General features: G+C 36.4%; 1 protein-coding gene across 1 annotated transcript; it reads left to right on the top strand.

Annotated features, from left to right (window-relative positions):
* The first annotated feature begins 24,200 nt into the window (after window positions 1-24,200).
* On the top strand, window positions 24,201-142,703 carry LOC149797019 (PDZ domain-containing protein 8-like). Its single transcript, XM_089960697.1, has 22 exons — window positions 24,201-24,754; window positions 28,041-28,192; window positions 36,875-36,953; window positions 44,301-44,387; window positions 46,745-46,921; window positions 47,789-47,869; window positions 50,007-50,226; window positions 56,961-57,061; window positions 58,327-58,413; window positions 59,724-59,806; window positions 66,003-66,081; window positions 66,633-67,139; window positions 75,797-75,916; window positions 78,542-78,685; window positions 85,685-85,791; window positions 89,906-90,112; window positions 91,044-91,119; window positions 97,353-97,447; window positions 107,321-107,487; window positions 115,251-115,438; window positions 123,335-123,550; window positions 126,960-142,703. The coding sequence occupies exons 1-22, from the start codon at window positions 24,605-24,607 to the stop codon at window positions 127,344-127,346; spliced, it is 3,510 nt and encodes a 1,169-aa protein (XP_089816823.1). The 5' UTR covers window positions 24,201-24,604; the 3' UTR covers window positions 127,347-142,703.
* The last annotated feature ends 1,476 nt before the right edge of the window (window positions 142,704-144,179 follow it).

Here is a 144,179-nt window from a genome sequence, read left to right as displayed (position 1 = left end):
AACTTCGATGAGCAACTTTCTGCAGACGTGGAAACCGAATGATCTGATAGTTGCAAGTAGAAAAATAGTTCGTGATACACTTCAACGGGAATTGTTTCAGTTACATAAAGAAAAATTTCCAACATTGCCAGTTCCATTATGTTATCGACCAGCTGATACACGGCGGCAAAATATTGACGTTGATATACCAGGACAGACCGAGAAACAGAATTAAGTATTAAATGATATTATCATAGTTGATATCAACGCTGTTGAAGATGCATTATCGTTGAACAAATCTCCGTGGACACTAGGATATGCAATGACAATTCACTCATCTCAGGGATTAACTATTTCTGATACAGTTGTTTGGATTATAGATGATCGTATCGAGTGGTCAAACTTAGTTTATCTCGCAGTGTCTCGAGTCAGAAGAATATCTCAGTTGCGTAGAATTGTCTTGGACCAGTCAGTGACTAGTGATGATATTGACAATGATATAATGAGAAAAACATTAGCTGGTTGTAAACAATCTGATAAAAAAAAATAATCGAGAATTTGATCTAGATGTTGAATTTATCAAGGCGCTAAAACACCAGCAGAATAATCATTGTACAAGTTGTAATTGTGTGATGTTATGGAGATATTCAAATAATAATCCAAGACAATTTACCGTGGATAGAAAAGATAACAGTCGCGGTCATACACGAGAAAATGTAATGTTGACCTGTCTTGAGTGTAATCGACGTAGGGGTGCTAGTTAAGTGATGGCGGTGGTAATTGCGTATCCTCAGGAATTACTTGTAATTGTTCACGTGTAAATCCACGTTGAGGAGCAGTTGAATCTAATCTGTAGATTGCGGGTCTACCTGAGGATCTTGTCACGGTGGATATCTTATGTGTGGTAACACTACAAATAGGATCAGTCGCTCTATTTTTTTACCACCTTCGAGTTCACCGGGTTCATATAAATACCTTACAGTACCATTACCTAATACTGGCTGCGCTGAAAAATCACGTCGTTGTATTGGTATATTTATTTTTGCAATTGCATTAATAGGTTTCATGTTGGTTGTTCGAGTTACTTCATTATTTAACGCAGTTATCACACTTGGTAATCTTACAACCCATTCACGAGATCTCTTGTCTTGAATAAATTCCTTCGCGTATTGATATCCAAATAACCGCTCAGCAAGTGTTCGATTAAATCGTTCAACAATTGCCTGATCACGATGAATTGCGGTATGTCCTCGTCGTATTTTGACATTATGTTGCTTCATCAACGATGATACTGGACCAAGAAATTCCTTGCCAGGATCAACCTGTAGCAGCTGTGGCCATTGTAGACCACCTTGTGGTCCGGGTCCTCGTTGATAAATTCTTTTAAACGCAGAAGCTACTTCAGCAGCTGTCTTTGCCAATAATGGTTCTGCTTCTTTATATCTACTTGCAACATCAACGACAGTTAGCGCGTATTTGTGCGTTTTTCTACGTACAGTATCATGTGGTAAAAATAGAATATCAGCCTGATGAACTTCATTAGGAACACTAACATCGAAATACGCGTACTGAATTTGTTTCGGTGGTGGTAGGTAAATTTGCCATATTGCCTGTTTGGATAACCATTTTTTAGCAGTAACACGTGTAACTTCTGCAGCCTTGGCGAGTTTACTAATAACTGCGTTACCTTTCCAGTATCCTCTTGGGGAATAATAAATCGATTGCATTTATACATTACAGCACCTAGACCTAATTTACCTTTCATCGCGGATCTTATTAACCAATTAGCTAGTGATTCTCTTATATTTTTTTTTTTATATAGAATTTAACGCATGGATTAATTTCACATCTGCAATATGTCTGTCTTGTAGATTTTTGCTTTTATACGCTACATCATGAACATGACACGCTTTATCAATAGCGTTTATTGGTTCCTCGCCTGGTTTTGGTTGATCCTGATTGTTAAGCCTGAGTAGTTAAGTGGGTCACTTTAGGGACAATGGGACTTAGCATTAAAAAGACCCCTGGGTCACTTTAGGGACAATGGAAATTTAACATGGAGAGAAATCGTGGGTCACTTTAGGGACAATGGGAATTTAACACAGAGTTTGGGTCTGTCTAGGGACAAGGGAAATTAACATGGGAATAGAGTTTGGGTCTGTCTAGGGACAAGGGGAATTGAATATGGGATTTTTTTTTTTTTTTAAAAGTTTTTTTGAAATTTAAATTTAAATTTAAATTTAAAAAAAGGGTAGGCAATTGAAAGGCTATCTCTTTTCGAGAAATATGGGGGCCCTGAAAAGGGCCTTTGGGTTTATGTTAATGTATTCATTAACATAAATGGCACCGCATTGGTCTTCTTCTTGTCCCTAGGCTACGTCTCACTGTTGGTCCGTAAATCAGCACTCTTTTCAGGCATCCTTGTCTTTCAACGTAGATCCTACGTATCCACAGGCTGGTGTTTGTCCTGTGGACAACGGTCCACTTGGATCGGACATACATGAGCATGTCCGTCCTAAACATCATGGAAGACACAAGGGTGGATGACTCAACTGTGGTCCACATCTTGAAGCGACGAGAACAGGTGAATCAATGCAGTGAACTGTGCTTATTTATAGGTACAGGTAGGATTGAAACGGATTGAGTTCATTCACCAATCCGAACACGCGTTACAAAATTCAGTCAGCTCGCATCCAATCCGAAGAGAACAGTCTGTGACGTCACGTGGTCTATATAGATTCGTTAGCGCTTGTGTGCAGTCAATCTATGCGACAGTGATTCAACATGACGGAAACTCAGAAAACGATCCATTGGGGTGCACCAACAGGGGAGACTGTCCAAGGAAACCCGGACTTACTTTCAGAAGAGGTGAATTGGGATTTTGTGGATTTTCTCTCCTCGCAAGAATTTGTTCCGGAACCTGCGTTACCTTCTTCATTACCGCAAGTGGAGAATTTTAGACAGAGACAGAAAGAAGAATTGGAGAAATTTATACAACGACAAAAGGAAGCGGAACAAGCTTTTCTCCTACAGCAACAGCAGCAAGAAGAAGAGGTAAGAAAAAAAACAACAGCAACAACAGCAAGAAGAAGTAGCAGCAAAGAAACAAGAGGGTGAAAATCAAACGGTCACGGTACTGTTGGACATTTTAGCGGAGTTAAGAAGTCTGAAACAAATGTATCAGACTTCTTTATTACGACCGAAGAGAATACGACCTTCCCGGGCTAAACACGTTAACCCTGTGACTAAGCCTACCGTACCACCCTTAGTGATTTCAACCCAATCATTATCATCATCATCAACATTACGCAGTCCAGAAGTAGGCCTTGGCCGTGGCAAAGGCTTAAGGCAGTTAAAGTTGATTGCTTAAAGTCACCCCTACACCATAAAGAAAAAGGCCCTTTTCAGGGCCACCCACATTTCTCGAAAAGAAATACAATTTCAATTTGCCAATAACTCAAAAACAACCCCACCCATTTTACCCTTATAGTACGTTTCTGTGTATGAGTGCGTGAGTGTACGTTCTTATTTTAAAATCAAAACTCAAAGACACTTACCTTATATCATTAATTTATTCTTTTATCCATTTTTTACAATCCAATTCACAATTCATAACACAACACTTTAATAAAAAGTTCATTGACTTCTTCTTTCTCCTTGTTTAGTCTCTCTGTTTTTTGAATTTCTTCACCGTCTTTTCCTCTTCTTTCTCCTCATTTTCTTCCCTTCTTCTTCTTTTCTTCTCCTGTTTCTTTGCCTCTTGTAAATAGAATTGTCTTCTTTCTTCCTCTTCTTCCTCTGAAGAATCCCTCTCTTCCTCTGAAGAATCCCTCTCTTGTTCTGAAGAATTCCTCTTTTTTTCTGATTCCTCTTTTTATCTTTTTTTGGGCAATCTAGAGACCAATGTCCTTTTTCTTTACAATAATAACAGGTATCTTTACTTTTGTCCTTTTTAGCCCCTGTTTTTTTTCTTTTTTGACGGTCTGGACACTCTGAAGACCAATGCCCTTTCTTCTGACAGATATAGCAAGTATCTTGACTTTTATCTCGAAAGGATGGAGAGTAGTCCGTCGGCTGGTCTGAAGAGAATTTTCTAATGACCCCTCGCAAAGCTCTGACGAAACGTTCCATCTGGGTAGTCTCTTCCATCGTTGTGCTCAGCTTGAGAATTAAATGAATAGTGAAAGGACAAGACACGCACCCTTTTATATACGCTGGTCTGCCATGACTATAAATCAGTTTATGGTGTTTAAACTTGAGTCATTTGACGTTTTGCACTCAAGATGAAACGATCCCATTCATTCGAGAAGAAAGAAGAAGAAGAAAGTAAGAGGCAGAAACGTGATCTATCGCCTCGTACCAGAGCTGAAATCTTGGCACAAATTCATGCCAGTGATTTTGAAGAGGACATGAGTGAACCAGAATTTGAAACCTCTAAACCAAGTTCGTCACCCTTAGTCAACCCTGAAAAATACTATTCCATTCGAGAGACAGAAAAGCGCTCCTCTAGAAAATTTAGAACCACGGCTTACACCTACACGGTGAAGTTTAAAGATTTCAAGGCCGACGTACCGTTGGAGAAAGCAGAAGGGTTTATCACCGAGATGTGGGATTCTTTACTCACCGCACTCAAGCGACAATGTCAACCCAAAGAAGACGATCGCTTGACACTATCCATAGATCACGACGGTTTGAAATCCCCTGTTTGGATCGAGTTTAGCAGACCCGCAGAACTAACCCCTTCCAAAATCATGGACAAGATTCAACACGTACAACAATCTAATGACCAGTTTGACATCACCGATGGTAAAGCCACACTGAAAATGGCTCACGTCTCTCTTCCTCAAGGGACAGGACGCAAAAAGGTTTTATTGGTGGACGACCTTCGCAACACCAAAAAGAGTCTCGTCCGAATTAACAACCCTCAAGACCAGATGTGCTTAGCCCGTGCCATCGTGGTGGGACGAACCTATGCCAACAAGAACGACACGGTAGAATGGAAAAGAACCTGGGAGAACATTCGAAAATCGAACCGAACCAAACAACGAAACGAAGCAGAACTCCTGTTGCAACAAGCTGGCCTGTCCAAAGACACACCCTGTGGCATTCCTGAGATGCAAAAATTGCAAGATGCCCTAGCTCCACGCTACATCTTGAAAGTGCACCCTCAAGAAATGCGCGGGTCTCTGTTGTTTCGAGGCCAAGATTTTAAGGACGGAAAATACATTCATGTTTATTATCACGATGACCATTTCGATACCATTACCACTATCACCGGATTCCTTTGATATATTTATTATTGTGAGATTGTGCCCTACCTGTGGACAAGGCATACTTACTAATAATGCCAAGGAACACGTATGTCGAGGAAAGAAAAAATGTCACATTTGTCACCACATCGTGGACTTGGAACACCAATGCTACGTGCAAAAATACCATCCCCCACCAGAGAAAGAGGACGGTCACAAGAAGAAAGGCAATTTCATCTTTTTCGATTTCGAATGCATGCAAGAGACTGGCATTCACATTCCTAATTTCTGCGTGGCTCATCGAGCGTGCGAGAAGTGCATTCAAGAACCTATCTTCAGTCATTGCCCTCACTGCAGCAAGATTCCTGGAGGGCGTGAAAAAATCTTTCGGGGACCAAACACGTTAGCCGATTTTGCCCAATGGGTCTTAGACCCCATCGACAAGACGTGGAGCCAAGAAGACATCGAACGTTACGGAGATTGTCATCGTCATGCCACGGTGATGGCTCACAATTTCTCCTGATACGATGGACAGTTTCTTCTCAGATACTATACGGAACAAGGCACCGAACGTCCTAAAGTGATTTTGAACGGAGCCAAAATCATTTTCATGCAAGTGGGACAAGTACAGTTTAAAGATTCGATGAGCTATCTGGCCATGCCTTTGAGTCGAATGCCTAAAACGTTTGGAATGACAGAAATGGCTAAAGGTTATTTTCCACACTTTTTCAATACGGAAGCCAATCAACATACCGTTCTACCCCATTTACCTGAGGCTCACTATTACGACCCCGACAACATGCGTACCGAACAACGAGAAGCTTTCTACGCTTGGTACCAGGCTCATGCCTCTGACCCCTTCGACTTTCAGGAAGAAATGCTAAAGTATTGTCGTTCCGACGTGGACATTTTACGGCGTTGCTGTGGAAAATTTCGAGAACTGTTCATGGAACACGGAGGGGTCGATCCTTTGAAAGAAGCTTGCACCATTGCCAAAGCGTGTTCCTTAGTGTACCGCCAACGATTCATGCCTGAAAACACCGTGGCTGTCATCAGTCCTCAAACGACCAACTATGTCAAGCGTCAATACTCGGTCAAAGCCCTACGTTGGTTACATTACTTGTGCGACAAGGAAGACAAATGGATTCAGCATGCCCGCAACGGAGGGGGTGAAAAGGCCATCGGAACGTATTCGGTCGATGGCTGGGACTTAGAAAACCCCAAGATCGTGTACGAGTTTAACGGTTGCTTATTTCACGGATGTCCCGTCTGCTACCCTGACCGTGACACTAAAAATCAGTTTTTACAACGGACCATGGAAGACCTGTACCAGGACACTTGTCAGCGACGCCTAAAGTTAGAACAGCAAGGATACCAAGTGGTGGAAATGTGGGAACACGAGTACGATCGCCGTATGAAAACCTATCCCGAGTTTAAACGTCTCGTGGAAAGTTACCAGTTCATGGACCCGCTGAACCCGAGGGATAGTTTGTACGGAGGAAGGACCAATGCCACCTGTTTGCTGTACCAAGCCGACGAAGAGAAAGGAGAAGAAATCAAATACTTGGACGTGTGTTCGCTGTATCTCTACGTGTGCAAATATTGTCGTTTTCCCGTAGGGCACCCGCAATTGTTGACGGTACACATCGACCTGAAAAACATTCGACAATACGAAGGCTTGATCAAGTGCAAAGTTTTGCCTCCCACGAACCTATACCATCCCGTCTTACCTCACCATTGTCAAGGCAAACTGATGTTTCCATTGTGCCGTACTTGTGCCGAAACGTGCAACCAAGATCAGCCTTGTCAGCACACCCAGGATGAACGGGCCTTGACGGGAACCTGGGTCAGCGTAGAATTGTTCAAAGCCCTGGACATGGGATACCAACTGTTAGAAGTGTACGAAATTTGCCACTTTCCCAAGACACAACAATACCACAAGGGTGACCCTACTCAGAAAGGCATTTTCGCCGACTACGTGGATGCCTTTTTGAAACTGAAACAAGAAGCCAGCGGCTATCCTTCCTGGTGTCACACTCCCGAAGACCAAATAAAATTCAAAGAGAAATACTACGAACAAGAAGGCATCTCTTTAGACCACATCGAGAAAAACGAAGGCAGGCGATCGTTTGCCAAAGTGATGTTAAATTGCTTGTGGGGTAAAATGGCACAACGACCGTGTTTACCCAAGACGGAATATTTGACAGAACCTTCACGTTACTTCCAGATGATTCACGACAAAACCAAATACATGAAACACGTGGACGTCGTTCGAGAGGATTTGATCTTGGTCAATTACGAAGAAGATCTGGACTTTGTACAAGACGACAATTTTGGAAATGTCATCATTGCGGCTTACGTGACAGCTCATGCTCGCTTAAAATTGTACGAAGCTTTAGAACTGTTAGGGGAACGCGTCCTGTACTTTGACACGGACAGTTGCATTTACATCCATCACCCGATTCAACATCACCCTGACATCGAAGGAGACCGTTTAGGAGCCTGGACAGACGAGCATCCCGACGACAAGATTCTAAGTTTCGTCAGTGGCGGTCCCAAAAATTACGGTTACGAATACCGGGACAAACAAGGAGAAGTGCACACGACGTGCAAAGTGAAAGGACTGACTCTGTATCATCGTACCAGTCGTGTGGTCAACTTTGCTGTATTGAAAGAAGCCTTGCAATCGGGAGAGGACGCAAACTTTAAAGTGACCACCTATCAACCGAACAAGATTGTACGTTTACCCACTCACCACATCGTCAGTCGACCCTTGGAAAAAGTCTATCAAATCGTGTACCAGAAGCGAGTGCGACTTCCCAATCATTTCACCTTACCGTATGGACACGTCGGTATTGGTCTGTATATAAAAAGGAACCCTAGGCAAGATCGATAGTTCATTGTGACTACCAAGACCGAGCGAACAAGATGAATACTTTCAGAGAAACAAAGAACAAGTTGTTTAGAAAGGCACAATTCAAGTGTGAGGTTTCTGAAGTGGAATGCGATTGTGAGCCTTGCGATGGATACGATGCTGTACCTTGTGACCTGAGTGATGCCGTAAAGCATCATGGGAACTTTAGTGTCCCTACCCCTATCATGGAAAGTGATGCTGTGCGTGTCAAACCTGAGGGATGCGAAAGTGATGCCGCTCGTCCTCTTGGACATTTTACTCGGTTTCGTTTTAAAGGGGAATGTTCACCTTCACGTCTACCCCCTTACGGATGTCATCCAGCCCTGAGCAAACTCCTGTTCATGTCACCCAACCCTCATCGAAACGAACCTGTGAAAGACGAATATTCGTTCCCTGTACGTTTGTCGGAATACTGCGACTTTGAAAATCGTCTTTAATCGTTCAAGGGAAAATGGCCTAAGTATCTGGGAGGACCGACCCCCGAAGAATTAGCCAGAGCCGGATTTTTCTACTTGGGCGAAGGAGATAAAGTCAAGTGCTTCAGTTGCGGTGTGTCACTTCACCACTGGGAACCGCAAGATTCGGCCTACGTAGAACATGCTCGATGGTCACCGAATTGTCATTACTTACCCTTAGTGGGACCGAAACATTGAAGGAACTTACCATGTCGTTGATGAAGAAGAAACCAGATTGGCTAGGAGTCAAATGTTGGACATCACCGAGACCAGTATTTAAACTGCATTTCAAAAACGATATTGAATCATTACCTAAAGAACTGCAAGAGAAGATTTACAAGGAAGTTTGGCAGGGGTTTGCCAGAGTGAAATCTCAATGGGTCACTGTAGAACTTTTGTGCCGAGAAATTCACAAGAGGAAAGTGAAAAAAGTCAACCAGTGTGTTAGATTTCTTTGGGTCAAGGGTGCATTCATCCTATTATATCGCTTTAGACCGTTTACGTCAAAAGAGTTCAGTGACATTCTTGGACGTTACCCTGAATGGCAGTGGTCAGAAATTACTCACTATGTGGATTACTTTTGTGAATTGTACGGACTGACCTATTCATGAATACTTTACAAGAGAACATTTGCGCTTTGCCTGTGGTGTTGAGAGAAAGGATTTACCGAGAGCTGGTCAAAATACAAGTGAAAAGTAAAGAACAATTGCATCCGTTACGTCACCGGTGTTTGAACCACTGGTACCTGAATGCTATACAAGGACTGATTGAGTTGAAACTGTTCCATTGGACAGACATTGATCAACGACCTCCTGGTTATAAAAAGGAATGGTTTGGTATTGACGATTCTATCTACTACATTGTAAACGTACTGTATCGAATTCCAGAGGAAGAGTTAACGAATTACCAACATCTTTCACGCAATGTCAACTTGGTGAAAGAGGAAACTTCTGAACGAATTGTAATGTGTAGATTAGTGGTGAAACGATTTAGATTCGACAATGAATTAAAACCATGTTTGTGCAAAGAGTACATTTCTTGTGTCAGACCAAAGAGGATTTAGTATGACCTATTCATGGATACTTTGCTAGAGAACATTCGTGCTTTGCCTGTGGAGTTGAGAGAACGCATTTACCGAGAACTGGTCAAAATACAAGTGAAACGTAAAGAACAATTGCATCCGTTACGTCACCAGATCTTTAAGCACTGGTACCTGAATGGTATAAGAGAACTGATTCGTCAGAAATTGTTTCAGTGGTCAGACCTTGTTCAATACTTCCAGGCTCCCGATGATCGCACATGTTGATCATTTTGGTTACTTCGAGATTCACCTAGTACAAAACATTGAGGAAGACAAGGTAAAGGATTACCAACATATTTTACGTGGAATCTACTTAGTGGAAGAGGAAACTCCTAAACGAAGTTTGACGTTTAGGTTACAGTACGGAAGATTTAGATTCCCCACGGGAGAACGAAGATGTCTGGCTAGAAAGTAGGTGTATTCTTTCCGAAACAAAGAGACTATAAAAACAGGCTGTCATGCCACGACTTATGTCGTATGTAATCCAACAGATTCCGTGGAAGGAACTCAATGACCATATTCAAACCGTGGATCATTACCATCAATTATTACAAGAACTGTATCCATTCAATTTGGGACGACAAGTGGTGTGTGTCTTAGTGACTTGTTTTCTGGGATTTCGTTTACCAGCCGATTCTTTGTGGACTCTTTACGATCAGTACTTACCATACCCCCCATGGCCTTAAATGGTCACGAAAAACTCCTTTTGCTCAAAGCCTTGCGTTTTCATCTGGATACTTCTCGACCTCAACAGGAAGAAAAGATTCGTCAACTTTTAGCTACCCAAGACGTGTATGACGATGTGTGTGTAGCTTGTGACTTACATCCCCATTAGACAGATGTTCGTGATTGGAAAAAGGGGGGTTTTGAGGCTTGGACCCAAGAAGTGGCCCAGTATGCACAAGAGTTGTTCAAGGAAAAAAGTTACTTTTCAACCTGTGTTAGTGACGGTGCCAGAAGAACCCGTCACCGAGAACAACCACTCGCTTCAGGACAGGACTGTCATGGACATGCCTGAAAGGTCATTCCGGGAGGACACTTGTGTGACAATACCTCATGTAGAGACTGTAAGAACATTACACACTGTCCCTAGGATATCTTCGTTACCCAAAACATGTTGTACAGACACTTGTTTATATTCCACTTTGATTGTTTTGATGTGTTTTTTATTCCTGTACATCACTATTTGGGTTGTATGTATTTTTGTCTTTCGTGTTCATATTTGAAACATTCAATAAACGTGTTCTGAAAAAGTATATAAACTCTTGTCTTGTTTGTTTTCGTGTCACAAGTGACATTTCTCACACAATGGCTACCTCTGCTGTCTCTGCTCCCTCTTCCTCTACTGTCAAAGTCATCGACGAACACTTAGATCGTGCCAGTTGGGAGGCTTTGTATCTTCGCCATCCCTTTAACATGCTCATTGCTGGACCTAGCGGTTCAGGCAAAACCGAATTCGTCAAACGTTTGATCGAACATAAACATCATTTGATCGATCGGCCACCTCAACGGATCGTGTGGTGTTACAAAGAGTGGCAATCGGCGTACAGCCTCTTGCGAGAAAGTCAAGGCGATTCCATCGTGTTTGTGGAAGGCATTCCTAAAGAAGACGACGGTATCGTCTTTGACTCCCGTCAAACCCATTTGGTCATTTTCGACGACATGTTAGGAGAAGACGAAGAAGAAATTAAATTGTGGTTCACGCGCAAAGGGCATCACCGTAATGCCAGTGTCGTTTACATCACCCAAAATTTGTTTCAACAAAGTAAAGCCCATCGCACCATCAGTCTCAATGCGCATTACGTGGTCTTGTTTAAAAGCCCTCGAGATAAATCGCAAGTGCAAGTCTTAGCCAAACAGTTAGGAAAGCCTTGGCTGACTCAGGCGTACGACGATGCCACTCAAACTCCACACGCCTATTTACTCGTCGATTTGAAACCAACGACCCCCGAGGATTTGCGATTTCGTACCCACTTGTTTCACCACTGGTGCCAAGACGGAGGGCCTGTCCTGTACACGTCTCCGTCCTCGATTTCATTTCACTCCCCATAAAAAATCTATAAAAACCTCAGACCCTTTTCGTCTGTCTCACACACAGTGTGAACATGACGTCCCTTCAGTCGCATCTTCCCGTCAAATTGATTTGTGCCTTGTATGGCATCAGTCGAGAAAAAAATCCACAAATACGAGCCCGTGTCTTAGAAGCTAGTTTCAAAGAAGTCTTACGATGGTTCACGGTGACGGCACGTCAAATACTCCAAGGAATCATTCAGATTCCTCATCAAACCCAACGCTTTTTAGATAGAAACAAAGTCGCTTTGGTCCAACTGGCCGATCCCCGCATCGACACTCAAACCAAAAAACAAATCATTTTGAAACCTGGAGGGAGCGGTACTCTAGGAGGGGTCATCAATCACTCACTCTTAAGATGGGATCCTAATGCCCCCAAAGTTATCCCCAAGACAAAAGTCCAACGAAGCCCCAAGAAGAAAAAGAAAAAGACCAGGTCCCCAAGGAGAACTTCTCCAGTGGCAGGACCTTCCTCTTACCAGACACCACCCCGGAAAAAGAAAAGAAGCCCCCAGAAAAAGAAACAGAAAAAAAGTCCCCAGAAAAAGAAAAGTCCACAGAAGAAAACTAGTCGCAAGAGAGGCACTTCGGCTAGGACGCAACCTTACACTCGTAAAGCACGACCTGCCACGGCAGTGACTGCGTCTCCGGCATCCTCACGTTTGTCCACTTCTCCGTTGATGTCACCAGGAACTGAAGAGTACTTGGAGACGTTAATCACACCAAGAACTTCTCCGTTGATGACCCCCAAAAGAACTTCCCCAGTGGCAGGACCCTCCAATTTAGTGGCAGTGGCTGCTGCTCACAAAGTACCTTCTCCCAAAATCAAAGTCCATGAAAGATTGGGCATGTTACAAAGTTTACTGGATTTGTCCAAGCAAGAACTGGCTCGATTTAGTCCGTTGCGTACCCCTGCACGACGTGTCATGCCTGTCATGAAGTTGATACGACGTAAAGACAATCAGTGGCGACGCGTTCCAGTATAAAAAAGGCCTGTGACCAAGTAGGGTATCAGTGTTTTTTTTAGTGCTCCTGAAGACTCAAAGATGTCACCCTCCAGAAAACCCCAAGGAAAGAAAAGGAAAGGACTGCCACCACGTTTAGCCAAACATGGGGACATGTTATCTGTCCTGTCCAAAGCTTCTCCACCCCTACGAAAAAAAACTCATTCAAACAGCCTCCAAAGAGGTCATCGATACCGTGTGCGAATGTTGTTTGAACGTTTTGAAAGGCACGATCCCTTTGTCCAAACACCAGAAACAATGCTTAAGCAAACATCAACACGTTCTTCGCCAAATGGTTCGAAAGAAAATTCCCATTCGTCAAAAGAAGAAGATGTTAGTGCAACGTGGAGGCATTTTGCCCCTCTTGTTAGGCCCCATACTGAAAGGAGTCTTGGGAACCATGTTGGGAGGACTGGTGGGAGCAAGATAAAAAGACCCTCGGAAGTCCCAAGATCTCAGAATCGACCCCTGACAACCCCATGGAAGGACGAAAACTAGCTTAAGTGCCTTACAAACGATGGATGGAATACCATCGGTGGCAAGAACAACGCACCCCGCATTTACCTCCCAATCCCAATTTGAGCGAGATGTCCCAGTTACAACACGAATTGCAGTCCTTGATGGATCGCCAAGATTTGTCCGAAACAGAAAAATCGCAAAAGTACGGTCAACTTTTGCAACGACTGCAACTCTTTCACCAGAAAGCTTTAGACGAAACAGCTCAACCCACTTTGAAAGATTTTAAGACCTTGATGAAAGGTGCAGCACCATCACCAGTACCAGTACCAGTACCACCAGTACCAGTGACCAAGACAGTAAAAGGAAAAGAAGAAGAAGAAGAAGGGTTTCAAACTCCACCAGAAAAATTACGCAAGTTAACAACACCACCTACCTCCAGAATTGGATGGATTAAAAAGATGATGGCCACCCCTTCTTCATCACAAGAGAAAAAGAAAGTGAAGACAGAAGTGAAACAAGAACCGATATCCCCCGCTCAGACATCCTCCTCCTTCTCTTCAACACCTATTGCCGGTCGCACACGCAAAGCATTGCAATCCAAGAAAGTACCGCAAGAGAAAAAGAGTAGCCTCTTCCAAGAGTGGGTGCCTTATTAACACACAAACAAACACAAAAAAATGGAAAAAGTCTTAGCCAGCATTTACTACGATCCCTCACATCCTGCAGGTTACGCAGGAGTTCAAAAATTGTATCGTGCTGCCAAAAGTCGACTGAAAAGTCTCCGTTTACCTCAAGTGCAACGATGGTTACAAGAACAAGCTACCTACACTTTGCACAAACCCATTCGACGCAAGTTTGCCAGAAGTCGCACCCGAGTGGAAGGCATCGATCATCAATGGCAAGCCGATTTAGCCGATGTCTCTCATTTGGCCAGCTACAATCGTGGCTACAAATATTTGTTTTGTGTCATCGACGTCTTTTCCAAATTTGCCTGGGTCGTGCCCTTGACTTCCAAATCGAGCAGCGAGTTAGTGCGAGCCCTGCAACGGGTGTTGAAACAAAGCGGTCGTCACCCTCTTCGATGGCAAACGGACAAAGGCACCGAATTTCTGAACCAAGCTTTCCAAAAAGAATTAAAGAAACGTGACATTCATTTTTTACCACCGAGAATCCAGAAACCAAAGCCAGCATCGTGGAACGTTTTCAACGCACTTTGAAGGAACGCATGTGGAAATATTTTACGCATCACCACACTCTGAAGTACATCGACATCTTACCGCACCTAGTGCAAGCGTACAACCAATCTTACCATCGAAGCATCGGACGTGCCCCGCAAGACGTGACTCCCGAGAACGAAGTGTTGGTGTTTGAGCGCCTGTTCGGTACGTCCCCGACGAGGGCTGTCCCCAAGAAAAGTGGAGAGTTGGCCGTGGGAGATTGGGTGCGCATTGGCAAAACCAAACGCACTTTTGACAAAGGTTACTTACCTAACTGGACGACCGAATTGTTTCGCGTCACTGGACGAGTGCATGGCCGTCATCCTGCCGTCTATAAATTGGAAGACATGAACGGAGAAGTGCTCAAAGGAACGTTTTATTTGCCCGAGTTACAACGTGTCACGAAAAAAGAAGACGACGTGTACGACATCGAAAGCATTCTCGAACGCAGAACCCGTAAAGTGGGCAAACGACGTGTCAAAGAAGTCAAAGTACGTTGGAAAGGATATCCACCCAGTTTCGATTCTTGGATCGACGCTTCGCAAGTCATCGACTATAAAAAGAAGTGACCATCATGCCCTTTCACACAGCAGACGCAGCTACGTCGACCACTCCTCCTTCACCTAGTTCTTCTGTGCAAGATTTACAAAAACAACCTTTGTGGGTGTGGTGTGGAGAACGTGTGCCTAAAACGCAAATCGTCTTTTTCTGCCAAATCTTCGTGGTGTATTGTGTCATCGGGGCAGCCATTGCCAATTTGAGTTTGCAACAAGGAGACAAACAATTGTGGACCATTTTATTGAGCAGTTGCATCGGTTACCTGCTTCCTAATCCCTCCCTGAAATTCTCCTCGAACGGGAACCTTGTGTCCAGTGCCAGTGTCAGTCACCACTCCAATAACAACCACAACCAGAACCCCATTTTGGGCGGAGTCACTCCTCTGGCATCCACTAACCCCTCGGACAGCCACAGAACTCTGGAATTATGAGTCACCAAAACCAATTTTACTTAACCTTACCCAGTGACAGTTCCATGGAAGTGTTTCCCCACAAATTACCTCAGGCCATCCCCTTAGATCACGAAGCCCATTGGGAAGTGGCTTTGGTAGAAATGATTCACCCGACCCAAGTCCTCAATGTTCTTCCCAATCAAAATTTTTCTACGGTGGAAGTTCATGACCCACAATTGCAACAGGAATTGAATAAGAGAACCACCATATCTGACAAGAAAACCTATGATGAAAGCACTAAAACGTGGACCTACCACTTGTTCATTCCCGTAGGCTATTATTTTAGTGGTCATCATTTGGTCAGCACCATAAGCTCCAAGTTTAATGGCGTGTTTGGGAAAGCTTTGGAGCTTACCCAAAAAAAGGTCACCATAGAGTACCACAAAGCAGCTCGTCGCTTATTGATGAAATTTTCTGAGGGGCCCAAAATCATGTCTTTATTATTTTGTCCTGAATTGTTTGACATGTTGGGTGGTGACATGGAACTGAGGAAGATAGTAGAACAAAAAAAAAACATCACCCCAATTATCAGTCATTTCTGACAACGATTCTTTTGCCACGTTTTTTCGTTCCCCGGTAGAACTGAACCAAGGACTGAATATGATCTTTGTGTATTCCGATGTGGTGGAGTACAACGTGGTGGGACACACCTCCGTGCCGTTACTGCGTGTCATTCATTTCAAAGTGGATTCTGCCACGAACGCTGACGAGGAAGGTGGAAACACTTACCACGTCCACCGCGATTTTGTCCATCCTCACTATTTGCCAGTCAGCAAGTCGTATTTGGACACGGTCAACATTACTATAAAAGGAGATTTGGGACAAAATATTCCATTCACCAAAGGAAAAGTCACGGTGAAACTCCATTTTCGAAAACGGTTCTCTCACGATTCGTAAGTAAGTCATGTATCCAGTGTACCGAGGGGTTGCTCGACAGCGAGGACACGGTTTAGGAGACATGTTAAAATCGGCCTTTCGTTCGGTGGCCCCGGTGTTGAAACCGATGGTGACACGCGGATTGCACGCCTTGAAAGATGCGGCACTGACGCAAGGCAAAGAATTTCTCCAAAATGTCATCATCGACAAACAAAACCCTAAAGAAGCCTTCATGAGGGCTGGCAAAAATGTCTTGCTGCAAACGGGTAAAGACATTTTAGGCCGACGAGACACACCTATAAATGCCCTGCACGCTACCGAGACAGGCATTCAGCAAGGACAAGGCAGAAAGAGACGACGAAGAAAACACCCTTTCACCAGACTTCAAGCGAGAAAGGCCAAGAAAAGAAGAAGAACCGTTCGAGACTTAGACGTTTTCGATTATTGAAACACAGAAAAAAATGATGCACCGAGAATCTTGCGCTTGTTCCAAGACGGAACTGGATCTGTTTGCCATGCCCCCCACCATGATGACGATGCAAGAATCCCAGTATGTGGAATTTCACCCCGTCTCCTCACTGACCGATTCTGCTCCCATCGAGTTTGAAATCAAAGGACAGCCCGAAGATTACATCGATCTGAATAGCAGTTACTTGTACTTGAAAGTCCAAGTTCTAGAAAAAGATAATAGTGGAGTAGATGACGCTGAACAAATAGCTCCCGTCAACAATTTCATGCATTCCTTGTTCAGCTCAGTGGATTTATACTTGAATAACAAACTAGTCAGCAGCAGCATGGATACTTACCCTTACCGTGCCTACCTGGAAAATCTCTTGACGTACGGAATAGATTCCAAGGATACTCATCTCAATGCCTGTGTGCTGTGGGAACCTGACGAAGCAACCAAGTTCGACGCAGTGGATGGAAGCAATTCCGGCTTTGAGCAAAGAGAACTCAAAATCTTAGACAAGAAGAGTTTAGAACTGATGGATCGTTTGCATTTGGACATGTGGTTGCAAGAGAAATATTTGCTGAACGGGGTGAATGTTCGCTTGAGACTGAATCGCAGCAGTGCCGCTTTCCATTTGCAGGCTGCTGATCCTGCTAAGGCTCCTAAAAGCAAAATCGAAGAGGCCAAACTCTACGTACGACGCGTGGAAGTGTTACCCAAAGTGGGAAACGACATCAGTCAAACATTGAGCAGAACGACCACCAAGTATCCCATCCGACGTGTGGAAGTGAAAACGTTCACCATTCCTGCTGGACAGCATTCCATGATCGAAGATCATCTGTTTCAAGGACAGTTACCCAAACGTTTAATCCTTGGTATGGTCCTGAATTCAGCCTTCAACGGAGCCATCAAAGAAAATCCTTTCAACTTTCAACACTTCAACGTGAAGAAAATCGAGGTCAGTCGCGATGGCAAGACCTTGTGTACCCGACCTTTCGAACCTGACTTTAGTGACAAGAAGATGAATTACTTGAGATCGTACTTGTCCCTGTACGAAGCCACCGGCCAGTTAGGAACCAACACCAGTCACGGCATTACGTACGACGATTACGCAGGAGGCTATGCTTTGTGGGCTTTCGATTTCACTCCAGACCAAGGCAGCGACGAGGAACATTTTCACCCTATAAAATCTGGCCAGATTCGTGTGGAACTTCAGTTTGCAAAAGAACTACCAGCAACAGTGAACGTCATCCTGTATGCAGAATTCGATAATACCATAGAAATCAACAGTTTGAGAGAAGTCATTCTAGATTATTAGAAGCCATGGAAGACTGTTATCCCTCTTTACCTAGTGGAGAAACTTTGGAGATGGAATGTGAGGAGACCGTGGAAAAAGAAGAAGAAGTGATCATGATGAAATCGAGATGGCCAGAACAAGAAGCCCATTTAGTCTCCTGTTTTGCCAAACACTTGGTGGAAAAAATGACGGAATTGATCAAGAAAAATTGTTATGGATGTCAAAACGATCATCCCAGTCAAATTCAACACGATAAATGCCTGATGTTGAGTCAAGAAGAAAAATTGGACGAGTATCTGGACGAAGCTTGGAGTCTCATCTCGGACAAAGACGTGTTGCATCAGTGGTATAAAGACTTGCGTGAACATTCTTGTCCACCATTAACCACTCAAGAGATCCATCGTATCGAAGCTCTCCTGAATCAGAGTGAGGAAACAGAACGAATAACCGTTTATTCGTCAGACATTTTCAAGCAAAAAGTCAGGATCGAATTGACGACTTATTATTATCTGTGAAGAAGAAAAAAAAAAAAAGAAAACAACACACAAATCAATGGATACCTGGGAACTTTATTACCTTTTGAACCACAGTTCGTATACGGCTTCTTGGAATCCTGTCGTCTGTGCTAAAGATGAACTCCCTCATTGCAAAGCTAAAGACCATCAAGCTTACGTGATCAACACGGACGACAGACATCTCCCAGGAACCCACTGGGTAGCCGTCTACTTTCCTCAAGAAGGATGTGTGGAATATTTCGATTCGTACGGATTGCCCCCTTTGGAAGACGATATCATTGACTTTATGAGAAGAAATGCTCAAACCACCCGATTCAATAATGTGAAATTACAAGGCACAGATTCCTTAGTGTGCGGACAGTACTGTGTGTATTTTCTGCATCATCGCAGCCTGGGCTATTCCTTAGAACATTTAGTGACTCATTTCGATCCTCGTTCTTCTGCTAGAAACGATGTGAAAGTAGATCGATGGTTTTGTGACCATTATGCTTATCTTTTGTCTCAAGCTAGGAAACGTAGTGTCCATCAATGGCCTAATGATTTCCAACAGTGGAAATCACAACATTGTCAGCCCTGTTTAAAGTAGATTGTCAATTGAGAAAAAAATGTTTGTGATTTGAAAAAAATTGTTTGATGTTATATTGTTGGATTATTGTTTAAAAAATGTTAGAGTTGTTGTTGGTTAGTGTTAAGTGATTTTTGAATAAAAAATGTTGTGTTTTGAAAAAAAACGATTTTGTCTTTTGTTTAGCTATAAGAATGTTGGATTGATGCTCTTTCATTTCTTACTATCCCTCTCATGACACTCACTGAACGTTACGGATCGAAAACCGTGTGGAGGATGTTTTCCTTCACGTCCGCACTTTTCGTATAAGAACCGGGGATTGTTTCCAGTCTAACCATCCATTGTCGACTCATCCTCCTAAGAAGATGTGCTCCAAACTAGCTAAGCTCAACGAAGCCTACGTGAATTTGCATAGGGTCAGAAACAGTCTGATACCGAAGCCAGAAGAAATAGAGAATGTGAGAATGTTAAAAATCACTGAAGACCTGATAGAAGAGCTCTTCAGAGAAGAAATGAACAGGGAAGAAGAAGAATGGACAGAGAAGTACAGACTTCAGAGACAGCAGCAACAGCAGCAACAACAACAACAACAGCAGCAGCAACCTGAAGCTGACAGAGGCTTTGTCGATTGTCGTATCGACACCAAAGAGTTCTTCTTCTCTTTCCGAAGAAGCAGACCTATCGCCAGAAAGTCTATCCTCAGAGGACATCGCATTCTTAGAAACTAAAATAAAGATGCCATAGCAAACAAAAAAACAGCCCTTTTCAGGGCTACCCCAATACTCTAGAAAAGAAATAACGATCGATTTGCCAATGTGTGTAGGTAGAGTAGTGTGAAAATAAACACTAACTCTTTTTAAAAAAATGTGAGGGTATGTGTTTGTGTGTTTGTAAGTGCTTAAGTAAGTTGGTATGGATAGTAGATTAAAATGATGTCTTTTTGGTGTTTGAGGTGTATATTTGGAGTTAGAGTGGATTGCTTTGTGTATGTGGATAGTCTATTGAAGTGATTTATGAAAAAATTTTAAAATAGTGATGGGTAGCATAAAAAGTGAGTGAGTGTTTCTTTTAGGTCCGCGCGTTGTTGTTTTTTTGTCATGATGTAGGTAAGATCAATTTTATGTTTTAGGGGGATGTTTTCCTTCACGTCCGCGCTTTTAGTATAAATTAAAAGTCACTCGTCAGTCCAGCTACCCTTGTTGATTGATCAACACTAGAAAAATGAGCAGCAGACTGACTAAATTAATGGAACTTCAGATGCATCTGGAGTATGCCAGATGCCTCCTGAATGAACTGGCTGCAGAGGCCCTTGTGGAAGAAGCCAGGATAGAACAAGAGGAAGAAGAGGAAGAAAAAAAGAGAGGGATAAGGTCTCACGTGTTCATGATACAGAAATGTGAGGTGAAGCCCTGGGTGATGGAACCTCCACAGTTACAACCACAACAAGAACAAGTACAGGACCCACAAGAGGTAAGGAGACCAATTGTTCATCCTCGAATGAGGAATAGAAGACAAAGAAGACAAAGGGAACAAGAAATGTTCACTATTCCGCAAACGGAGGAGTGGGATAGTGAAGCCACTCAACCCTCGTCAGCTCTTCCAACAACTTCAGTCAATTGGACCAATGATTTGAGAATGCGTTGTGTCTTTGGTGCCAGACCCGGAAGGTGCCACCATTAGCCAGGTGCCTCTGAAGTTCCAAAAAACAGTCCTTTTCAGGGCTACCCAATACTCAAGAAAAGAAATAACCATCCATTTGCCAATGTGTGTAGGTAGAGTAGTGTGAATATAAACACTAACTCTTTTTAAAAGGGTATGTGTATGTGTTTGTGTGTTTGTGTTTGTAAGTGCTCACGTACGTTGGTGTGAATAGTAGATTATGGGTTTCTTAGCGTATGTGGAGAGTATAGTTTTGGTTTTATTATATGAAATGAGAAAAGTGGGGGATGTTTTCCTTCACGTCCGCGCGTTGTTTCTTTTGGTCATGATCTAGGTAAGATCAATTTTATGTTTTTTAGGGGGATGTTTTCCATCACGTCCGCGCTTTCACTATAAGAACCCACCACGTTCGTCATTAGAACCATTCTACGGAATAATAAAAAACGAAGATGGTGGTTGCAAGTGACTTGTTCAACAAGTTGGTACATATATACAACTGGATAATAGATGGTATCTATGTAGTGGAGAGACTAGAAAAAGAATGGAAGATAGCAGAGTACCTGGACTACGCTAAATGTCTAAACATAGCCAAAGAACTGATATCAGGAATGATAGAAGAGGAGGAAAAGAGATTGAGAGGTATGATAAATCCACCTATGTCAGAGTGGGAAGCCTAAAGGAAGCACTTGACAATGCAAGCAAAGTCAGGTGCTTTCTTGAAAAAATGTCACATGGGACAGAGTGCTCTTATGTGGAGAGAGGTCAGGAAAGACTTAGGAAAGGAGAGGAGTTGATGAGAAAAGTGATGGAGGTAGAGGTAAATAAGATTAAAGAGAGATGGTATAAAGAAAGAAAAGATCAGGAAAACAAAAAGAAACAGGCTGATTTTGATAGAATAAATCAGAATTGGATCAAAGTCCAGGAAAAGTTTAGAGCCTTGGGCCATCCAAACTGGATGCCAGAGGAGAAAAAGAAGAAGAAAGGAATAATGGAAAAAGTGAGGACTTGGTGGAAGAAGTTAAGGAGTTAGAAGAAGAAGAAGAAACCCAAAGGCCCTTTTCAGGGCCCCCATATTTCTCGAAAAGAGATATCCTTTCAATTGCCTACCCTTTTTTAAATTTAAATTTAAATTTAAATTTAAAAAAACTTTAAAAAAAAATAAAAAAATAATCCCATATTCAATTCCCTTTGTCCCTAGACAGACCCAAACTCTATTCCCATGTTAATTTCCCTTGTCCCTAGACAGACCCAAACTCTATGTTAAATTCCCATTGTCCCTAAAGTGACCCACGATTTCTCTCCATGTTAAATTTCCATTGTCCCTAAAGTGACCCAGGGGTCTTTTTAATGCTAAGTCCCATTGTCCCTAAAGTGACCCACTTAACTACTAGCCTGATATCAAGTGGAGTACCAGGACCGCAATAATTATATCCTAGTAGATGTTTTTCTCCTTGGTATTTAGCCCACGGAGTTCCTGGGAACTTTGACATTAATTTAGCAATATCACCACCATCTTTTTTAGGTAAAAAAAAACACTTTTTTCTGTTACATACTGCACATCTTCCACCATATGCTATTCTCGCATTTTTTGTTGTAACCGTGGATAGATCATTAGTTGGGGTTTTAGTTCTACAGCGTAAACAATATAGATTCATATGTTTATATAATATGGATATAACTGATTTCTCAGCGACTCGGCGGCGAGAGCCAGTTAAACACCATCCTGCGTTACCGAACTCGATTAGGATGATAATAATAGGACCATCTGGATCGGGTAAGACACAGATATTACTTAATCTAATAATGAGATGGTTGATGACGATGTTATGATGTGCTTAAAGATTTTAATGAAAACGCACGATTACTGGATGACGATGTTATCGAGTTCATAATCGATATTGATGAAGCACCGTCCGTAGATTCCATAGACGGATTTATTAATAATTTAGTTGTATACGACGACGTTATGCTGAACAAACAATCAAATCCAGCTAGAATATTTTCTCGAGGTAGGCGTAAAAACACCGATGTGATATATGTGACACAACGGTATACACAAATACTAAAAGTGATCAGGGATAAACTGTAATATTTTAGTTGTGTTTAATGGCGTAGACACACACACGTATTCATCGAACTTGGTGCAGCGGTGACATGGATATAAATAAATTTAGAAACTTTTTTCACGAACGCAAGCTACTCCGCATGGATTTATAACAATAAATTTACATGATCCTAGAACAAGATATCGTGTGGGTCTCGAATAAATATTTGGATGAATAACAGCAGGAAGGGCGTGACCTCAAGTTAAGTCGATTTTTTGTAATATGATCGCTATCAACACGGATAAAATTATATTTAACCAATTCGAGGCTTCCTCGAGCTGGTTAATATTTTTGTTTCAAATATATTTGCTTAAGATATAATATAAAGATAAAAGGGTTTATTTTCGGTTTTGGACGCTCCTACAAAGTGGCGGGTTCGCCCCCCCCCCCCCGCTGCTTATGTAAGGTGAAGTAGTTCGCATTTAAAACATCCACAATGGAGAGAATGTTTGCATACCTCTATGCTACATTAATTTGATGTGGATGATATTTCTTTGGATATTGTACTTGGGGAAATTTTACATGATTTAAGCACACTGCTAACTAAAATAACTTCTCTATTATGTTAAAAAACCAGCCTGAATTAGTCTAAAGTACACTATACATAGCAGCTATTAAAATAGGGAAAATGAATTTTGCCAGATTAGACAATACCAGCTTCTGAAAGTGCAATGAATGATTTACCAAATATATAAAGTGTAAAAAAGTTATCGGCTCTTTTTTTTATACAATATACCTCTGAAGTTCAGGAAGTGAAAATGACCAAGTAGAGCTAGCACTATTTTGAAAGATGCACATCTGAAGTAAGGCCAAGCTGTATACTCTATTACCCATAGTACACCCATCAATGATACAACAAAATAACGGGAATTAAAGGTTCTTTGAATTATACGTAAGATATACAAGGTCTTTTTTAAATAGCCAGTGTAACCAGCGAGGAAAGTCGGGGAAATTCTTTTTCTTTAAAATACGAAACTGTAGAGCGCCACCTTTCTGTCCCCTACTCATCCTTGGGAATAAACTCTGCTGTTTCTCTCAGACTAAAATATGATTGACTAAAATATCAAATATGGAGACTAAAATATGAGTAAGGGTGACTTTGCATCTGCGAATCTACTCGCACTGGAGAGAGACGAATATACTGCAAATGGGGTATGACGTCACCCTAGATCTCTTTGTTTCGAACTCAACGCTCATAATCGGATTTCATCTGCCGTTGATGTTGTCATTCTGAAGGAAAAGATCTAGGATGATCCAATTGCTCTCGTGAAAGGGAATTAATTCGTTGGATTTTGTAAAGTGAGCGTGTGGGAGTAATTAGCTCCTGGTTTAAAAAGGTTTCGATCATATCGATGAAAAGATTTTGATTATTTATTCAGTTTGCCGCAGAAGCAAGGAGTATGCAACGTTAACAGACTGTGAAATTTGATACGAGAAAGGAACTCTTATGTTATAAAATTGAACCATATAAAGATATAAATATCTTTAACCGGACACAAGTTTGCAGAGGCTGAAAACAGTAGTACTTCATTTTGCGAACCACTTGAATCGGATTTGCGGTTTTATAACGGGAGTTTGTAACGGGAAATATGTAAGGGATGTATACATGAACAGCCTTCCGATGATACGTGGGTCTTCCGGAGATGACCAAGAAAATCGGTGGCTAATTGCTGATTCGTGAGGTCCCGTGAAGTTGAAAATGATTGTAACAGCTTTTGTGACAGCCTTCATAATGGGGGTCATTGTTACCCTGCTTGTTGAGTATTGTCTTATTAGAAGAAAACTATTGCAGTTGCCCAAGGTAGAAATACCCAGGATCAAGCAGACTGAGAAGCACAAACTACCAGAAGTATGAATCTGTAGAGAAACACATCAGAAGGATATGTCTCTATTTTGTCCATTTTAGTAATAATTTTGCAATACTCCCTGTCATGTCCACAGTGCTATATCAGATTACAGTTAGGTACTGTTTTCTTGTACAGATTGATATACTGTAGCATTTAAAGCTGCTGTTATTATTAGTATTGTCCCAGACCTACTGAAACAAGCCTAATGCTTCCATATTTCCCAGATGTATCATCCTTTGTGGTCTTTATATACTGATACAGATAAACCCACTCCTGGAGTGCCCGTTTATTTAAAAATTCAAATCCTTAATGAGTCAAAAGCAAAAGGAACAATAAAAAATGAAATTACTGGAACAGAGAAACACTATTTGTAATAATGACAGAATTTAAATGTTTCATAAATGTCACATACAATTTTTGACCTTTTTACAAAATTATACAAATTTATTTTTTTAAGGGTTACTTGAAACACCAGAATATGTTAAGAAGTACAAATACATGGAAAAATACACCATGTATATATCATTGTACACAGTGAAATTATGATTTGTAGTTGTAGAATAACAATAAAAAAAAACGATGAACTTTGGTTTAAGTGATTTTGATACCAGTGAATTACATTTTCCAATTTATTGCACAATTCATGTAATGATTTCACTTAGTTGTCCTTGACGGGAAAGGTCTGATAAAAGGTAAATGGTTGTAGGTACCATTCTGTTTTGGTAATTTTATTTTTGTTTTGGTAATTCCTTATGTTCTACTGACAAATTTAACACAAACTTCAAGTCATCTTACATAATGTAAAAAGAACACCTTTCAGCCTTTGAATTTGGTTGAATAATAACCTGTTTTGAATACTAAGTTGTATCAATTATATAGAATAATAATAATAATAATTGCTATTATTATTATTATTATTAATATTATTATTCACATTAGTTCTGATTTCATACGAAATTAATTAAACTTGCAACAGTAACAAAAAATTAGGAACCCTAGGTGAGAAGAATAATGCAAAACAATATTTTGTGAGAGTAATTATTTTCTTTATGAATAAGCATAAATACACAAGACTATAATGATGCACAATAAAGATAATTGAAATGTTTTGAAAAACCCCATAATAAATCAGTGTTGCAGTACATTGTTGTGAGTAGATATGACAGCTGTGTAATATCTTCAGTCCATCAGAATTTGTATAGGTTCTCATTTAAATCACAAAAGAAAAAAATGTAGAAAATTTTAAAACTGAAGAAATATCCATTTTACAGTAAGACATTGTTGTTGTTTTTTTAAATTCAAAAAGGTTTATATGGTATTTAGATCCTCACCTGGAAAATAAGTATCTACCCAAGTTGACAACTTTTAATCATCATGCCAGCACTTCCAAGCACCACATAAAAGATCCAACAGAAACAGATTTTCATTTCTTCCATAATTCATTGAAGTAAATGAAGTGATTTTAGTGGTGTGGTAGGTTAGTGCAAAGTTAGAGAATAACAAGTCGGATTATCTTTCTGTGCAAAGCAAAATGAATAACTTTCTGTTCCTAATGTATATTAAAATTCCACAGTTGGCCTAATTAGCATTTTTTATTCTGTAATTTATAAAACCACATTGATATGAGAAATAAAACATTCTTATGCATGGTTATTTATGGTGATCTCAATGGATAAAGAATCATCAGAGATAATTTTACACACGGTTTATTACACAATGTTTTGGACATTGATTATCAAAATATACAGTATGAGAGATATAATAACATCTTATGTTGTTTTTTTTGGCATCCACCATTCCAGACCAGGGCTTGAAATTAATCCTAATCTGCTATCCCACAGATGTGATTTTGCTGATGGATATAAAAAAACACGGCACTCACTAATTGGTAGTGAAAAATACAGCTGGTTGCTATCATAAGATTTAATAAGTGGTTAGTGGTTATTCTTTTTTTGTGTTAATTGATTAATGTACAACATCCTGCAATTGATGATGTAAATTAAATGCTCACATCATAAATGGAAAGGTGTCAATTAGTCATCCACTCAGTGTGATTATTGTCAAAACGGTCTTTGCTGAACTAGCCTGGTTCACTGCTCTCAAGCACTGATTTCATTACTGATGATGACAAAAGGTACAGGGTCTCAGGATAGTATTTTCCTACTAAAACAGGTCGTGTTTTTTGACTCAACAAGTAATCTACAATGATACTGAACATGGTTTAAATGTTATATGGTTGTTGATAAGCATTTTACACATTGCTCTGACAATTGTAAACATGTGGAAGTATTTACAAGGTGCACATCTGCCTCTGAAATGGCAGAAATTAGATGATGACATGAGAGGGTGCAGTCACAAATATGATCAACAAAAAGATTAAGAAAGTAGCAGAAATGATAGTAAATTGAACACAGTGGCTATTGTATGATCCAAGAGAGACTGTGATATTGTCAACTTTTTCTGTACAGATTATTCAGAGAAATATGAAAGTGTATGGGGTACTTCATTCATTGTAAAAAAAAAAAATTGAACTGTCTCTGGTATCACACTATGCAAGCTCCCTATGCAAAGATATATGTGAAATCAAAACAGAAAGATGGTTCTTCGAAAGCAGATTGGATTGTGGCCTGTAGTTCCGACATATGAACTTTCATCATTTTGTGTTCATGCAGGTGAAATACTGTCAATTTTGTTTTGATTTCATTGTAGTGAATAAAAGAAACTGAACTGACTTAAGTCAGATTGTAAGGGTATTATGTTTGACTCCATTTCATTCATTTAACATTGCTGGGAGGGGGGGGTCAGAGTTCACAAGTATTTTTCTCCTGTACTTTATAAATAAAGTCATAGTAGAAAAGCATATATATCATGGATTTCAGGTTGAAACCCTGTGGCCAAGGTGGTGTATATCTGGGGGGGGGGGAGTAGAGATTGAAGAGAATGATACTGTTTTGAAATCAAAATTAGACAGTATGACATTAAAATGCATGGAAATTGCAGTGATTTCATTTGATCATGATGTCATTGGAATCAACATTACTAATGTTCCCTTTAGGTCTTTGTCTCCCTCACTCTTGTCTTTACTGTCATGCATTTTGATACGTGTATATTGCAAGAAATATTTGTTTTATTGAAAGTGACATTTTGATTAGGTCAGATGAGTTTTGTCTGTCTTCTTACAGCTTCAGTTTTCTGTTGGTTGCAAGTTGAAATTGTTATTTTATTAAGCTGAGAATGAATTTTGCTGAATTTAAAAAACGTAATAGTTATTTTTAACCTTTTTGACAGGTTTTGCTGAAATACATGAAGGACCATGTATCAATGGGAGGTATTGGTGAAGAGGCGAAGAAAAAGAAGGAAGAAGTGGAGACATGTCTTTTCCTCAACTGCTTATTTCAGTTCTTGTTCAGAGAGCTCAAAGATACAACAGAAATTAGAAGGTGAGTAACACAGTTCTTCCTTCTGGAAACGAAGAAATGAGAAAACTCGAAACATGAAAAGACTGTTAATCATCATGGTTTTAAGTCGTCTTTTTTTTATTTGTTGGGATCAATTATTATTATTTGTAGTAATTGCATTTATTTGATGCTTTACCTTAGTCTTTTTTCACAGATAAATGTTAGTACAACCTTTGATTTTGCCCATGCAGTATGTTTGCATTGGTGTGCCTAATGGTGGTATTAGAAGATGGTTTGTCAAGTTTATTGAGGATAAATAAACCATGTGTTGATGTTTACTGTTCCTGGAAGTGTTACTGCTCTTAGAAAATGCCATCTGAATATTTTTCTTTGCAAACCGTAAGTTTGTGTCCAGAGTTTTCTTTTTTCAAAAATTTTTTGTTTACAGGTAAAATTAAAAGTACAGTAAAACCAGTCATGAGAGACCACCCCTTCTGCCAAAAAGAAAACAGTCTCTTAAGATAGGTGGTCTCTCATAACAGGTTTATATAAAAAGACAAGTTTCCAAGGTCAAATTTCAGCACTGTTTAAAGAAAAATAACCACCATCACTGTACATAAATTCTATTATAGTTCTTGCTAAAATATTGTATGCATTCATTTGAAAATAGAATTATATAGTAATAAAGATATACTTCTATCATTAAACATGAATCACATTTATATTTGAAGATAACTTGTACATGTATTTGCACATGAAATAATTTATAATTTACTCCTTGTCCTTTATAACATCCAGAATTTGTTTTAGCAATTTTTAAGCCATCATTTTGTGAGTGATCTCTTTTGTACTTATTTCAGTAACATTAATTATTTTCTCCAGTGATAAAATTAGTCTCTTTTTAGTTAAAGTTTCTGCCATTATTATTAAGGTGCTAGTTGATAACGTTATCAGTGCTTAGTTGTAATTTTGATACTAATGGTTTTAAGCAGGCTTTGCAGATTCTGAAAAATCTATACTTGTACATTGTATATCTACCTATAATTGAATTGTTAGTGCTGGGTAAGTCTCAATCATCTATCCTGACTGGTATTGGCAAGTCTTTGTTGACATACATGACCTCTGTCTTCTTCTGGCGTACTCTCAGTCCTTCGTGATGTGCAGAGCTGCAGAGGCATTGTGTCTTAGCTTGCATTTGCTGGTGTGTGTGAAAGTAATGCAGGATTATCTGCAAAATCCAGGTCTACCAATGTAGAAAACGGTGTCCATCTGATGCCACTTGACACATCTTATGTCGTTCTTCACATGACTCAGTCTGTATTAGTAAAGACAATACACATGTCTGTCTGACCCCAATATTGACTTCAAAGCACAAATTGCAGAATCCCGTGGGAAATTGGTGTAAAAACTCTTGATGAGCTGGACCATTTGTAGGGGAATTCTGTAGGTTCTCTGAATACACAAACAGGCTTTCTCTGTGGAGCCTGTCAAAAACTTTTAAAAATTGTCTCTGCCACTCTGTGGACTGTTCTATGCCTCTCAGAGTGAACATATGATCTATACACTCCTACCCTTCTGAAATCCAGCCTGTTCCTTCCTCATGGATTTGTCTTCAGCATCTGAGATCTGCTAGTTGATAACCTTGGAAGGATCTTACTGGTTTGGGGTAGTAGGGTGATACCATAACATTTGTTAAATCGCTAAGTGCTCCTTCCTTGGAATCTTGATGATAGCTCCTTTGTTCCAGTCCTTTGGTACTTGTTGTTCATCACAAATTTCTGTAAACAGAGGCTGGAGGATGGAAGACCATCACACACAGTTGTAGATGAGTTCTTTATTGCTGTTTCCATATCAGTTGCATTTACTTCTAGGTCTGGGTTATTAGCCCTGTGCCAAACCTCCAGCCTGGAGGACCAGTGGATCATGTTTAGTCTGGTCTCTACCCTTTGACCTGTGTGGCATGGGTGGCCCTACCAGGAGCACTAGGCTACTACCAGCATAGCTCTTTGGGTCACTGAGACACACAAGACCCCCAACCACATCAAAGTACTGATCCACAATCAGGAAAAATAAAAGCTGCAAACCACACAATCCTTTAACACTATTGATCAAATACGGGAAACAATGCTTACTTTCTGGCTTAATAGACAAAGACATCATTCACCCGCAGGCAATAAGGATCAGGCAATAAGGATTAACTCAAAAGACAAACAATGACTACTACCTTGACTTTGACACTACAATGGCAATTTGTGACATGTACATCAACCTGGTTTACTGTCTATAACAAATGTCACTTTATGCATGACTTGCCAAATTTACAAATTGGTAGGCAGATTCCTTTTTCTTGTTTTTTGTTTTTTATGTTCATATATTTTTTGTCACAACTGTCTTTACTATTGAAGCAGTCATTGTTACAGCTGATTACGTAAAGGTCAGTGGTGTCTGTCTCTGTTCTTGCTATATGGTTGTTCATAGTGCTGGAAGAATCTGCATGTACTTTAGTCTGGTTTCCAATATATGACACTTCCTGCATGACTTAAAAAATTGATTGACAACCTGTTTCTTTTAGAACATTGTAAGTTGTCATATTTATAAAGGTCAGTGGTGTTTATCTGGGTTTTTGTGATGCAGTCATTCATATCAGTGTAAAAATGCACATTTTACCAAGACATCGTGGTCACTGGTTGCTTTCAGCTGGTGGTTGCTCACAAAAGTATGTTTATATAAACAAAATTGATCTGTGCATTACAATTGTTGTCATAAATGACAGGTGGTTGCTGATAGAAGAGGTCAATCAAAGCAGGTTTTACTGTAGTCAGGGGCAAGATTAGTGATTTGTATCCTTTATTGCAATTAATCAAATAATTAGCTATGGTCACATGTAATGAACACTTTTCAGTATGGCATCTGGACAGTGAAGTGACAAAATCTATGTGAAAACAAACCCTGTTGCATATTCAGTCATTGGCAGTCAAGTGCATTTATGATTTGCTAAATGATCTTGGGCATGGTTTGTAGGACAAAAGTGCTTTCCCAAAACTCAGATTAAAATTGTACTCCTCTGAGTTACTCTTCTTTGTCCTTGGCATCCCATATGATAGTCTAAGATAGTATCTGTGCATTTATTATCACCTGGTTTATCAGTTTCTTGCATTTGATTGATAGTTGTTCTTTATGACTCAATTTAAAATACTGTAAAATTTAGAATTATACAACAAGAAAAGATTATCCTTGAGAAGCTTCCATCTCTAAAAGAGTCAAATTAGTATTCTGGCATATGTAATGCATAACAAGCATGTGGTGAAGGGTAAACCAATATTTTGTTAATATAGGAAATTAATTTGTGACAAATTCAGCTTTTTTATTTTGTTAATATTGGAAATTAATTTTTGACCAATTCAGCTTTTTTATAGAAATGATTTGTCTTTGAGACTAAAATTAATACTTTGTAGCCCTGTTTCATTCATTATCATTTTTATCATTAAAAAACCCCATTTGCTCCTTTAGTCAAGACCAATAAAATGTTAGCTTTGACAGCTGTTTAAAAATCTTTTATGTGTCATTTTTTAAAAATCTCTAGTGGTTAAAGATCATAAGAACTTATGAGATGGTCCATTGTCCGACCATCCATCCATCAGCACAAGTTTGTTTTTTATACAGTCTCTACACTACTTGGAGGATTGCCATGAAACTTAACACACCCATTTATTACATGGTCTAGTAAATGATGCTGTTCAAACATCCAGTATTGCTGCCACACTGACCATCTTGAACATCCAATTGCTACTCCATTTGAATGGATCACTAAAAGACTTCTTATGATGTCTAGTTGGTCGGATGTGAAAATGATGGCAGTCTGATGTCCAGTATGGCCGCAATGGCAGCCATATTGAAGATCTTGTTATCGCTACTACTTCTGAATGGAAGGGCATATTGACATAGAGTTTCCACTTTAAAAAATCTTATTATTTCCACTTTAAAAAATCTTATTATGTCTAATTTGTTCTAATGATAATGGTGCTAATCTGATGTCCATTTTGGTCACCACAGTGAACATCTTGAAAATTTTACACTACTCCTGAATGGATGGTCATATCAGTGTAAGGTTCTCACTGAAGGACCTCTTCTATATCTGGTGCCCTGAGTGGCCGAGTGGTCTAAAGCGCTTTCCATTACGGATCACTGCCATCTCACCCCTGTCTGTGTGGGTTCGAGTCTCGGATTCGGCCAATGTGGGTATGTGAGAAAGCTTGCCAGTAGCTTCTCGAGGGTCGGTGGTTCTTTCCGGAGATTTCCCGGGTTCTTCCTCCATGTTTAATACTGGTCACCATGTATAGCCTATCGTGTGCTGAAAAATGGCATTAAACCCTACAACAACAACAATCTTCTATGTCTAGATGGCCTAAAATGAAACTGGTGCTGATCTGATGTCCAGTATGGCTACAACAATGGGTATCTTTAAAATCTTGTTATTGCTACTTATCCTGGATGGATTGTTGTATCATCTGAGTTCTTTTTTAACATATAACTTCATAAGATGTTTAATTGGCCAAAAATGAAAATAGTGCTGCTCAGACATCCAGTATGACCAATAGGGGGTTTCACGGTTAGTATCTCCCGTTGAAAACACCAGAGGGCATATCGGTGCAACTCACTTCCGGATAGTTCAGTCAATTAAGATGGCAGATGTAGATCAAGAAAATGTGACAGACCGCTCACATTATGCAAGCAGGATCGATATCTCACTATCTTAAAAAGAAATTCTATAAATATTCGATCAATTTTTTTATACGTCTTTTTTTCTTTCACTAACTTACGCTGCTTCCAGCTTTCAAATAAATATTAACTGCCCATTTCAGAACTTCATTATCTTTCCATTACAAACTTATGCTCTAGTTTGTATTATTTGATTGTGCGAAGGTGTATCGCTGCATAAAAAGTTCTTGCAATTTATCTCGCTTGAAGAATAATGAAAATATGTTTATTTTGTACAGATTCAATCATAGCAGTTAATGGAGGTCGAATGACAATGAGAAAAAATTCTAACTTCTTAAGTTTTATTTTATTATTGATTTAGACTGTTGCTTAAAATGAAATTCTATCAATATTTGATCAATTATTTTTACATCTTTTATTTTTTTCTCTAACTTGCACAGCTCCCAGCTTTCAAATAAATATTATCTGCTCATTTCAGAACTTCATTATCTTTCCATTTCTACCTTATGCTCTAGTTTGTATTATTTGATTGTGTGAAAGTGTATCGCTGCGTAAAAAGTTCTTGCAATTTATCTCGCTTGAAGAATAATGCAAATATATTTATTTTGTACAGCTTCAATCATAGCAGTTAATGTTGGTTGAATGACAATGAGTAAAAAAAATTCTAACTTCTTCAGGTTTTTTTATTATTTATTTAGGCTGTTGCTTTTCTATTAATGTTCATTATATTTTTCATGAAATAACCTGAGTTTTTTTCAGAATGCACAAATGTCAACCACGCTTGAACAGACATGCGCACGTTCGAGTCTCCTTGATTATTTTAATTTCATTTCCTTGAACGGTTGGAAATTTTAGAGTATACAGTTTGGAGAAATATAATGTTCGACACACTATGCATGTAAAGGACATTTGTGGCTCTCACCTGTCTGTCTGTATGTATGTCTTCTTTCATCTGGTGCATGGGTATGCATATCCTTGAATGAATGTGTGTTCGCATATGTATAGTACATAAACATACTTCTGGTTAAAAACAAGTATAAAATGATGCTAAGATAGAAAGAGTGACTGATAGATAAAGACAACAAATATGAATTGGTGTGAGTATCCATTTATTATTGACTTGTAGAGTATGTTCTTACAAGCAGTCTCTTTTTTAAATTATACTGTTTGCAATTTTACATCTGGTCACGTGGATCAATATTGATTTAAAAGGCAAACCAAAGTAATATGATGGAATCTGTGAAATAATTGGATCTTTAAAGCTTATATATTTGATGCAAGGAAAGTTAAACAGAAATAAACTAATTTTAAGAAGGCTGTTCTAGATGAATTTGCTGGTGGCAATCAGAAATGTTGTCTAAAGACCCCAGCAAATTTGAGAGTTATTACGTGTCAGCATAAGCAAAGAAAAATCATGCTGAAAGTTACTGCATGTACCGTTCGATATTTGATGTTTCACCAGTCAAAAAGAAAATGAAACAGAAGAAAAAAAAATGTCATTGGGCATGTTATTTAAGCTGAATATTGTACGATATTTACACCCAAATATGAATACATATTTCGTCTGCATTGAATACACTTATTTATCGTTATGATAATTAATGTAATTATTGCTTTGTTAAGTTCTTCTGAATACAATAAAATACTGTGTTCCATTTTTTTTGGTGGACAACAAATGTTTCTGGTTTAAAATATTCAGCATTACAAATCAGCCATGTATCAAATTCATGTTATAATTTTCTTATCGAACTTGTATTATATATTTCTTAACTTGTACTATAAACAAACTATTAGCCTTGCGAAAATAACTGAGAAAGAAGGACATATCAACATATGAAAAATGCAAATTGTTGAGATTGTTTCGTTAAAGTTATATAACCAAAAATGTGCAATAAATGTTTAAAATCAGAGAGCAGAGTGAAATGTTCCTACAAATGTATCTGAAATTATAGATAATGAATTTATATTATCAGGTATGGACAGTGTATTTAATTTAATTATTTGATATCATTTAAGTATGGAAAGTAAATATTATTTAATTATCTGATATAATGTAAGTATGGACACTGAATGTAATTATCTGATTTAATGTCTATAATTATTCTTCTAGTATGAACAAAAGATGTTTGACATATATAATTGATTCATTGGTTTAACCATAATGATCTGTAGTACAGCTAAGATACCTTCCTTTGTTGACTTATGTTTCACTAACCAAGTGTAGAATGGTGAACTATCTGGAAATGGAAATTTTTTGTGGGCATGCGCATTGTAGCTAAGAGAGGTAATTTTAGGCTCTACGATCAGTAACTCCTTTGTAACCTTGAACCCCCTATACAGGGGCCATCTTTACAATCTACTCCTGATATAATGGTATTATCAGCATGGTGTTTTCAATGAAAGACTTATTACTATGTCCTAAATGACAATGGCGTAATTTGACAGTGGCTATCGTGAAAATTTTGTTACAGCTACTGCTCGTGGATGGTAGGTCATATAGATCTTGTCTTGTCACCTAAAGACTTATTATGATGTCTATTCTATCCTAAATGGAAATTGTGCCATTCTGATATCCAATATTTCCACCATGAAAGCCATCTCTGAGATTTGTTATTGTTAATTTTCCAAAATGGAAAGACATATCAAGGTAGGATTTGCACCAGAAGACTTTATGACATCTTGTTGGTCCTAAATTAAAATAAAGCTAATTTGATATCCATATCAGCTAATTTGACATCCGCATCAGCTAATTTGACATCTGCATCAACCAATTTGACTTCCGCATCTGCTAATTGGACATCCACATCAGCTCATTTGACATCTGCATCAGCTAATTTGAAAATCTTATTGTTACTGACGAATACAAGAGATGGTTTCAATACTTAGCGGTTAAAAGGAAGATAATGGCTATATCTTGAATTTCAGGAAATTCTTTTTGGCGGGACTCCCGCTAATTTACTTAATAACAATAGCTCCTGTTTGCTGCATTGCATAGAAATGATTCTTCGGTGCGACCATTAGATGTTTCTTATTGATCAAAATTGAAGAAGTTGTAGAAGTGATAAAAGGACATTTTATGTATAATTTGGCACAAATTGTGTACTTGTAAGCAACAGATTTATAAAATGTGTTGTCCATTACATGTCAAATATTACAATACTGTGAATTCACTTATTTTTATGGGCTTGGTGAAAAATTTCATTTTTGTCTTACTTAAATTCATCAATTGTGGAAGAGCTCTATTACAGAAATGTTGTTATTTGTGTGTTTATGTTTGTGTCGTGTAGCAAACACAAAATTTATGAAATAATTGGTATCTGACAAAAACAATAAAGCCCATTAAAAATCAGTATCAAACACACAACAAAATCCTTGAAAGTCAGAACCAAATGCAAAATCCATAAAAGTCAGTACCAAATGCAGAATCCATGAAAATCTGTACTAAATTCAAATTCTGTAAAAATCTGTACCAAGTGCAAAGTCCATGAAAATCTGTACCAAATGCAAAATCCATGAAAGTCAGTACCAAATGCAAAATCCATGAAAATTGGTATGAAATTCAAAATCTGTAAAAATCTGTACCAAATGCAAAATCCATGAAAATATGTACCAAATGTAAAATCCCTGAAAATCAGTATCAAACAAAAAATTCCTCGAAAATCTGTACCACAAAAATCAGTACCAAATACAAAATCCATGAAAATCAGTACTGAAAAATCCATAAAAATCTGTACCCCCCTAAAATCCATGAAAATCTGTACCAGACAGGAAACACAAAATCTACAAAAATCTGCACCCAAATTAAAATCCATGAAAATGGTACAAGATAAAATGTCCATGAAAATTGTTACCAAACATAAGAAAGTGAATTTACAGTGATTTTAAATAACTTATTGATTTTAGAAACATTTTTTTTTCAGTATTTTAAGAATGAACTGTTCAGGAGAGGTGGGAAATTATGTCAGTGATGCCTTATATCAATGAAATACATCCATTTTTTTCCAGATGGGTTGTGAAAAAAATGAATGTTGAATTTGAAGACTTGCTGAAGACAACAGCTGGAAAACTGTTTGATCAAATTCAGGTAAATGTAATTCTTGTCTACTCTAATTTTTGTCCCGTTTAATTCAGGACAACAAATCTTCACAATAGTTTAGTATTTCTTAATTGAACAAAAGAAGGGGTTTAAGAGTTCCTTTTGGCTTTAAAGTCCAGTTCATTTCTCCTGTGAATTTAACTTGAAGAATCCAAAGAAATTGGTTCTTTTAGGTTCTTAGGTTGGTTAATTGTAAAAGTTCTATGCATATATATTTATTTTCAAATTTCTCTTTTCCTATTAGAATTAAAGCTATATATATATATACATTTATATTAGCTCCACAAATGACAGTGCACACAAAATGAGAGGTGAGAAATAGTTATGAGACTTCATTTTTAAAAAGTTTGTGAAAAAGAATCATCAGGGGTAGAAAATTAGGTTTGTCTGATAGCCTGGAACAGGTAAAATCAACCATTTTTCTCATGGTGAATACCCAATTGGGCAGCCCCAGAATACTATAAAATAAATTATTCTGCTAAAAATTAAATTGGAATTGTATATATTTTCCTGGAAAATTCGTTTCAGGTACCTGACTTAATTCTGCAGTTAAATGTTACGTGATTGCATTTGATAAGAGGCCACACTAATGCACATGTTTCGGCTATTCATTATCTTGTTAGAGTAATCATAATCCATATAGTCATCCCTCCAGGGTCAAGCCATAAAGAAGCAAGAATTTTGAATCCTCATCATTTGTCAACATACTAAATATATGGCAGCAGCATTTTTCATCTTTGGCTTCCTGCTCTGTATGCCTATGAGCTTGTATTACACTTTCTCATTGGTTAGTTCAAGAAATAGACACTCACAATAGACCATGTGATTGTTGTTTCTCCCGCCTAGCTTTAACCCAACAAATATGTCCAGTTCAAAGAATATACCAATTACAATGGTTGTTGCATTGGAAAGTGTATAGTTACCTAGCAGTCCAGACAATAAGTTTAATAGTATTGGATTAGTTAATTAATTGTAATATATGTAAACTCACATAGAATATGGATAAGTTTCTGGGCAGGGGTGACAGCTACTAGAAGATGATGGACTTTATATTAATATAAAAGGAAATTGTTACATTGTCTTATTTTTGCTGATCTCAAATTAGATTAAATTATAAGTTTGTAAACTTGTGTGACACATTCTATTACCATGACTGATGATGACTTACAAATAGTGTATGCAGTTGAGACTAATTATATATATAAAACACATACATTAAAAATAAAAAAAATAACATGGCATTTAAAGTGTTGGTATAAAGCAAATTGATATATCAGTACTATTGGTATATCAAATTGTGATCTGCCCATTACACAATAATACGAATATATAAATATTCTTTCAGCTTTAGGCCTATAGATCAATGATGAATTTCTACTCATTCATTAATCATAAATGACATATGATAATAATGATAAAAAGTATTAATAGTCCCTGTTTTCTAAATGAAATTAAATGGCACACAATTTCATCGGAATTCTTTCTTTTTTCCATTCCCCTCTCCCTTCTCATGCATAAGGGACAAAAGAAGCAAAAATCTGGAGTGAGAGAGAAAAACATATTAAGCTGGACGAATACATTAAAACTGAACTTGTACCAAGTAACCTACTGTAATCTGGTTCATCATAATGGTTTGTTTATGCTTTCCTTAGGATCTATGTACAGTATTCATAATATCAATGATACATAGTTGTAACAGCCAGTCGACACTGGGCCCATAATGTTAAATTTGTCATTTACAAGGCAAACATACTGTAGCATATTTAATGCTTTGTTGTTGTTGTTTCTTAAACCTATTATAATGTTCTAAAAATCAATTATTAAATATAAAAATGGTTGCCCCCCCCCCACCGGATTATTGTAGCTAGACACTGGTGAAAATCCATGAAAATATGAGCGTTAGGGATTTTCACTTGTGTCATATGACGTTGTCTCTGGACCTATGAATGATGGTAAAGTTTAGTCAAACCGACCAAGGGGTGGGGAAGAGAGAGAGAGATTTTTATAGTCTTTAGAAATGTTAATTAAAACAGAGAAATGACTTAGATGAACTGTCAGTATATTAAAATATTTTAATTTCCTCTTGTTGGTTCATCATTTTGCTTAGTTTCTATTCCACACTAATTTCCGTACGCCAATATGTGCAGGCCCAGCCCTAGGATGTGTGGGGCCCAGGGCAGCAAGTGATGAGCAGGGCCCAAGCAAATACATTGCATTGCCTGAAAGGGCAGGGCCCAAGGTGGTTGCCTCATTCACCTTGCCCTAATGCCTGGCCTGAGTACGTGAATGCCTGACAGTTCAGGTTCAGTGTATAAGAAGCTAACCATGTTTGTATTGCACTACTTTCTTCATAAAAAGTATATTTCATGTTCAAGTCATTAGTGTGTCTTATATTGATTTAGTAAATGTGAATAAAAATAAAAAACTAAAAAGAAAACAATCAGCTTATCAATTTGCATATGTAATTGTGAACAACAAGAAAAATCATAGAACTACAATTTTGTAGCAGACACACTTGCAGGGATCTGAGGAGTTCATTCACTCGGTCAATACACAGTTGCCCGGAGCATATCCTAACTCCATTCAGAGTGATGTGTGATGTGATTTTGATTTTTAACGTAGCTTTAACAATTTTATAATCATATTGCTACAATGTCTGCACTGTGGCAGTTTATAGTGATGTCTAGCACTGGGGTATCATGATGCAGACATGTAGCATGATGTCCCACCCAGCACATTATCCTGACACCAGGCCAACTAGTCCTAACACTAACCTCTTAATGCTGAATGCCAAGCAAGGCAGCTGTTAGTACCATTTTTGTAAGTCTCTGGTACGACTTGGCGGGGGATCAAACCCACAACCTCCCGCATCCGAGGCGGACGCTCTAACCACTAAACCACCGGAGCGGTTCCCCATTCAAAGTACAAATGTGTATTTGTATGTGATATAAATAAAACACATGTATAGTATGTATGCTTTATCAATGATATACCACTTGTTGTCTAAATATTTCATTGAAAGGAAACTCTGCAAGCCTTGTTTCCTTTTAATGAAGAATTTTTACATCTTGTGGTATATCATTGATACAGCATACATACTATATATATATATATATGTTTGTTGAATATATTTCATAATAATAATATTGGAACAACTGCAGTATTTATTGGTTAACCAGAAAAGTCTATGCACCCAAATTTTCAGTGTAGTCTGCCATGGGACAGACATTGATCATATACTTTTCAAGAGACATTTTCTTTGAATTTGTGATTTTATATAACACCTGTTAAAGAACAGTAGTAAGAATTTTTCATATTCAGCATAGCTTTGAAATTGTTGGGATTTTAACTTTTACAAATTGGCCTGCTCTCCATCATCCAGTGTCTGTTTGATAGCAAAAGTTTGTTATCAATTCTCCTCCCAAATTATTTGGAGGATTGCCATGAAACTTTATACACACATTCATTCAATTTGATCCTACATGGAAATGAACGTTGTGCTGCTCAGAAATTCAGTATGGCCAAAATGGCAGTCATCTTGGAAATTTTGTTATGGTTACTCCTGGATTTTCACTAAAAGACTCCTTATGATGTCTAGTTGGTACTTAATTGTTGTTGTCTAGTTGGTACTTAATTGTTATTGTCTAGTTGGTACTTAATTGTTGTTGTCTAGTTGGTACTTAATTGTTGTTGATCTGATGTCCAATATGGCCACCACATCTTCTGTCTTGAGAGTCCTGTTATTGCTGCTCCTCCTGAATGGAAAGTAAAATTGACATAGGTTTTTCACCAGAAGATTTCTTGTGAGGTCCAGTTGAGCCTAAGTGAAAATTAGTTCCATTTGGACCTTCAGTATGGCAACCAAAGCAGCCATCATGAAGATCTTGTAATCATTACTCCTTCTGAATGAATACTTGTATCAAATCTGGTTTTCACTAAGACTTTTTATATAATCTCTGTTTGGTAGTAAAACGTTCAATGGAAATTAACTTAATTCATCAGATATTCCATGGCTGACGTGTCCATTGTGAAAAAGCCTGAAACTTGTAAACATATTTACTAATAATTTTATAATTAGTAATTGTCAACATTTATGTAAGCATCTATATATAGATCCTATGCAGTTTTATGCCTGCCATCACTCTGCATTTTAAAAATAGAAAAAGGAAATGAAATAAAAGGATGCACTTGAAGATATGTTACTTTCATTCTTCAGATAAGTTACCAAATCATATTACATAGGAAAACTATTACTACTTCCCAAATCCAGCCATCCCCCCACCCCCAGCTCAAACTTTTAGCTACAAAGCTAAAAGTTATCTGCATACCTAACCTAGGTGACAGATAGAGTGATCTCCCCTTATACCAGGATTGGTACCAAATCCCATGAAGTCACCATATACTACATCCGTTTGTGATGAGTAGCATACTCTCTGCAGAGAGGCCTAGTAAAATCCGTACCAACACTTTGGAGGTTTCTTCCTCAAAACAAGTTGGAAGGAGTTTCATCTTCAAAGAGAAGTATACTATGTCTAGAAATGTCCAACATTTCTGTTTTTCCTTTCACCGATGACTAAGTTTCCTAAATTTCTGTGTTTTTCACTTTGCCATCTTGACACAATTAGGTGCCTTTGGTACATACCTTTGTGGGTCACAGTGGCATCTCCTTACATTGCTATAACCATATTAATGTTGCTATATAATTTCTGCTAAATCAGGTAACATACAGTTCAGTTTTTATAATATTTTCTCTTAGCATCTAATTCATAATCGTATATATGATGCTTTTCTGATTTTACCTGTATGGAACATCATTGGGCCTTTTTGTGCAGGTAAAAATTTTTCATAATGGATATTGTAGTGCCTTGTCTGTAAGTATCAAATTAATAATGATGCTTTAGTTCCTTTTTTTAATTGCAGGTGTTTTTTTGTAATATAGAAAACATGTTTATACTGTATAGTTCCCGCTGTGGTCGGTTAAGTACAGGTAAGTTTTCTATACGTGGTTTAATCAGTAGCATACAATTCTTTGGGTACAAAGACAGTGCAGAAACATAGCTTGAGGGACCTCCAAAAATCAGCTTGCTTGCAGGGGTTCAAAACCATATCATTTACTGGGAGCAAGATGGAGAGCAACAACAACATCAGTTACAGTATCACATATCAGAATTATTGACCAGCTACATGGATCAATATCACATATCTTGTCTCAACCTCAAGAACTGGATGTCATGCCAGCCAAGATGGCCATGGTCCTTCACAACTGGACTAGGCCATATAACTTGGATAACAGTGGGCCATGTCCAGAATCAATCATATAGTATCAGCCACCAGAAAATGAACTTGTCCAGTTCCATGACTTGCATAGTGTTGCTAAGCACTTCCTGTTTACTGTGCCCAGTTTAGTGCCATAATACCTTGTCATGTATATTTGATTTAATTTATACTTGATTTAATTTAATTGTCTGTTTGTAAGTTTTACATTTTTATATTTTTAATTTCATTACATGTCAATGTAATGTAATTTTGTTTACTCGGAATTTTATATTTTCCAGAAAATTCAGTTTGACCTGAATCTTTTCATAAATACCTAATAATAGAAACAGTTTCTATATTTGACTTGGTTTCCGACCTTGATTTAGAAATCACAGAGACAAGTAAACAGTTTTTTATTTTAATTTTATTCTTGGAGTAAAATGATTGGTTTGTTAAGGCATTTGGAAAAAGTGTACTTAATTACAATAAGAAGAAAGATTTCTTGCATGAGAGAACAGATGTAATGATTGCACATTAAGACAAAAAAGTCAGTGGTGACAAAAAAGAAGACTAAAGAAATCTTCGACAAAGCCGCAAAAAGAGCTAGACTGGCATATCAGCAGGTTGTGTCCATTGGAGAAAAAGACAAGTGAATGTATGGGATTTTTTGTATATAGCTGATGTACTTGGGTGTTTTTTTTTTTTTAGATTTGTTATGAAAAGAGAGAAGTATATATTTGCTGCAAAAATTGAGAAATCATTATGACTTAATTATGATGTGAACACTGACATGCACATGAAATAACTTCGGCATCAGTAGTATTGGAGAACAAATTCATGTGACTATAAATATTGTGAAATTATTGAACTTAAGTTGAACATTTTTGGTACGTTTATTAGTTTTTCAAATGATTATTTTGGTTTATTTTATGATCATAAGTTGCACAAGGGGCAGTTTTTTATGAGTGTTTTTGGCTGAGGGCCTTTGGCCCCTGGATTCCCAAATTGGGGGCGCTGCCCCTTGAGACCCTGTTGGGGGAGGACCACCAAACCCCACTTAAAATTTTTTCAGCTTTTTTATGGAAGACCAAAATCACGTCTGAATCTGAAAAGTTACTGACATTTCGGGACTGCTTACATCATGTTACAAGTTCCAAGCATCTATGGATGTTTTTTCTTGCAAATGCTTTCTGTTTTCCATTTGGATACCAATGTGTTGATTCATAATGTTGTGGCCTTGGGATAAACATTGCATCTAATATCTATGACAATCATCCATAGGCAGAACATAGCCCACCCTGAATCGCACTGGAAATATGTGGGAGCATGTTTACAGAATGGTCCACTTAATGGCATGGAGGCACAACATGCTATGGCCATGGCTATGAACTTACAACAGGTGGAAAGAGATGCATCGCTCTCTACCTCCACTTCAAAGACCATCATAAGCTAAACTATGCTCACAACCTTCATCTCCTCTTTAGCAACAAGTCACCATCCCTAAGAGTATCTGCAGTGGAGGAATTTAAGGCAACCAACAAAAGGTCACAGGGATGTCTCTAGAACACATGCCACTGGAATTTACAATGGTGAATACCTGTTCTGCTGAACTTAGTGGAAGAGTCAAGGTAGGTTGATTGTTGTCACCAGCATTCCTTGAGACCCTTCCTATATCAATGACATACATTATGCCCACCCCATTACAGATTCTGGCAGGGAGAAGGCTCCAGACTTTCATTGCTGATTGGGGAAGATTTACCATGACGACATGTGGATCCAGCATATAGTTTCCTGAGGACTCTATCACATACAGTGTACCTTCTAAGCCTATGCCCAGAGTTCTTTCAGCAACAACACAGCACTTATCACTTGGTCGTCAACTTAAGTGACCAAACAAAATTATGAAATACATTATATAATTACATGTATTGGTTGCAACTGCATTGAAAGATGATTTAATTTTGACATAAAATGTGTTTCAACATTGGATCTTGCAATATTGGTTTTAGTTCTAGCAATTAGGAGAAAACAGACAGTGTGCACAAATAAAACTGTTGTAAAGTTCAGCTTCTTTTTCAGGTGCAAGAATTTAACCTTGGGGAAACTTTTCCTGTTATTAGGTCAGCAGTTGTCAGAAATGTGGATGTGCAAAAGGATGTTATCGAGGTAAAGAACAAGTGAAATTTTTACAGAGGGTCTAATTCTTATTCCTTGTTTGTATACTAGAGATTGATGTCAATAAAATTTGCATTATTTTGGTTATGTTGTATACCTTTGACATTTTTAATAAGGTATTTGACATTCAGTACCATTTTACAAATAAAATCACTTGATGAAATCAATACAGATAAACCATGTACAAACTCATTTGAAATTAATTATTCTGTTTTTCTTGTATTTATTTGAACTTGAGGTACCTGTCAGCTTCAGAGAATTCAATCATCAATTTATTTACTATGTAATTAAATAAAACTGTTTTTATGAGGAGACCCAGAACATTAAATATGATACACCCAAAAATAAGAATATACATTTCTTTGCCTGATGTTCCTCCGATTTTCTCTTATGTCTCACATGAGATGAAGATAAATAATGGCAGACTGGTCATTTAAGCTCCATGTGGGAAAAATGACCAATTACTAGGTACAGTATATGGTAGCTGTAATTGTTTCACAAATTGGTTTTGGTACAGTTAGTACAGTTCATCATAGTATGTGTCTATGCAGATTTATTGTACCCAGTTATGAATGTGGAATGCACATGTAATGTTACATTGTCTGTCCATATATCTGTCAACCACACCTTGGTTAAGTGTCCCATTTAGGTAAGTTTCTCATGCATTGTAAATCCCATTGCCATGGAACTTTTTATGCAGATGTAGTTTGGTTAGTATTACTTGTATCAACCAAAGGTTGATTACTCATATAATTATCTTTCTGATTTTCTGTGTCAGGTACCGGTAAGATTTTCAGACATTGTTGCTTAGTAGAAACAACTTGGTGAGTACATCATCCTACCGCAATTTCATCACTGTCACATGTGTTATGCTTTTCAGTGTTTGGTTACAAAGTCATGCAACTTGGTATGTAGAAGCATTGGTTAGTGTAACATCATTGCTCAAAAAGTTGGTCACTGTGACTTATTACATGCTTCAGTGACTTCATTTAAATTTCTCATTCCAGAACAGTTTTGATTAAACTTGGAATTGAAGTTTTATAGGACAAGCGCTATCAAAATTTTGTTGGGGGCGCTTTCCTGATTGATGTTCTGGCTCACTTAGTAACCTTGCAGAAAAACCTATTTCTATTTCTTCTTTGGAATGGGTTAAACAGTTTTTATCAAACTGTTTCTTATTACTTGATTTATCAAAAACTAATTTAGGATGAGTCCCCTTGCAATGTTGTGCCTATCATAATAACTATATGGAAATCATCTTTAAAGCTTCCTCAAAAGAACAACAGAACCTATTTTGATCAAACTTGGCAGGAATGTTTCTTAAGAAATGTAGTTTCAAAACTGTGAAGGGTTGCTTTTTGTAGAAATGGAATGACTTCATTAACAACCATATGGTAAACCTATTTTCAGATTCTCCTTCAGAAATTTCTCATACCATTTTGATTAGATTAGTTAGGAGTATTTCCTATGACATTGCTTTATTAAAATAGGTTTGGGCTGACTTACCTAGCAACAGTTTGGTTTCCTAAACAACTATACAGAAATATGTTTTCAACTTCCTCAGAATGGCTGATTCATTCTTGATCAAATTTGGTTGGAATGTTTCTGAAGTTGTGCTCTAATGTTTGTATAGGCTGGCTTCCATAGCAATGATGTGAGCACCTATTTTTGACTATTCTAAAATGGCAGATTGAACCAGTTTTTATTAAATAATTAATTTGAAATGTGCGACTGGGTGGCTCCATAACAACAACTTACATAACAGATAGGTGAAAAACCTTCAAATGATACTTATCTGCTGTCAGGTATGGCTGTTGTTATTAATATATATAAATAACCATCATGGATTGACTTTTTGTCTAAAATTGCCTGTCGCTATATTAGACCAAATTTGGTAGATAGAGTTGTCTTATGAATACCTTTCATGGTCATATGAAGATGCCATCACAATATCTAGTTCATCTGAAGCTACTTTAAATGTAGTTACAAACATAAAATACAACCAGTTTCAAACCAATTAGCTTGAAATTATCTCGATGTAGGTAGCTTTAAGTCTAAGTTGCCAACCTTATTACTGCTACATTTGTCTTTTTGACCAAAATGTGGTGAGCGATATCAGGCACACTTGGGTCTATTTGCTTTGTTCATATTTTTAAACTGTTTATGTATTTTTTCAAAACACCATCAAACATATCAGATTATCTTGTTACCAGAAAAGCATTATTACTAACATGTACAAAAATGTTTTGACCACATAGAAGAGCTTATACAGTTCTCATATCCAATATTCTAACTAATTCATTGAATTATCAAAATGTATTGTAATATATTTTTGTGTGTCTTTTCAGGTCCTTGACCTTGCTGTTGACCTTGACTACAGTGGGGGGTTCCAGATGGCAGTAAAAGTGGATATGGTGTTTGGTTCCTGGGCTTATCTCTCTGTAAAAATCACCAAACTCAAGGGCATTGCAAGGCTGCAGCTCTCTCGTCAACCATATACACACTGGTCGTTTGCATTTTATGAAGTTAGTTGAATTTTAGATGTTTAGGTGTCAATGAAAGTTTGAAGCCGTTTTTAGTGATATTTTAAATTGTGAATATTTCTTTGTTAAACAAAATAAATCATTGCACAGTTTGCACATAATATATACCCAAAACAAAGAACTACCATTTTTATCTGTTATTTGTATTTTCTCTCATTGTAAATCCTGCTTAGTGAGAACTGCTACATCTCTTAAAAAATTCACTTGTATGTGAACTTTGATCCCCTCACCTATCTCAATATCTGCTTAATTTTGTTTGATTTGATTTGATTTGCCATTCATAGACCAATCTTTTTTGTGTCTGTGTGGACCGAATGTTATTATTTGAAGAATGTCTGTGCATTATGTTTATAACCCATTTTGTGAAGAAACTGATGTCTTTAAAGCCTTAATAGGACCTTACAAATTTAAGACCAATGCTTCATATCTTTGATAATTTCAGCATGGGGCTTTCAGCTCTTAAAAGCTGTATGAAATCATCAAAACATTGAATCTTCATCTTCATTAAGATCAAGATCAAAATTAGATTCCAGTATTTCCATTATTTTAATGTTTTTGATGAAAACCTCTTCCACCAAATCTGTCTGCCTGAATACAGCCTCATTAGGTCAATAAACTTATAACATTGTTAAGTGTACACATTTTTATTTTTTGGTTTCAATTCTTTTTTTAAGTTTGTGGCAGGAACCTTGGGTTATGATGTTATATTACTGCAGAAATCTGCTTGTTAAAATGGTCAGATGCTATGAAGTCAGGCAAGTGTTATCAGGTTCACTTTTTTTCTTATTAGTACTAATATTATTATTCAAAAATTTTGCCTCATGTATAGGTATCTCAATATCATTCCAGGAACCACAGATGGAATTTGAAGTAGACTCTAGCTTCAATGGTCGACCTATACCACAAATTACTTCCCTTATTGTTAATCAGGTATAAAATTTAGAAACCATTTTTTGACATGAAAGGGATATCAATCCCATTTTGCTTCTTGGAGGGATTTAATTCCCTCTGTGCTCATGGCATTGTGTCAATTCACTTTTTACCATGTTTAGTTTGTATTACTAATAATAGTAACATACTTAACGGTCTTAGTATAATTAGTAATGAAAGATAGGTCCAGTGGTCTTTAAAGCACCCAGTGTCACAGTGTGTCATTAATTTTACCATTCTAATCTAAAGTTTGAAAGGAAAGAGATGATTTGTTAAAAAAGCTATCTTACATAAACCGTTTTTTTAAATAATCATGATGTTAGGTTTAAACAGCATTCAAATATTCTATTTAGAATTAAGAGATGCCAGCCCATAATTCAGTCAATGAAGTCACTCACGATTTTGTTCTTTTTCGGGAGTGCTCCAAAAGTAGTGATGTAATACATTTGACAGATTCTGTTAATGACTAATCTAATAAAAACAATTGCATGTGTTGCACACATTAATTCAAGAAAGACTGAAGAGAGGCAAGCCTGCTTTTTCTAAGAGGATCTGAGAAGAAATATAATGCATCAGATAAAAAAGAGACTCTGGTGAATATTGGTGATCAAATAGGCTTTGATCTTTGCTGAACACAATCCAGCATAGCGTGATGTTGTTTCTTGTGTTTACAGAGGTGACATTTTCAAATCTTGTGTTCCAGCTTTCGACTGAATCAGTTGACCGAAAGATGTTGCCGATCAAAAATTTGATTAATTCATACACAAGTCATAAATGGATGGGTTTCTCTGTTTGAGAGGAAAATTAAAGAGATCATAATGTGATGAAACATTGATATTATCTGATTTTAACCCATCAATGTTTAGGGCCAGTATCTTTCATTATTCGGTATTATTAAGGTGATTTGGCACATAAAACTTTTTGAACAAAACAGTTGCATTGTGGCTTCAAGGTAAAAAAAAAATTATGTCAAGGGAGGCAACTCCAATTTTAAGTAAATGATTAGACATTATACTTACCTCCCTTAATTGCTAATCGCTGTTAGTACTACTTGAAACATTAGAAAATGCTTTTAAAATATGTACACCATAGTAAATCAGGAATTCCTAAAATAATTTTTGATATTTTAATATAAATTCTTGTAACATATAAAGGTAAGAGACTTCAGAAATATTACAGGGAGTATATGTACAATAGTAAAAAGGACCATGTATAGGAATATCACTGGAAGCACATTGATCCAGCTGATCTTATGTGAATTAGAATCATTTCAATCCTCTGTATTTTCAATAGCTTTTTATAAAAGATATTTTCAGGAGAGATCAATGGTCAGCATTCTCTCTGCACCATTGTTTAGTCAAGTAATAATTCCTTAATCCCTAATCATCCCTCAGAGTTCACTTTGGTTTACCTAGCATAATGAAGGGTTGATGTAGCCACTGGTTCACTATTCCATGGTCAGTATTTTGTTTTTATGTGCCAGTTCAGTGAAGAATTCAAGCAGTTGGGCCAGTTAATATTTTCCCCACAAAATTGCAACATCAGAACTAGTTTGAATATTGTTTGACATTTTTGGGCATCTGTCCTTGTTTATTTTCAGTACATGCACATCTCACTGAGAGTTCAGTTAATCTTGTTCATATTGGTTATTTAACCTGTAAAGTGACGATATTGACCAATCATAACATGCCATACTTAGCAGTAAATGTTATCCATTATATTTACATACATATGCATGCCTTATGTCTGACAGGAATGCCAGTGAAAATCACATCTAAATGGACCTTGCCATTAAATTATCTGGAGGGCAAGTAGCTTTCAACCTTAGCTGACTTCATTGGCCAGTGAAAGTTATAATTTAAGTCTATCCCTGATAATCAAAGCTTATTGGATCTTATCTACATTTAAAATTCATCCCAGTAATGAAAAGTTCTCTTTTTGTTTGGGTTGATTGTCAGCATTAAATCTTATGACTGAGTGGAGTAGTGACTATTGTATGTTTGTTGCTTTGCACTTGTCTTCAGCAGCATATTTTCACCATGGATTAATGGTTTTGAGAGTAAATTGGTTTGATATCATTACTTTTATCTGATGTGTTGGTTCATAGCTCTCTCAACCTTGATGTGTTATGCTGCAGATAAGGAGGACCATTAGGAAAAAGCACATGCTGCCCAACTATAAGATGAGATTCAAACCATTTTTCATTAAACCTGTGGAACCACGACCCTTGAAGGATTTGTACATCAGTGGTCACAAGCTTGGTGTAGGCTCTCTGGATGTCTGTGTTGTGGAGTGTTCTCGCTTGCTAGAGGAGCAACCTTTCAGTGAATCCTATCTTTATTGCACTGTGTCAGTAGGTTAGTATGAAATAGAGCTTGAGTTCTTTTTATGAAATTTATCTTTTCATAATTTACAATAGTGTTAATTCTAGTCAGGTTTATAGTTGCAGTAATTTTTTTTTGCTCATTCCGTATTATTATTATTTTGTATTATTAATAATAATAATAATAATGGGAAAACTAATTTGTCACATAGAGTGTGTTATGGAAATACAGTGTTTCTTCCATATATCTTTGGTTATACTATTGTAAACATTTGAATATAATGTTTACATTTTCGCTTTTGGAAATCATACAATTTGTTGTTTTATTTTTTACATAAATTTCTGCCATTCCTTTCATATATAAATATTTGATACCAGAAAGTGATTTTGAGTGAAATATTATGAATGCTTTAGTCATCATTTGAAAGCTGCAATTACGTTATAGTTGCATTTACACTAGTTGTTTTGCACAGAGAAATGGATTTATTTGCTCAAATATTATGATTTTTTAAATGTTAAATTATAAGAACAACATCTGATATCTGAAATGGCTGCATTGACCGCCACCATGAAAATCTTTATATACCTAATTCTCCTAAATGGATCGTTACATGGTTTTTTCTTAATTGTGCTTATCTGAACTCCAAAATGACACCATATTGGACATTTTGAAACTTTTCTTGTCACAGCTCTTCCTGTATGAATGCTGGAATTTGCATTGGCTTTCACTAACATACTTCTTGCAGTATTTCCTTGGTTCTGAATAAAATGGTGCACATGTGACAACCATCATATCTGTAATATTTTGAAAGAGTATTGGAAACCATGCCTATTTAACATGGGGGGGGGGGCAAGCCAAAGGTCATTGTTTGCTTTTTTGTACTTCAATAAATTTGTGAACAAAACATGTACAAGGGAATTTTTATTAGACATTGTATTTGGTTGCATTCATTTAAAGTCAAAGGTCATGACTTAAATGTACTGGGTAGTAAGTATGATGACATAAGCAAGTATGAAATGGATTTTAATTGAACCCATTTTTTTAGTGCTAATGTACTGCTGGATGTAGACCGCAAGAGTTGATGGAATGGTCTGTTGTGCATTGTCCAGTGTCTGTCTGCTGTCCACCCATCCATTAGCACAAGCACGTTATTGCTATGCCCACAATGGCAGCCATCTTTTAAATCTTGTTATCACTACCCTTCCAGAATAGAATGTCATATCAACATACGGTTTTCACCTGGGGACTTTTTATGATGTTTTGTTGGTCCTAAATCAAAATGGTGCCAATCTGTTATCCAATACTGCATAATGTTGGCCATTTAAAAACTTTTGGTATCACTACTCTAGAGGAAATGCAAGTCATAGTAACATGGGGTTAGTGCCATTCTGGCATCTAATATGGCTACCATAGCAGCCATGTTTAAAATCTTGCTGCCTTCTTCTGTACAGACAGTTATATCAGCATTGGGTTTTCGCTGCAAGACTTCTTGTCATGACTAGTTTATCCTAAGTTAAATGTTGCCAATATGGCCTTCAGTATGGCTGAAATGGAGCCATCTTGAAAATCTTGTTATTGCCACTCTTCATAAATGAAAAGTCATATCATCATGGGGTTCTCAACAGAAGACTTTTTTTATTGTCTAGTTGACCCTAAATGACATTGATGCCAATCTGTTATTCATTATGGCCACTATGACTGTTATCTTAAATATTTTGTTATTGCTACTTCTCCTGAAAGAATGACAATATTGACATAGGGTTTTCATGAAAGCACTTCTAGGGATATCTAGTTGATCCCAAATGAGGGCCTTCTTGAAAATCTTTTTATCAGTTATTCTCCTGCATGTATGGTCATACTGATGATGTGTTTTCTACACAATACTTTTAATCATGTCTGGTTGGTCCTATGATGCATATTTTGAATAAATTTTTCCCCATCTTTAAGTAATGCTTCAGCTAAAATACTTAACCTTTACCTGCATTTACAGGCATGTTATTGAGTGACTCCTGATCGAAATGAAAAGAGATATATTTTTGTATGTCTACTCTAAAACTAATTTTTCATCAGAGAGAGCTTTAACTCCTATGCAGATAGATTAAGATATTGAAATTTGCCTGTCACACTGTCACAAATGCAACTTACCTGTCACAAATACAACTTACCTGTCACACTGGCACAAATGAAACTTACCTGTCACACTGGCACAAATGCAACTTACCTGTCACACAGGCACAATTGAAACTTACCTGTCACACTGGCACAAATGAAACTTACCTGTCACACTGGCACAAATGCAACTTCCATTTATGCTGCAACAAAATTGCTTTTTCCCACCATCCAGTAAATGAATTCCTTCAACCCTATCCCTGAATGATATACACAACATAGCTTTCAAATTTGACAGTTTGATAACTTTTTCTTACACTGTCGGTATGACTCAAGTACAGTGAGTTCAGACAGAATTAGAAATGTTTATATATTGAAGTACATGGCATGCCTTTATCCAAACAATGTCTTCCACATGAAGTAAGAGTTTAGTTTACAAATCCTATGTGGTCATTGATGATATGTACCAGCGTTTAGTTTACAAATCCTGTGTGGTCATTGATGATATGTACCAGTGTTTAGTTTACAAATCCTGTGTGGTCATTGATGATACGTACCAGTGTTTAGTTTACAAATCCTGTGTGGTCATTGATGATATGTACCAGCGTTTAGTTTACAAATCCTATGTGGTCATTGATGATATGTACCAGCGTTTAGTTTACAAATCCTGTGTGGTCATTGATGATATGTACCAGTGTTTAGTTTACAAATCCTGTGTGGTCATTGATGATATGTACCAGCGTTTAGTTTACAAATCCTGTGTGGTCATTGATGATATGTACCAGCGTTTAGTTTACAAATCCTGTGTGGTCATTGATGATATGTACCAGCGTTTAGTTTACAAATCCTGTGTGGTCATTGATGATATGTGAGGTGCCATTACTTGGTTAGGAACACCTGGCCTCTGACCAGTTACCATTATATACATGACTTGTATATGAAAATTTCCCAGATTGGTGTTGGAATCAGAATTGGCATTGAGACCAGGTAGCCACAATAAAAGGTGACCCTTTGGACAGGTTTGAATACATCTTGTAAATATATAACCTTTGAAATATAAGAAAATATTTTTCTTTTTCCAAGTTTGGATGTTGGATTTGGTATAGTTAGGTGTTTTGTGATAGTTTTTCAAGAATATCAGAGATAGTTTCAAAACTCAGTACTTCAAAGAACAAAGTACATAAGAAATTATCTTTTCTTGGATTCATTGATTTTCTTGTCAGCCATTAGAGTGTCAGTCCTCTGGAGGGATTCATTTTATTAGAGGAAAGCAATGAAAAGGTAAATAACCAATGGTAAGGACTTTTAGAATCACAAGTTTAAGGCATTTTTAATATCATCATTTCTTTCTGATGCAAGTCAAATAACTTAAGCTCACTGAAAGAGACTCTTTTGATAATTGTAGCAATTGGTTAATCTTTAGCTAATGAACATCATGCTGGATATGTGAAGAACAGAGTATAGGTCTTTAAAACGAAACATTCAACATTTTAACAATCAGTGACATATCAGCATTTTTATTTTTAATGTTGCTCTTGAAATTTAAGAATTTTTTCAGTTTTAAAAGCTTGAAACTATTTCATGTTGTTGTTAGTGTTACGATTTATGGTCTTAAACTAAGTAATTTAGAAGAGCAAAAATCAGCATGGTTTGTAAAATTCAAAGAATAAATTGTTCCCAAGAATACAAAGTGAAACTTAAAAAAGAACTTACGGTATTGTGAATTAAATTCCAAATAGTCATAAAAGTTCTATCACAAGCCCAAAAGTTTAGGGTATTCCGACTGAATTCCACTGTTGTACCAATTCCAGTATTGAATGTGCTGAGGTACCAGTAGTCTGGAAGTGTTGATGTGTTAACAGGCTTGATGTGTCACAATGATATAATCCAAAATGCTGCTAAATGAATTCACATTAATCCCAAAATGATCCCAAAATAGTGATTTAGTCTGAAATTATTAATGAGCAATTTGTAATTCCAATGAATAATTTAGAGAAAAGATCACTATAAGATTAAATCTGAAGACAACGGAAGTTAAAGATAGAATAAAGAATTTGTTTACTTTTATTTAAAAGCAAAAGACACAATATAAGAACCAGGATGAGGGTCATCTTAATGGAAATTTCAATCAAACTGTAAACATAGTTTGTTTCTAGAATATTTTAAGGTCAGAATTAACTCAAAACCATGTAACTGGTTTACCCACAAGTAATAACAATCTTAATATGTAATCTACAATCATGGACAAAAATTAGCTAGTTTATTTTTAAAAAATCCAAAATCCATTAGGTAGACCCCCAAACTAATACCCTCAGTTATGGACAAATGTCAATCACACAAGTTAATTATACATGCAAATTAGCAATGTCATGTCATCAAATTGTTGTGATAGCAGAGAAGTTATTTTGATGTGTTAGCAACAATAGAGTTGAGGGCCATTATTTACATCCAATATTTCTCTAGCGTGCATTGGAAAAGGCTGAGGACACTTGGATTCAGGCATTGCATTATGTAGAGTTCTTTTCTTTCTAGAAGGACTGCTCTGGAGGCCTAGTGATTAGAGCATCTGCCTCAGATGCAGGAGTTCTTGGGTTCGAACCCCAACCAAGTCATACCAAAGACTTATAAAAATGGTACTAACAGGTGCCTTGCTAGACACTCATTAACAGGTTAGTGTTAGGACTGGTCGGTCTGGTGTCAGGATAATGTGACTGAGTGGGACATGATGCCACATGTCTGTGGCATGATGCTCCAGTGCTAGACATCACAATGTACTGCCACATTGCAGACATCATAGTGATATGACTGCAAAATTGTTAAAACTACATTAAAAATCTTCTAGAAAATATTTAAAACAGATAAAAGTTAACTTTAGAATAGAAGATATATAAAATTTCAGTAGAACAATTTATAAAAGATAACAAAACAATACCCATTAGGGTTTAATTTAAACCAAAGAAAAATGCAAAAAAGCAGTATTAAGACCATAACTTGATAATAATTTCATAACATAATTATATTCTGTGTCCAGTTTGTGAAATACCAATACATTATTACAGTCTTTTGAAAGGAAGTAAGTTGTGTGGAAATTTACTGAAATGCAAATTATGTTTAACCAAATGAAACTCTTGTGTATCTCTCTAAATGTATTTAAGAATCAGAATTAATGTACAATGGTAACTATGTGCAAGAAAAAGATTTGCTTTAATAATAACACATTTCTTTCAAAACACCACCCAATTTTATTTATTTATTTGCATAGAATTGTTGTTAAATTAAACCAGCCGAGAGGTCTAAAACGCTCTTTTTTATGGATCACTGCCATCTCACCTCTGTCTGCACTGGTTTTGAGTCTTGGATTCAGCCATTGTGGGTATGTGAGAAAGCTTGCCAGTAGCTTCTCGTGGGTTGGTGGTTCATTCCAGGGTTTTCCTGGGTTCTTCCTCCACCATTAATACTGGCCGCCATGTCTTGCCTATCGTACTGAAAAATGGCGTTAAACCCCACAACAACAACAACAAAAACAAAATGTTTTTAACCACATTTGGATATGTTGGGTTACATACGATCATTGACAGTTGCTAATATTGCCACTTTAAAGTGCCTGAAACATTTGTTGTTTTAATTGTTGTATCATGTATTGCATATTATTTTATGGCATTTCATGTATTTAGTGCATTTACTCACACATTCTTTAAACGTATATTTTATGTTTTGAACTTTTTAAAATAATTCAGACACCAAAATGCTTTCCTGTTCAAACGCTTCCAGCTTTATTTATTTATTACAAGTGATGAAACTCATGACCATTAAAAAAGTCCTGAAAAACTGAGTTCACAGTCTAATCAGATAGTCAAACCTGCAACCTTCTAGTAAGGAGTCCACCATCTTAACCACGGATCCACCACAGCTTCCTAAGGTGGATATTCCAGTGGCTTTCCTATTGTGACTCCAGGGACAGAAAATCATGATAATTGCACAAAGCAACTTCCTGGTAATGCAAGAAAGTATACACACTTTGAAGGTGAGGCTATGAACACTTGCAAGATATGAATCTAGGTCAAGTCCCCAGGGGTAAAGGAGAGATCCAGGGGATCGTGCTGGTTGTATACCATATGTGCTCGCCTATAAAATGAGTCCAACTGCAAACTGCACAGACCCAGATCTGCCATCGCATAATGCTCAGACAGCTGGGTTTGCACAGTTTGTTAGGGGTACTCAGTAGAACAAGCAGCATGGACCCTAATCTGCAGGTACAGTATGCTGCAGCATATCATGATCTTTGTTCTTTTCAGTTTGACATAGCTTATAAGTGAGTGTATATGGTAAATAATTTGTCCTCTTCGTGCAGAGAAGGTGAGCCTACATATGTGGTTCAGTAAAGAAACTCAGTGTCATCAACATTATTAGACATTGTAGCAACTGTGTTTACAAGCTTTACTTTTCGCTCTTCACATTCAGTACATGTGAATTTGCATGCACAAAGCTGACATATATCAACTACCCAGGTGTGCAGTGTCAGGCCAACTTGGGACTCTTCTTTGAGGAATTGGTTTTGGTTTATACAGAAGTTTTCACTTTTATTTGATCTTAGCATTAAATTTGAGGTAACATATTTTCTTGACGAATACCTCTGCTACATTTGTTTTTATTTCCAGACAAAAACTGTTGGACTGAAATGAAGAAAAGATTTTGGATAACCTTGGATCTTGAGATTCATGTTGTGTCTGCACAGCCAATAGGGATCACATTTAAAGAGGTACAGATCATTCAGGGTTTTATGAAATATTGCAAATCTGTTTAAACATTTTTGTTTGTACATTATTTTGTAATTTCATTTATTTTTCACATGTTTCATTTTTTATGTTCCCTCCCCCCCCCCCCAAAGAATAGCATTTTTGTTGGTACGTTTATCTTTGGATATAGCACTTTCACAAGAGGGAGTCAGTAGGGTGTCAGTTTTCTGTGATTATACATATTATTTGTACAAGCTATGAAATCAACTACATTTGGTACCCAATGGATTACAGTGAATTCAGAGTTCAATTCACCATGCAATCTATTTGTACTAAATTTAGAATTTTCTTTCAAAGAAGTGATAAATTTGTGACAGTTAACAATTACATATATTACTGGGGCCCCGAGTGTCCGAGTGGTCTAAAGCGCTTTCCTTTATGGATCACTGCCATCTCACCTCTGTCTGCATGGGTTCGAGTCAAGGATTCGGCCAATATGGGTATGTGAGAAAACTTGCCAGTAGCTTCTCGTGGGTCAGTGGACTTCCTGGGTTCTTCCTCTACCAATAACACTGGCCGCCATGCATAGCCTATCATGTGCTGAAAAATGGTGTTAAACCCCACAACAACAAAAACAACATATATTACTTAAGTGCACCAGCTTGGGCAGAAAAGTTTCTTGATCCTTTTTCCATTTGACACATGTTCATCTGTCTTCTTTCTCCATATTTGCTCACATTTCCATATCTTGCAAAATGTTGTTTTTAACATGATGGATGCATATAGAGCTGCACATAAATTTATTACCTTGTTATCGCTACTCCTTTCGAATGGAAAGTCATGCTGCCGTATGACATGGGTTTTCACAGGACTTTTTAGGATGTCTAATTGGTCCTAAATGTGAATGGTTTCAATGGCACAGACAGTATACTTTAGGCATTTTAAAAATCTTGTTAGAAATACTCCTTCTGCATGGCTGAACTGACAGGATTTGGTACCAATCCTCTGTTGAAGGGCAGGCTTTTCTCATTTGACTTTCATCATTGAAAGCTGATATGTTACTGCTTTCTTGTGCAAAAACAAATCAAGATACAACATAAATGTCTTTTTTTCACTTGGGCCTGCTTGATTTGTAGAAGGAATCATAATGTACTATGATTTTACATCAAAAACTGGTTTGTGTCTTACATGAGAGACAGTTGTGTAATAATTTTATATTCATTGATGGATAAAGATATTTTCTCTGATAAATTTGAGCGGGTCATTCATAATGTTACAATTCCTCTAGGATCTCACAGATAATGGTGAAAGGAAGGTGGTGATAGTGGAGGCAGTGAGTGAAGATTCACCTGCATTTATAGCAGATGTCAGACAGGTTAGTCATTATTTCATTTAAAACACATTTTGAAATGCCAGGTTCTTTTTGATGAATTGAATGTCAAACTTTGCTGCACTAAAGTTTATAATGCACCGTCAGAAATTTCAAAGCCATTTGACAAAATTATTTTTCCAGTGACATAATACCAGAGAGAAATATATTTTCAGTTACTGTATATATTTGTCTATAAGTTGAATCCAACTGCAAACAACATAGACCTTAATTTACTATTGCATAATGCAGCAGCAGATCAGGGTTTGTGTTGTTTGTTATACTAATCACATCTAACCAAATGCGTAGACCCAGATCTGTTATTCAATAGCACATGTTTTGTGCAGTTTTGTAGATGGTCTCAGCTTATAAGTAAGTATATGTGGTATTTCTTTTGACACAAGTCTGCAAAGCATGTTAGAATGGAGGTACAAGTTTTGTCTTTGATGATTTGGGAATGTTATTTGTTGTTTTAATGTAGCAGATAACCAGTTAGTAGAGATCTCACACTTGTGATAATAGTAAAACAATGATTAACATCCTCAGAGATAAAATTATTAACCAGACATGTGAATTTCAACACAAGCATGAATTGCATGTAAGATACCAATTACCTAATAAACATGCAGCTATTTAATTACTAGGTGTCTGGTAATTGTCATGATTTATTTGCGTTTTGACTTTAAAAATTTTTCCAACACAGATAATTAGGCCAGTTTTTCTTTAAACATGTTAATCTAGTTGTAGACACAATATAAAGGAGGAAAACTGTTTAAGGAGATAAAAATGTTTTGCATGAAATCACACTTAATAGGTAAAAATTCAAAGCATGTGAAATTCAAAAAGAAGCAGATGATCTTTAATGTTGAACTTATATGTGATGAGGGTGATGTTTGTAAGTGATTAAGGAAAATGTTAACTTTGTTTCACAAATTTTTGAAAGTGAGAATTAATTCAGGAGGTAGAGATATTCATTTTGAGGGAAAGATATTATGGAAACATAATCATTATTGCTGTAAAATTAAAATAAATTAAAATTAAAGTTTAAAATATACCTCTTTTGATGTTAATTTAATATACTACTATTTCAGAGATAGATTGATTTTTGAAACTCTGACTTAACTTTTTCTTTTTCATGTAATAAAGCACATTTAAAAAAAATGAAAAATTATTGCATGAAAATTTGGAAGTCCCATTTTATGATAGGTAGACTTTTTGACTGACATTTAAAAACATTAGAAATTTAATTCTAGATTAGAGTTTGTTTAACTCTACTTCAGAGTCTTGTTTAATGAGTATTCTTGATGTTTTGAAAGGGGGATGTTGTTGCTGCCATACAAGACGTGAAAGTGATATCCTCCAAACAGGCAACCAAACTTATCAGGAGCTCAGGGGAAAGGTATAATAATTTGTCATGTATTTGTGCAATCATTTTCTGATTTCTCGTATTTCATGATATTTAGAAAAGGCTCCTCACCCTTTGTCACTAGTTATGACTTTTTTCCTTGTATGATGTACAGAGTGATTATAATATTAGTTATAATGCTTGATGTGTGACTGATAGCTGTCTGAACCTTTGGTTGCAGTTAGAAGCATGTATAATCCAGACTGGTGATGTGCATCTCAGTCAGTCACCTCTTAACCTATATGATAAATTTGAGATGCTGCATGTTAGGATATATATAACCCAGACTGTTGATATCAACCTCTATCAGTCATCTCGTAACCTATATGATGCATACCCAAGACTCCTAATAAGCACCTCTGTTAGTCACCGGTTCATCTATTTAATGAATATGCATAACCCAGACTGGTAATATGCACCTCTGGTGTCACCTATTAAACTACATCAGAGCTCAAGAAATATTTTTCCAAGCACACCTGACCCAGTGATGAGTGAGTTGTAACAGTTGTCTATGTACTTATTGTGCTCAACACAGTACATTTCTCCATTTCACTGCTTGTACTCTTACCAAAGATCCATGGTAAGTTTGATACAAAAATGGGTGAAAATCATGAAAATATTATAATGCAAGTTAAATAAATATAATAAGATATAAGGTATATAACTTAAGCATATTCCATTGCACCATATCATAACGGTATATGCAATTAAGATGACACCTTTCAGTAATTTGTGTGTCAGTTTAATGTGGAGAAATTTGTATTTTCAATGAACTATCATACATTTTACTGAGCTAGATGTGGGAGATGTTAAGAGAAAGAGAATGGCAAAATTGTTATTTTGAATGTAAGTTATGAATATTGTTCTTGTGAAAAAGGCACCTTCACTTTGGCAGGACCATATGTCAGTAAACAGACTATAAGCAGCAGGTGAGTTTTATTTTGGAGCAGACATGAATTTACATGTTACTCTCCCTTCTTCTCAGTCTCCTTTTCAACAAAAACATCTCCAATCTTGTACCTTATCAAGATTTGGTTACTAGGTCTGGAATCAAATATTCAAGTAAAAAAGAGAACGTGTCCCCCAGGAACAAGAATTGAATTCATGCAGTGCTAGGTTCCCTGCCTATTTAGAGCAGTCCATCTGCTAGAGAATACCTTCACCAGCCAAGTTTTGCTCAATGCGGAAGCAGTCATCTTAGTCCTTGTTCACTTTATTGGGCTTCCAAAACAATGATTAAATGGCCCAAGTGAGACCGAACCTGTGACCATTGGGCCAATTCTCCAGACATTTTGCCAAACTTGCTAATCCAAAAGTTTCTTGATCAAAAGCTATTTCCTGCTCTCAGAATAATTCCTATAAACAATGTTTTATGGTAATTGTCCCTTAAACACTTGAATTAACATATATACAACATCAGAACTCAATTCAGGATTGAGGACAATATAGGGAGACATCAGATTTAGTCTTGGATTATTCTGGATTACTGTCTTGACTACAAGCATAAATTTGTGTAATCTTTCTTATATTTACATAATTTCATTTATTTTGAATGCTTTGCTAAGTGTGGATGAGGAAGAGGTCATTATTGGCATGGATGACCTGTTGATAATTCCCAACTTTCGTTGAAACATTGAAATAAATAGTAAAGAGATAAATCTTATGTATATTAAAGTTTTGATGGAGTGTCATGCTTTCATTCTTTGCCTGACACCCATGATTTTGTTATCTGCATGACTAAATGGCACAAACTGCATTCTCTTCATCGTCAGATTGCTTTGATTTAAAACTCAGATTGAAGAAGAATTTCTTTAGGAAATATTAATATCAAGATACTGCCAAAGCTTAAGTGAACTTTTGGTATTGCCTTGCATCCATCAGCAATTATCTGGCGTCCATCATCCATCTGTCTGTAAATGTATACACTCTACAGACTTCATTTCTGATCAGGTTTTGATTAGGCTATCTATGTAAGATATTGCATCTGAATGGCTGAGCTTGTGAATGCTCTAGAGGCCATAAGTTTAATAAGATTTTGGTTGGATTTGTTGTATAAGCTCATATCATTAAGGTCTTGGATGAGTTTAATTATGAGTGACATCCATGGGTATTATTACGATGATATTGTATCTGATCTAGTGAGATATCATCAAGGTCTTGGATGAGTTTGATTATGAGTGACATCCATGGGTATTAATAAGATGAGGTGTACTTGTATCAGATTTGCTGAGCTCGTGAACACTCAGAAGGCCATAGGTTTTATCAGATTTGGTATGTAAGCTTATCTCGTCAAGATCTAGGAAAAGTTACATTATGAGTGACTTCTGCACATGCTAATTTGGTGAGCTTGCTTCCAATTGATTGAGATTGTGGACACTAGTGGACATGCTTCAGATCAGATTTTGATAAAACTTGATATGTGAGCTTTTATCATCAAGACTTCAGATGGGTTTGATTATGAGTGACATCCATGCACATTAATAAAGTAATCTTGATCTTAATTAGTGAGCTTTTGAACACTGTTGAGGCTATATTTCATAATAGAGTTTGTTAAGACTTGCTTTGTAAACTTGTATTATTAAAATCTTAGACTAGTTTATTATGAGTAAATGCTAGGCATATTAATAAGAACCCAAGCTGATCTCAAGGTGGAAGTCAAATTGGCAACCATCTAGTCATACGTCCAATGCCTTAACCACTGAATCACTCACTTGGGTGGGAATCTTCAGTGGATTCTAAATCACAGCTCATTCAGTAAGGGTAAGGCAAGACAGTGAAATCCATGCTGACTGCAGATAGCTTTCTTGATCCTGAGAACTAAAACACAGTAAGAAAATGAGGGACTTATTTATTATTTATCATATGTGGCTAATTTTTTATTGGGTGTTTAAATTCGTGGTTTGGAACAACAAAATCCTTGAAAATTGGCAACCCATGAAAATTAGTGATACTACAGTATGTGCTACAAACTTTCCTTTCCCCCTCAACATTTTCAGTATGTGTATAAATTTGTATTCACTAGCAAATTTATGTCAGCTACCCCAGGTGAGCTTCTTGTTTTCAGATGTTACATGAAGCCATGACTTAAAAGCAGTTTTTACACCAATGTTACCTGTACAGCAATGTTACATGTACAGCACTTAGGGGCTTGGAGGGATTTTAATCCATTCATGTCATTGTCAGTATGCCCATTCTTTTTGGCCAAATATAGTTAGTTTGTGTTTCTAATAATTGTAACAAACTATATGATCCTACTAACATTAGTACATTCAGTACTTTGATTCAGATTAATTACTGCCCTGTCTACCAAGCCTGATAAGCAGCCTGCCTTCTAGCAGCTGTTTGTAGGCTGAACCCCAGAGCATCATAATGGCTGTCTGAGTGAGGGCTTCTTGAGGTAGTGCACATACTGTCTACATTTTTTATATCAATCTTGTCCCATGCAAACTACGTAATTTAATGAAATATAAAATTTTAAACACTTACCAATATTTTGTGCCACTCATTTCCACCAACAAGTACATATAATCCACAAGAATCAATGTTTATATTCACATATTTATTTTAAAAAATATACCTCAAGATATCTGTTTGTGTTTATAATGTATATTAGATTACTTTCTTCACCACTATTTTGCATAACAATGTGTCCACTATTTTATTGCAGATTTGGTAATTTTTTATGATACTACCAGAAGCAGTCTCTGTCTACACACAATTTAACTGTGCATATTTCACATCCAATAAAGAAGTCTGCTGCCATTCTGCAAACAAAGTTTGCATTTACCCCGCTTGACAAATTCAACTGGCTAGTAACAGTTACCTTCGCTATCTATAGCTGATACTGCTGGCAGCTTCCTCGATCCCTTGTAACCTGCAATAAGCTGCTGTCCCCAACATTTTTGAAAGTCAAGCTTATGCCATTTTTTGGTCCTTCCTCTCCAAGTAATAATCAGATTGTTTGGGGATTCTTTCATGGTCAGGAAGGCATTACAAAGGGGATTCTTTCATGGTCAGGAAGGCATTACAAAGGGGATTCTTTCATGGTCAGGAACGCATTACAAAGGGGATTCTTTCATGGTCAGGAAGGCATTACAAAGGGGATTCTTTCATGGTCAGGAAGGCATTACAAAGGGGATTCTTTCATGGTCAGGAAGGCATTACAAAGGGGATGCTTTCATGGTCAGGAACGCATTACAAAGGGCTATATCAAATAAAAACCAGAACAGATACTTCCAACATTTCTTTGCTTTTCTACATGTACTGTATTGCATTCTGATCTGGTCAGCCAAATCAATACCCATTTTCTTGTTTGAGTACAATGTGGCCACACCAGGTGCATTTATCTGCTGGGGAACACCATGCCTCTGCCATCGCTGAACTACAGTTTCTTCTCCAGAGCTGATGTTGTTATAAAGAAAATGGACAAATTTTCTATCTTTCCATGCAGTTATTGTCAGTGTTCCCTTCGGCATTGTTCTGAACTGGCCTCTGGAAATATCTCTGGGATTTTTTATGGCTTTAGGAATATCTCTTCTGTTTGCATGTATGGTTCCACAGCAGTAATTTTGTCAGTTTTCAAAGATTCCAATAGGGCTAGACTTGAAAAATAATTATCCAAAAAACATGGTGGTTCTTGCCAACAATTCTTCTTGTCAAGTCTGTCACAACTCGGGATCCTAGGCCATGTTCAGTGCCTCGACCTTCTTCATGTCCACAATATATCTGAAATTCATGAACATAGCCATTTGCTGGATTGACCCTCTTCCATACTTTTATACAAATTTGGTAGGCTCTGCTGGCAAGTACTGTCTAAAAGATAATCTACCTTTAGATGCTATCATGCCCTCATCAGCAGCTTGATCCTTGGGTGGGTTATAATTTTCAAGACACCTTGCAAAAACAGTGTTTAAAACTGGTCTAATATGACACAACTTGTCGTTTCCAAGTTCTCTTCGTGGAAGGTTGTTAGTCACATTGTTAACATGAAAATATTTTTACAGCTTCTCAAATTGTTCTCTTGTCATTACATCGGGAATACCTGGTACTCCATAAAAGTTACCTGTGTTCCAACCGATCTTGTATTCTGGAATTTGCATTACACTAAAAACGACATGTATTCCAAGAAATGCCTTCATTTCTGCAACCAAAGTAGGTAACCAGTTGGGATCAGCCTTTTCGCCAATTTGTTTTCCGGCGTATCTGTTTGTTTCATCAACCAGTAACTGGAATATTTCTTCAAGAGAAAAACATAAAAAGAAATTTATCTCTCTTGCATTTTCTTCTAAAATAAATGTTGGCCCAGAAACTGCTGTAAAGTCATCCACATTTACCGGTCTCACATGTTCCGACCAGATTTGAATGTTGCACGTTCCATCCTCAGAATGAGATAAATCTGAAATGTCAGGTGTTGAAACAGGACTTACACTAATGTCCGATCCTTCATCTTGAATCTGATTAAAATTAATGTCATTTGCAATGTCATCACTTTCAAATCCTTCAAAACTTTAGTCAAAATCATCGACAGAATACATGAATGTTGCCATTTTGTTTTACTTTCACAGTTGACCTTGTTTTCAACAGGATTTCCCACTTATATGCAGTAAAACTACTAATAGAATACTTTCATCATTTTATGCAAGGACTATTTTCATTGGCTAAATGTTTTAAAAAAGAACAGATGTTTGTAATTTCATCCAATACAAAGCTTTAATATGAAATGTGTATATGCGTCTCTGGGGTTTCCCTGCCCTTGGCTGGAAACTCATGTATGAGCCGGCGGGGACAGAAAGAGTATTATTGGCAGCTTGTATATGCATCTCTGGGGTTACATGGCTATTTTTAGCATCGCATATATGTGTTAGGAGAAGGTAAAGTGTTAAGAGAGGTGATCTCATTGAGGTCTTCACAGCGTGCAGGAAAACTATAGTTTTTCATGAAAGGATGGTCTTCCAAGTGAATAAGTCTTTTCTCCTGTATTGTTATAGTTCAGTCAGATCTAAACAGCTTTAATTTCTAGTTCTTGTTTTTGAATATAATGATAAAAAAGCTTCTGTGTGGTCCTAAACACAAATTTGATTGATCAGCATTGTTAGAGCCAGCTGTGCTGTAACTAATGAGTTTCAACTGTATATGTAGTTACCTTACGTTTTCTTTTTTAAATCAAAATTCTCTCTGATTGATTGATCAGGTTCATTATGAGAGTGGAACGATCCAAAGCCATTCATTCCAGTTATAGCAAACTTCAGGAAGACATGGTCAGTCTTAAGGTAGGTGATCATTCTATTTGATTTGCTTTATTAGTAATATGCATAATTCTTTGTCCATGAAAAGTTTATAATCTTGCTATGTTTCATCAATTCGACGATTGTTTATTTTAAATATATATATAATGTTATTATCTTTTTTTCTCCAACATAACTTTCACCTCTAAATTTGCATGTTGCATCAGTCATGTCACCCCTGGGAGTAAACACTTAGGGGATTTTTTTCTAGTAGCTTTTTGCTTTTCTTTGCAAGCATGTATTGGCACTTTTCACTTCTAATAGGGTCATAGTAGCTCTCTCTGTGACCAAACAACTCACATTCCATAATGTTAGCAATCGACTGTGGAACAATGAGAATAATATTGAAACCACCATGTACTCTACAGTATTAATGCATATGACCTACAAAACAATACTTAACTTCAGAAATGTTTCTTATTCTACCCTGAAATTTTCTTATTTGGATCTATTTACTCTTTAGAATATGTATGTGGTACGTGTGTATCTGCATGTGTGCGTATATATATATCTAAATCTCCGAACTCTTATTGTAGGAAATAGATCAAGATAATCCAAACGAAGCTGACACTACCACCACTATACGTAATGAAACAGAGGATTATGTTTGCATTTCACACAAACCAGATGAAAAAATAGCAAAACCAACAGATAGCATGCTTAAGCAAGTGACTGAAACAGCCAAACTTTCAGATAAGTCTTTGCCTAAAAAGGGATTATTCCTTCTAAGTACAGGCAAAAGAATGATCTTTGGTCGCCAGAAAGATGTGTTAAAAGAGTCAGGAGATGTACTTGAAGATGTTAAACATAGGTTCAGTTCACCATCACAAATTCCAGAAGTTAGGCATAGGAATACCAGGAGTGATGATATTGGCAAAAAGCCAAGAGACTCCCAATCTGCTACCTCCTCTCCGAAGAAAATAATTTCATCTGAGTCAGACAGTATAGAATTGAGTCAATCAGCAAAATCCTCACCACTGAAGAGATCAGGCAATGGGTTTGAAAAGCGTAGAACATGCAGTGACACAAACCTGAACAATAAGGTACTATTCTCCTGCCATTTTGATTATTTTTGGTTACTTTTGGTCAAAAAAGCCTTTCCTTTTCATTGTAGTCTTATTCTTGCTTACTAACCCTCAAGTATTCAAATCATGTCTTTAAGGCATGATTCTGTTACTAAACCCCTGCATGAAAGTGTACATCAGATGAACAGGCCCTTGTATGCCATTATTTCCCTTGTAAAAACATTATTTTCTGAAAGTATGACTTGTGCTATGAATGGGTCATGTAAAATTCTGATAGGGTAACTTAAGTGAAATAGGAGGACTCTAGGCTTTAAATAATGACCTGGGTAACAAAGAAAATCACCAAAAAAATAACAATTTCAAAGCAGTCAAGTTTCATCCATGACTTCTATGTCCAGGGATTGAACACTTCATTAGTTACTTGCTGCATTAAGTCACTTCAGTAGCATGGAATATTAGCCAGCATTAAATGTTAGAGAATTAAGAAACTATCTTTTGATTTGGTTTTGTGTTTTAAGGAACAACAACACAAGCAGGTTGTTTAATACTGAGGCAGGTGCCATGCCCAAAGAGACATCACGGTAGCCAACTGAGCTGATTGAATGGAAGGATTCAAAACTGCACCCATTTGGCCACCAGTCCAGCATGCTAACCACTTAGCCACCATGGTTCCCATATATGAACACATGTTTAATGAACAGGGATTAGATATTAATAGCTGCTTTTTCATAATCACCAGTTATGCTTACGTATGAACAGAAGGACTACAGATGCCATTTTTTTAAAAACATCCCTCACTGTTGGCAGCAGTTTCATTTTTTTTTTGATTTAATATGTTTGTGTTGGAAAAGAGCTATCACACTTCATTTAGTTTGTGTTTGCATAGTATAGCCAGCAAGGTTATATTTGTGCACAATATGCATAAATTATAAGTTTGCTTGCATATGGTGGCGCTATACAGTTTCGCATTTTGCATAGGGTTAAGATTTTAAAGAAAAAGAATTTCCCCGGCTTTCCTCTCTGGTTATACTGGCTATTTAAAAGAGACCTTGTATATCTTAGGTATAATTAAAAGAACTTTTAATTCCCTTTATTTTGATGTATTATTGATGGGTGTACTATGGGTTATAGAGTATACAGCTTGGCCTTACTTCAAATGTGAACCTTTCAAAAAAGTGCTAGCTCTACTTGGTCATTTTCACTTCCTGAACTTCAGAGGTAAATTGTATAAAAAAGAGCCGATAACTTTTTTTTACATTTTACATATTTGGTAATTCATTCATTGCACTTCTAGAAGCTGGCATTGTCTAGTCTTGCAAAATTCATTTTCCCTATTTTAATAGCTGCTATGTATAGTGTACTTTAGACTAATTCAGGCTGATTTTTTAACACAAGGGAGCAGTCATTTTAGTTAGCAGTGTGCTTAAATCATGTAAAATTTCCAAAAGTACAATATCCAAAGAAATATCATCCACATTACATTACTGTAGCATATAGGTATGCCGACATTCTCTCCAATGTGCATGTTTTAAATGCAAACTACTTCACCTTACATATGTCACTCTCTCTAAAGTACATATTAATTGGTGAGCGCCCCCTATAATGTTAAAAAAAATTTGTTTTAACAGTATAAAGCACTCTTTTCAAAATGAAATTTTAAGTTGACTGAATGAGAATAATTATTTCAGATTTTCATTGAATTTTTCATCCTTATAATAGTTCACTATTTCTTTGTAAATCATGTCCATTAATGCATTTACTTGTATCAGAATGTTTCAGATGATTAAATTGTCATTTATGCCTTTTACTGTTATGTCATTTGGTGGACCTCTGTCTGCATGGGTTCGAGTCTCGGATTCAGCCAGTGTGGGTATGTGAGAAAGCTTGCCAGTAGCTTCTTGTGGGTCAGTGGTTCTTTCCGGGGTTTTCCCGGGTTCTTCCTCCACCATTAACACTGGCCGCCATGTATAGCCTATCGTGTGCTGAAAAATGGCATTAAACCATGCAACAACAGCAACAACAATCATTTGGTGGTAAGGTTGTAGCACAGTGTTCTGTAAAACTACTGGTACATTTTTTTGGCAAGAATGTGGCATAGTTCTGGCAAACCTTTGGTACAGTTCTGGCACATTTCAGGTTCACACGGGTAGGCTTGTGTCACTTTTCTGGTACACTTTTGGTTTAGTTTTGTCAAAATGTGCAACGTTTTAAGTGAGCATTACATTTTAGTGAATTTAAGATTTAGCAAACTAATTTTGGCTAAATCATAATCAAGCTAAAATAGATGCTAAAACTATCCATATGACCATTACAAAGTTTGTTTTTATTGTCACTCTAACAGTACAGTAAAATTGAATCCATATTGTGTTTTGAAATACTGAGTTTTTAGTTTAACACAGTCTAATTAGAATTGAGATTTCTGATGTAAAAGAGATGTTCATGCTTTGTTGAACATTTGATTCACCAATCAGATTAAAGCTTTCATATTTATGAAAGTGAATATCATTCATGACATAATGTTCCTAATGGTAACTCTTGTTCATGCCATTTACAAGTCCAGTCTAGTTAGAAACTGCTCAGACTCAGATCTGCCATGGCACAATGCTTCTTCTGATTGGGGTCTATGCAGTTTGTTAGGAGTAATCAGTAGAACAAACAACATAGATTCTGATTCGCTGGCACATTATGTGACAAAAGATCAAGGCCTATTTTGTTTGCAGTTTGACTCTACTTATAAGCATTGTGTATATGGTATAAAATGCAATACTTTATCTAAAGGTTACTAAAAATACATGGACAGGGAATTCCAAATTCCAAACATTTATCAGTGTGTGTCAGATCTACTTACTATAGGCACGTCACAATTTTAATCAGATAAAAGTTGGCAGGACTAAAATGGATCAGTTTATACAGTTAAATCTATCAATAGCGACCACACATGAGAAAAGGCATTACTGGTCCTTGTACACAGGTGACTTCTGTACACAGGTTCACCTTTCAGTATTGATTTTTAAAAAATACCATCTACCAAATATCATCTTTAATATTATTATTATTATTATTATTATTATTCTTATTATTATTATTTAAAGATTTTTTTATTGGCACCATTGAACAAAATCATGAAAAATGTACATGTTCTCTCCAGAATGTATGCTCAACACAAATATACTGTATCCTCTTTGCTTTAATCCATCCTATATGTTAAATCATATCTGACTTTAAATAATCATTTTTCTTAATTTGTTGTGTGCAGCATGACAAAACACTTAACTTCTTTACTAATTGAAAGCTTTCATATGACTGTAAAACAGAGGACTTATCTCAAAGATGTTAGTGAAGTGGAAAAAAAGTAAATTTTTTTTTTGAAAATGGAAGTAGTTTATGTGTGATACTCTACAAAACTTTGCTTATTTGGGTAAAGAATAAATTTATTTATAAAGATCTGATAAGAACCAAGATACAAAAGCCAAACGTTAAACATGAAATGTGATCCAGGCAGCTGTGGTGTGCAATTGGTGTAAATAAATGGACCAACTCTTTTGCTTTGAATAAGACTAATTTAAGTGATAAAAATAAATACACCTTCTGTAAGGAGGGAATAGAACAAATTGAGCACTTAATCTGACAGTTTCAGTTTCTGAGCGTATTTGGAAATATTTGTAGAATGGATCCAAACTTACGATCCACATTTTACAATTACATGAAAGATGTTTTTATAGGAAATATTGACTTCCTAATTATTTGTGTAAAATATGTTATCTACTGAGCATATTGTACATCAAAAATCCCAAATCTCACCTATTATAAAAATTGCATTTTATCTTTCAAAATAGCAGGAAAATATGATGCCAGAGTGAATAACAGAAGTGATGAGTTTAAGAAAAAGTGGACCCTTTTGTCAACTTTTGGTTTGATTTCTTTGTTTTTCTTTACATTTACATCAAACAAACAAATTGGCAATGTTAAACATGCTGGGCTTTGTGAATGAGTGGTTCTTTATGTACAATATTTGTGTGTGTGTGTGTGTGTGAGAGAGAGAGAGAGAGAGAGAGAGAGAGAGAGAACATATATAAATATCAGGATGGAGAATAACTTTAAACTAATGCCCCATATACCCATTCAGATGGTGATGTAGAGGAACATGTCAAGTCCTGACAACTTATGTTGAATTTTTAAAAAAATGAAAGTGAAACAGGACTGACTCTTTGGTCGGCCACTATCAGTTAGGCTTTGAATCAGCTCTTCACACTTCAGAAGCAATATCTGGATTTGTCAGTTGCTTACCGGTAGCTTACTGAGATCAAAAGAAAGTCCATTTTGAGAGTTCTGTGATGAATAGGGGGAATCAAAAGAAGCCTTCTTTGGCTATTTTCAGTGACCCATGAACTGAAACTTTACCTGCTTTTACAGACAAGTTTTAAATATTGAATGACCACTGACCCTAATTAAAAGGAATGGAACTTTTATCTCCTCAAAAATGAACTTTTATTTATCAGAGATCACTTACATTCACAGGCAAATAGTTGAAGATATTGAACTATACCTGTCACACCAGGACAGAAGGCTACTTTCATTTCTGTTGTGTTAACATAAGATCTTTTCCCAACAGTTAGTAAACAAATTACTTTCCCACTAGTCAGTAAACAAATTACTTTCCCACCAGTCAGTAGTCAGTAAACAAATTACTTTCCCACCAGTCAGTAAACAAATTACTTCCACCCTCTGCCATAATGATAAAAATCTGCTCTGCTTTCAAATTTAACATATTGACACCATCAAGTTACATTGACACTGTGATTGAGTACACTGAACACAAAATGTTTGCACACAGATTGGCATGATATTCTGTGGTCTAAACAATGCCTTCCTCATGAAGTAAAAGTTTAGTTTGCATAGACTGACTGGTAACCGTAGATATGCTCCACTGATTGTTTAAGACAGGGAGAAGGCATTTTTTGGTTAGAAAATACCTAGTTGTTGATCACAGAAAGCCAGTGACCATTAAACACATATTTATACAGGAGATTTTCCAGGCAGAATGGCCATTGTGATTGGGTGACTGCTATGTTAAGGTGACCAATAGGTTAGTTTTTACAGTACTTGTTGAACCAACTAAACTTGATAGAATTGTTGTGAAGAATAGCAGGTTTTTATTCTTCTTTAAAATTTTGGCTTAAATCCTCTACTGGAGGTAAAGGTGATGTGTGTGTGTGGGGTATCTAATGTAATGGACAGATCCACTCTTACTATGATCTGGTACCCAGTTTTCTGCTGTGCTCATTTGCTACAGAGACAAATGGTATGGAGTAATGAAAGTTTCCAACATTCTGCCCACAAGACTTGGCAAGTTGTGTGAAAGTTCAGTTCAAAACAAACAAATAAAAACGACATCTTCTGTACATGTCCTGAGTGTTGTGTTTGAGCAAGTTTTGAATAATATCCATGTCGCATAAAATTAAGAACTGACCCCACAAATCTTTACAATTTACATATGATTCATTGCATCTGATTGGCTGAGATAACCATCAATGTAAGCCATTGTTGCATCAGCCCATACTAGTCATTTGGGTGAGGAATAAGAGTGTGTTGTGACTGATGAGCAATTACAAGTCTGCTCTTACTGCTGATCCATATATGATCCATACCTGATCCATATCTGATCCATACAGCTGAGTGACATTTGAAAATCTGGTTCAAGCTTCCATAGGCAAACTTTCATGACTATATTCTATTATTTTGTTATCTGCACAACAACATAATTTCAGGAACACCTTTTCATTCACAAGAAAGATGTTTTCCTGCCAACAGTTTTGAATGAGGTTTTGAGTATATGAAATATAACATAATTTTCACAGGATAGACTTTTTAAATCATACTGTATTTTTAGTTTACTTAACTGATTTATTTATTTAACATTGTTTATTAACTAAATATATAGAGTAAGATTGAAGTTAAATATGCCAGATGAGAATTTGGTATCCATGCAAGAGTATTATTTTAAATATTTCTGATAATCGTTTTTCTGCCAACTAATAATAAGACAACTAATAATTAAACAATGCAAGAGAAAGAGGATTATAGAAATTATCTTGTGTCACATGGTTTTGATAGAAGAAAATCAAAGAAATTTTTGCAGGAATACAGTAAGTCTTGTGCAACATATTACTGTCATTGATCTCAAATGTATGAAAACTCTCATTTTGACACAAGTTAAATATAATTTTTTTATATTCAATCATCTTCAAAGAAGCATTGTGATAAAGTCTGTCCATTGTGATAAAGTCTATCCATCCATTGTGATAAAGTCTGTCCATCCATTGTGATAAAGCCTGGCCATTGTGATTAAGTCTGTCCATCCATTGTGATAAAGTCTGTCCATCCATTCTTACAAATGTTTGTCAGACACATGAACTTTAGTACTTACTTTGTCACCATTGTTACAAATATCTTGTGGGTTTTCCTGGGTTCTTCCTCCACAATTAATACTGGCCTCCATGTATAGCCTATCATGTGCTGAAAAATGGCATTAAATCCTACCACAACAACAACAGCTACAACAGATATCTTGCATCATTCAAAATTAGTTACTAAAAAAAAGTGAAACAAAAAATAACTCACTTTTTCCACTAAAATGACTTTAATGAAGCTACGGTATCTTTGTTATACATGTTTTTTTTACACACAGATTTCAGTTGATTTAAATTATGACAGGGAGTTTGCTTGTGGTACATTTTGTAACAAAATTATGGTAAACAATTCTATTTTAAGGCAAAAATGGGCAAAAGAACACCAGTAGTGGCACACTTGAGACAAGAACAGTGTGTTTGAAATATTGGCCAAGAGTATGCCAGGAGTGGCACACTTTAGACAAGAACAGTGTGTTTGAAATTTGGCCAAGAGTATGCCAGGATTGGCACACTTTAGACAAGAACAGTGTGTTTGAAATATTGGCCAAGAGTATGCCAGGAGTGGCACACGTTAGACAAGAACAGTGTGTTTGCTAAAGTGGGTCAAAAGTATGCCAGTAGTGTCACACTTATAACAAGTACAGTGTGTTTGAAGCATTGGCTAAGAGTATGCCAGGACTGGCACACTTTAGACAAGAACAGTGTGTTTGAAATATTGGCCAAGAGTATGCCAGGATTGGCACACTTTAGACAAGAACAGTGTGTTTGAAATATTGGCCAAGAGTATGCCAGGATTGGCACACTTTAGACAAGAACAGTGTGTTTGAAATATTGGCCAAGAGTATGCCAGGACTGGCACACTTTAGACAAGAACAGTGTGTTTGCTAAAGTGGGTCAAAAGTATGCCAGTAGTGTCACACTTAATACAAGTACAGTGTGTTTGAAGCATTGGCTAAGAGTATGCCAGGAGTGGCACACTTTAGACAAGAACAGTGTGTTTGCTAAAGTGGGTCAAAAGTATGCCAGTAGTGTCACACTTATAACAAGTACAGTGTGTTTGAAGCATTGGCTAAGAGTATGCCAGGACTGGCACACTTTAGACAAGAACAGTGTGTTTGCTAAAGTGGGTCAAAAGTATGCCAGTAGTGTCACACTTATAACAAGTACAGTGTGTTTGAAGCATTGGCTAAGAGTATGCCAGGAGTGGCACACTTATAACAAGTACAGTGTGTTTGAAGCATTGGCTAAGAGTATGCCAGGAGTGGCACACTTTAGACAAGAACAGTGTGTTTGCTAAAGTGGGTCAAAAGTATGCCAGTAGTGTCACACTTAATACAAGTACAGTGTGTTTGAAGCATTGGCTAAGAGTATGCCAGGAGTGGCACACTTTAGACAAGAACAGTGTGTTTGCTAAAGTGGGTCAAAAGTATGCCAGTAGTGGCATACTTGTGATGCATATTTCTGGCACCTTGATTTATGTGCTGCAACTTTGCTGCAACTGACCAACTTTTTTAATTTCTGTAAGAGATAACAATGGATTTTGTCACTTTCATGCCTCACTATTTCTTTCTCTCTCTCTTTTAGCTACATTTTGAAGTATGCAGCATGTACAAAACACATTTCAATTATTTTACCAATATAATTTTTGTTACTGCTGTTATTGACATTTATTGGAAGTAGCCTTTAAGGGATATCATGATTATAAAGAGATGATGAAACCATGAAAATTTCACTTTAAGACAATTATTCATATGTATTTCTTTTGATTTGATAATTTCCCTCGGACTAGCAGATACAGTAGCTAACTTTCTTGTCATTTTCACAGCAGTGGTAATTTTTTTGAAGTAGCCACAGCTGTGTGCAACTGTCATGCATCCTTTGTATTGCAACAGAGTGTTACCAGTTCAAGGCATTGCACGCACTTAGTGAATATTAGGGCCGCTCCTATTGTGTGTGACTGGTACATTGTTGCATTTGGAAATTACTTAAAATGTTTTGCCATAAATTTTCTTATGTGGTGGACAAAATAACCGTTTTTGTCACAATTGTGTTTGGGGTTATCAGCAGTGACTAGGTATGTAGGGATGGGTGATTATTAGAAGCTATAACTTTAGATGCTGAAATAGGAGGATTGTCAGATAATGGGGTTATTGGAAGAAAATGGTATGTGTAAATTTGTTCCCCTTTAATATATAGTAACTGTTAATGCAGTGTTTTGTAAGATATAGTTCAGCAGTCATTTCCTTCTTGTTTCTCTGGTTACAGGTACCCGAGGACCTGCAGACAGACAACTTAAGTTTAGGAGGAGAATATGAACCTAGTCCAGATAACCTAGATGCCCCATTTGACGATCACAGAACAACATTAGAGGTCAAGTTCTCTAAGGTGATAATTGGCACTCTATTGCCTTATCAAAATTAATGAAATAATGATATTTTCTGTTTTCGTTGACAAATTGTGAGTTTTATTGTGTTCACCTTGGTGGAAGCTGTATCTTGTGATCACTTTAAAATGCTTGTAAATGGGTCTGTCCATTTGCCCACATGTCCATCTGTCTACATGCCGACATGCAACAAATACTAATCTGAATATTGCAGTTTCTGTAGTAAACTCATTGTTAAAGTTTTTACTTGTTAAATCAAACATGTGGGGAGGTTATCTATATTTTACTGAATAAATAGAACTTATTAACAATATATCCTCTTGAAGTCATATTATCTGACTCGTTTTAAACTTGTGATGATCTCCTTTTAAATACAGTGAAGCCTGGTTATCTTGATTATGTCGGGGGTGTAAAAAAATCGTTGACATAACCGGGTCCTGAGATATCAGGGTTTAGTTGACAAATCTACTGGAGAACAATGATTATGCATCTGAAATAACGAAAATGAGGAGTTTTGTCTCTAAAAACAAATGACATTTCTAATGAACAATAAAAATAACAATTCAACCATGCAGGGTTGCATAAAAGATTGGATGTCTTTTAAATGAGATGAAGTAACAAGTCACATATTTACAACACTTACGTTACTGCAGCAATGTCAGTGGTTTAAAGTTGTTTTTATTTCCCTGTGAATAGCCTCAACCCTTTGGTAGCCTCAGCAAGACAATGATTTTCTCACTGTCCTAAATCTAGACATGAGGTCTCTAGCATATGGCCCACAAGCCACATGCGGCCCGCCAAACTATATCCCGTGCCCCCAAAATGATTGGTGTCACAAGGTGCCATGATAGATAACAAAGGTGGTGCAGTCCTTGGGCCATCGAAAATGCCCCATGTGGCCCTCAGGGTTGTTTGAGTTTGACCCTTGATCTAGGCTAGTTTAAGTACATGTACATGCAGGACTATACTTTAAAAAAAAAGTATTTTCATTTGTTGGAGTTGACTTGTGACTAGCAGCAAAATGTAACTGACCAATATTGTGCATCAGAATCAATCACTGTTGTTGATTGTCAGAGTCTCCTTTACACCAATGTATTCCATTTTTTACCAGTAAAAGTTGCCTCTCCACCGGAAAAATATGACACTCAGTATTCATGTACCGACAAACTGTAAAATGTGTTTCAAGTCTTTAAAGTTTAAACTGTCTCAACATCATGTATGAAGCTAGCTTAAGCTTATTCCATTCGTCCAGTTGTAGTCCCATATCCCTCCCGACTTTGATCAGTGACCGTCGGCAAGAACACAGCACCAGAAGGAGAGTCAGCTAATCTCTTTGATTAATTGCAAGACTTTGATATTCAAGATAAAAACAATACAAATGAAAGCACTCCTTTTTCTGTTTCATAGACATTAATCCTCTGTCCCTTCCTGCTTTCTTCTGTTTGTGTTAATGAATGTGTAATCATGGCACAGCGATTGACAATTTTATTTAAAAAATACTGGGTGCATTGGATTTTTTTTTTTACAATACCATTAGTGCTTTTTTTAAAACTCTTGTTAAAAATAAATTAATATCCAAGTATTTGTTGTTTTTTTTTAAGGGGTGTGGGAGGGCACCAGCTTAGTTTGGAATTTTGCGGGTGTCTATTTATAGATTATTGTGAGTCATGTGATCTAGCCATGCTGAAGATGAAGCCTTACACTGGCACCAAGCATGGAAACACTTTAACTATTACTGTATTCATTTTAAAATATTGTGCAAGACAAATTAGGTATTTTTAGCTAAATTTAATGATGTTAACCTGATAATTTTTCGAGTTACAGATAAGATCAAATTTGCAATGCTGTGTGGAATGAACTATATTGTCGTGGTGTTGACATTTGATAATGTCCATTTTGAATGCAGTTTCTATAAAGGTCAGAAATGCATTCATTTTTCAGTTTCCTAACTAAAAATTCTTGTTTGCAAGATAATTTACTCCACTCTAAGCAAGTGATGAGCTTGGTTGATTAACATTTGACCCAGTAAAATTTGGTCTTGTACTGGCTTTTTCCATCCTTGTCAGTACGGGGTAGCAGTAATAGTGGAAATGCCTGATCATTTCTTGCAAAAGTTCTCTGAGTTGGATATTAAAAGTTGCATTTTGTCGAATTAAGCTGGTTCACATGTTGCTTTGGACCAAAACTTATGTCCGACATAATAGGGTTGTCGATATAACAGGGGTCAAGATAAGCAGGGAAAAATTAGCATAACAGAGAAGGAATTTTTTGGGACTGGACCAAAACGCTCAACATATATGGGTTCTCAAGATAACTGAGGTCAAAGATAAGTGGGTTTGACTGTAATATAATGGCTGCATAAATTTGGCCACTAGATTAGCTGTATGCTTGTCAATGCCAGTCAGTGAACCTGAGATTTGTTAGGTTCGGTCAGAAGCTGTAAGAAGAGAACTCTTCAGTTGACTCATTTATGTTAATGGGGGTGAAGGTGGGGGTATTTATTCCTTTATGGACAGATGCAAAATTGTAGCATTATTTGGCTAATTTATAGTCCACTAGAACTACCATTTAGCAGTAATTGATGATAGTGGTCATTTGGTCCATTGTGTCTCTTTTTCGTTTTGCAGAATCCTGTATGGAGAGAGAGCTTTAAGTTTGAAGTGAGTGAGGAGGAGAAGTATGTGAACATATGCCTTTGGTGCAAAGTGCCACCAAAATTGGATAAAAATGAAAGAGCTGCCAAACCAGAAGTTCGAATCCCAATCGGTTATGTAAGTACTAATGCAATCTGCTCTTATTTGTTGAAGGATTGTGAATTTAGTATTTTTGGTGGAGTATCAATTTCTCCTTCTGATATGTTACTGAATCAAAGAATGCCAGGAGTGCATCCACTATCTTGCAAATCCAGCTTTCCCAATCAAAGACAAATGCTTACCATGTCTTTTGACCTGTTTTAACAGCAAATGTGATACAAAGTCATCTATCTGACAAGCTGAAAGTTAGATAAGACTGATTTCTACATGTATAGTAGGTTTGGTGCAAAATCCCATCCATCATCAATTACCTCTTCAGTTTGTTCCTAGTTAGCATGCTTTTGCATTGTATTGCTTTCTCTAATTAAAGGTACCAGTACCAGTTGGCAGGGTTAAATGTGGGTGTGGAAACACTTGAAGCTGGCTGTTGACAATAACTCCACTACTATAAACTGCATGAGGTGCAGTTTAAAACTAATCTTGCAGTGTTTGATAATCACTGGTCTGGAGATAGATGCGCAGCCATAACAGACAAGTAATGAAATTGGGCTAATGTGAGTCAAGAATACACACATGCCATCAGTATTGAAGCCAACACTATCTAAATTACCATTTTCCTAATTACCAAATCACTGGAGGTGGAAAGATCTGATAATCTGCACCACCACAGGCTTCTTAAACAGTCACACTGTAGCCATCATTACAGCACAATAACTAGAATGTACCATTATGACACAGAATGCTGAGCAGCCAACATGATACAGTTAATGTGGACCAGTCCTGGACTAACCACCGCAACATGTATACCCCAGTTATGGTTATGGTGATCATTCCCTTGATAATGCGTACAAGACTTTGGCACTAGACATCAGCCACGTTCAGTCCTTCTTAGTTCATGGTACAATCTGCTCTTTTTACATCCATGACTGGGTATAGTGATCTGTTTTTTGAGCAAACCCAGTTCTTGGGCCAAGATCCAGGTTGCATCCAGCAACAGGTAAAAACAGGTAAAGATAGTTCCAGATCCTGTTCTGTCATGGACACCAAGCAAAACTCACACTGGATTCAGTGAACCATCTTCCATTGCTATCCAATATGGATGACAGACACCAAACTGGTCCATCAAAGGTCTATACTCTCATGTAACTTAGTACCATCTATGGCCACCTGGTTCCCATCTTTGACCTTCAACAACGCTCATAGTGAACACTGAAATCACCATATCCCAGCATAGATAGACTCCCATGTTCAACAACCTGCCTTGTCAACTCAGCTGTTGCTACATTGGTAGGTGTCTTGTGGTCACCTAACTTTTCATAGTTGGAAGACTTGCAAGTACCAGTTTCTTTTTTAAATTTGGCAATGTCCAGAGGAGACTCAGTCATCTGTGGGTCAATCTCCAGACTTATGTCTACCACCTTCCATTCTGTCAGTGGTCTTGTACAGAATTCCCATATCTGTCAGTCCGTTATCCAAGAAAGACCTGTCTTGTTTAAAACAGCTCTTGCAGTCTGGTTGAGTTGCTTGTATTCTTTTGTTTTGTAAGGCAACTCAGCATCAACACTTTTCTTTTCACAAAGATATTTGACACAAAACTTCAACCTGGCTTTAAATTGGACACACAAGCCACTCATTTACACTGAAATTCCAGTTGTCAGCAGAGGCATTGCAGGCAGTCTTGTAAATGTCAAAACTATCCTCTGTGCATATAGTCTGAAATCTCAATATGCAAATACTAGTTGACAACATTGTTTACAACCATTCTGATGCACTAGGGAGTCAGTCATATGTATGACTTCTACGCTGAAAAGGGCAGATCAGCATTCAGTCTTACATGACATAGCTGCATTGATTAACCATGACCTTGAATAAAGAGATACATTCCTATCCACATCTGTGTTGCAACAAGAACATCATAAGGTCATCCTTATATAGCAGCTACCACCTTTCAGCCTCATAATGTACAGCCACATTGAGGAGATCAGGAAATAGGCAGCAAAGAGGCAAAGTTATGGCAGGCTCAGCAACTCAGAGTCCAGGCCTTAATTCTTATTAGAGACTAGAGAAGTAGAAATGAGCCATCTTAGGAATGTCTAATGGGGGAAATATTCACCAAGTTTTTTCCTTGTTGAGGGCCCAGTTTTAAACAGCCATTGATGAGACTTTGGGAAATGAGAACTTGTTTTAGTCCAGCAGCTCTCCCCATGAGCTTTCCAGCAGAAAATGATATGTTGCATGTGCTGCCATTTTCTGATCTCCCAATTGGTGGAAGACTTCAACATTTGGCCACAGAATGGGAGACACTCTGACTAGTTGACCTGTAGGTCTTGGAAATTGTCTAAGGGAACCACCAGATCACTTTTACCTGCTGTCAAGGGTTCTATTTACAAATATCAAAAAAGACCTAAGCAGAGCTGATGTTCTGCAAAAAGACAATACATTCTTATTATAAAAAGGGTGGTAGATTTTGTTCATAATGCTCTTCAGAGAAAAGGGTGATATACTTTGTTTATAACACTTACTTCAAAAAGGGTGGTAGATTTTGCGTTACAAAGCAGTGATGGATTTTGTACATAACTCTTATTATTACAAAAGAGTGATGGATTTTGTACACAACTCTTATTACAAAAAGGGTGGTAGGTTTTGTACACAACTCTTATTACAAAAGGGTGGTAGATTTTGTTCATAACATTCTCATTACAAAAACGGTGATAGATTTTGTAAATAGCTCATGTTACAAAAAGGGTGGTAGATTTGTTTCTTCATTCTTATTACAAAAAGGGTGGTAGGTTTTGTACACAGCTGTTATTACAAAAAGGGTGGTAGATTTTGTTCATAACATTCTCATTACAAAAACGGTGATAGATTTTGTAAATAGCTCATGTTACAAAAAGGGTGGTAGATTTGTTTCTTCATTCTTATTACAAAAAGGGTGGTAGGTTTTGTACACAGCTGTTATTACAAAAAGGGTGGTAGATTTTGTACACAACTCTTATTACAAAAAGGGTGGTAGATTTTGTACACAACTCTTATTACAAAAAGGGTGGTAGGTTTTGTACACAACTCTTATTACAAAAAGGGTGGTAGGTTTTGTACACAACTCTTATTACAAAAAGGGTGGTAGGTTTTGTACACAACTCTTATTACAAAAAGGGTGGTAGGTTTTGTACACAACTCTTATTACAAAAAGGGTGGTAGGTTTTGTACACAACTCTTATTACAAAAAAGGTGGTAGATTTTGTTCATAACATTCTCATTACAAAAACGGTGATTTTGTAAATAGCTCATGTTACAAAAAGGGTGGTAGATTTGTTTCTTCATTCTTATTACAAAAAGGGTGGTAGGTTTTGTACACAGCTGTTATTACAAAAAGGGTGGTAGATTTTGTACACAACTGTTATTGCAAAAAGGTTGGTAGATTTTTTGCATCAATCTTATTACAAAAATTGTGGTAGATTTTGTTCATAACACTCTTATTACAAAAAGGGTGGTAGATTTTGTTTGTAACACAAACTCATCAGGATTTTACTCTAGACTATGAAGTTTCAATGGCCGATGGCAAATTCTGACAGGCCATAGCTCTCTCAAAATGCATGTGGGCACTGATGTTCAGAATGGATATGTTGTATATCAGCACTGTTCAAGAGGGTGATTTCACAGTGAGCTTAGACCTAAAATATACATGCATTCATAGGTCTTTACTAGATTTCATGAGGTTGACATATGGGGAAACTGTGTACGGTTCATGGACAGTCATGTCACTCATCAAAACTACCACGACGTCTGTGATATTGAACTACCTGGTCAGCATTTTACAAAAGCATTAGGTGAGCAGTATTTATCTCAGGACATGAAATGCCCAGTTTCACTCTTTATTTGCTTTGGATATCTTGTCAACAAGAACAGTTCTGATCTCATTCCATCCGAGTATTTCATTTACCAGGGCATGGAATTGAAAATCTTCTTGAACCAGGTTTGTCTTGCTTCAAAATAAATGTTGAATATCATCTTGGTAGTGTCTGCCAGCCAGTTTGAGAAGTCAGTTCAATCCCATGTATTTGTTTCTTTGATCTTCTCAATTGATTTGGTCTGCATTTTCACAAGACCTCTGCAAATTATCTTTCTATCTCAGTCTTGGTTCATTCTTTGCCACCTAGACTAGATGATAAAAGGTTTGGACCACATGACGTTTCATCTGAGCAAATGACATGACCTCACTTGGCTTGCGATGGGTATAACACCTGATGGATCAACCACTGGGAGTCACAATCTGCATATTTGCCAGTACACGAGGCTGTGGTGCCCACATGACACTCTCCCTTCCATCCTTCCAGGCAATATTCTCAAGCTTTAGCTCAGAGATCTCAAAGGCCAAAACTTGACCCTAGGTGGGATCTATATCAGCAGTAGAATAGACAACCTCCAAGGGTCACTCATCAGCTTTGTAAGGACGTATGCTAGTCTACTTCTGGAGGTTCAGGAGCAAAATTATTTTCTCATCTTCATCAATATTGTTGACCATATCTCAACTCTAGCCTGCCCTGTATCTCATATGAAACTCAGAAGCTGCTTTGTATATGTTAAAATTCCAAGGCCAGGTCCTTAGTAAGGGGATGTAACTCCCTCTACATCTTACTTAATTGCTAATATATCGCGAAAGTATAACATTTTTGAAGAAGAAGCTCATTTTTGGGGGTACAGTATGTTTCTTCGAGGATACTTACCTAATCATATTACGCTCACACTCACCCAAGCCCATCACAAAATTGCATGCCTGACTGCTCCAGTAGTAACTGACATTTGATAGAATCAGTCCTTTTATCCAAGGAGAGACTAATCTCATCTGACTTCTGGCATGGCAGGCAGGTGACTTTTCAGTCAAAACAAGGCAAAAGATGTTGTGGAAGTCTTATCTAGCTTAGAAGGGCCGAATTTGTGGCAAAGTGGATGTCAGCTAAATGTATTATGATCTAGTAACATATTCAAAAAAAGATTTGATACCTTATGAATTTTACTCCAAATTTTATGGTTTTTTTGGTTCATTTATATGGTTACCTCAAAAAATGAATGTAAAGGTGCAAGGAAAGGTAATTCTTCTGTGGACACTATAACACTTACCCAGTGCACAAAATTAAGTACCAGCAAAAGTGTAATATTTTGCTAAAGCATTAAAAATGATGCTTACAGAAATAAATGAATTCATAGTATCCCATACATGTGATGCCTAAATTGCACAAAATCCTTGCTGGGTATTAGCAGTATCCCATATACATATGATGCTTAAATTGCACAGGTTCCATGTTGTTTTTTCTCTCAAAATTTGGTCTTTTGATCTGACAATTATCTATGTTGGATTTGTTTTAGTGGGGAATTTCTTGCATTGGCCTAACTAGACTGGACTATGGTTAAGTTTTTATTCGGTAGACTTGTAGAATTTGTTGAAAATCTAGTTATAGAGGTTCAGACCTCCGTGTACAAGGTTTGTAAAGTTTTAAAAAGTTTGATTTTTCAGTTTAATGCCAGATTAAATTTTTGTTTTGGTAGTAGCTAAAATTTAAGCTAGTACTTAAATTAAAACATTAGAAGCCATGGTAAAATCCAGGCTATATTAATGCTATCTTTGAGTTTCAGTTTTAGTAAAAGTGAAATTTGGAATATTAGTTATTCACTAGCACATAGCTTTTTTTTATTGTATTAAAACATGAAATGTTTCTTGTGTAACATTTTAACAATTATTGAATCTGTCTGATTCCATCATCCTGTTTCTGGTATATGAATTGAGTTTCTGGATGGATTATGCACAAGAAAGTTTTTTTTTCTCACTGGCCACTGTAGCCCATGTACATATTTGGTCATTTGTGTCCAGCGTGATATGAACATACAGTAGAAGTACAATGCTAGTAGTGAAAATGTTGTTAGGATAACATGAACTGTAATATTTTTTATTTCCTACAACAGTGCTCTATGTATTCCTTGCATGTTTTTTGAAATATTAAATGAAAATTGATGCTTGACTGTTTTCTTATTCTGTCAGACTAAAAAATGTAAGTCATAACTTAAAATGTAAGTCACAACTTACATATCAGTATATATAGTAGCAAAATTGTCATTTCAGATATATGCTTGTTGCGGAGTTCATTTCTGTATTATTAGTAGCATATTACCTTGATTCTACAAAACTTTCATCATAATCGCCATTCTTTCCCAACTGAATTAGAAGATTTCAGGCATCTGTAGTTATTGTATATATGCACATATTAGTCAGGTCCAACTGCAAACTGCATAGACCTAGATCTGCTGTTGCATCATGCACTGGTCAGTCAAGATCTGTGTTGTTTTTTATACTGATTGCTCCTAACAAACTGCATAGACCTAGATCTGCTGTTGCATCATCCACTAGTAGATCAAGATCTGTTTTTTTTTTTTTTAAATACTGATTACTCCTAACAAACTTAATAGACCTAGATCTGATGTTGCATCATGTACTGGTAGATCAAGATCTGCGTTGTTTTTTTTTGTACTGATTACTCCTAACAAACTGCATAGACCTAGATCTGCTGTTGCATCATCCACTAGTAGATCAAGATCTGTTTTTTTTTTTTTTAAATACTGATTACTCCTAACAAACTTAATAGACCTAGATCTGATGTTGCATCATGTACTGGTAGATCAAGATCTGCGTTGTTTTTTTGTACTGATTACTCCTAACAAACTTAATAGACCTAGATCTGCTGTTGCATTATGCACTGGTAGATCAAGATCTGTGTTGTTGTTTTTTTTTATACTGATTACTCCTAACATTGGATAGACCCAGATCTGCTTGTACAGTATGCAAAATTAGATCTGGGTCTGTGCAGTTTGCAGTTGGACCCAACTTATAAATGAGTATATATGGTTCATTGATTATCAAATTCATGGAGATAAAACAAAACATAAAACAAACTGCACACATTTTGTGTGGTCCTATTATCCCTACAATGGTAAGTGCTTACAAAGTTTTTACCTAATCTCTTCTAGGTCAGTCTCCCTATAGCAGATATTGCTCTCAGCTGTGTGCTGACCATTCAGGGGGATGTCCAGCAGACCATACATCTGGTCCCTTCCGATGCTAAAGCTGGGGCCAGGTAGAAAAATCTTAGCTCCTCATTGATGGTCAAATAGTTCTTGTTATTTCTATGTATTTTTACATACTGTATGGGTACATAACTAGAATAGAGTTCTCAAACTGACAACACCATGCTATAGCTCAGCTTACAATGTGATGTCTTATATTGAATAAACATGCAGTGCCAATATATTTTATTAGAAATTTTCAAACTTTTCACCTGTGTGTTATGGGGGGTGGGGTGCTTGGTATTTTTGGACGAAGTGAATGATATAGGATTTGTTCTTTCTTTAAAAATCCAGTATTTTGTTTCAGGCTGAGACATATGTGGACTTGTATCTAAGTAGAAAACTTAAAGGCAGGTCAACATCAGTGTGTTTGCAGATTAATATATAGGCATCACATGTCCAGCAGTGATGGTGGTGGAAACAGAATCATTAATAATAATAAGATTTTGTGTTCTAGTTGTTCCCAGGTCATATAAATTGCACATCTGTCTCCACTAAATGCAAAAAAAAATTTTGCTTCATTATAATTGTATACCAGAGTTTTATCACCTGATATGTGAGACTTCTGCTTGGAATATATTTACGAAAGCAAGTAAGGAATTTGATTGAAACTTTTGTGTCAAAGTTTTTCATATTGCAAATTTTTGCATTTCTTGAAATGACCAGTCATAATACATCAGGAGTATGACCTTTCTACCCAGTAAATGACCACTACCTCACAAACCCAGTTAATATTTTTAGCAATAAGAAAGCTAAAAGTTGTCTGCCCACATAGGTGGGAATCTGATAAGAGTAATATACCCTTGGCTCTAACTCCCATCCATTCTTCACTTATTACTGTAAGGGTGCAAATATCTGTCGATCTATAAAGAGCTCATTAATTTGTGCAAGTGAACAATTAATTAGATTTATGGGGACAGGTTCATGCTAAATCACTACACTTAAATGATTTTCAATGTCTGTGTCATGAGAGGAAGTGATTCTTAATTAAGCCCTTGCATATTTAACAGTCAGACAGACTGGAAGGAAAAGATTATCTTCCATCTTTGTATCGAAAATGTCAGAGTTGAGATTGTCCAGAATCACTTATTTGGAAATCTAGAAGTTAGGCTGACTGCAGTTGTGGCACCTAGTTATAAAAGGCGGTAGATATATTTAATCCTGATTGGTTACGCTAAGTAGAAGCAAGCAAAGCTTGAAAGCACAAGGTATTTGCTTCAATCTCATGTAATTCATTGATACCAATATAATGATTTGCTTGAATTTATTTGTTTATATTTGCATGAATTTATTTGTTTAAAGCCTGTATATAATTACTATGACATTTGTATTAGAGTGACTTCAGTCAACACCAGCTCAGACTTGGCATAACCTGATGCAGATAGAAACTGGTTATGGAACAATTATTTTTGGCTGTACCATTAGGACTGATTCTGGATAGGCATGACAGCTGATGTTTACTTCCCGTGACATTTGAGGCAGGTTGATGAGCTCCAACATTGTCTCTCTAGTTGCAGGTTGGGACTGGTTACAAAGATCTAATATCCCCTAACTCATCCTGGCATTATGAACCTGGCACCGAAAGGAAGAAATTGATTGCCCTGACTACCAGTACCACAACAGACCCATGGCCAGTATAAGTGCCATAGTATCCAGTTGCCACTAGAGACCCTGGTACCAAGACAGACCCATACTGGTCCATGGCCAGTTTTATGCCCTAGCCCCCAGGTACCATTACTGAACCAATGTTTTTTATAACCTGTTAGTGGTCAGTGGCTTATATGGATCTCTCTAGGCCCTTGCCATCATGGACCAACGTGATAATACTTCATGGCCCACCATGACTTACTAGTCTGGTACCAGCTATGGTGATGTTAGAGTCCTGAATGCATGATACCATACCAGCTCACACTCACAAGCTCGATTGTCATTTCTCAACTCAAAAAAGTCAGGAGATGAATCAGGGTGTACATAAGCTGCAGATGAATTAGATGGCTGTCCTGTCTCAGCAAAATCTGAACAATTAGCAACCATTTCATTCAAGAACCCTGTGGATGTTCATACTGTAGAGTAAATTTGTCATGGATTGTACAATAACAGAGCAACTCAGTACTCACTATTTAATTCTATAGCTGCATCTTTTTGTTGTGGTAGAAGAGGTGTATTTCTCTGTTTTTCTGCTATCTGGACCATCATCATGTAACCCTTGGATTGCAGTAGGCCAGCTATGAGGTCAGTCTCATCTCATAAACCCAGATTCATGCCCTTTTCCTCTTTATCTTGGAAGAGATAAGGAACAGGAAAGACCTTTCAAGGCAGGCATGATGGATGGACATTACTTCTCTTTCTGTTCATTTTGGTAAGACATAAGGATATGTTTACTCATCTTTTCATACATCCCTTCTGAAAGAATTCATTATTTCCAGTGTAAGTCATTTTATCACTGTTCCTATATGATACACAGTGTTTTGCAGGGCCTCCAGCCTGCCCTATCCCTTATTTGCTAATGTTCATTTTGTAGTCAGCTGCATCAATGTATATCAAGTCACTACTCCAGCCTAGTTATATTTCATTAAAGAGTTGAAACATCCTCACATACCTTAGGGGGACTGAAGATTGAGCCTTTCTGGGGTAAGGAGATGTAACTCCTTCATTTTTACCTATTCTTGTAAAGTACATGTAGTAAGTTTTGGTAACATTTTTGATGACAACCATTTTTGGGAGGAAAATGTTTCTTTGATATTACATAACTGATCAAAATACAGATACACCATACAAACTTCCTCACATATGCCTACTACTGGCAGATTGTGTATTCTGCTTCAGTGGTAATTGAAGCTAGAATGGGACTTGCAGTACAGCCCCTCGCTGCAAGGGGAGATTACTCTTGTCATACTCCCATTTATATCGGCAGACATCTTTTAGCTTTTCTATATTTAACATTTAACTTAGAAAGACTGGATTGGTGAGGTAGTGGTCATACTCCTATGGTATTATGATTGGCTAAGTATTGTGGAAGAAACACATTTTCCTCCAAAACTTTGTTTCTTTGAAATTTTATCATGAGCAGTATTCAAATGTAACAGGTTTCCTTGTTGTGAAGAGTACTAATCAAAGTTACAAAAAAGTAGGCGACAATTAGCCATTTCAGAGTCCTTGTGTTTTGTATTTGGCTCCATTTTTCTTATACTGTCGAACCTTTATTAAATAAAGTTGATTTTTAGCAGCACTGCTCATCATTAATAAAGTGGATCACATTTTGATATGACAACATTCGGGTTTTATTTTACATGGATGTTTCATAGCATAATGTATAGGCATCACTTTTCTGCCATGTCAGCATCAACATGAAGAGCCTGATTTAAAGTATGTGATAAAGACTTTGCAATTCATATAATGTTACATAACATTGTAGGGAAATAAATGACTTGTTGATTTTACTTATATTGTTGGTTTAACATTTTCTTTGTGTTACATATTTTAAGACCTAGAGTCAATGTGCATAGTACAAGATATTGCAGAGTGTGTGGTGCAGGCAAGATGTTGCATCATTTTGGTGCAAGGAAGACATTGAATAGTGTGCAGCATGAGCAAAATATTGCAGTGTGTAGTACATGAAAGATACTGTATTGTGTAAAGTGTCAACTGTTGCATAGTATGCAGTGCAGGCAAGATATTGCATAGTATGCAGTGCAGGCAAGATATTGCATAATATACAGTGCAGGCAAGATATTGCATAGTATGCAGTGCAGGCAAGATATTACATAGTATGCTGTGTAGGCAAGATATTGTATAGTATGCAGTGCAGGCAAGATGTTGCATAATATACAGTGCAGGCAAGATATTGTATAGTATGCAGTGCAGGCAAGATATTATATTCCAGAGAACCTTTGTTTATACTTTGAGAGAATAAAGTCATTGTTTTGAGAGGGTTAATTTGAAAATTCAGTTTTGTATTGGTAGTATGATTGATTTTGTTAATTAGAAATTTTAATTTTGTAATTGTAGTACCATCTAATCATTTAATATTTTCATATTAATATTCAAGAAAACAGCATTTCCTTAAGAACTTATTTTAAGTAATATTTACCCAGATAATCAGGATTAGGTGTTTTTGTATTTCAGACGTAGATTTCCTAAGTATGCTGGGAAATCTGGATTTGAGCAAGGTCTTTGCTATGGGGACATAACCCTTGTATTCCAGCACACTCCATCCAAGATCTCAGCAAAAGACCGGACATTTTTAGCTAGCCAAAGTGACAACATAGCTAGGCCACTTACGACAGAGGTTTCATTAAATGGGTCTTCAGTAGATAGCAGGCCTCAAAAAGAGTAAGTTTTACTCAACTCTTTATATTAATTTACTGCAGGCCACAAAAAGAGTAAGTTTTACTCAGCTCTTTATATTAATTTACTGCAGGCCTCAAAAAGAGTAAGTTTTACTCAACTCTTTATATTAATTTACTGCAGGCATCATACACATTGTACAAGATTTAGTGGCTCCTTTCTGTAAAATAGTCACCTTGCTTAGGTTTATTCACACTATTAGAATTATTTACACTATTAGAACTTTTGATTTGTACTGTAAAGCCAATATTGTTTTGACATGCTGTTAAAAGTACACACACACACATTATTTTTACATTCTGTCAAGATTTAGAAGTTTAATAATTTTTAAATTTTGGTGGCAGTTCTCCCCTTACCCACAAAAATTCCAGATATTTTTTTATTTTAGACAAAATGTTGGTCATCAAAAAAGTTGGTTCAAAATATATGTAGCAAAAGTTTAATAACATTTCTCAGACTTTGTTTATTATCACATCAAGATGAACTAGATTCATTGACTTTTATCCTTTCATAAAATCATTTGAATAAACTTAAGCCATTTTTGCTCTGAAGGGAATAGGTTGACATTATCATATAAAATATGACAGATGTTGATAATTTAACTTCTTTCTAGATTGTCATTCTTTTGAGAACATTTTAGTATTAATAGTTTCCATCTTGATTATTTTTGTGATTAAAAGCCTCTTGACATATTGTGATAACATTGTGATCTTATAAATCATTTTATGTAGAAAACTTTAATTGGTGTGTATGCTTCAGTTATGTGGAGTTATGTGCCTTTGGTGACATTAAAAAATTCTTGTCTTAGTGTAACCTAAATGACTGATAATGCTGTTTTGTTTTAGGTATATAATATTTTTACAATTGGAAATCTAGTTATTTTTCATTTTTCCATCAAATGATAAATATTTTTCAGGTCTTTAGAAAACAAGCATACATTTGTTGCCAAACAGTTCCAGTCAGTAACATTCTGCCATTTTTGTGGAAAAAAGGTAGATGCCTGCATCCATGACATGTTACCAGCATGATACACTTTTTTAAAACATACTTATTAACAACATTCAGTATTTCCTGATATATTCTTTAAATAGGCTGTTGCTGCATTTTCTGCTGCAGATGAAACACTTTTTAATGTGTCATTAGTCAGTGGAAAATAGGAACTTTTAATGACTTCAGAAAAATATGTTGATCTTTGAAACAAAATGGAGTGGCTAAAAATGTGTTAAATCTTTCTATGAGTTATAAACAGTATCAATTTGCTTGGCTTGCTTTTCTGAGGTCACCATTCCATAGCTATATAATAATTACTTCTGCTATTTGATCATATTGCTACTGAGCATTGATTGGTAAACCTGATAATGTCTACTGTTTAAGAGAAAATGAGGAAAATAAGAACAACACAAAGTACTAGATTAGTACTGAATACATTTCAGCAATAAACCAGATCATTGGAATGAGCTAAAAGTAGATGGTTGGGACACAACAAGAACAGGCTTGCTTAACTCAAGAAGGTTGGGACACAATACCCCGGGGATATGCTTGTTTAACTCAAGAAAGTTGGGACAATAACAAGAATGTGCTTGTTTAACTCAAGAAGGTTGGGACACAATAACAGGGATGTACTTGGTTAACTCAAAAAGGTTGGGACACAATAACAGTGATGTGCTTGCTTAACTCAAAAAGGTTGGGACACAATAACAGGGATTGCTTAGCTCATAAAGGTTGGGACACAATAACAGGGATTGCTTAGCTCAGAAAGGTTGGGACACAGTAACATGGATAGGCTTGTTTAACTCAGAAAGGTTGGGACACCCTAACAGGGATGTGTTTGCTTAACTCATACATCTTAATTTGTTTACTTCACCATGTTCTTTTCTTTAAACATCAGTTTAAAAACCTAAAATGATATTAACAATCAGGGTTATAACAAGGAAACAAATCTGTTTTTGTTTTCTATCAAAGTGCATATTTGTTTTGTAATTAGGATTTGATCAGGGATTACCCAGCTTTATGCATAATAAATGAAACAATGAGTTTTCTCAGTATGGTGTGTAGGTCAGTGTTCATAATTTGGCCATTTTATTCACTTAGTATTGACTTGTTCAGCTGATAAATACTTCATTTATTTGGATGCACTATGTGTGAGCTACATGGTTTATTTGAATGAGATCATACCATACATACATGATGCATGCACTATGTGTGAGCTTCATGGTTTATTTGAATGAGATCATACCATACACACATGATGCATGCACTATGTGTGAACTTCATGGTTTATTTGAATGAGATCATACCATACATACATGATGCATGCACTATGTGTGAGCTTCATGGTTTATTTGAATGTGATCATACCATACATACATGATGCATGCACTATGTGTGAGCTTCATGGTTTATTTGAATGAGATCATACCATACATACATGATGCATGCACTATGTGTGAACTGTCTGGTTTATTTGAATGAGATCATACCATACATACATGATGCATGCACTATGTGTGAACTGTCTGGTTTATTTGAATGAGATCATACCATACATACATGATGCATACACTATGTGTGAGCTTCATGGTTTATTTGAATGAGATCATACCATACATACATGTTGCATGCACTATGTTTGAACTGTCTGGTTTATTTGAATGAGATCATACCATACATACATGATGCATGCACTATGTGTGAGCTTCATGGTTTATTTGAATGAGATCATACCATACATACATGATGCATGCACTATGTGTGAACTGTCTGGTTTATTTGAATGAGATCATACCATACATACATGATGCATGCACTATGTGTGAACTGTCTGGTTTATTTGAATGAGATCATACCATACATACATGATGCATGCACTATGTGTGAGCTTCATGGTTTATTTGAATGTGATCATACCATACATACATGATGCATGCACTATGTGTGAGCTTCATGGTTTATTTGAATGAGATCATACCATACATACATGATGCATGCACTATGTGTGAACTGTCTGGTTTATTTGAATGAGATCATACCATACATACATGATGCATGCACTATGTGTGAACTGTCTGGTTTATTTGAATGAGATCATACCATACATACATGATGCATACACTATGTGTGAGCTTCATGGTTTATTTGAATGAGATCATACCATACATACATGATGCATGCACTATGTTTGAACTGTCTGGTTTATTTGAATGAGATCATACCATACATACATGATGCATGCACTATGTGTGAGCTTCATGGTTTATTTGAATGAGATCATACCATACATACATGATGCATGCACTATGTGTGAACTGTCTGGTTTATTTGAATGAGATCATACCATACATACATGATGCATGCACTATGTGTGAGCTTCATGGTTTATTTGAATGTGATCATACCATACATACATGATGCATGCACTATGTGTGAGCTTCATGGTTTATTTGAATGTGATCATACCATACATACATGATGCATGCACTATGTGTGAGCTTCATGGTTTATTTGAATGAGATCATACCATACATACATGATGCTTGCACTATGTGTGAGCTTCATGGTTTATTTGAATGAGATCATACCATACATACATGATGCATGCACTATGTGTGAGCTTCATGGTTTATTTGAATGAGATCATACCATACATACATGATGCATGCACTATGTGTGAGCTTCATGGTTTATTTGAATGAGATCATACCATACATACATGATGCATGCACTATGTGTGAGCTTCATGGTTTATTTGAATGTGATCATACCATACATGATGCATGCACTATGTGTGAGCTTCATGGTTTATTTGAATGAGATCATACCATACATACATGATGCATGCACTATGTGTGAGCTTCATGGTTTATTTAAATGAGATCATACCATACATACGTGATGCATGCACTATGTGTGAACTGTCTGGTTTATTTGAATGAGATCATACCATACATACATGATGCATGCACTATGTGTGAGCTTCATGGTTTATTTGAATGTGATCATACCATACATACATGATACATGCACTATGTGTGAACTTTCTTGTTTATTTGAATGAGATCATACCATACATATATGATGCATGCACTATGTGTGAACTGTCTGGTTTATTTGAATGAGATCATGCCATACATACATGATGCATGCACTATGTGTGAACTTCATGGTTTATTTGAATGAGATCATACCATACATACATGATGCATGCACTATGTGTGAACTTTCTGGTTTATTTGAATGAGATCATACCATACATACATGATGCATGCACTATGTGTGAACTGTCTTTTTTATTTGAATGAGATCATACCATACATACATGATGCATGCACTATGTGTGAACTTTCTTGTTTATTTGAATGAGATCATACCATACATACATGATGCATGCACTATGTGTGAACTTTCTTGTTTATTTGAATGAGATCATACCATACATACATGATGCATGCACTATGTGTGAACTTTCTGGTTTATTTGAATGAGATCATACCATACATACATGATGCATGCACTATGTGTGAGTTTCATGGTTTATTTGAATGTGATCATACCATACATACATGATGCATGCACTATGTATGAGCTTCATGGTTTATTTGAATGAGATCATACCATACACACATGATGCATGCACTATGTGTGAGTTTCATGGTTTATTTGAATGAGATCATACCATACATACATGATGCATGCACTGTGTGTGAGCTACATGGTTTATTTGAATGAGATCATACCATACATACATGATGCATGCACTATGTGTGAACTGTCTGGTTTATTTGAATGAGATCATACCATACATACATGATGCATGCACTATGTGTGAACCGTCTGGTTTATTTGAATGAGATACCATACATACATGATGCATGCACTATGTGTGAACTGTCTGGTTTATTTGAATGAGATCATACCATACATACATGATGCATGCACTATGTGTGAACTGTCTGGTTTATTTGAATGAGATCATACCATACATACATGATGCATGCACTATGTGTGAACTGTCTGGTTTATTTGAATGAGATCATACCATACACACATGATGCATGCACTATGTGTGAGTTTCATGGTTTATTTGAATGAGATCATACCATACACACATGATGCATGCACTATGTGTGAACTTCATGGTTTATTTGAATGAGATCGTACCATACATACATGATGCATGCACTATGTGTGAGCTTCATGGTTTATTTGAATGAGAGCATACCATACACACATGATGCATGCACTATGTGTGAACTGTCTGGTTTATTTGAATGTGATCATACCATACACACATGATGTATGCACTATGCGTGAACTTTCCGGTTTATTTCATTGTGATCATACCATTCTCACATGATGCAATGATTGTATTACCCTTTTATCTAGTGAACCAGTGTATGTATTGTTCATTGTTTATTTTGAATGAATTCACACTTTACACACATAATGCATATACTTTAGTAAATTTTTATCTAGTTGACATGTTTATGTGTTGTTCATTGTTTATTTTAATGAATTCACACTTTACACAATGCATTCCCTGCCTGTAGTAAATTGTTCTCTAGCTGACCAGTGTGTGTATTGTTCATTGTTTATTTGAATGAATTAAAACTTTACACACATAATGCATGCACTGCAGTAAATTTTTCTCTAGTTTACCAGAGTATGTATTATTCATTATTTATTTGAATGAATTCACACTTTACACCCATAATGTACGCTCTATAGTAAATGTTTCACCTGCTGACCAGTGTATGTATTGTTCATTATTTATGTGAATTAATTCACACTTTACACACATAATGCATGCACTGTAGTAAATTTTTCTCTAGTTGACCAGTGTATGTATTGTTCATTATTTATTTGAATGAATTCACACTTTACACAAGTAATGCTTGCACTGTAGACAATTTTTCTCTAGTTGACCACTGTTATGTTCTGTTCATGGTTTATTTGAATGAGATCATGTTTACTTACATTCTGTACTCATAAGTCGGAAACAACTGCAGACTGCTTTACCCAGATCTGCCAGTGCACTATGTACTGACAGTTCTGGATCTATCCAGTTTGCTATGAGTAATCAACACAATCAACAACAGACCTATTTTGCAGGTGCATTATGTGATGCCAGATCAGGGTCTCTGTTGTTTGCAATTGGACCCAGCTTGTAAGCTAGTAAATATGGTATTTTGAACACATGATGCATTCTGTGCAAAAAATTGTTCTTGACTGAACCAGTCTGCATATGAATATTCTACTGGACTGTCCGATGTAAGGTCACTCTGTTGGACCACTATCTTCATCTGTTTATTTGCTAGTTTATAAATATGGAGTGAATACAAATTATTGCTGACAAAACTATCTGAGTATTTTCCTATTCAAAATTTCATTATGCATTTAGTCTCAGAAATTGTCTAAAAAGTCAGACTTCACTTGCTCGCCCCCCAAGTTGAAAATGACAGCTTATGTCACTTTTTTGTTCAGCAGATAAAAGAAGTGGCATGCAGTAATTTTAGCTATTGACACTGTAAATTCATTTATGTTCATGAGTATTTAAATTTGTGGCTTTGGCAAGAGGTCTTATTGTTTGCATGAAAAGATAATCCTTGGTAGGGTCGTTGAATTTATGTTTCCATGAAATGATTATCCTTGATAGGGTCATTGAATTTATGTTTCCATGAAATGATTATCCTTGGTAGGGCCTTTGAATTTGTGTTTCCATGAAATGATTATCTTTGGTAGGGTCATTGAATTTATGTTTCCATGAAATGATTATCCTTGGTAGGGTCATTGAATTTATGTTTCCATGAAATGAGTATTCTTGGTAGGGTCATTGAATTTATGTTGGATGATTGATTGGGGTCTTAGTTGTTTACAGATGATCTCAGCTTATAAGCAAGTGTATATGGTAAGTTAGTTCGGTTTTGATTGATTGTTTGGATGATAATCAATGTTATATCGACAAATCATGTTTATGTTGTAACCATGGTAATGGAATAAAATACCTTACCGTGAGGCACACTATGTCAGCCAGCTGAGTCTGGTATGGAAAGGATTCAAACATGAATCCCCTGGTCATCAATTTGGTATGCTAACTACAGAGTCACCACCACTCTCCATTAGGCTTTAAATGACTTAATTTCTTCCATTTATGTTCTGTTCAAGCCGTAGTTCAACATATGGGAGTCGAATTAATGAGGCAGACTGTATTTGTTGTGTATTTTTGCAGATCTGGATGAAGGGTGCATATCAGTGCAGTGTCTGTGATATGATCTGCCATAAGAAGTGTGTGGAGAAATGCCAGTTGCAGACAGTTTGTACACTGTAAGTAATTTGCAATTCAGTCCACATCTCTACTGTTTCCCCCACCTACCATTGTCATTGAGAGTGTTTAAAATATGCTTATTACTGAGATCAGGTGAGGAAATTTCAGCATTTTCCACAGTAATTTCATTTGTAAGGTTATATTTTACTAGAAAACTTGACAACTTTAACTAAATAGGTTAACATTTTCTTTAATGATACAATTATTACACTTGTCTCAGTGGAACGAAAACAGTATTTATTAGTTTGATGGTGCCAATCAGCCAGCATTTTTGCTCACCAGGGCATAAGGTCAAGTGAGCTTATTCTATCGACCATCATCCATCACAATGCATTATCTGTCTATTGGAAATTACCTATTGCCACTCTGGACTCCATATTTATGATCCAGTTTTGATCAAACTTGAAATATAAGTTTATATTATCAAAATATCAGATGAGATGGATAATGAGTAAAACCCAAACATATTAATGAGATAATCTTGCAGCTGATTGGCTAAGTTAGTTTCTACTCTAGAGGCCATATTCCTGATCTTGCTTAAATCAAACTTGGAATATTTGTTTATATCATTAAGTTCTTGGACAAGTTTGAAGATGAGTGGGTCTATGCATGCTAATGAGTTGATCATGCATTTGATTGTCGGTACCTGTTAGCACACTGGAGACCATACTTGTGATCTGATTTTGATAGGAATATACTGTAGTATCATTTATGTTTTGGGGCTAAATTTTCATGGATTTGTAAATAAATGCATTCTTGTGGGTACTTAAATTTGTTGTTTTGCCTGTCAGAATTTACATATTAGTAGATATGTAATTTTGTGTTTTAACTTCTGCAAATACCTAAGATATAGAATACAAAAGTATAAAACTAAGCCTAAGCAAACAGCATGCACAGTTTAAATAAATATTACCACAGGTATGAGCACACATCAAAGACAGGTAAGTTCAGTTTTAATCAAAGTAAATGACATGACTGGAATCCTCTGCAGCCAACAACACTATAACAGTAAAGATCAGTGAGCACAAGTAAAACACCTGTGGTGATCAGTCACTTGCACTGTTTTCATCTGAGTACTCAGTATCAAAGGAAGCCAATGCTACCAAAGTATGATGATGGTAAATAAATTGAAAGACAGTGGAATCCTTTGTTTGTGCATGCCTCATCTACAGACAAACTTCAACCACTAGATTGTGACAATAAATGAAGGGTACAAATAAGAATTAAAATCACACTTCCAGTGAAGTTCTATGTGACCCACTGTCATGCATTGGGGTGGGATGCTCCCAATATTTATTTGAATTACTGTGGAATTCCCACCCTGGCTCGTTTTGTAGGAAGTGAAATTAGTGATAGAGAGAGGTAAAGCTCTGATCCCCCAGTCAGCAAAACCGACAATTAAATTATTAAGAACACAAAGGTGAAATTCAGAGAATAACAATTTAAAACAAATTAAATGATATTAATTTCTCAACCAATCTTCTTCCTCGCGACCATGTAACAACCTATTTCATCACGTGATTATAGTGTGAGATGGCTTTCCCCTGTACTTGGTTTCTACTCATCTGTGTTACTCCGCCAATTCCTTTCCTCCTTCCGGCGTTTTCCGTACTCTGATTCTTCCTATCCTCTTCCCCTTTTGTCTCCTTTTCTCCTCCTCTTTCTCTCTCTCTTTCTCCAGCAACTAGGCTTGTTCTCGGCCTACTGCCTTGTTCTATCCTGCCTCTCTGAGATTTGGGACTTGACTACCTGGTAGTTCTGTCCCCAAAAGCTTCCTGCGAAAAACACAAGGACTTTAGCATTTGTATTAGCCATCTCGCCTCACACTACATCAACAATCAATCATCAGATAAAAACTATCATCATCTTCAGTCATGCATTCGTGCACATCGAAAACCACACATGTTCTTATAGAAAACAACGTTGCAATAAAGAGTGGTAACCTACTTAACATACAGACATCACTAAATTGTGTCACATCAATATATATATATATATATATATATATATATATATATATATATATATATATATATATATATATATATATACACCACTCCCTCGATAACTCGCGCAAATCGGGGGTCCAGAAACATCGACCGCACTATAAGTGAAGCGCGAGTTATCGAGGGACCTATAAAATAAGCCCAAAACCAATAAAGTGATTGACGACATAACGGAGAAATAAGGGGGGGGGTTTGGCAGATTATTCTGTTGAATGCTCACTTTATAATCGTTCTGAGATTAAATGTTAATAAATATCTCTTCATAACGGTGTACTTTATTATTTCCTCATAGGACAACATTAATTTCAGGATAAATTACAGTATATTGAGGCGATCATCGAAAACATTATTCCACGTGGTTTCCGTTTGCTTAACATGTGTACCACTTCACACATTGTGTACTACGTCACTAATTTTTATGTTGAATTGGATACATTCTAGTTTTATTGTTTGATCCAAATTAGAGGTTTTTTTATATACAAAAGATCGACTCTTTTCGAGAAACAGTGTCGATCGAACGATAGAAAGATAAATATTTTTAAATGTGATAGAAGTAAAATGGAAAACAAAAAAACAAGGGTTAATCAGTATAGACGTATTTAATTGGTCTACAAATTTAAAACAACGTAAATTAGAACAAGTTAATACTTGCCGTTTGTGCCACGCTTGACAAATATCAATTCACTTTTTGAAAAAATCAGTTATTTTTTTGTGTGTGTTACTCCTTGGTTTCTCTGTCGCCGAGCAAAATCCCTCAGATTTCTCAACTGCATGAGCTTTACGTAGTCAACATTTTGGCTCTCCAGCCACCTTATGGCAATATCAAAATATTTGATTGCTTCCTGTGCAGAGGGCCCACCCCCACAGGTGCAACATCTGCGTCTGCATCACTTTCAACACTTGTGTTACTCCAGTTAGAATCGTCTTCTGCTGCAAATTTGTTCGCTATAGAAATAATTATAGTTTCATCTGACATGTATTCGGCTGTGGGGCAATCATTGTCAGCACAAATCCACTCCTCCATATCAAGAGAAACGCCCGTCTCAGGACCATGAGTCTGTACGAATTTCTCCCAAACAGCCTCGGCATTAATGACATCAGTTTCACTGAAACATTTGAAGTCACTATCATCATCGTTGTCTCTGTTACTGTTTTGCTTTACGTCAAAGGCAGCTCCAAGACCCTTAATCCAGCACCCGAGGTCTCTTGTAATGGATTTTTTTTTTTAATGCAACAAACACTTCCCCAAGTTGTTGATCAAAACAAAGCCGACATGTACATGTAATTAGGTTCTCGCAGAAGTACTCACGGGTTTTTCGATGTGACGGTCGATTGACTCTTTTCATGTTTTCAATGAACATAATATGTTGTGATTATAATGTTTACACTGAAACGGAATTAAAGGATTAGAACGTGACTTTCACACAGGAAGACGTTTAACTGGTGTTTATTTCATTCTCTGTTGCCACCTATTAGCATTTACCAAAGTTTTCACTGATAGCTATTTCACCAGACTGTTTATTTACAGTATACTGACAACTATTTATCATAAAAACTTACATAGTACAGTGGAACGCCGCTATAACGCGATGATCGGGGTCCATAAAATCGGATCGTGTTAAAAGCGGGGTCGCGTTAATGCGGGGTTTTACAATATTTAACTTTTTTTTCCGAGAACATATACGTGTATACATGTACAATGATCAAAAGTCGGCTTATCATCAGATGAATATTAACTGGAATGCATTAATTAAGATATATTCAAAATAATCGAAGGCTAATATATTTATAGGTTATTACTGTGCATTAAAAACATTTACTAATTTTTATTTGTTTGAACGATAATACAGATTGACCGATAATACCAGACTATCGCTATATCATGAAAAGTGTATCAACACCGTATGCTACCGTGTCGTCGTGGCATGCAGTTCATCCATAATGGATGTAATTTCATTGAAAATCGTACAGATTTAAAATATTCAATAATTTTGTAATAGTCTGAATTCGTCGTGTAAAATATAGGATGAACAAAATATTGAAACCATTTACTTGCCGTCTGATATCGTACGGTCATTGCATGCAGCTATTCCCGGGTCTACATACGGTGTCTGTACAAATTTCATACCGCTAAAATTTTATCATATGCGACAACTGCAAGAATAATTAACAATCAACGCATGATTTCAGCGTGCAAATAACTTTTATTTCAGATTTTGTGAACATCAAAAGAAACATGTGAAAACTGCTAAATTAATACTTCTTTTAAGTTGAGTAATGCCAATGATGTGTCGACGGATGCGTTATTATCTGCTACCATTCCCTTTATCATTTCACGGCGATAATTTTGTTTAAATACGGAAATTATGCCTTGGTCAAGTGGCTGGATTTCTGACGTAGTGTTTTTCGGGAGGTACGAAACTTTGATCTTGCCATCACTGCTGACAAGATTTTCCGCTGGGGGGTGGGCAGGGCAATTATTCAGCAGGAGGAGAGCTTTTTCCTCCAGCTTGAGTTTTCGTAAATGAGCCCGAACATCTGGAACAAATGTTTTGTGAAACCAGTCGTCAAATATGGAGCTATTCATCCAAGCATTCTTGCTGTTAGTGTACTGAAATGCAAGTGCCTTCATATTTACATGATGAAAACATCTGGGAGCTTTCGATTTTCCAATCATCAGAGGTCTGACTTTGTGGCTGCCAGACTTGTTAACACAAAATAAGAGAGTCACTCTGTCCTTCCTCTTCTTGAAACCTTCTCGTTTGTGACTGTCAGTCTTGGTTGCAAGGGTGCGATCGGGTAACATTTTATAACATAAACCAGTCTCATCGCAGTTGTAAACTTGGTCGGCTGTGTAGCAACCGTCCTCCAGCAACTTTTTAAGCCCAATCGGGTAGGAATTGGCAGCCTCTTTGTCAGCGGAGCGGATTTCCCCAGACACAAGAACTTGGCTGATAGCGTGCCTTTTCTTGAATCTGTCTAGCCAGCCATTACTCGCCTTAAATTTGGAATCATCTCCATTGATACGGCGATCAAATTTCTCTGCTTGGGCTTTCAGAATTGGGCCAGAAATTAGAACACCTTCTGAGCGAGCTTGTACAAACCATTGGTACAAAGCTGAATCTAGGACATTGTCATTAGCTAACTTAACCCTTTTACGCTGTAAACCAGTTTCCTCTTCAAGAATGTTGGGTAGACTACGGAGCTTACCTTCATCTGTTTTCCACCCTCGCAAAGTGGACTCGCCGATTCCTAGATCTCTGGCAAGCAGAGTTTGTTGTTTGCCCTTCTTTAGTTGATCTAGGGCATACAGTTTCTCTTTAGCAGAAAACGACTTGCGTTTTTGAACTTGCTTTTCCATAACAGTAAAATATTTTTTTATATAAGCAAACAACGTACACAGATAAAGCTCAATAACTAAGTAATGAAGGCCTGCAATGGTTACGAATCACTTTTTATATAAAACAAAATTAAGCTGAACGGATGTACAATTTCATACCCTTTTAATTTACAGATAATAAAGTGGATATTATTTACTTTCAACTGTTTGTTGTTTGATCACACCGCCAAGCACAGCATACATGTTGGCGGCTTTCGTCCTTTGATGTTTATTAAATTGTGCGACTCTTGTATCAACCACAACTTTGTCTGCTGCTTGGCTGTGATTGCAGTTAAATAAGAAGCCCATGTCGGCTATTGTTTGAGCAACGACTGTATACAGAATTCATGGAAGACAATCACAAAGACGATTTACTGGCTTTACTCATGGATCCGTAATAAGTAACACTTCCGATAATGTTTACTTCGGCTTAACAATTCAAAAACCTAATGAAACCAGTTTTCTCTTCTAGAGTAGAATACGGAGCTTCACCACAACCTGTTCAAATTGATAAATTTCAGAAGCCAAGCGTTGTACACACTATTTCTCGTACGTTATATATATCGTATTATTTTAGAATTCATACACGATCACTTCTCCAAAATCACTTAAAGAACCAGGATAAATTGTTAAGTTCCGATCGTTTATTATTAAAAGTCATACGCGAATTCTTCCACCAAATTATAATAAACGTTTTACACACTATTTCTCGTACGTTAAACAAATATTTTCACGGTCCGATAAAAATACACGTAAATGAATTTCAAATTTCAGGAACCATGCCACGATCATATTATTTTAAAAGTCACAACTAATCTCATGCCCAAAATGAAGTTAATTTCTTGTTTTGTTTTTTTTTACTTTTCTCCAAATTTTTTTTCTCCATGTGTGAATGAATATACGAAATTTCGGAAGCCATGCTACGACCGCGTTATATCCGAATTCGCGTTATGGCGGGGCGCGTTATAGCGGGGTTCCACTGTATATGATATCTTTAAACAGAGGTCTCGCTAGGATTTTAAAACTGGGTCTTTCTGCCTCTGAAGTCAATCACTAAATATCAGTACATTTTCTCACTCGGCCGCTAGTCAAAGCCTTTGAACTAGCCGCCTAGCTCTTGCATCATGTTCTTTTTTTTTTTAATGTACTCTTATAAAATGGCAAGAGTACATCAAAGAGTCTTTCAGCCACTGAATTCTGTCATTGTAAATATCAGCACAGTTAACTGATCAACACATTTTCCCACAAAGCAGGTGGCTGAAACAGGACCGGCAAATCTTTGAATTTTTCCGCGCACCTATTACATGCGTATGGAGGACTCCCGCCTCAGTGATTTTCTGCGTCCCAGATCAAAAATTGGCGTCCAAATACGCGTAATTAAGCGTTTTCAAGATCTCTGAAATTAATTCTTCTTTAGAACCTGCAAATTTCCAAATATGGATTACATTTTTACGGGCATTAATCACCATTTTCAATGATAAAATGAGCAATGTATCAAGGTTTAATTTATCAGTTCTTATTGTAATTTTTTCATGTTCAGCATATTTTAAAGACATTTTAAATACATTTTCTCTGGAAAAAATCGGGAGCCAAGACGGACACCGCGTTATAAGCGGGATCGCGAGTTATCCGGGCGCGAGCTATCGAGGGAGCGGTGTGTGTATATATATATATATATATATATATTCTTAATCTCATTATTCTCAACAATATCACAACTATCCGACGCATTTCTGTACATCACACTCCCACAAGTGTACACAAATATTCAAATATCCATATTATTTAAATTTACACACTGCAACCATTTCCAAAGTTACAATTTAATTCAACAATTGCAAAATCTAGAATATCACATAAATAAATACACTAGTTTACCACGAAGTAACTAAATAGCGAATTACAATATTAATTCTGACAAGCGAGCAATCTACATAATCATAGCTCATTTCTCAAGTACGCATGTAAATTAAACAATACAAAGGTAATTCTACGTACTAACGATTCTAGTAAGTAAATATACATACTGCACATAATTACAATTACAATGCTGTAACATTCTGCAACAATCGAGCAAATAACTCACTGACCTTTACAAAGCTTTCTGTCCTTGAATGTACCAAGGTTTCTTTTCCCGCCAAATCACAAGTGGCTCCTGGAGTTATTGCTACAACTTGTCAGCACAATGCTTCACAATGACTAATTCGTTTCCAGCCCAAATGACTGTTAAATTCTGGTTCGAATTGATGGCCCCACCCTTCCTCAGTTCCGATTGGATATCAATTCTATCCCAGTCAGTCCAGATTAACAGGCGAGCCTCAGGCCATCTGTCAAAGCGGGGAGATTTACAACAGCATCAAGGGTCCTTTGTTCTAGCACAAAGCTTCTAACATCTACGTTTTAGTTTTGACACCTAACGAAGAGAACTCTTGTACAAACACGAATCGCCATGACAGTGCAGGGTCGACATACTCATGGTGCTAACCCATTCCTTTGTTCCTGACTTACGTAATCGTGGGCAGGCAAACGTGACAGTGCATGCCTCATGTACAGACAAACTTCAACAACTGGATTGTGACAATAAATGAAGGGTACAAATAAGAATTAAAATCACACTTCCACAACTGGTATGCTAAACAAGTCATGAAGGCCATCATGGAAAAGGATAATGTTAATGTTACACTGTATAAGTGAACCTTGTAACCTCATAAGTCAAGCCAGTTCATATTGAATGGATACCTGCAGCACACACGACAATGAGTGAAAGGTCAGACCTCATTATTAGTGGTTTTGAGAAAACTGGACTTGTTTCATACTGCTTTTTGGAGATTATTTATCTGGCAAGCATATTTGTGTACCATGAGACTTGATTGATACAATGTTGATAGTGACTCAGTTTGAAAATTGTCAAAGTGTGAGCTTTAATACTCGGCTGTAATTAGTGTGTATACATAGTGTTTCATTAATAATAGTGCTTCAAGCAGTAGTTCTTGTATTTTTTTTACAGGCCTGCTGGTTTTTTGGATTAAAAATGCATAAATAAAATGAAAAGTGCTTTCAGGAGGATTAACATTTTTCAACAACAGTTTTATATGAATGAAGGATCGATTTGAATAAGTATTGTATTTAATTTTCATTGACTAGTATTTTTTCATATTCTTTATTTCATTTTTGGTATTAATAGTGTGTGAATGCCTTATGTTTTTTCTTGTTTCATTAGTTTCACATATCGATTTATGTGAGTGGAAATTAAGCTAATTGATACATTATCAATACAGCTGCATTGAAACAATATAAAAGGCTTTATATGTATGACCTGATTGTATATTCATGCTCTTACTTGAGATTTTCAAATTTTTCGATGTTATTGAAAGTTTTGGACTCAGACGTACATGTAGCTTTTTTCTCGGTACCTTGTTTTTGTTTTAGATTAACGGTCAGTTTGAATAGTTTTGGTTCTTGAAAATGTGCTGTAATTTGAATGAGAAAAAAGAAAACAAAGAAGATTTACTTGTAAATCCGATTCAGGAATGACTTGTGTTACAAGTCTATGCTCTTAAAATAAGTAACAGAAAAGAGTGAAAGTCAACAAGCTTTGTAAAATTTAACAAATAATTTATTTTCCAAGAATACAAAGTGAAAATAATTATAAAAAAAGAACTTATGGTATTGTGAATTAAATCTGAAAATAATCAAAGAATTATAGACACAAATACTAATAATAAAAACTCCTGAATTCATATTCAGAAGAGATCTAAAACTTAAGGCGATGGTGTGTCTGTTATAGCCTACGAAGTGATGATGTGTCAACAGCCTTTTGTTGAATCACAGTAATATAATTTCAGGTTTGAATATATTATAAATTCCACTGAATGTCTTTATCCAAGAATTTTATCAGCGCACTTTTATATTCCCAGAGAAAATAATTACTTGAATTCAATAATTTGAAGAAAAGAAAATTCAGCCCATGCTGGTCACAACATAATACAACTTGAAGGTGCTAGATGTTAAAGCATGACCGACTAAATCCTCACAATCACAAAATTATATAGTTCTCTACTTGACCTCAGGTCACAATTAGCATTTTCTAAAAAAATCATTACCAAATGGAAAATAACATTCTAGAATGATCTAACGAGCATTGTTTATTTACAACACAATAACCTGTAAAATTCACTTAGGAAACTCCAAAACCCTCATCTAAATGAACATATTTACTCTTTTTTGTTAACCTGAATAAAAATCCTGATATTAAGCTTTAAAGCATAGGGAATAATGAAGCTATTATTAGTTGTTTACATAAATGAAATTATAAAAAAAAAGAAAGTAAATCAGGTCAAGCAGAAATGAAATCAGTTTTGGACAGGGTAAAGTCAGCATACAATGATACATTATAGTAACATGTAATGAAATAAATTTTTTTTTAAATAACACTTGTTCATGTTAAATATTTATTCATATATGCAAAGATATTCATATTCTGATAGAGACGGTGTAAAGCTGCGGGCCAGACCGGCTGAGCCATGGCACAAACCCATCAGAAACACGGAGCCAGAGAGACAGCTTGGGGACAAGGAAGATTTAGATAGGACAGGGGGCATCTTCAGTAAATTTCGCCGTGATGCAACTGCACCTAAACTCAATGTCTCAACTGGTAAGATTTCTAGCACTTGTTATCAGCTAAAACAGTTGATACCTCGTTTGAAGTTTCTTATGCATTTGGTAATTACAGACAGTCAGAATAGTATGTAAAGATATTTGTCTGTTGTGAAATAACAATGGGAGTTTATTCTTTTGGGACTAGAGCAAAGTATTTATTATGGAAAAAATTTGTGTTTGTTTTTAAAAGGAAGCTTTGAAACAAATGGCATTCATTAGGTTTACATTCACCACAAGGGGAAATGTATTTATTGTTTGGTTCTGACTGTTGGAATTATTAATGCAGTTTAAATTTTCATAGCATTATGAGGAGTGGATGGTTGTATTTTCATTGGAGCTTTCTTTTGTGAGGGATGGTGTACCTGGGAGGGTAAATACATTCTTAAAAAATTCAGGAGAGCCCTTTTCTCATCTCAACACAGGCTAAGGACATAAAATGGGGTTCACACATCATCAGAATAAAAAAAAAATTAATAACATTTCCTAAACATTCTTGAAAAGAAGTCCATATTGTTGTAAATTGGAATACCATATGTACTCCATTACAAGTGGAGTCCAGCTGCACAGTCCCGTATCTCCATTACCAAGGTGCTGGTAGGTCTAGGTCTGTGCAGTTCTTAGGAGTAATCACTAGAACAGACAACATAGACCCTGATGTACCAGTGCATTATGGGATGGCACATTATGGTTTATATTGTTTGCAGGTGGGCCTGACTTGTAAGCAAATATATACAGTATCTCTTTCCTCTGTTTTACTAATTTACAAAAAGCTCTGTGCAGACGAAAGCAGAAAGAGGAGCAATACTAGTGTCTTTGTTTTAAGTATAATTATTATAAGAGCAAAAGGTTGTTTTGCTGGTTTAACACAAAGTTTTTACTACATGATAGGCTGGCAATACATGCTGGTCAGTGAGTATGGTTGAGGAAAAACCCAGGAAAGGTCTGGGAACAACCACTGACCCACCGGATGCTCCTGGCAAGCTTTCTCACATACCCACACTGGCCGAATCTGAGACTTGAACCCATGCGGACAGAAGTGTAGTGTGCGAGTGAACTGTAAAGGTGAGCACCATACACCACTTGGATATCTGGGACCCGAACAGCACAAAGGATGCAGCAAGATGCTAGAATGGATTTAATTTAAGATCAGTCAGCAAGGGGTTAAATAAAATGACAACAAATTTACTTTAATCTGTTGTGCTGAAATACTGGAATGATCACACAAGAGTATGGTAGAAAGTAATAGACTTATTTATTTTCAGGCAGACAATAAGTTTACAAGTTGCATTCTTCATAACACGTATATTTTATACAAGGTACCACATAATTTTTAGGGGCCTCAAGTGGCCGAGTGGTCTAAAGCGCTCTCAGTTACGGATCACTGCCATCTCACCTCTGTCTGCATGGGTTCGAGTCTCATATTTGGCTAATGTGGGTATGTGAGAAAGCTTGCCAGTAGCTTCTTGTGGGTCAGTGGTTCTTTCCAGGGTTTTCCCAGGTTCTTTCTCCACCATTAATACTGGCCGCCATGTATAGCCTATCGTGGGCTGAAAAATGGCGTTAAATCCTACAACAACAACAACATAATTTTTATAAGAGGAACGAATTATTTTGAATGAATCTTTTTCAGCTGATGTAGTTGAAGTAAAAATTATACACTTGTTTAAAATTCAGACGTTAATTGTTTCATCATTATACAATACATTTAAATGCAATGACCTCAGGGCATATCTGTAGGTTGCAATATGTTTAAGTGAAGATATCTAATGTGTTTATAATAATATCTTATTAACTTGCACTATTTAAAGGTGTCAGATTAATGCACTTGGCCTTAGCATATCCTTCTGTTGATGAGACTTCATCAGGTTGGTACAAACTATGCAGGAACCTGTACATAAATCTAAAAATAATATGTATCCTTCTGAAATGCCTACCTCTCCAAATATGCATAGACATTCATGGTTCTTTCCAAAGATTTTCCTAAATTTCACTTCCATAAATACAAGACTTTTGTCTTCTTTTGCATGACAGTGTATTGCAAAAAATACATATTGCTCTGAAAATATATATATATATATATATATATATATATATATATATATATATATATATATATATATATATATATATATATATATATACATGGCTAAATTTCTAAGATTATATTAGGCAATTGTACATATTAACAGCATTACAAAAATATTAAAAAGAAAACAATTGTTGAAATTTTCTTCTGTTATATATTTCATGGTAAGACATTGAAATATATTTGTGGGAGAAAAATTATATTGCTACATTGGTGTTACCACTTTTATTGCCACATTGGTGTTACCACTTTTATTGCCACATTGGTGTTACCACTTTTGGAATTACTTTCATTTTCAATTTAGGAAGTATATTTGGCCACATGTGTTATTCAGACCCATATTTTCATATTTAAGCCAATGTCATTGTTTTTTCTTTTTCAGTTCCTTCTCTGTCTTTGTCATTCTCTCTCTCTCTCTCTCTCTCTCTCTCTCTCTCTCTCTCTCATGTACAGATCTTAAAATGTGTCATCTGTCGATTCTGTGATAAGCATTTGTGCAGCCAGTATGGTGCAATCATGACATGCCAAAAAATGAAATCCATGCAGCAAAACGTACACTTCAGGTATTACCATTTTAATAATTAGTTTTCTATATGAATCAGAGAAACTGTCAGTGACTGAACTTACATGACCTATTGATATGGGTTACAGTATACCTGTAATACTCTATGACAAATAGTACTCATTTTCAGAAAAAATCCCCAACTTATTATTAAATATAGTAATACTCTACCAGCTTTTAAGTAGCACTTTTAACTCTCATCATAATCATGTTTTTGTGTATTTTGTGTGTGTGTTTTAGATTTTTAACATAGCTTTAACAATATTAGTCATATTGTTATGATGTCTGCAGTGAAGTAGTGTATAGTGATGCTTAGCACTGGGGCATCATGTCCCGCCCACTCAGTTTATCCTGACACCAGGCTGACCAGTTCTAATACTAACGTCTTAATGCTGAGCGCCAAGTGAGGTTATGTATCTGCTAGTAACATTTTTATAAGTCTTCGGTATGACTCTACCAGGGTTTGAACCTACAACTTCCAGTGTCTAAAGCAGATGCTCTAACCACTAGACCACTGGAGCAGTCACCAGAACCAAGTAATCTGTCTGACTAGGTGATGATAACAGAACCATCTCTCACAGGTTAACTCCCCTTGCTACCCGTTAGGTGGCCACAAGCATACCTGGATGTACCATTTTTTACTTTTACTGTTGTATGCTAAATGTACTCCAGATAATCCAGTAAAATTATATAAAAATTTTAACTTAAATTAAATCATCCACATTTTTTTTTTCAGTGGTATAGTAAGTCCAAATGTTTTATATGTGGCATTGAACATTTTTGTAAATTCTGTATATTTACGAATATTTTTGCAATAATCGTACCATAGGTTATTGTAATGTGTGATTTATATATGTTGTATGCATATGTTTAATCCTCTTCTCATTACAGAGATGACAACCAGGTATACTTATTCCATCATTTTGCAAAAGCTCAAGGGCTGCTAAAATGAGCATATTTAACTACACCTTGTGTCTGATTCCATGATTTTTCTCATGGGGCATGTAGCAATGCCCTTTCATCACTCATGTAGATGCAGAAACAGTGCCTGAACCTATTGTACCCATAAATACAGTAGAATTGTTGATTAGTCTCATGGATGATGTTGAAATGTACTCTTCACCCCCAAGAAAAGGCAAAATAGCACTAGAATATGCCATATTCATGAATTCATTAGAATCATTGAGTCATCTCATTAGTGATGTCAAGATGCCCTCTCAGATGCAGAAACAGCACTAGAACATACTGTATTTGTGAATACAGTAGAGAGAAAAGGCAATTCAAATCAGGGTTTGGAATCACATTTGATCAATAGGATTCAAATAGCTTTGATGTCAATATGTCAGCAAGTAAAAATATATTTATTGTTGATATATCTTTCGGGATTAGCTTGGGAATCTGCTAATGAGGAGTAATGGCTTTCAAGCAAATATGCCCATGCCCATGATGTGTGAGGGTTTGCAATCTTTCATTCCATCTGTGCATGAAAATATCTAGAAAACAAGCCAGACTTGAATATTTACAATTTGACCAATATGGTAAACGTGGATGGTCCACACCACTATAGTATGGATGGCCTGTACCAACCATACCACATCAACTGGTTGGACTGCAAAGCATAAATCATCTTTGGTGTGCCATTCTGATTGCTGGCAAACTGATCCACGTCATATAAATGAGATATGTACACTTACATTGGTCAGGAGTCAGTTAGCTCCGAGCGGCAAGCCGTCCATCCATCCAGAACTTGTAGTTGGCCAGCTGTACCAACCATACTGTGCCAGCCGACTGGACTGAAAGGCATATAGTCTTTGGTTATGCCATTCCAAATGCTGACCAACTGGTCTGGCTGTACAAATGACCGATGTACATTTACAATTGTCAAAATCTGCTCTCTGAATGGTGGGCCTGACAACTGCTTTACCAGACTGACCATTCCTGTGAAATTTATAGCAAACTGTCATTACTTGTTAATCAGTCCAATACCATGTCAAAATTAAGTCAGGAATATTGTATCGACCTCCTCCCTATTTGAATTCATCCTTTGGATGATTTTATTTTCATCCAATCAAAAAGACCGCTAACAATCATTGTTGTTTTTCTATGCAGTCCCTCCCTCTTTGTTTATTTCTGTAAAATTGTTGAATTGAGGAGGTAAGAAAGCATGATGCAGAAGAGTTGCCTGCTGTCTTTCAGCACAATCTACTATCATGGCATGGCCCTGTTAAGGAATGCACATGAGAAGGGGCGATAGTTTCTAGAGAATTTGCAGTGGTAGCTCTCAGCAATAACAGATCATATGGTACATACCCTCAGATGTTGTCTAAGATGCATGGACAATATCTGCATGAACTGTTAAAGACAGTTCCATTTACTGATGACAGGAATGCAGGACATAATCCCACCAGTGCGGGCTGCTTGGCTGAAGACAGTTATTAAATTAGTGTACTCTTAACTCTTACAGGTCAGACACATCAGTGAACATTTCAGCTCATGAAAATTGTGTGACTTCCATGAGCCTGTCCATGAATGTAATTTATCAATTTCGGGCATGTCAGAGTCAGCTGACCGGCATGCCCAGTCTGCCTTCTTTAGCTTATGTTTATTTGAAATGGCCTTGCTATGGATGGAACTAAATCACCTTGAGTTAATATTAGCTGTACAGAGAGTAACCACTCCCGATTCATGAAGGTACAAAATGTTTGACTTGGACATGAATTTGCCATCATTTTCATCCTCCTTTTACCTATTCTTCTAATGTAATGTGATGTAATGTGATCAGGTAATGTACTTGAAGGAGAAAGCCAATTTTAATAGATTAGGTTTCTCTGATAAAACTTCCTTGATCACATTACAAATAATCCTTCTCTTCCTTCCCAGCAGTGTGAGCATCCTTTAAGGTTTTGCTCAAGTTAAAAACTGGCACGTCTTGGTATAAGCATGTAGAAAGGGGATTTAACATGCAAGAGTTGCTTCCTCTCTCTCTCTCTCTCTCTCTCTCTCTCTCTCTATATATATATATATATATATACACACACACACACACACACACACACACACACCATATTTGCAAGCCTGTAAGTCAGTACTTTTTGACCAGAAAATCTGGGCTTCATATTATTGTCTGAAGTGACATATATATTGTATCATTTAAATTGCTGTATTGTATGTCATACAAGTTTTAAAATTTTGGGGAAGAGATCATGTACAAAAGAAATATAGAGCACAACATTGAGAAGGATTTAAAAATATTTACATGATCATCAGTATTATATTCATGTACATAACATGTAATTGCACTAAAGCATGCACTAGTAATATACATTGTTTAAATTTGACTGCATAGATGTGCGTTAGAATAGACAAGTTACAAAATGTATAACCATAACAAAGACGGGGAATCCATTGCATTTTTCATCTTGCACCTCGTGATCACATAACATTTGCCCCGATATGAGATTGAAGTTTCAGGACAATTATAATCTATAATATTTAGTTACCTGATGATTGTGATCTTACTCATGTACAAGAGCTATACTGTATTCCATTATCAATTAATATCACTGAGGAAAATATTCTTTTATTCTTAATTACAATATTCATTGTCCCAAGGACCACATGTTGTGGTCAGGTCATCCAAGCTAACACATGTTTTGCTAGCAAGATTTGGCAGACCAGATCAAATTAGTAAGGCTACCAAAAGGGAACTGGGGCCACCCATAGGGTATTATGAATATGGCAGCATGTAATGAAATGCCAGGTACTTACTTATTATGTTTCTCAACCAGTGACACAGTTTGTACTTGCCAACAGAACTGTCAGCAATTTAATGTAACAACTAGCATGACCAAAGATCAAATCAAATGCTGCTTAACTACATGCACTTGTCTGATAAAGGATAATCATATTTGTTGGGAATGGAGAGGATGTTGTACTGGCAAAGAAAACTAAACAGCGTACTAGATGATCACTCTTGGGATTTAACCTAAATGGAGCCTATATGGATATAAATATTGTGAATATTTAAAATTTGAAATTGAGGGAGTACGGTGTGTATTTTAATAGTTTACATTTACTAAGCTTCAGCTCAAAGGTACAAAATAGCATGAAGAAGGGCTGGAATCTCTCTCTCTCTCATATATCAGGGCATATTTTATTTTGATCACGAGATGCATGAAGAAAAATGAGCCGGAATTCATATGTCTCCCTCTCTCTTCAAAATAATACTCTAGAAATAGGATTTTAGCATCGGGGATGCAATTTCCATATTGCCTGTAATCTGAAATAGCATTCAGTGATACCATTAATATTCATGTAACTGGAAGATAGTTACTATAGTTTCATTCCACACAGTATTGTGAATTTTATCGTATCTGTAACTCACTAAATTTTCAGGTCAACATCCTTAAATGTAGCTAAAAGTACATAATTCATTTTAAATACTTTGTGTGGAATGAATTAGGTACTTTTAGCTACATTTAATGATGCTGACCTGAATATTTACTGATAAAATATGCAATGCTGTGTGGAATGAAACTATAGTATCTAACGTCCAGTTACTTGAATATTAATGGTATTACTAAATATTATTTCACGATGCAGTGTGGAATGAAATGAGAAGGATGAAGCTGAGATAATGATCTGGCCTTGTCTTATGCTCAGCATTTACTTGTATTTGGATGAAGGATTGAAAATTTGCAAAGTTTGCAAATTCAGCATATACTTCATATCAACATTTAGACCAGTAAATATGGTAGACAGAAAAACATTTTCCAAATTCAGGAAAGGCTGGATTCAGAGGTAGCAGAAAGTTATTTTTAATGTAGTGTGATCAGGTAAGTTTTATTGGAGAAACATAATCAGATATTTGGTTTTTAAAGTGTTTTATATTTTGTACATTTCTTGTTGTAAAATATATATTTCATTAATCATGTTACCAGCAAGGTATTGTTGTTGGGAACTGGTGTACTGAAATCGAAATAAAAATAGGTGAATTAAGAAAATATGCCATCAATATTCCAAGATAGTATCTCATTGTAAATTTTATTATCTGTCTATTCATGTGATCTATGGATCTTGATATTTTTATTGTTTGTATTTTGTATTTTAGTGAAGTATCAGAAAGGGGAAGCACGGGTTATTACCCCCACACGGTCCCCTCAACCATCTCCCAACCCAAGTCCCTTGCCAAGTCCCACCGAGAGTCCACTTGTGGGCAGAAAAAAGTTTGGTCCCATGCCAAATGAGCAACAAGCAGAAGCAGAGATAAGTCAGTTCCTTAGCAGCCCGAATTTGACTGTAAGTGTGCTTTTGTACCTGTATTCCACAGCTTAAAATAAACTAACTCCACCTGATTTAAACTTAACAGTAAGGTAAAATATTGTACTAGCAACTTACTAGTGATTTCTTATATTTATAGTTTGAACCACTTGTCTCAGACTGGTTTAAGGTCCAGTTTTGTAAATAATTACACGTATGCCACTACACTCGGCATCTTCTAATGCTAATGTAAAATGCTGTGCTAATGGTAGCTGATGAGAATATGACAGAGAATATGGTATATTTAGTATAACATAAAGTAGACAGATATATTTTTTACAAATATTTTAAATGATATCAGTAGACGTTTTTTTTATATATACATAGTTGGTCCTAAATGAAAATGGTGCCAGTCATAAATCAATACAACTTTCTAGTCTAGTAATTGATGATGTATGTATTTAGTATATATTATATACACTTAGTAATTGATGATTTAGGCATAGACCAAGTAATTGATCATGTAGGTATTTGGTACATATTGTATGGACCAAGTAATTGACCATGTAGGCTTTTGGTGTGTATTGTATGGACCAAGTGATCCATCATGTAGGTATTTGATACAGTATATATTGTGTATATTTAGTAATGGATTATGTATTTATTTGGTATATATTTTAGGACCAAGTCAAATAATCATGGAGGTATTAGGTATATATTGTATGTACCTAGTATTGATCATGTAGGTAGTAGGTATATATTGAATTTACCTTGTAATTGATCATGTAGGTGGTTGATATATATTGTATGTACCATGTAATTAATCATGTAGGTATATGGCACTTTTTGCATAGACCTCATAATTGATCAGATAAGTATTTGGAATATATTTTATGTACCTAGTAATTGAACATGGAAGAACAATGATTATGTGCATGACTTGCTTTGTGCAGGTGTTTGCTGGAGCGCATAGAAGAGACTCTGGACCCTAATATTCTTTCCTTGAGCTCTTGCAATCCTATGCACTCAACAAACAATGTACTATCCATATAATTCCCATACCAACACATATGATGATTATATATTTTCTCATATTTGTCACTTGGAGGAAATAAAAGATGTTATATCATTAGTTTGAATGTTATTTAAAGTATTTCCTAAAGTTTTCATGTCATTATTTGAACCAAAAATGTGTAGCAAATGAGGATTGAAGTTTATAGGCTGAGAAAATGTATCTTACCAATACTAAATCCATAAAGCTTTGTTATAAGCATAATGTCCTATGCAGCTTTGATGCAGGGTTAAAAGCTAGTTTAGAAATAATGCTTATTTGTCAGTCATTTGGAAGGAAGATAAAACTTTCAGCCCAAGGGAGTTAACTGGTACAAAATAGCATAATCTTTTTGTAAACAATCATCTGCATGGCAGACTGATAGGTAAGAAATTTTCAGTGCACAATAATAATGAAAATTTGGCCAAATTGAGTTAGCATGATGCCTACAAGGATTCACAAGGTAATAAATTCATTACATGATAGTTTGCTGGGGTGTATGGAATGTTATGAATACATTCAATATACTTAAAGCTCATGGAACATGTAGCTCAGATGTTCATAACATTCCATTAGCCCAGGTAAATTATCAAATAACTAATGATGAATGATTGTAGTGAGGGTTCTTTGTAGTATCCATCACAGTTAACACATACCAAAGTGTTCTTTAGAACCCATGTCACTGTGATATCGGTTCCATTCCATCACAGTTAACACATACCAAAGTGTTCTTTAGAACCCATGTCACTGTGATATCGGTTCCATTCTATGACAGATAAATTATACCAAAGTGTTCTTTAGAACCCATGTCACTGTGATATCGGTTCCATTCCATCACAGATGAAACATACCGTAATGTTCTTTAGAACCCATGTCACTGTGATATCGGTTCCATTCCATCACAGATGAAACATACCGTAATGTTCTTTAGAACCCATGTCACTGTGATACTGAACCCATGTCACTGTGATATCAGTTCCATTCTATGACAGATGAAATATACCATAGTGTTCTTTAGAACCCATGTCACTGATATTGGTTCCATTCCATCACAGATGAAACATACAGTAGTGTTCTTTAGAACCCATGTCACTGATATCGGTTCCATTCTATGACGGATGAAATATACCATAGTGTATTTTAGAACCCATGTCACTGATATTGGTTCCATTCCATCACAGATGAAACATACCGTAATATTCTTTAGAACCCATGTCACTGTGATATTGGTTCCATTCCATGACAGATGAAACATACAGTAGTGTTCATTAGAACCCACATCACTGTGATATTAGTTCCATTCCATCACAGATGAAACATATTGTAGTGTTCTTTATAACCCATGTCACTATGATATCGGTTCCATTCCATCACAGATGAAACATACTGTAGTGTTCTTTAGAACCCATGTCACTGTGATATCGGTTCCATTCCATAACAGATGAAACATACCATATTCTTTAGACCCCATGTCAATGTGATATCAGTTCCATTTCATCACAGATGAAACACACCATAGTGTTATTTAGAACCCATGTCACTGTGATATCAGTTCCATGTCAAGTTTGTAAATATTATACTCATTAGAACTTCATGACTTAAAAGATAAATAAATAAAGGTAAAATATAGGTAATAAGCGTTTACTTGAAAAAAAAGAATATAAAAAGTATCTGGGCAAGAGATACTTTTGTTGCAAAAATAAGTTTGTATATTTGCTACAAGAAAAACGAAGTTATCATCACAAAATATGGTTTCTTGGAATTTTTGTAAGGCCTTGATTAATATATTTGACATGAATATTGTAAGTGACCTGTACTTTGTCTGCTAAGGAGAGTTCATTGAAGAAATTACACTAAAGCTTAAAGTCAACAAAAATGTTAATGATACTGACACAAAGAAGATGGAAAGATGTCATCAGTACAAAATGTTCATTTGATTCACTTACATATAAAAATCCAGCAAAGAAACACTCTGAGCTCTTGCATAGTAAAAGGTGGAGACTGAAGTTAATTTTCAATGGCTTGTGATGAAATCATTTAAATAAAATGTTTCAAAATAAAATAGTCTCTTCAGTGTTTGAAAAAAGCAAAATAGTAATTATAAATCATATTGACCCTAAAAATAAAAGTTGAAGATTTGTTGTTCATTCATTTTAAACTAAGTTATCAGTGTGGTTGGAGATTACTGGAAGAAGATTTGGAAGATGAAATTACTTACGTATTTCCTGAGAGAAGCTAAATAATTACAAACATGTCTGCATCTGCTAGCTTAAAATAATGATGTTTAGATAATAAGATTATTAAAATACTGCTTCTTTTACTAGCTTTTCATTTAAATAAGGTATAAATGTTAAAACAATTGCAGGTATTATTTATTACCTTGCCAGTCCAATAATATCTGTTATCTGTTATTATTATTATCATTACACCACTCCCTTGACAACTCATCCCCTGATAACTCATGAACCTGCTTATAAACAGGGTCAGGCGTGGATTCCATTTTTTTTCACCCAAAAATGCCAACAAATTGATCATTGTTTGTTGTTCTTGAAGAAAATTGTGATCAAAATTGGTAACTGAAATGCTGATATATTGCTCGTTTTATGATTGAAAGCAGTTGATAGGACCTGGAAATTTTAATCAAAATTATGAAATTATCAACTTTTAATAAGAAGTCATATAAATTTTGTTACATTTTCTTTTGAAACGATGTTCCTATGACACTAATTAAAGATGTTCAAGGAAATTTAGATAAATGAAAATGTCATGCCTAGTGTAGGCAATACATTAATATTTAAATGCCAATTAAATAAGTTTTATTAAGTGAAAATTGTGTTTTATTCTTCTTAATTGTAATCATCATAAATGCAATGTGTATTTAAATGTAAAATGCATCAATCTACCGTAACAGTTATGTCCACAAGTGTTTCTTTGAGAACCTAATTAAGTGCCGACCATGTTTTGATAACTAACTTGGGAAGTATTTGTTATAGTGTTACACTGAATTAAAAGCTGGCCTCCTTTGTATTATCATGTTAATTATGTCTTTTGAATCCAATAAAGGAGGAGGTGGATTAAAAGAAAAGTTACAAGGCACATAAATCATACATAATTAAAATCTAGTGGCCCCAATTGTATGTTGGGTGAGTTCACTTCATTTGATTAATCAAACATAGCTATAAATATTTTTGTGTATGTAACAATTAAACCACCTTAAAATAACTGACTCATTCATAACTGTGATCAAAGATGCCAAGGCAACCAAATGAATTGAATAGTTTGTAAAAGAAAGAGCTTAGTTTCACAAAAACGGACCATTGTGGGCAGTCAAGTTTAAGAGAATTCCTAAACTGGCACTTAGAGGATGATAAGAAGCTTCACTATTAGTTCCAATCAAATCACGACATCAATGTTGTATTAATTGAAGAATAAAAAATGCGTTTCGACGTAAACAATTGTCGCACAAAATAATTGTCGCTAGTTTTTGAAAAAATTAAAATCTTGTTTGGTGGTGTATCAACAATTAGTCTAGTTCACTGTGACATTGACTCCCTACTTGGTAATATACTACTAAAACCACTTCAGGATCCAGACTAGTCAACAAAACAAAAATCAGTGACATAATACAAAGATGTTTTCTCAAACACATGATGGTTATTGAAACCAGTTGGATCAATGTTGACGATCTTTTACTTATTGGACATTTTGAAAAAAAATGTAATTTATACTGAATCACAAACAACTTCATTTAAAAAAGCATTTTATTAACATTTATTATCGACTTATTGACGTGATTGTAAAACGATGATTCAGTCATTAAACAGTCCAGTTCCATACCACCCTCCCCACATGTTTCTTGATGTTTATCAGATTTTTGGGAGGTTCCTTGGTAACTCACACCCGCACTTATAGTGCGGTCTATGTTTGTGGACCCCATTGTGCACAATTTATCAAGGGAGAGGTATATTATTATTATTATTATTATATTAGCGATTTCTGTTTATTTCTTGAATATGTTTGATGATTATAGAGTTTTGAGGAAATGTTGTTTGATATTTTGAACTTGACCACACAGCAGTTATCTGACAAGTACTGTCTGTCACTTCTATTTATAATCTTCGGTGTTTATCCATGTGACAGTACTGGACGAATCATATCTTTCAGACTCTATCCATGAACCAGTGAAATGTGGCAAACTAGCAAGCCGCTTTCTATAACAATCCTTTCACAAGTGACTATATGTGAATAAATTTCAGCATATTCAAGTATATAAAACATTTGTAAATGCAATTTTTCTTACTCTGTATCAACACTCTGAGACTCAAACTCTGTATGTTAACTTTACTATAAAGTTTCAAAAGCAAAAAATTTTGGCACAAGATAATGCCATCCTATAATAAAATTGCTTAGTGAATCAGACAGATTTTATAAAGAGTCTGAATGTTCACTGTGACTTTGTTTTAGTGTAAATGTATTGGAGTCCCATACCTGTAATATTTAAACAACATTGTCATGGGTCACAGATCATAACCCAAAATGTCATCCATAAGAACTTCACACATTCAGTAAAAGTTGGTTCACCGTGAAAGACAAGCAACATGAAACTCTGTATTTAATATATTGTCATGATGGTTCAATGAAGCAACGACTGAATGGAGAAGAAGGATGAAGTAAGGTAATATAGGTATGCAATTTGCACAAGAAAAGATTCTCAATGTATAATGTCGAACCTTGACAGCAAAATGTGATATAGTGATAGATATGGTATGAGCTAAAGCTCATTGATAGAGAACTCTTACAGACATAATGAATATGGGGTTAATCGACTTGTAGTTCAGTATAATTTGATTCCATGAACCACAGGAAATTTGAGAATATGGTTATGAAGCATCGCTTTATCGAAAATAGGGAGAAGCTACTGTACATAAGCCTGTTCTTGTATAAGTTGACCCCACCCCCAGACTGAATAACTATGTATGTGTGTATGTGATTTAGACTTTTAACGTAGCTTTAACAATTTTCCAGTCATATCACTATGATGTCTGCAGTGTGGCAGTTTAAAGTGATGTATAGCACCAAGGCATCATGCCGCAGACATGTAGCATCATGTCCCATCCAGTCACATTATCCTGACACCAGGCTGACCAGTCCTAACACTAACGTCATAATGCTGAGTGCCAAGCGAGGCAGCTGTTAGTACCATTTTTAGAAGTATTTGGTGTGACTCGGCTGGAGTTCGAACCCATGACCTCCTGCATGTGGGGCAGATGCTCTAACCACTAGGCCACCGGAGCAGTCACTGAATAGCTAAAACTTTAAAAAATATATGACCCACGTATAAACTGACCCAGAAGTCAGCCATATTGAAAAATCTATTTAGTGCTAATCAATCTGAATGGGTGGTCACTATCACTTGGGGATTCAGTACAGGAGGTCCTTGGGGTTCAGGTTAGGCATAAAATCTTATCTTTGGCAATCTTTGGCAATCTGTAATAACGATATATCTTGGTGGTCAACAAGAAAACTTGAAGTTTCAAGTATAGACCTTGTCCTACAGATAAATTAAACCCCCCTTCTTCCAGGCTTTTATTTTTTCCTAAATTATTCACCTTTTTTATAAATGGTATTCCTTGGTAAAACTAATGTAATCAGTGAGCAGCTAACTTGCCACTACCACATCTCCTACTGCTCCAGGTCCAAGGAGCTAAATATTTAAACAAATGTCTTAAAATAAACTATATCTATGATGGAGAGAGACTTTACATATTGTAATATATTTCATCCCCCCCAACCCATTATGGTACACTGCTAGTTCCCCTGAGTCAATGAAAATATATATCTATTTGTTCTACCTTCTTGTTTGTTGATAGGAGCCACATTGGCTCAATGGTAAGCATACCAGATTCATTACCAAAAGGGTGCAAATTATAATCATACTATTGAATCAACCCAGGTTTGTTTGCTTCTGCTTTGTGTCTTTGGGCAAGGCATGCCAATTGCCTTGGTACTAAGGGTTGCAGGTTTGATTTCACCCAAGCCACTTAAGTTTGGCTGCCTTGGTGTGTCATTGGGAAAGGCATCAGCTCCAATATCCTTGGCATTGTATAGTCAGTAATGTGTTAAAAGATGTCATTTAAGCCAACAAAGAAATGAGCAAAAAAATAATCTGCTTGTGTGGCAGTATTTTAAAACTCAAAACCAAGCCTGACCAAATCTCTTTTGATATCTTTCCCCTCTTCAGTCATCTAAACTGGTGTCATATGCTGTTCACTCGTGTTGATGTGCAGGAATATTAAAACGTAATAAATACTTATACTGTCACAGATTTAACACTTGATCAGCATTATCAAAAATTAAATTCATACAGCCTTGACTAATCAAAATATTTGGCATATATCATATATACTCACATCCAGTCCAGCTGCAAACTACATAGACCCTGATCTCGGATAATGTTCCAGCTGATCAGGGTCTGTGATGTTTGTTCTACTGACTACTTCTAGCAAAGAGCATTATGCATTGGCAGATCTGGGTCTGTGCAGTATGTAGTTGGACTCAATTTATAAGCATGTATATATGTTATATGTATTATCCATGTTGTGCAGTATTGTCCATGTAATAATGTCATTATCCATGTAATAATGTCATTATCCATGTAATAATGTCATTATCCATGTAATAATGTCATTATCAATGTAATAATGTCATTATCAATGTAATAATGTCATTATCAATGTAATAATGTAATAATGTCATTATCAATGTAATAGTCATTATCCATGTAATAATGTCATTATCAGTGTAATAATGTAATAATGTCATTATCAATGTAATGTCATTATCAATGTAATAATGTAACAATGTCATTATCATTTGAATATCAGAATATAGGTGAGGAGTGTGACAGTGCTGATGAGTATGGCAGTGACACTGAAAATCAGAATCTCCAGAATTATCTCCAAATAGCGAAGAAAAGACATAAACCTGGCACACCAGGACAAAGTCTGGATGATACCATCGTTATGAAGGCCAAGGAAAAGGGTAGAGAACTCTTTGCAGATTTATCTTTACCTGATAGAAAGAAGAAACTCGATGATATGGTATGTTATCATGACAATAACAGTCAAATTTAATTGAGAGGTCACCTCCATTAAGAAGTCACCAGTCATAAACAAACACTTTCTTGGCATTCCTCAATCCAAAAGAACAACAAATTAATTTCAATTCAGCAGGCCTGTGTTATAAACAGCCACATTTGCCCAGCCCTGGAGGTGACCTTTAAATGTACTATATATACATATCAATATGCGTGTCCAGTACCAGTCAGTTCAAAAGTAGAATACCACCACCACCCTGCTGGTTCCATGGTGTAGAATATCTGCCAGCAGGTTTGGGATTGTAGAAGATAACCCTGAAGGATTGGGGTGTGGAATATGTCAAAGTAGTTTTGGGGATGTCAAATATAAACTGCAGGCTTGAGGGTGTAGAATATAATATCCCTGCAGGCTTGAGTATGTAGAATATATCCCTGCAGGCTAAGGGATGTAAAATATATCCCTGCAGGCATGAGGGTGTAGCATATCCAATACAGGCTTGGGTATGTAGAATATATTTCTGCAGGCTTGAGAGTGTAGAATATATCTCTGCAGCATGAGGATGTAGAATATATCCCTGCAGCATGAGGATGTATAATATATCCCTGCAGGCTTGAGGATGTAGAATATATCCCTGCAGGCATGAGGGTGTAGAATGTATCCCTGCAGGTTTGAGGATATACTATATCCCTGCAGGCATGAGAGTGTAGAATATCCCCTACAGGCTTGGGTATGTAGAATAGATCCCTGCAGGCATGGGGGTGTAGAATATATACCTGCAGGCTTGGGGATGTAGAATATGTCCCAACAGGTTCTGGGCTGTAGAATATATCCCTGCAGGCATGGGGGTGTAGAATATATACCTGCAGGCTTGGGGATGTAGAATATGTCCCAACAGGTTCTGGGCTGTAGAATATATCCCTGCAGGCATGGGGGTGTAGAATATATACCGGCAGGCTTGGGGATGTAGAATATGTCCCAACAGGTTCTGGGCTGTAGAATATATCCCTGCAGGCATGTGATGTAGAATATAACTTTTCAGGCATGGGGATATAGACTTTATCTCGGCATGTGTGTGATGTAGAATATAATCCTGCATGCTCAGGAACCTAGAAATCCCCCTGCATGCTCAGGGATATAGAAAATAACATGCAGGCTAAGGGATATAGAAATCCCCATGCAGACTTTGGGATGTTGAAATCCCCTGGCAGTCTTTAGAATGTAGAATATAACCCTGCTGGCTCAGGGATATAGAAATCCCCATGCAAGTTTGGAAATGTAGAATATAATCCTGCAGGCTTGGAGATGTAGACATTATCCCTGCATGCTTGGAGATTTAGAACATGCTTTGCATGCCAAGGGATGTAGAAGACTCACTGCAGGGTTGGGGAGGTAGAATCCCCCTGCAAGCTTTGGGATGTGGAAGATAACCATGCAGGCTTGGGGATGTAGAATATAATTCTGCAGGCTTAGGGATGTAGAATATGCTCCTGCATGCTTAGGAATGTAAAAGACTCCCTGCAGGGTTAGGGAGGTAGAATCCCCCTGCAGGCTTGGGGATTTAGAATATGCCCATGCAGGCTTGGGAATGTAGAATATTTCCAGCAGGCTTGGGTTGTAGAAATCCCTTTGGAGGCTTGGGGATGTGGAAGATAACCCTGCAGGCATGGGGATGTAGAAATCCTCCTGCAAGCTTGAAGATGTAGAATATGCCTAATGCACCCTCTCATATATTATAAGCAGCGAATTTAGGATGTGCAGTAGGTAACATGCCGGAATGGAAAGAATACAAGTTTATATTTTACCATCAGATAAGCCCAGGATGGCTACCATGGTGTAGCCTTGCGCAAGGTACATTACTCTGATTGCCTCATTACCAAAAGACCTATTTGTGTTGCTGAGCTTTAAACACCAAAACAAACGAAAGTATATTGCTTTAAATAGCTATAATCATTTAGAATTATAGGACATCGTGATGCAAGGATTCATTGTTTATATCAAATTCATGATTCTATTCAGCAGCAAATGAGGAATTTTGATGATGAGGCTCCTGTAGGAGACACCAATTACCTGTAGTCTACTCTGGTTATTACATAACTTGTACAAAAGGCTTGAACAAATTTTCAGAACATAGCTTGATGAAATGTATGCAGTAAGTTATTGCATTATACAAAGCTGATAGCTGTAGTGTCAGATTGGTGGGTGAGAAAGCAAACCAAGAAGCTTTCTTGGCTTTGAAGTGGTCTTTTTAATGCATGTGAATGATTTTTAGTTTGCTCACTAATTTGGAAATGACCCTTAGTAAAACATGACCTGGAGTCATACAGTAGATTCTCATTCATCCAGTGTCACTGATTCCTGAAGCACCAATGAGGCTGGTGGAACATGTTTGGTTCTCATATGGACTGCCACAGCCTGCTGTTTGCATTGAGCAAGGGTCTGGTGGTAACATATTTGGTTCTCATTTGGACTGGCACAGCCTGCAGTTTGCATTGAAGAGGGGTCTGGTGGTAACATAATTGGTTCTCATATGGACTTCCACAGCCTGCATTGAGCAGGAGGCTGGTGTTAATGTTTTGTTCTCATATGGAATGATATCATTCTCCACATAACCTGAATTTTACCAATATTACCTTTTTAAGCCAGTGAGTTAATATCATGATAATCAAAATGTGTCAATGGCACAACTTTATGGACATTGGTTTAAGTGAAAGATATCTAGATGTGCTTTAATAACTGTTGGTTTGGTGCTGTAGGCTGCATTGGTTCAGTTTGATGTTCAGTACTCAGATGTAAACATCATGTTACGGGTTAATTTTGGCAGGAGTTTGATTTGTGCTCACACTAGTGGTAGTATTGTTTTAATCTTTAAAGTGACCACCCTTTGTTATTGGCATATTTTTATTTCTTTTGTTTTCTTTATTCTGGGTATTAGCAATTGGTTACTAATTGAATACCTATAAATATGCAAACTTGGACATAAATTTATGTTCCATTGAAAATGTCTTTTTTTTTATAAACAAATCAAGAAAATTTAAACTATATGTATATATATCAGTAGGCACATATTCTATTCCATAATGCCAGCCATTACTTTGTGTTGATTGACTTAAAGCAGGAAAGATAGGAATGTTTACAAAAATGGTATTAAATAAGACCCAGTATCAATTCAGACTTGCTTGAATAACATTATTCTTTTAAGCACTCAAGCAAAAATGATCAAAAAGTATTTTTCATGCCCTACCATGACAGTGGTGGGGGATAAAATATAACACATGTCCATCCATCCATCATATTTTTTAAGGTTTGTATTTAGATCATTTTGAGGCATTTGTGATCAGGAACACATTTCTCATTTTGATACTTCAGTAATTGCTTGAAAGTGACTTCTTTGTGATTTGAATGCTTTTGATAGGTAACCAAGTTGCAGCAGGAAATAGACAAAGAATCAGAACACAAAGCTGATTTGTTGCGGATGGAGGCTGAAGCCACTGAGCGTGCTCACAAAATAGCTCTGAGAATTCAGGGGGAGAAATCAGATGAGAAGATGGAAGCCTTGATGATGATGATAGTGCACTACTGTGCAGGGTTGCAGCACTGCTTGGACCAGGAAGAGGAGGAGAGGAGGAAGACAGAGAAAGCATCCCAGAATTCCATTTCATTCATATCCCAAAATTCCACATCAGTTATGGAGAATTCTATTCCAACAGTAACTTTGCCAGTAGAAGATCAGTTCAGGGATAGTCTGCAAACAACTGCTGATGCAGAAGATGATGAATTTCAGTTTGATATTGATACATAATAGGGCACACAGCAATAAATCTAATGACAAACTGAATATTTCTGGAGCAGATTATGACAAATTCTTATTGAAATGAGTTTACTGCATACTTCGTTCTGGTCTTCAAGCATTTTATTTGCAGTATTCCCTGAATATAATCATGTCCATGTGAAGCTTAGAGTACTGTATATACTTGTATACAAGTTGAGTTAAACTTCAAACAACAAAGATCCTGATCCGCCTTAGCATAATGTGCATGCAGAGCAGGGTTTGTGTTGTTTGTTTTACTGATTACTTCTAACAAACTGTACAATCCCAGATCTGCTTGCACATTATGTGATGGCAGATCTCGGTCTGTGTAGTTTGCAGTTGGACTTATTGTATAAGTGACTATAGATGGTATACCATCTTATTATAATGAGACTGACTTACAATGAACTAAATGTTGTGCATGTATGTGATATAGAATTTTTAATGTAACTTTAACAATTTTAGTGATATTGCTACAATATCCACAGTGTGGCACTGGAAGTAAATGTTGAGATTGATATATTTGGTTTTACTACTACTTAATGAATTCATGATCTTCCTCACCTTATTGCAGGTACTGTGTTATAATGATCTTCCTCTCCTTATAGCAGGTACTGTGTTATAATGATCTTTCAACCCTTATAGCAGATACTGTGTTATAATGATCTTCCTCACCTTATAGCAGGTACTGTGTTATAATGATCTTCCTCACCTTATATCAGGTACTGTGTTATAATGATCTTCCTCACCTTATAGCAGGTACTGTGTTATAATGACAGATCTTATAGTGAGGAAATTCTGTATTTTGTTTCACTCTTCTATTTTTGTGTTACTTGTAATTGACGAGACATAGAACTTTTTTGGGGCAGTGATGTCATCAAGGATTGTTTTGAAAGCCACATGCAGCACTCTCTCTTGATGTAAGGCCCTTCACTTATAACACAGTTCCTGTTATGAGGCAAGTTTGGTAATGGACCATATTACTTTTAAGTAATATTAAAATTACATGTCTCATATAAGGCATTGTGGCTGTAAAGCTTGTCTCATGGACAGTGCTGTGTTGAGGAATTACTGTATCTTTTATATCCATTACTGTATCACGCCTCGGATGCAAGAGGTCATTGGTTCGAACCCCGGCTGAGTAGTACCAAAGACTTACAAAAATGGTACTTGCAGCTGCCTCGCTTGGTGCTCAGCATTAAGAGGTTAGTGTTAGGACTGGTCAGCCTGGTCTCAGGATAATGTGACTGGGTGGGACATGATGCTACATGTCTGTGGCATGTTGCCTCAGCACTTGACATCACTCTAAATTGCCACACTGCAGACATCATAGTGATATGACTGAATTTTTTTTAAAGCTACATTAAAAATCCAAATCACACAAACACCCATTACTGTACTACACTTGACTGCTCTGGTGGCCTGGTGGTTAGAGCATCTGCCTCAGAAGCTGGAGATCGTGGGTTCGATCCCTGGCCGAGTCATACCAAAGACTTACAATAATGGTACTAACAGCTACTTTGCTAGGTGCTCAGCATTAAGAGGTTAGTATTAGGACTGGTTGGCCTAGTGTCAGGATAATGTAACTGGGTGGGACATCATGCTGCATGTCTGTGGCATGATGCCTCAGTGCTAGACATCATTATAAACTGCCACACTGAAGACATCATAGCGATATGACTGATTTTTTTTTTTAAAGGTACGTTAAAATTCCTAATCACACATGCACGCACACACACATGCACACATGCATGCGTACACACACACACACACACTCATGCACACACTATTTGTCTGAATTGACATCTTCATATTCTAGGAGTGTCTAGCTTACCTTCAGTTAAAGTTTTTGAAAGTCACATGTTTTACATTAGTCACTCTTTTTAAGTGAATCATTTGGGTATAAGTATTACTGTATATACTCATTTATAAGACAAGTCCAACTGCAACTTGCACAGACCCAGATCTGCCATCGAATAATGTGCCAGCAGATCTAGGTCTGCAATGTGGTAGGAATAATCACTTGAAAAAACAACACAGACCATGATTTGAAGGTGCATTATACTATGGCAGATCAGGATCTTTGTTGTTTGCAGTGTGACTCGACATATAATATGGTACATGTCCAAATTTTTGTACCTTGATATGCTAGGAGTTCTGGTCTTACTTGCGCAAACAGAAGGATATGTCATAATACTGTTTACAGGTTTGACTCATTCAGCAGAACACATTATTCAAAGTTCTTTGAGTTTAGTAATTTTGTTTCCTTGTATGGACAGCATATAAAGAATGTACACTTGACAGTACACAAACAAGGTCAGTGTTACCCAAAGCTTTTATAAGTGTTTATTTGAAGTGTACCTTAGTTATATCCCAGAATTTCTTAGTAGTTTCCTTGTAAGGTTATGGTGATTTTCCTTTTTTAAGATAGACAAATTTTTTTGGGTCTAGAATTATCACTTTAATTTTGATTCGTCAGGGAATGTGTGATATTATAAAGGACTTTCACTTGATTGGAAATTGTAGTGTATAATCACAGACTTTGGAGTACCATATATACTCACTTGTAAGTCCAGTCAAACTGCAAACAGCAAAGATCCTGAGCTGTCGTAGCATAATGCACTTGCGGACCAGGGTTTATATTGTTCATTCTTCTGATCCTAAACAACTGCACAGACCTAGATCCACTGGTGCATTATGCAATGGCAGATCTGAATCTGTGCAGTTTATTGTTGGATTCATCTTATAAGCCAGTACATACAGCATTAATCACAATAAAATGGCAGTTACTCATGAGCATGCAAAATATTTGTGTTAGCATTTCCTATAATCTCTCATGGAATTTAAATGTTGATGAATTTACAGATTTGGCTAATTGCATTGTGGGCTTTATCAATGAAATATCAAAAGTAAAACTAAAAAAAGTCAGAGATATTGCTTTTAAAACCTTGGTAAGACCACAGATATTGTTCGAGTGTTTTCTACCAGTTTTCTAAAATAAACATCCAGAAGATAAAAACAAATTCAGAGAAATGCCACACATCACCCAAGTGTGTCTGAAATTCAGAATAAGTTTGGCTTGCTGACACTTGAATGAGGTTGTCAAATATATATCTAGTTCTGTGTTACAAAATGTTTCCAAGACTTCTAAGATACTACCATTCCAAGATTTTTGAGACAAATCTGTATTATTAAAGACAAGAACTCCATTTTTCCAATGGCAGTTTGTTAGATAACCAGACCTGGGTGTTTTAGTCTCAACAAACCATAATTTTATAGCTTGTAGCCTTTTATCTTAACCTTGTAAGTTTCTAAATACAGTTATTCTTCAAAACTGTCATGTTCTTAAACTTTACCAAAATCATCTCATTAACTTATGTTACATGCAGGTGTAGACACAAAAATTGCTTGAAATCCTCAAAAATATACAGATATAGATACATCAAACTGAATGACTAATTATGGTTTAATTACTTGAATTGCATAATCATGTTTTAAATATTTCTATTTATTTAAAAAGGTTACCTAAAAGATCTGAACTAGTTAAAAATGCTAAAAGCTTTTTCTAGTATTCTGTATGTCGTGTCATGATATAAACACCTCAGAAAAAATAATAATTATTTTTTCTTGGAACATATTTCAGAAATAATCTATGAACAGAATTTGAGTACTTTTAGAGCCCAAATGAACCAACATTTTTAACAATAGATAACAGGTGAATCAAATTGACACCATAACTTTCTCTTTGTATGGATACAAATTTGTTATAACCACTTAGTCACCTCTAGAAATAATATCCATATCTTTATTGAAACAAATGACTGTAGAACAGATTTTAATTAAAACATTACTTATTTTATGGAAGTATCTATTCATCAAGGACATACACAAGTCTTGGTTTACAGGTGATAATGTCAAACGTTGTTTTCAAGTTCCTACTGATTGATTATGATAGTATCCAAGTTGCTTTGTCCATCTTTATGATACTTTTACAGTATACTGTATTTATCCAGTCATTACAGGCAACCAACTATAAACAACATACACCAATAGCTGCCATCACATATACTGGTAGATCAAGGTTTACACTGTTTGGATGAAATAGTTGAAGAGAATGAACAATATAAGCCCTGTTGTGCAATGACAAATCATAAGAAAATACTGGAAAAAATGCTTAGCAAGAATGATCCAGTTGTACATATTTTTCAATATTTGGTCACAATTTATCTGTTAATTATTACACATATAATTACATATCTACAATTTAATAATACTTTGGTTTTACAGAATTGATACTTATGATTTCTGTATTCCTGACTGTAAACATAACAAGAAAAACAGTTATGTGAACTTGTATTATAGGGAAGATTTTTATGTTAATAATCCATATACTTGTATTACAGGGCAGATTTTAATGCAAAAAATCCATGTATAAAACTCTGTAGTCTTTCTAAGCAATCTTTTTCTCACATGTCATAAACTTTTTCTTCAAAATCAATATAAAAATTGACCACCTGGATTCTTTTTTTTTTTAAAGCATTCCTGATGCTGTATTTTGTTTTGATAAATGTTCTATGAAGCCTTCAGTGTCTTTCATTGTATAGGGTATACTTTTGTTACTGTGATATTATTATCGTATTTAATTTTCAGGTTTATAAGGAGTTATGACCTTCAAGCCCCACTTGCATACTGTATTTCTTGTAATAAATGCTCTGGTTTCATTATAAATAATATAAATGAAGGGCAGCTATTAGAATATCAAATTAAAACATACTTTAGATTAAGAAAGTACTAGTGTAATTATCTTTAAGCTTGTTTGGTTATAAATTTAAAATGCTTAACCAATTTTCTTCCCTTTCCATAAATGTGTATGACAGTTCTATGAGGTATTTCTTTTATCAATGGGAAATGAACTGGAGGGTAAAACCTTTTCCATGTAAATTTCAGCTTTATTTTTCTTATGGAATGAAAGGGATGGGCTGTTTATTATTGGATGGGTGTTTGTCAGAAGAAATACAGTAAAAGCATCATAATATTTGAGTGCATATTAAAGCTCAGACTTTGGAACCACATCACTATTTTCATTATCAGCCAGGTTAAAAGTCCTGTTTTACACATTGTAAAGCTGAGCCATCTGCTTGACAACAACCAGACATTTTCTTTTATTTAAAAGTTGTGTTTATGCAGACTTCCTTCCAGAATGTCCAATGCTAAATCAGTGTTGGCTTTATGAATGCATTTTTTTCCACTTTATTTATGAGAACCCCACGAGAATTAATTGTCAGGTATAAGTCTTTCACTTGCACTGAGCCAGTTGTTGAGGTAATTTGCCATACTTTTTCCCGACAGGATAGGTGCTTTTTAAAAATGTAAATGTATATAATAAATATAATTGAACTAAAGATTAGCATCCATGACCCAAAACAATTAAACGTCATATTAAATGTGAAGTGTTCATTTATTAGAGTAAATTGACATTGCTGTCTTTTATAATATAGCAGCTTTAATTGGACAGGAACATTCATTACTGTAGTTAATATACAATGACGTTTTGCTGATATTTACTTATATTTAGTGATGTCTGATTGGGTAGAGAAATGGAAAAAGGGTCTTATATTTCACAGTGTGCTATTTATTCATTTATCTTGTAAAAGAGTTGGTTTTCTTTTCTTTCCTTTTGTTTTGGGCTCAAATCTTTTTCTTTTAGGATTTTTTATTTTTCATTCCTGCTGATAAACTGATTTAAAATTTAAAGGTTTGGAAATATGTTTATTTGTAAATTAAAAAATCTCTTGCATTGGATTATCAGTTTCCCACAACTGCTTTGGAGAGATCTGAAGGAGAATGAGATGACTGCCTTGTTATTCAGAAAAAATCATAGAACAAGAAACTGAACACATTTCCTAAACTGGGGTGGTCAATATAGGTTCTTAGATAAGAATCTTTTCCATAGATAAGTGTCGTTAAAAATTTCAGATTGAGCTACAGTTTTGAGTGTAGTCTGTGCTCAAGTTGAAATCTTTCTAAAGTGGGGCAAGGTCATGACTTCTCTGTGTATAGCACTTTAATACATATCAACTCTCTTGTGCATGATATGGTGAAATCAAAATATATCACTTGTGTATTATTGTTTTGTGAGATTATTTCAGAGCCATCAGTATTGTCAGCTGCATGTATTTTGAGTATCTGTTTATTATTGTCTGCAGATGTAAAACAGTTGTATTAGAGGATTTTATTGATTTATGTTGTCCATATATTTTACCCATTATAACCAGATTTTTATGATAATAATGTTCTTGTTTCTTATATTTGTATCTCTGGGTTCAGTGAGGGTCGTCTGTGTCTTTAATAACTTTTAGTTGGTGGTTTGGTGTTGTAAGGGACCATTGTTAGTGGCATGATTTTACCACTGTTCATGTACTTTTTAGGTGTGGATCCAGGTTAGATGTGGATCCAGGACACTTCAGAGGAGGGGATTACCATGAGTATCTGATATATCTTATGCTGACATAACTAACTGTATGGCAATCTACGTACATATTTTACCATGAAGGGAAGTAAATCACTAAGGGAGATAACAACCCTCGTTTAACAGAGTTATAGGTACAGTGTAAAAACATACCACAATATGCACTAATAGTTCTGTCATTTATTGCAGAAAGAAGAAAAATCTGTAATGACCAAAATGAAACTGCAAGAACCCAGAAAATGTCAGTTTCAACCCTTCTTTTCCCCCCGATGTCAAATACATTACCTAATCACATTAAATTAGGATAGAGTTCTTTGGCTACTTCCAAAAATAGCCCTTATGGAAAGATGAAAAACGTCTTTCTCGCTATTAATATAGACAAAGGGAAAAACTCTTACAGGTTAACTCCCATTTTTACCATTAAAGGTTACCACTGTACCCAGATATGCCAGTTTTCACTTTCCCCGTCATGCAATAAAGATGTCCTCCTCAGTATTTTCAGGGTTATAGTAAGTCAGAATCTTGTTTTATGTGGTGCATACAAATTTTTTTGAATTCCGGTGAATGTATCCATTTTTTTGCAAGTTTTGTATCCATTATTTTTACATGAGATTTTGATTAGTAGCATTCAGTTTCACTAGAGACCTTTTTGTCTGCTGCAGTTATCAACTATTACACCTCTAAGTCATTTCAATTACATTATTTCAAGTTATTACATTATTTCAAGTTATTACATTATTTCAAGTTATTCATATTTGTTATATGCACTTTTGTTTCTTTTCTTCATTGCAGAGATGACAACCATGTGCAAGATGTAAACAATTTAAGGTTGTTGAGGATGGACATGAGATGTGTCTAAACATACAGTTGCTCATTGGTTGGAAATACTTAGTCCATTGTTTTGGAAAAGCAGCTCAGGGGCTGCAGAAATTAATAGACTACTACATCACAACAAGACTTTCTATACACCTCACATCTAAATCATTGAATAGTCTCATGGGGATGTCAAGATGACTTCTCCAACCACATACCCCATGCACATGCGGAAATGGCATAACAACATACTGTATCCGTGAATATAGTAGAAAGCACAGACAATTCCAGTCTAATCAAGTATTGGAATTGCGTCGGATCAATAGGGCATCTTCGTTGTCAGTATATTGACAAGAAGTAATGGCATTTATCTATTGTAATCTCACCGGTGATAAGCCTTACAAACAAATAAGGCCCACAAACAAAAAGGACCTCATCCATGGGGTGTAAAGGCTTTCAATCAGTATTACCCCTTGTATGAGGCATGAAGGTTTACAGTCAAACTTGTCCCCTGCCCATGAGGCATCAGCATGTACATGTATCATTTACCCCATCTGTGCATACAAATATTAAGAGAACAAGACATAAAGGTTTGCACTTTGACCCGTATAGTATGGCAAACCATTGTGCACCAGCTCGCAAGAGTGCAAGGTATATATTGTCTTTGGTACACCATTCCTACTGACAAGCTGGTTCAGCTATACAAGTGAGATATATATATATATATATTTACATTGCACAGGAGTCTATCTCCAACTGGCAAGTCGGCCACCCGGACGGACAGCATAGCTACCCATCTGGACGACCAGTCAACTGGACTGACCATTCCTATGAAATTTATAGTGAGCTGCCATTACTTGTAAACCATATAACTGATCTAAACCAGCTGCTCTGGACAGGCATTCCATAATATATTCACTACTTATGGCATATCCAGTGGACAAACTGATGATGGATGTTGATGATACTTTGTCAGTGTTTTGATATGGAAGGCTATATCCCTGGACTATTGGTGTACAGGAGGAGGACAATACCTGTGTTGATGAAGGGGGAAATGTCAGAACATGCCATTCTGACTATGGAATGGGTTGAATTTAGTTCATGCCAGCAATATAGCAGTTATATAGAATTTGACCTCCATTGGAATGTCATCATCCAAATTCAGTCAGTTCTGCTTACAGTGTTAGTGCCTTGGTGGATGTAGATGACGATGACAACAGTTAATCATTTAGAATCTTGCCACAGTTGTTAAAGATTGCAAAATTTACAGGACATCACTTGGAGCATTCATGATCCTGCTGATGCAAGAGCTTTTTTGTGGTGAGTATATTGCATGCAACTTTCTCACCTCAATGGTAAAAAGTTGTTAACAGAGATATTGTATCCATATTTACCTTGTCTGGATGTTGCTAAAGTGCAGAAACAATTCTTTTACGCCTTCTCAAAGTCAGAAACATTTGTTGACTTCCTCCCTACTTAACGTTGTGCATCTGACAACTATTTTGTCTAGCTGAAAAGGCCACTAATGATCTATGCTGCTTTTCTATGCACTCCCTCCCTTTGTTTCTCCACTTCTATTAGGGCATTGAATTGAGGAGGTGAGAAAGCAAGATACCCTTTAACGTTCAGGACAATCTCCTATTTTTGCATGACCCTTTTAGAAAATAGACAAGGCAAGGGATGATTGTCACCAGAGAATTCATAGTGGTGGTTCTTAACAATGGCAGGGTTTCCTTTTTCTCCTGGCCAAGCAAATTATAGTTGGTCATCTGCCCCTGATTTGCATGGAGGGGAGAGGGGTACACAGCATTTCCTTCCCCAAGCCTTCCATCACTCATCTGTGGTATACCATCATCCACTACCATTGGCAACCCATATGAGGTGTCAGAATACTCTCATTCTGTCAAATTTTGACCAACCATATTTGGAATATCTTGGGTGATCCAAAACCGTATCATAGTGTCTTTAGATTTCATTATCTGAACCCTGACACTTTTGTCATCCTACCTTCATGAAGGATCCTCTGAGCAATCCCATGACGAGTGTTTTTACACAAGACAATCCTATTTTCTTGTCGTAAAGGGTGGTGTACATATTATGAAAATTGCTCACATCACACAGGGCATCTACTCCAGAACATTTCTGGTTACAAAGTCCAATGTCAGTTTAGGCCTGTGATGGAAAACGTGATCAATCCTGAGGTGTTAAACACATTTTCATATACTGATTCATCTAGCATTAATCTAAGCCCATTACTAAATAGTTCAGAACATCTGCTACAGAGATGGTGAAATTCCTGCACAACATTCACAACAGTATTTAAATTATACCAAGATATTATGTGTAATCAATATTCGTTTCTGTTTTGTACAAGTTATTTTATTAACAAACCATTGCAGATTGACTGGGACCAACTGAGTCTTAATCATTCCATCATGTTCTTAAAACTGTCTTATCAGAGGAGTAGCCATTACAACATTTCATCTTTAGATATGTTATATCTATTGACTTGCTTTAGCAATAAAAATGCTGTTAAGGCTGTTTGCTTCCAGTTTTGTGCACCATGACAAATCAGTAATTTCAGTAATGACTTCCAGTTTTGTGCACCATGACAAATCAGTAATTTCACTACTGACTTCCAATTTTTGTGCACCATGACAAAACAGTAATTTCACTACTGACTTCCAGCTTTTTGTGCACCATGACAAAACAGTAATTTCACTACTGACTTCCAGCTTTTTGTGCACCATGACAAATCAGTAATTTCACTACTGACTTCCAGTTTTGTGCACCATGACAAATCAGTAGTTTCACTACTGACTTACAGCTTACATGGGACTGTAAAATAGATGACTGATTCATTCACCAGCCAGCTTGTACCAGTTTCAATTGCAAATGGCTGTTTGTTCACTCTTTAGTATCTTGCCCACCTCTATGAGACAAAAAGAGAGTCAGCTGATATGAGAAGCTTTTAGTGAATAGGAAATCCAAAGAAGCTGTAAATGGTTATTCTTTGTGACCCATGAAACTTTGGCTGGCTTTACAGACAAGTTTTAAATATCGATTGACCCCTGACCTTAATAAAGCAAGATATGACTTATATCTCTTCTCAGTGGTTAACTTTTTCTTTGGAGATGGCTTTATTTCACAGGCAGATAGATGAAGATATTGAACTATGCCTGTCATACTGGCACATTTCTGCTGTGATAGAACAAGTAATTTTCCCATGCTCTGCCATCATGAAGAAAACTGCCAAACTTTCAAATTTGACAAGAAAATTTGATATGAAATGTTTTCGCATTGATTCACATGATAATCCTTTGTCCAAACAATGCCTTCAGTTTGCACAGACTAAGCAGTCCTTGTAGATACATTCCATTGACCACCGGAATAAATCTCTTTTTTTGGTCAGGAAACACCTTGATTAACACTGAAGAAGGGAGGTGACTGTTACATATAAAACATTAATACAGAAAATTCACCAAAGGGAAGTTAGAATGGCCATTGTGAACAGGTTTTGAATAGGTGTCTGCTGAATAAAGACAACCATTACAACAGATTTGACTGTATACTCCAGCTGTTTTATGTCCATTTCATGCTCTGTCTTCACTGAAGATGAATTCTGGCCCTACATGCTGGTCAGAAGATGTATGGGTGACCCTCACTACCAAACAACCAACATTGGCAGATGACTTGGTTAAGAAGAGCACAGTAAGGAATGCAGATGGTATCATCATGTTACTACCAATACCACCTCTATCAATGACTTCATTTGCATTAATTCCTGAAGGCAGAAAGTTCCCTCATTCAGATGAAAATTCAGCAGTCTTGATCATCATGAACCACTCAAACAGTGTCAGCTTCAACGCCACTCTGGTTGCCAAGAACAGATCTTCATGGCAATACCAATAGGCCTGTACTGACCTGGCCCCTCTAGACAAGTAATTGATATACCAACATCTTGGGCACATCCTTTCCAGGTTAGACAATAATAGACTTCAGCATTGGATACCAACCAGCTGTAGACCACACCAGTGCTGATATAACCTCACCCAATGCCTGTCATTTCCAGCTGTAGACCAAACCAGTGCTGACATATCCTCACACTGTGCCTGTCATTTCCAGCTGTAGACCACACTAGTGCTGACATATCCTCACCCTATGCCTGCCATTTCTGTGATCTTTATCCCCCTCATACCCAGTCTTGACTTCATGACATCAATAATGTCTAACATCCAAGTGTGTCTATTGCAGTCTTGGCTTTAATTTACATGCCTTTTAAAATTGGCAGCAGAACTGTGATATGCTGTTCAGTACTAGAGTCCTGGAAGTACTGCAGACTGACACTAGACAGGCTTATTACTGATCCTGGCTTTTCTGTCATGACCTGGTACTGTGTACAGTGGTGCCCTATTTCCAGATGCTTGGTATCAGTCCTAGACAGACAGTACAGTGAATGGCTGTAGATAACCATGTCATGACATGGCCAAACTTCCAGCAGTATTCACTGTGTCACATAACCTGCTTTGCCACCACAGTTGTTGCATGTATGACAGGTGGCTTCTTGTATGACCCACTCTTTTTCTATGCTTTCAGATTCACACTCACAAGATACCATTTTCATTCCCAATCTGATGATGACTTGAGAAAACCTAGCTTTCCAAATATTGATAAGAAGAGGTTTTCTGGCTTCTGCCACCATTTCCCTCTAATCAGTCCCTGGCTACTTATAAAGTTCTTGAATCCCATTGATCTATTAAAAAACAAAAACAAAGAAAACAAAAAATTATTAAAATTATTATTCAAATTGCTTCCACAGTTGGATCAAGTTTTACTACATTGCTAAGAAAGACAGCTTCTTGACCCCAAGTCTCAACAGGTCTTTCTGTTTGTACTGATAACTTCCATCAAATTTCAACCAAGCTTTCTAATAGTTATGTGCCATATTTTCAAAACTTATTTCCAGCTGCTGATAGAGACACTGTGTGCCTGGAATTACTAAATCAAGAAGTCCGTCCTTGACACAAGTTGGTTAGTTTGGAATAACATTTCAGACATCTGGGCCACCTGTTAAGGACGCTCCTCCTGATGATGCTCCAGTCCAATTTCAGAGGTGACTGAGACTTTGTTCATGTGACCAAATGATCCAAGTTTCAAACTGTATGAAGGTTCCATCTTGGCAAATAGGAGAACATCACTTTGCTTGCAGAGGGAATCTCACTGAAGGATCAGTCACTAGAAATTACAGTCGGCATAGATGCCGGCACAGCAGTGCCCACCTCCAAGAAGTCAGTGGGGCTTGTCTGTTGTGTTCATTAGTCTCCTCATGATGAAAGCCCATTTCAGTCATGCAAGAGATGCTGTCTGAAAAGGCTATTCTCATTCCTTACAACAAAAAGTCAGTCATTAGTTACAAACAGGAGCCAAGCTTCTAGATCTCAGTCTTCTGATTTGGTCTTTTTTCTTAAGGTGGTGTCAACATTGACAGTTCCACATTAGTCTGACACAGGCCAGCTCATTGCACTTGCAGTCTCACTGTCCACATGAAAACACCAGATTCACACTGAATGGTTCATCCACCCCTTCAGTTTAACATGAATTTAGGTTGACCCGTTGGGAAGCTAAAACAAAGTTACCATCCTTTGTCTCCCCAGTCCCAGATCAGAAAAGGCTGAGTAATCAATCCTCTTTATCTGAAATAAAACAGTTTATATGCATATGTGTTTCTGTAAATCCTGATGATTCCTAAAGTCATGCAAAAAGTGAGAGAATAAGATTGTTGTCTAATCATAACTGAAACCCTCAAGTGGTAAAAATTGTGGCTCAATGACATATTGAACTTGGTAACAGAGATTACCAGGTCTGTAATGAGACCATGGCTGCTGTTAAGGCAATAACAATTGGAGTATTGCATGGGACCCAGTGGTTTCTGTCTGGATAAACAAAATTTTCATTGGGGATACACATTTGCATGGGATGTGATGGTGGTCTTCATGAGGGAACATTACTGACAATCAGCATCCCTGTAATCGGCATTCAAAAGAAGCATGGATGAAATTCCAGCATTGGTAATGACCATAGATATGTTGACAATTTATTGGTTTTTTTGTCATTTTTCTGTTAGATGTTGTATTTCATGGATGTTTTTTCCCTGTGTGTTGGTCACAAAGTTGCAAAATTTCCATATACATTTGCAGCTAGAAGTTCATGTAGAAATTTCAAACTGAAATTTAAGGACTTTTTAGGGACCTAATCACGAATTAAGCCAATTAATCTTACATTTACCAGTGTGTTTTACATTGTGGGTGTCCACTGTCAAAACCAACAAAAGTAATAGATTTATGCTTTTTGTCCACAATTCAAATGTAGTTATCTCACACAACACAGATTTAACAGTCCTTCAAAGATTTTACTTTTCCACTTGTGTCATGCTTATCGGTAACTTGCTAGAGTAACGCATTTTTTGCTTTGCTTTTTGCCTAAGGGAATTAGAATATTGGACAAAAAGTTTATAATGTCTCTTCCTTTCCCACTTTCAGAGAATATTATTTAGCAGACTTTTATTTAGAGTTTCAACATACACCTTGGCTTGTTTGCTTCATCTCTTTAATTCTTCATTTTCCTGTACAGTAATAATTGCATTTTTATATCTTCTTGTGTCAGTTTTCTTTTCTCATTCCTGGGGTAAGTAAAAATCCTCTCTATAGTATGTATTCTCGTATAAGTAGAGTCCAGCTGAAAACTGCACACACCCATATCTGCTGTTGCATAATACGCCAGCAGATCTGGGTCTGTGCAGTTTGTTAGAAGGAATCTGTTGAACAAAAAACAACATTGACCCTGACCCTGGTCACAAAATTTCAGCTTTCATTGTAATTCTTTTCCAAAAAAGCCAGGTATAAATTGCTTGCCATTGGAAGAATTACTCGGGCGAGGTAGTGGGCAGGTTTTTATGAGTCACTTCAAATTGACACTACATTATTTGTTTCAGCTCAAAACCATATGTTGTTATTGTTGTTGTTGTTGGGTTTAACACCATTTTTCAGCACAAGATGGGCTATACATGGCAGCCAGTATTAATGGTGGAGGAAGAACCCAGGAAAACCCAGGAAAGAACCACCGACCTACGAGAAGCTACTGGCAAGCTTTCTCACATAACCACATTGCCTGAACCCGAGATTCGAACCCACTTAGACAGAGGTGAGATGGTAGTGATCCGTAATGATGAGCGCTTTACACCATTTGACTACATGGGGCCCCCAAAACCATATGTAACAGCAACAGTGATTCAATAGGTATAATGTGACATCCAGTTAAAAGTGAGGTGGGAACCATGCAATTCTAATTCATTTTGCATTTTGATGGGTTCTGTGGCAGTGGGTTTAAATTGTTCTTTATTTCAAACATGAAGTTTTATTTATATTTCAATTTCTGGAACTACTTCAAATGTAATTCATTTTTGGAATGTAGTTGTGATCACATCACATTTAATCACTTTTAAAAGTTCTTTTGTCAAAATTGAAACAATTTTTGAGGCTGGGTTGAATTTTAGGATGTTTTTTATTAAGTGAAATTCAAAGACTTTTCAAGGCTGAGTTTAATATCAAAGCATCAAGATTCAAACATCTTTTGTAATATCTTTACCCAATAGATCTGTTTTTGATTTTCATGTTAGACCTGTAATATCCTTAATAATATCTTGTACTCTGTCAAACTGCCTTTTATGGTTAAGAATTTGTACTATCTTTGAACAGCAAATACTGGGTATTATTTCCGCATGTATCACAATGATTTTTTTATTTTTATTTGTTTGATTCATGAAAGTATTTTAAAATCATCTTTTTCCCCTACTTATTGGTCATGTTTTATTGTATTTGACATTTACCAGTTAGTGTGTGTGCTCTATGAATCCAAATTTGTGTAAATCAGACTTGTACATTCACATTCAGAAGTTGAAACTATTGTAGACGCTTTTACCTACAATTTTTTCTTCCTCATATCAAGCTCAATGTGATCATTCATTTTATATATCTATATATATATATATGAAATATATTTATTCTTCACTGGAGACTTTTTGTTTCTTCATTTGCTTTACAGTATACATATCAGCTAGTAGTAGTCCAATTTTTTTAGCCTACCTGACCCTTTAAAAAAAGTTATCAAAAGATTTGTCTTTGAAAAATGTTTAAAGTACTGTTGACAAAAATTTATATGAATAATAATACTTCAGAATTAATTTTATTTCTGGTCAATCATTTTTTAAAGGAATTAAAAGCTGAAACTAAAATCCATTGGTGCTTATGTACATAAGTCAGATCTGAGTGATTTCATTTTTCTGTCAAAATTTGGCTGAATTATGTCCCATATTTTGCTGAACAATTGGCCTTTGCTTCATATATACTTTTCCACTAGCTTTTAAGAAGGACTTCATGGCAGCAAAAAATATTTGTTATTGACCTAAATTTGCATTACAACTGTACACTTGCATGATTTGGAAATTTGGACTTGCATCTTTTGGTTCAGTTTCATCATTTATTCCATAAAGAAATGGCATACATCATTTATGGACATATTTCTAGTTGTTGATGATACAGATGCTATGTCATATAAGAATATTTCAAAGCAATACTCCAAGAGTAAGATAGCTGACATATGCCTAATAGCAGATACTCCAAGAGTGAGATAGCTGACATATGTCTAATAGCAGTTGGCCAAGAGTGAGATAGCTGACATATGCCTAATAGCAGTTGGCCAAGAGTGAGATAGCTGACATATGCCTAATAGAGATACTCCAAGAGTGAGATAGCTGACATATGCCTAATAGAGATACTCCAAGAGTGAGATAGCTGACATATGCCTAATAGCAGTTGGACAAGAAATATAAGGATCAGTATGATGCTATTTGCAAAAACAAATTCTCTCACTGCTGAAATTATCTCGTGCAAAAAGTTGTTTCTAGCTTTCTCCATTTAATGCAATATTCCTCAACGACATTAATATTGTGAGAGAAAAGAAAATCACTGCCTTCCAAAAATAAAATCCTTCTGGACATTAACACTTCATCTTTCTCTAAAAGCAAACAGAGGGAAGAGGCTTTCCATGTTATGTCCCCTTTCCACCACTACCGGATGACCCATATACCAGATGTTTACCAGTTTAAGCTTTCTCTGCAGTACATGAGCCATGATGGCTCAGTGGTTGGTGTGCCAGACTCTGGATTGAAAAGGTGCAGGTTTGAATCCTACAATCAGATCAGATTTTTGTCAGCTAGTGTGGTGTGTCCATGGGCAAGGCACATTACTCTGATTTTCTCTGCAAGAAATCACCTAAATTTGGATACAGGTATGCTGCCTTGACTGATTTTCAAATTATTCTCATCAGAATTATCTTCATAATATGCAGGGTTGAAAAGAATGGTGATTTCTTAAAAATTTTGGAGGCTGCAGTACAAGACATCTTTGGAGAAGTAGGTGATATTTCTTTGAAACTTTTTAAGTCTGCAGTTTAAGACTTCATAGATGAAGAGGATGAGTTTCTGA

The sequence above is a fragment of the Sinohyriopsis cumingii genome, chromosome 6 (genome assembly GCF_028554795.1).
Source record: "Sinohyriopsis cumingii isolate HCF-2022 chromosome 6, ASM2855479v2, whole genome shotgun sequence".
Classification (NCBI taxonomy): domain Eukaryota; kingdom Metazoa; phylum Mollusca; class Bivalvia; order Unionida; family Unionidae; genus Sinohyriopsis; species Sinohyriopsis cumingii.
This window is presented reverse-complemented; position numbering and strand designations above follow the sequence as displayed.

What these genes read in the sequence shown, in the direction of transcription:
- LOC149797019 (XM_089960697.1), top strand. Translation starts at nt 24,605, where the DNA reads ATGATTGTAACAGCTTTTGTGACAGCCTTCATAATGGGGGTCATTGTT. An exon ending in GATACAACAGAAATTAGAAG is followed by an intron (nt 28,193 to 36,874) that starts GTGAGTAACACA and finishes ATTTTTTTCCAG; the next exon opens with ATGGGTTGTGAAAAAAATGA. An exon ending in AGAAGAAACTCGATGATATG is followed by an intron (nt 123,551 to 126,959) that starts GTATGTTATCAT and finishes TGCTTTTGATAG; the next exon opens with GTAACCAAGTTGCAGCAGGA.